Source organism: Aristolochia californica, unplaced genomic scaffold (genome assembly GCF_029961685.1).
Source record: "Aristolochia californica isolate CCGP_79_NKW_82.1479 unplaced genomic scaffold, dmAriCali1.0.hap1 SCAF_2, whole genome shotgun sequence".
In the NCBI taxonomy this organism is placed as follows: domain Eukaryota; kingdom Viridiplantae; phylum Streptophyta; class Magnoliopsida; order Piperales; family Aristolochiaceae; genus Aristolochia; species Aristolochia californica.
Window position 1 is genome coordinate 41834841 of NW_027181881.1, and position 115629 is coordinate 41950469.

The following is a 115629-nucleotide window of genomic DNA, read 5'->3' on the forward strand; positions in this document are numbered from 1 at the left end:
TTGAAAGATCCAACCCTCCAACTTTGAAGCACACTTTGAGATGATTTGGAGTTTGTCTAAGATAAATACAAGGAGTTGATTTGAGAGGAATGGTGAGGATATGCAAAAACTGCATTTTCTCTCTAAAAATGAACTCAATAAGGAATTTCAAGATGAAATACTTAAAATTGAGTAGGATTGCCAATAAATACTCATTAGTTTCTCAAGTGAACATATTTATAGGCTCCCAAAGTTAAACTAGCCATTTTTTGTCCATTTATAAAAAGTTGATTTGATAATGATCGATCATTGTAATGTGATTGATCGATCAATCGTACATAATGACTATATTTTTGTCAAAAATTACTCATCGATCAATCAATATTTGACTATTGGTTGACAAAAATAAGTTGATCGATCAGTGCTGTTGAAAGTCATAGACAAACTTAGGTGGCATTATTGTAAATATCTTATATTCTTTGTCATTTCTTCACTTTCTCTAGGGTGAAGGGTATACTTATAATTTATGTACTCTTAATATTTATAAATAAAGGTTAAGGAGAAGGGTTTGGATATCTTCCATAGCCCATATTCTCCCCTCTTCTCCCTTACACTCTAAGTTGAACATCTTAATAGTATGGAATCTTGAAATCAACAAATGCAATAGTGACCGATCGATCATGTTTTACAATTCTTGGTTATGCAATACATGAATGATCAATCAATATAAGGGCTAAATATCCCCAAATGACATTGTTTTGTTTGATTGATCATTGCTACAGTGTATGATCAATCATGCTTTGCAATTTTTGTATGCCTGGATAGGTATGATAGATAAGTCTAATAGTGGATGATCGATCATGCGTTATAGCACAATATAGTATAGTTTTGGTTGATCGATCATGCTTTGTCATTCTTATGAGTGCACATTTTGGTTGTTCAATCATTGACATGACCTAATCGATCAATCCAATGCTAATTTTCAAAGCATGAGAGAAATTATTCCTAATTGATTCTAACACGTTTTAAAGATAGATATGCATGTATGAAATATGTTGAAGATGCAAATGACTTAAGGCTCCAAAAATTTCAAGTTGTACCTCAATTTTAAAGTCTTGAGGCCCTTTTCATTACATTGATAGAGTCTTGAAATTTTCTGAGTCACTTGAACTCTGATCTTCAGTTCTTCATTTCTGTTCTTGTGGGTACTTGTTCAAGATAATTTGACATACTATTGAAGCTTACAGACTTGAATTGACTATGACATTTCTTTTGCACAGACCTTAGTTTTTTGTGTTTCTTGAAGGATATGCATATGAAATGCTCAATTTGTAATATCTTAGAGCAATTAAGTTTTTTTATTATCATCAAAATATGGATGAGAGTCAACACTCGATCAGCAATCTCCCCATTTTTTATGATGGAAAAACCTAATGTGTAAAAAACTAAAAGAGTTAACAATCCCAAGGATGGAGTTTAAAATTTCATAAACATTTGGAATTAGTTACCCCTGTATTTGTACAATATCATTTTAGATGTTCAATTTTAGTTTTTAAATGCAAACTTGAGTTTTCTCTCCGCCTTTTGGTCATAAGCAAAAAGATAAGTCAAAGAGATCCAAAAAGAAAATGGCTTGAAGGCCAATCATATATAAAGTCAAGACTGATTACATTGTGTGAGTGGAGACATGATAAAAAAAAATCAAAATACAAAATGGTCCACTCGGTCAAATTGTAGGCAATGAGCCTCACAATCCGGAGGTAGAGGAGGCACTAGATGTATGAGGAGAGCCTGAAGGGACGATTGAATCTTGAGTTAACTTTGTTGGAGCTCGTGAATCTCTCCTCTCACATCATCATGTGAGGCCTTCAATTCCTCTACTGCGTTCTCGAGTAGCTGTAGGTAGTCGATCAATGAAGAGGCTTCGTTAGTCCTCTTCCTCATCACAAACTCAAACTAGCTTATTTTTTGGGGCAACACCTTCAAACGTAAACCCAAAAATTTCAATATAAGTTTTTTGGTCTTGTCTGGTTTGGTCTCGTCGTTCAAAGTTTATTTTTAATAAAATTATTATTTTTTGGTTTCGAGGGAAGATCTCATAAGGCAATTTGACCCTGGTCTTCTCGTTTGTGGTGTCGTGCTTGCCTATTTTAATTGCTTATATTATGCATCGTCATTTCTCATAAATTTAGCCCAAATAACCCTCAGAAATTTCTTTGATGCCATACTTGTTCCATCTTGTTTGTAAATTTTATTATTCAACTATAGTGAACTTTTTTAGAAATATTTTTGAAGGTTGTTAAACTTCTAGTTTTTCTTCAATTTACCATCTTTCATTCATGACTTTGGAGCAATGACTTACACTTGCCACCTACATAAAACATGAGTGTGCCCAATATCTGGATTGAATCAAGTCATTTTATTCACATAAGTTGTGATTGTTTTTGAGTTACCCTTAAATATTGAATAACGTCTATTTCAATGCTCTAAAATTAAGCTTCTTTTTCATCTTTGAAATTTAGATTTTTTAGTAGAGTTTTTTTTCATACTAAGACAATTTTTCAATGGTACATGGAGTATTTTCGCAATCTAGGAGTGATTTCTTTTTTCTCCCATATTTGTTTTGTGCAAGTTTGGCCTCTTTTACCTCTTGAAAATAGAAAGAGTGATCCCCAATTTGAGGGGAAAAGTTTAAGAATAAGTACAAGAAAGAGGTATGTGGTGGTATTTGTTGTAACTGATAATGAAGAATTCCATGAGTTATGCTAAGTTTTTTTTATGTGACCAGTAATCCAAGGAAAGGGGAGAATAGAAAATGAAGAATTTTGCAACTCAAAGTATTGATGATAAAGAAATATTTTTTCTTTGCAAGCAGAAGTTGGCAACTCCAGCCTGAGGAGTTTTGAAGAGCATATATGGAAGTCTTACATGACTCTTATGGTAAAATGTCTTATAGAGGGAGTCTTGAAGTAGTCTCATGGGAGGAAGTTTTGTATAAGTGTTTTAGTTCAAAGGTGTTTAGTTCTTTCGATTTTCTTTAATTGTTATTATTTAATTTAATTTTAATTAGTAGTTCTATTTTGGTTGTAGTTGGGACACGATTATTTAACTTTGATCCTATGTATTTTCTCTATTATAAATACAAATTCAAAGTACTCAATATACATAGTCAATAAATTGTTTTCTTCACCTAAAATTGTAACAATCTAAAGAACCTTTAAATTGATTATGATTTTACAAGGTAATTGATACCTCTCAAGGTGTAGTTGTAATTTTTAGAATAATTTTTTTTAAATTCAATTAAAAACACCCACATGTGTAAGGGTAGTATGACTAGTAAATAAGGAGAACTTTTATAGAGACTACATAAAATTATAATTTTACAAGCTAGTGTATGTCCTTTTATATCTTTTTTCTTTCGAAACATCTAGCCCTAAGGGCATTATAGTCGTTGTAAACATCTTCCCACAACTCTAAATATAGTTTTAAGATATAAAATATAGCATTTCAAGCCTCTTCCTCTTGGCTCAAATTCATCCTTACACCCTTCTGTCATTTCCTACTTTTTATCTTCTTTGGTTTCTTCTCTCTTCTCTTCTAAGAGCTAGAGTTTCTCTCTTCTCCCTTGAGATCTCTCGTATTTATGTGTTGGTCATAAAAATCAACATAAAATAACCAAACAAGACAATATAAAGAGTGAGACTAGTGAGAAGAGACAAGGATATAGAAAGGTAACTTGCGATAGTAGAAGAAATTTTCTTTTAAAAGGAAAAGGAGAATTACTGTCAAAGATGGGAAATTTATGAAAAATTAACTTAATTAGAAAAAATTCTAATCTTGAGCAAAATCTTGGAAGAAGTTTATTTTATAAATATAAAAAAAATCCTTTTTCTTGCCCCAATTATGTATTTAGCCTAAAAGGAAGAAAACAAATTAGAAAATGACAATAGAACCCTGAAAGAGTGCTATACAGTCTAGAAAAAATGGAGGGATAAAGAACTCTTTTTAAAAAGACCACATTTAGAGCATTTCCTACCGCTGATGTAAATTTCAAGCAATTAGATGAGGCTCGAGCAGCAGTAATTGACAAGTTAAAACTTACTCTCTACCATCTTAGAATATTCATATTTTGTATGATGTAATTCTAAGAGACATAACACAATAAAAGGAAAAACAGAAATTAGTAATCCACATTGAGCAAAGTTAAGAGAAGGTGCAGAGGAAGGATATAGAAAGATAATGGGCAGGATTTTCAATTACTCGGTTTGACCCTTCACTAGGTTTTATTAACATGTCTCAAGACCCTCTTTGGTGTCTCCATCATCTAATTATCACTTAGAACTACATTCAACAGGAGCCAACCAGTAGGGGAACACCCATGTGCATGGGACCTGTCAATAACACCTTGTTGTTGATGATTAAGCGATATAAGAACTTATCCAGAAATGCAAAATTACAACTGCTTATTGAATTCTTCATATTGTCAAACAGCCCAGTTAAAGAGATGGGTAGTTCTGTTATTATGATCCCTCTCAATATAAGTGTAAGAAACCAACCTTTTCCTATGTACTAAAAGGTTTATGATGTTATATTTGATTAAGATTGTACATATTTTATAGTGTTTTGTATTACTTTATAGGAGTTTTATTAAGTTTATAGTGGTTTGTCTTCAAACTTCAACATACCAGTTTACTATTCCTTGCACTTAATAAGATAATAAATGGGTAAAGGAACGATTAATATCTAATAAAAATGAAATGGATAATAAAATAGACCAACCACATTACCAGTCCACCGACGAGTGAAGAGAAGTACCTCCAATGTGAGGTGCACACAGAGATGACTTTCCTTCTCCATCACTTTGTCGTGGTGAGGGGGTGCTCCCCTCTTTCAATTCCACTGGAAGAGAGATGAGGGGGAGCTTCCCCTACCCTTTTTTCTCTGGTTGAACTTCTTCAGCAGGGTGAAGGCGTAGAAGCACTCCTCCTTGGGAGGGACCTTTTGGCGTCGACAGAAAAAGGAGGCACCACTCAGGGAAGGGGATTGAGACTCCCTCCCCTTTTTCTTCTTTCTCAGGCGGGAACTCCTGTCTAGGACTAATCCCATTGTCCACATTTAATTCTTATGAAGCAAATATGCAGATCACTTGATTGATTTGTTCACAATTTTGATCAGTAAAAAGCCAAGGATTAATTTGCATCTGCATATGTGAAGTGTCCTTCAATCAAAGGTGACTCATTAGATAAAATAGGACTGTTAGAGAACAGTTCTTGCGATTTAAGGTAACGATATTGTGCGTGCTGCCCACCCCAGAAGAATGCAGCAACGACACGTCAGTTGTAAGTTGCAGCTGCAGGTCAATTAATCTTCTCCAATGCATGAAGCACATCATAACACTGCAGAGATAACCATGAAGTTGATAATCAAATGCACAGAAGACATCTACTCAGGCAATCTCTCAATCAACTCGTAGAAAGAGTAAATTGAGAAGCTGAAACATCAAAATGAACTGCACAAATAATTTTTAGTTATATGATATTAAACATGGATAGAAGTTCTCAATACATGCAAGTGTCTAACAACAGTTCATTTGTTAGCTTTTTCTGTCACTGGTTAAACACCTGGATCACTGACTTCAACCTTCAGACACAACAAAATCAGTCATTTGCAAACATCAGTCTTTAAAAAATTGAATTATTACTAAGGAATAAAAGTCCATACAGATAATCTGAAACAGTACCCTACTTCAGGGAGAGTAAAGCCCTTGATTAGAGATTTGATTCAATGAATGAGAAAACTTAAGCATGTGGATACTGTGGAATTTGAAGAACAAGTGATTCAAGGAGAGAGAAATAGAAACGAACAAGTAGAGGAGGCATAAGGAGTTGCAATAGAGAAAGTCCTTTGTTGGTTAAGGGGCGAGCTCGACCCTTTACCCTGTCTTATATCACCTAAGTGAAGTATCACATCAGACGAATAAAATACCCCTCTCCCTAATTATACAGTACATAGTGCTGAAACACATAAACGAGGCCAAAATACAATGTTAACTTAAAAGACTGACAAACAAAGGGAGAGGGGACCAGGCTACCACAACCATACAATAAAAAGACAAAGTTTCCCTTTCAACACAATCTAACAGATATCAACACTTCTAGAACCAAACAAGCAAAAGATATCCATTTTGAACACCAGAAAAGAGATAATGGTGAACAATTCAAATCAAACAATAAGTGATCTAAGTAGTTGTTCTAGTTTGTAACCTTCTCGTCCATTGTAAACTTTCTTACTTCACTTCTAGGTTGAAAAATATACTGACAGCTTGTAGAAAAAACAGAGACAGGTAAAACATAAAAGCGTAAAAATCATACAGACCTTTATAGCCCACAGTGAGCTTTCAATACAAATATCTGTTTGATAATACCCAATAAAGACAAACACTACCTTATACTTATATAATGCTGAATATACAAGGACTACGACATGTTAGAGCTTTTTGAAGATGCTCATCAAGTACACATAAAAGAAGCCAAGAGGAAGTGAAGTCTATAAAAGTTTGTTAATGAGATAGATATACCTTACTGGACAAGCATAAAATTGTTATTTCTGGCAGGACTCCTTACTGTATCAAGTCTACAGAGACTTACATTTAAACTTCTGATGCTGGGTCGACCCAGCTTGTTAAGCAACAGTCCCGTTAAGCATATGAATGTCTACACCATTAATTTATATGAATGAGTATTTATCAGCCTAATCAGGTCTAAGTTACTAGTAGAAACAGAAATAATTTACATAAATATATCCAAAGATTTTCCTTCTTGTGATATCAATACAGAAGTGAAGGCCCTGGATATGCGTGACCAAGTTCAGAAATGATCAAGCCTTGAACCAAAAAATGATGTACGAAAAGCTTAAGCAGGTCAAGAGTTCTATAAGGATTTGGCATCACCAAAAGACACTACATAGACAGAGATGCACTTTTCTTTCTACAACCACTATCAGTTTAAATCTATTGACATGGTTGATTTAGAATAAAAGATTGGCAGAAAAAAATATGACTTCAGACCAGACACGTACACAATCATCTGAAAGTTGCACCGGCGAGAATATCTAAAAACATCATCAGAGGAAAGGCTACAGAAATTTCCCAAGGGCTACAATGAAGAGAAGGAAAAAAAAAGAAAAGAAAAAAGAAAAACAAGGCGTCATGGAATTTAGTAAAGAAGTAAAATGAAACAGAGAAATAAGCCTCGAGACTCACCCAGGAAACGGGTCACCCGATGTGGAAAGGACCAATTTCACCGGTCCGTATGGAGCGGGCAATTTCATCAGCGACTATTAGACATGAAGAAACCCAGCCATTCATGATAATCCATACCACTTTCATGACGTAGAAAGCATAGCTCCACGGCAATACCATCCTCAAAACTTGGTGCAGTAACTGAAAAACAGGATCAGAAGGCGGAAATAAAGTATCACGATTAGTGAATTACGCTAATCAAAATCGTCCAATATAAGATGCTGATTTAGCAGGCGTGTCTCATTTCTAGACGCAAAACAAATCAAGGAGAAATTAAGCAGTTAAAGAAGGTCGGGCGAACAGGATAAATTAGTGAAGGTGAAAGGGGAGAAACCGGAGAGGTGGAGAAGCAAGTAACTGGAACAGTGTAAAATAGATACAGAACTGGTACCAGTGGTTGTCGATCTGGATAAAAACGGAAGAACCAGAAGTAGAGAAAATCCAACAGTCAACGAGCGACAAGAAAGTGCATAAGAAACTGGATTAAATACAAAAATAAATTGTAACGTCGATTTAGATACCCTTTACTAGCAATCAAATCACAAAATTCACACAAATAAAGAAAAAATCCATCTCGAAAACAGAATGAAATTCCGGCAAGAGAATGTATTCATATTCATGAGAGCTTTCAGATTTCAATCGAATCAAAAGGGCAGAGAAGTCCAAGTGGGAGACGAGTTCCTTACCGGATATAGAACAAAAAATCCATCAAATGAAATTCTCAGACAGAAAAGAAAAACAGATGATCTTGGATTTATTTTCAGCTAAGTCGACGCTCCGAAATGATTGACATCCATTGTGGGCGATTGGTGACGCTACGCATCTTTGTTGGCTTAGCCGAGAAAAATAATTAGCAACTTGCGAGAAGCCGTACGGCAGCGCCGACGTCGGCCGCCCAGCGTTTTGCCATCAAACTACGTCGCGATAGTATACTGTATGATGCGTATAAAGTCTTTTCAATCAAAAGTAGTTCGTCCGAATCTGCTCAACTTGGAGCAGTCATGGCTGCTCTGTCAAATCAGTGGCCGAGTGCGAAAGAAATAACTCTAATCCATTCACACGTCATGATTATTAACCAGGAGCATCGGTAAATCCTACCTTGTTAAATTCGTTGACCTAGAACAAGTCTCGGGCAATTTATCATACACCAATACAGAGTAACATTTATCGAAACCCATTCCATTTAATAAGTGATAAATAGGTAAATGAACAGAGCTACTTGATCTTCGTCTACCCTCTTACCCTCTTATTCTTATAGATGATAGATTTAATTTAAGAAAAATAATTATAACTGTCTTATGTTACAAGAGAATATGCAGCGGTTGGGTATGAGAGGCATAAGAGGTTGGTCTGGATTTGTTAAGGGGTTGGGTTTAGCTCGACCGCCTATACTCAGGATGGCACGACCATCTTCGTCTCAGTCGACTACACGTATAGAGGAGTTGTGGGAAAATAAAGAGGTGTTGTTCCAAACCCAAGAGCAGTTGAATACTCTACACAATGAGTACGAAAATAAAATAACAAACATAGAGAAGAAGATTGCATTGGTTCTTTCAACAGATCCAGACTCAAAGCCAACCACCTTCATATCCTCCCACATACGGTGTATACTTTTTTACTATTTTATTATAATTTTTATATTTTTATAATTTATTAAAATTTTTATGTAATTTATAAATATTTTGGGATTTTATTTTATACATATTTTTTGTTATGTTTTTATATTTTTTATTTAATTAATTATTTATATTTTTAATTCATTTTTTATTAAATAGGGCAAAATAAATTTAAACAAAAAAATTCATATTAAAAGTGAATTTCCCTATGCCAAGGAAATTCACAATTTGCTGGCTGAGTTGCATCTTTGTGGATGAATTTGAGAAATTCGGTAGCAGAGGGTTCATCTTTGCTCATGAATTTCATTACTTCGTTGGTAGAAAGGCCTCTCTACCAGGCTGAGCATTGACACTCTGCCAACTGCCAAGACATTTCTCGAATCTACTGGCATTCTGACTTCTGTTGGCTGCAAATTTACTGGCAAAAGCTCTCCTAGGGGAAGCACACAAGTGATTGACGCCAACAAGTTTTAAGTTAAGGGAGTTCCTACAAAATTTTTGACTTCTGCCAATGAAATATTTCTTGTAGTGCTTTTCTCACTTTTCTTTTCTTTTTTGCTCTTTCTTTTCCATCCAAGTTCCAAAGGAATCCAAGAATTTGGGGTGGTAACAACGAGGAAAAGAAGTGCCATCACATACTGATAGATTTTGAGAACATAAGATGGACTTTAACTAATCTTGCTACAAAACATATGCCTCGTCAGTAAGTTAGACTAAACTCAATGTAGTAATGAACGTTATAGAGATGACATTGTTGCTTGGGAAAGAAGGGAGAGATAAAAGCTTGTTTGTGTCATGAGGAGTAAGAGAAAAAAAATCATTTGGAGAGAAGAACCAATTAGAGAGAAATGTTGACAAATAGTTTCCCTATGAGATGAAATAACCATGAATTTTAGAGACCACATTGAGAGATTAGGATTAGATATTTTTAACTAGAATTTTGAAATCCAAATCTTATTAATTGATTGCCAATTTACAACTCACATACATGTTTTCTCAAATTAGTGATTGTAAGAAAAAAATCTGATCATAAACTTGAGTGATCCTATGTTGGAGAGAATATTTGGTGTACTCTATGATGAGTTGGCTGTGTTGAGTGATTTGTTCATTTTCTTGTTCAGGTGTCTTACTTATGTAGCATTAATGACAAAGAATGACATTTGACTTGGATGTCTTCTTTTGACTCTTATTATAGAAAAGCAAGGCATGTCATCATAAGAAAGCCCAATTTGGCTTAATCAAAGTCGTAGAGTTTGATTTGAAAATTTTAGTGCAATTGTAATGGCATTTGGCTTTGTTTGAAACTCCTCAATCAGATAATTTTGTATTCATTCATAAGAGGTAATAAAAAATTATTATGCTCATTGTGTATGTAGATGATAAAAACATTGTTCTAGGATATGACATACAAGGGTATTGAGGGGTCTTAAGAGACATCTAAAAAGTTCGGTATTGATCTCCCTCAAGAAACTTGTATTCTAAGTGTGGAGCAAATGCATACTCAGATGTCAATGACAAATTTATATGATGAAGCCAACCGACACCTGGAGGATAGAACTCCATATCACCTATTAGTAGGCAAGTTAATTTATGCTATTATCATATATTTGATATTATATTTGATATTACTAATGTGAGTCAATTCATGGAGAACTTGTGGAAGTACATATTGATGTTGTACACCATTGTGAGTCAATTCATGGAGAACATGAGGAAAATATATTGATGTTGCACACCAAATTCTGAATACTTGAAAGGAATGCTGAGAAAGGTTCTCCTATATAAAAAAAATAGACATCTAAAAAAAGTTGGGTTTTCATGTGCCGATTATGCTGGCTCTAAAGTGATATAAGGTCTACAATTGGAATTGTACATTTTTAGGAAGTAACTTGGTTACATGGAAAAGTAAGATGCAAATTACTATTACCAAATCTAGTGTTAATATAGAATACCAAGCAATAGCCTATACAACATGCAAAGTGATGTGGGCTATGTCTTTATTTTTTGAATTTGGATTTCCATTAGATTAGTTATATGTTGATGCAATGTTATAATTGGGCACCGATCCAATCTTTCACGAGATAATTAAGCACAAAAATGCCTATTTTTTTATTCAGGATGCATTTATGAGTGAGAAAATCGTGAGTGATCATGTTTGATATAAAGAGCAGCTTTATCTTCACCAAAGCCTTATGCAAGAAGCCATTTGAATTTCCTTCTAACTCCTAGATATGTATTCTTCAGATTGACGGGAATTGTAGAAAAATATAGTATGTTTTGTTTCTTTAGATTTTCCAAACTAGGAATTTAGTTTCTTGATCTAAATGTATAATTTATTTCGTTTGTTGCCGTAAGAGCATTGATGTAAATAGTGTCATAATTTGCATTATAAACAGAAAGAGACTAGTTGAGGAAGAAGAACTTCTTCCTCGATCCTTTCATTTCATAATTCCACACCAACTCCTCTATCTCTTCTTCCTCTCCATCTTTACCACCTTAAACCCTAATACTTCCCTCTCAACCTACTGAGAATTTGACCACCGGATTTGGTGGTAACAACTCACAATTGGAAATTTTCAGCTCTGAGCAATCAAGAAGAAAATACGTGAACGCTAAATCATGAGTTTTAGCTTATAAGAGATTGAGAGTGGAGAAAAAGTCTGTTTCCATTCATTAAACCAATAACACCGCAAACAATGATGAGCCATCACCTTACATCCATGTTCTAGATGACTTTCGAGTCAAGATAGATATTATAGCATATTATCGTCCATGAATCATCGGATCTAGCATGTGGCCTGCACTACTAGTTTTTTAGCGATGGCGGTCGCACAACCGCTGGATCCCAACACGCTGTCATTCACGTCGATGGAGCAGTTCGATTTCCCCAAGCAGGCTTCCTTTACAGCAGTCAAAGCGGTATCCGTATCACAGGTTCCCTTCTGTAAGGATCCACATGTACCCTTTGCATCTCCAAAGCTCGCGAATTGGATGCCAGAGATGGTTCGAGAGCCTTGGCATGAGAGCTCCAATTTGCCACCTTCAGGCACAGAAGCGCATGCAGTTCCCACTGCAACAGTTTGGAAGTTGATAGCTGAAGGATTGCCACCCATTTCCTCAAACAAGACCAAGGTGTTGGTTCCTGAGTTGAGGAATGATCTGGGCACATGATACCTGTTACGAGAATAAGATGGAGGATAAGTTAAATATCGAAGTAAGCGAGAGGAGGGGAATAAATGATAAATGCTTGATGTAAATAAATACCATCTTTGTGTTGGGACACCACAATCGGTCCGACATTTTTCTGGTTTGTACTCTCCTCTGTAATCACATCCACCACAGTCCGAATTAGCTGTGAAGTTAGCCCAGTATCGCCCAATGCTTTGTCCGTTGATCCACGCTTGTCCCTTGCTCATACCTTGCAAGTCCACAACGACTGGTTCTTCTCCTTGCGGAAGACTGAAAGTAGTCTTGTACCATGCCAACCTCTTATTAATGGGAAGGTAGTCTGAACGCCAACTAGAGGCTAGCGGAGAGTCATCGGAGTAGATCTTCTTATTCTCTCCGTGCACACCAACCCGGTATGACCACAAGTATGATGACAAGTCATAGGTAACATTTCCCTGCCCGTTGCCATCTCCGATCAACTGAACTGGACCACCGATGATTCCAGTGGGAGACAGATCGAAGAAGGCTCCGTAGTTGGCAAGGCCGACCGTTGCGCTGAGCAGAGTGATGACATTTGCTTTTGGTTTTAGGTGAACTGGTGCCTCAAATACAAACTTGTAATTGCCACCAGTTCCATACTTGGTTCCCACATATTTTTTGTTGAAGAAAGCATGAAGAACATGACCAGTTGTGTTCACCCTCAAAGTGAATTCCCTGTTGTGCTTGATGCTTTCCTTACTAAATGGAATCCTAGCCATGTACCACAAATAATCGCTAGAATCCCCGGTTATCATGAGCTGTTCACCTAAACTCTTTGTGGTGAATGCGCCTTTTCCTTGGAGGACGTCCTTAGTTCTCTCGCCCCACCACTGCCATGTTAACTGCTGGGAGTCTGTGATCGGCTTCTTCACCATTAAGGACCTCTGTGTAGTGACTTTTGCAGTGTTGTAAGCCTCGTTTTTGCAGTCGAGGAGGATGCTGACAGACCACCCAGGTACATGGTACTTGTTTCCTTCGAATGTGACTTCAAGATCGCCAGTGTTCTTATTAACCACGAAGCAGCCCGAAGTTCCATTAGTAGTGTATTTTGTAACCCAAGCGTCAGCTTGTAAATCTATTCTTGAAGCCGCCCCCTGGGTGAGAAGCTTCTCCATGGATTTGAGGGCAGAATGGAGTTGCTTGAGATGACCCCATTTGGGCTGTCTCAAATTCCCGTATTCATCCAGAGGTGCATCGTAGTCATAGGATGTTGTGATGTATGGACCTCCAGAAGTACGTCCAAAGTTGGTTCCTCCGTGATACATGTAATAGTTTTGGAAGGTTCCCCCACTTTCAAAGAATCGAGCAACTGCATAAGCAACATCCTCTGCTGGTCGGGTAGGATTGCTTCCTCCCCATGCTTTGAACCACCCAGTCCAGTTCTCCGTCCACATCTTTGGTGTGTTGGGATTAGTAGGCTGGAATTTGTGGCAGTAGAAACCATTGCAAGTGTTGATCATCGGTGGAGGAGCATCTCCTTGTTGGCACATGATCCAGGGCACACCAACGTCAAGGGATTCCGCCATTTTTGCACACCATTTGATGTAGGCCTTTCCTTTTTCTCCGTAGCGATCAGCAACATTTCCAAACTCATTCTCAATCTGTCAAACGCAATTAAAAGGAATTAGATAGTAGGCAGAGAGTCATGAGAGGAAGAGAACGGAAGCAGAGGTGGGAATTATAAACGGACCTGTGTGATGATGATAGGGCCCCCTTGCGGTGCCAAAAGGTTTTCCTTCTTCACCATGTCTACAATCAATGTGGTGAAATTTTGCATCTCATTCTGCAAAGAAATTTACTGGTTTAAGAAAGAAACTAGAACAAGAACCAATTAGCTTATACTGAGAAATCAAAAAGACCTTATAAATTTCATTGTCCGTCCTCAGCTCAATCCCTTTCATCTGATGCAGCCACCGAGGAAATCCTCCGTAGCTCCATTCGGCACATACGTAAGGACCAATTCGCAAAACCGCATATAACCCGGCTTCTTGGATATTCTTTAAAAAGCGGATAAGGTCCAAATTTCCTTCGAAATTATACTGTTATAGAACATGGAAAAGAAATCAGAACGTATCTCAGACTGAAAGTATAATACATTCAAACACCAATAAGATCGATGAGATATAACATGCCTCACGATAGCGGGGTTCATGCACGTCCCAGAACACATACGTTTCAATTGTATCGAGACCGCCTTCCTTTGCCTTCTGGATTAGATCAGGCCACATCTGACACACAAAAACTATTTAGCATATACGACTTTAACAAGTTTCTTCCGTAAAACCAGAAACATGGTGAAGATATCTCACCTCAGCAGTGCTTCTTGGGTAATGAATGGACCCAGAGAGAAGAATTCGCCTTTCTCCATTTATTATAATAGCTCTACCGTCAGAGGAAACATCCGTTGCCAACGACAGAGAGGAAAAACAAAAACCTACTAGTAATATGAGAAGGAGATTTTGAGTTTTGATTCCCATCATCTTACCCTTCTCCTTATCAGATGAAAAGAAAAAAGAAAAAAGAAAAAAAGAAAAAAAGAGAGATAGAGAGAGAGAGAAAGAGAAAGGAACGAGAAGCTCCAATGCCAAGGGGTGTGTACTTATAGGCACATACTTAGCCTCCAATTTAGCTTATTTCCGTTGCTGAAGGAAAGAGTCAGCACTATGACCTTGCAATATTTTGTTGGCCTATAACGTGGTAAATCTGTTTGAAAGTTTGTTTGCTTACGTACCCTAGATATAGTGTTTCTTAGCTGGAATTGCCAAACCTTAGAAGTTTGTTCTTCTTCCTGGACCAACAATGGCACCCAACTTTCCTCGTTGTTGATTATTACCGACTTCCTCCAGGAAATTTGACTTTTCTCAGCAATATTTTTCTTCGAGAAAATGAATTTTCCTCTAAGAAAGGTATTTTTCAACAATTTTTTTTTTTTGCCGAGAGTAACCTGACAAAAATTATTTTAAGTGAAAACAATTATCACTGACAATAATAAAGAATTTCTTATCAAAATTATTTTGTCGATAATTAATTTAATTGTTTTTTTATAAAATTAGTTAGTAGAATTTTTCATCAAGAATTATTTCTAATTAATTTTAAACTTAATTCCCTGCAAATTTTATTTTCTTATAATTTAATAATTTTTCGCCTAGAACATTAGTTTTAATCAATATTAAAAAATAATTCTCGCTCATAAAAATATTTTAATTATTTTATAATTTTAAAAATAATTTCTCAAAGAATCATTTTAATTAATATTTAAAAAAATTATTTCATTGAGAATTATTTTTATTTTTATATCTTTATATTTTTATTTTTTCGTGTATTAAAAAATAATTTTAAAAGTTCAAAATTTTAAACACAAATATATATATATATATATATGTGTGTGTGTGTCTCTCTCTCTCTCTCTCTCTCTCTTAAGACCCCTCAATACCCTTGTATGTCATACCCTAGAACAATATTTTTATCATCTACATACACAATGAGCATAACAATTTTTTTTATTACCTTTTATATAATTTTATCTTTCTTATAGATGATAGATTTAATTTAAGAAAAATTATTATAACTTTCGTATGTTGTTTTTCACTAGAGAATATGCAGGGGTTGGTACGAGAAACATAAGAGGTTGGTCAACAGGTTGATGAGTGTGCCATTGAATGTCGAGTTTGTGGAGTTAGATCTGGATATGTTAAGGAGTTGGGTTTTGCTCAACCGCCTATACTTAGGATGACATAACCATCTTTGTCTCAATCGACTACACATATAGAGGAGTTGTGGGAAAATAAAGAGGTGTTGTCCCAAACTCAAGAGCAACTGAATACTCTACACAATGAGTACAAAAATAAGGTAAAAAAACATAGAGGAGAAGATGTATTGGTTCTTTCAACAAATGCAAACTCAAAGCCAGCTACCTCCAAATCCTCCCACATATGGTGTATACGTTTTTTACTAGTTTTGTATAATTTTTACATTTTTATAATTTATTAAGTTAGACTAAGCTCAATGTTGTATCGAACATTATAGAGATGGATGAAAAAGAAATGGAGGGATTAATGGCATTGTTGCTTGGGAAAGAAGGGAGAGATAGAAACTTGTTTGTGTCAAGAGGAGTAAGAGAAAAAAACATCGTTTGGAGAGAAGAACCAATTAGAGAGAAATGTTGACAAATAGTTTCCCTATGAGATGAAATAACCATGAGTTTTAGAGACCATATTGAGAGATTAGGATTTGATATTTTGAACTAGAATTTTGAAATCCAAATCTTATTAATTGATTAACAATTTACAACTCACATACATGTTTTCTCAACATCACTTTAGTGATTGTAAGAAAAAATCTGGTCATAAACTTGAGTGATCCTATGTTGGAGAGAATATTTGGTGTACTCTATGATGAGTTGGTTGTGTTGAGTGATTTGTTGATTTGCTTGTTCAGGTGTCTTACTTATGTAGCATTAATGACACAGAAGACTGACATTTGACTTGGATGCCTTCTTTTGACTCCTATTATAGGCAAGCAAGGCATGTCATCATAAGAAAGCCCTATTTGGCTTAATCAAAGTCGTAGAGTTTGATTTAAAATTTTTAGCGCAATTGTAATGGCATTTGGCTTTGTTAGGAACTCCTCAATTAGATAATTTTGTATTCATTCATAAAGTTAATAAAAAATTGTTATGCTCATTGTGTGTGTAGATGATAAAAACATTGTTCTAGGATATGACATACAAGGGTATTGAGGGGTCTTAAGAGACATCTAAAAAGCCATTCCAAACTATAGTCATCAAACACCTCAACTACTTTCTTGGTGTTGACTTTGCAATGAAAAAGTTAGGTATTGTTCTCCCTCAAGAAAAATTATATAACTAATTATTTGCTTATTGAAACTGGTATTCTAAGTGTGGAGCAAATGTATATTCAGATGTCAATGACAAATTTATATGATGAAGCCAGCCGACACCTGAAGGATAGAACTCCATATCACCTATTACTAGGCAAGTTAATTTATGCTATTATCATAGATTTGATATTATATTTGATATTACTATTGTGATCAATTCATGGAGAACTTGTGGAAATACATATTGATGTTGTACGCCATTGTGAGTCAATTCATCGAGAACTTGAGGAAAATTTATATGATGAAGCCTGCCGACCACTGAAGGATAGAACTCCGTATCACCTATTAGTAGGCAAGTTAATTTATGCTATTATCATAGATTTGATATTATATTTGATATTACTATTGTGATCAATTCATGGAGAACTTGTGGAAATACATATTGATGTTGTACACCATTGTGAGTCAATTCATCGAGAACTTGAGGAATATATATTTATGTTGTACACCAAATTTTGAATACTTGAAAGGAGTGCCGATTAAGGTTCTCCTATATAAAACAATAAACATCTAAAAAACGTTGGGTTTTCATGTGCTGGTTATGGTGGCTCTAAAGTGATATAAGGTCTACAATTGGATTTGTACATTTTTAGGAGGTAACTTGGTTACATGACAAAATAAGAAGCAAATTACTATTACCAAATCTAGTCTTAATATAGAATACAAAGCAATAGCCTATACAACATGCAAACTTATGTGGGCTATGTCTTTATTTGCTGAATTTGGATTTCAATTAGTTTAGTTATATGTTGATGCAATGTGATAATCGGGTACCGATCCAATTTTTCATGAGATAATTAAGCACAAAAATAACTATTTTTTTTAATTCAGGATGCATTTATGAGTGAGAAAATCGTCAGTGATCATGTTTGATTTAAAGAGCAGCTTGGCAATATCTTCACCAAAGCCTTATGCAAGAAGCCATTTGAATTTTCTTCTAAATCCTAGATATGATTGTAGGAATACTTTAAATAGAATTTCAAAACCATATATGAAATTCATAAGCCAAAATCGTAACTCCTCACATGGCGTCAACTTCCGACGAACAGAGCTTCTCGGCTTTCGTCTCCGACAAAATGTCTTGTCTATCGTAGAGGCTCGTCGATGGTTACGTTCAGGTATACCTCTGCTAGACTAGACCCCATTTTATAGCCTCCTCTCCATCAAAGGAGACCACCAAACCGACGGGAAACCGTAAGATCGTAACCGGTGACCACCATCAATGGAAAATTGTCCGACGGATGGGTCACTTAAGTGACGGATCGTGAACCGTCTAGGTGACGGTTCGTGAACAGTCTTACATTCTCCCACTTGACCCATACGTCTACTTAATGTGTATCATTGATACATCTTCATGAATGTTTTTCATAGATATAATATCCTGTTGAGCACCTAGCCAATACTACCAAAAAGATCGGCCTGTTAGGAGCAGAAGACATAGGTACTTAACCCAGGACCATAACATCACACCCACCTTCACGAGCCGACGACCACGACGGCCACACTCTAGCGACGACTAACTCTAGTTTCTGCTAGGTCACCCCCTCCGCTCAAGACTCACGCCGCTGGGATTCAAACTCGCGACGGAGCGCCTGCTCTGATACCAAATGTTGAACACCTAGCCAATATTACCCAAAAGACCGGCCTGTTAGGAGCGAAAGACATAGGTACTTAACCCAAGACCATAACATCACACCCACCTTCACGAGTCAACGACCATGGCGGCCACACTCTAGTGGCAGCCACACTCTAGCGGCAGCCACACTCTAGCGACGGCCCACTCTAGCGATGACCCACTCTAGTTTTTGTTAGGTCGCCTCCTCCGTTCAGGACTCTCGCCGCTCAGGACTCACGCCGCGGGGATTCAAACTCGCGATATAGCTCCTGCTCTGATACCAAATGTTGAACATCTAGTCAATACTACCCAAAGGACCGGCCTGTTAGGAGCGGAAGACATAGGTACTTAACCCAGGACCATAACATATCCTTATACTCAAACAAATAAGATTAAATTACATGAATCGTGACAGTAAGTCCTTTTGAGTAAGTATTACCTTCCACATATTACAATGCAACTGTCTCCTTTGAAGGAGAACCTTATGTGTCACATTTCTTTATGAATGAACTTGCATAATGCTCATTCAAGATCATCTTATATTGTCATTCTCTAAATTTTATGTATACAACCAAAAAAGAGAAGACACAAATGAACTCAATGGAGTTTTTCATTGACAAAAATTGCGATGCAAACATAAAGAGAATCTCAATTACAGAAATTACTTACGAGAACTGAGTCTCATATGTTCAACATGTCCCTTATAAACAGCAGGTGGTAGACCTTTTGTGAACGAATCATTGATCATTAATCTGGTATTGATGTGTTCCACAACTACCTTGTTTGCTTTGACATGTTCTCAAATAGCTAAAAACTTTATGTCAATATGTTTACTACGACTTCCGCTCTTATTATTCTTGGCCAAAAACACTATTGTGGAATTGTCACAATAAATCCTTAATGGCTTAGAAATGGTGTCAACAAACTCTGCTTTTGTGGTAGAAGTAGCAATCAAAGATTGTTTTGCACTTCTCCAAGAAATGACCCCTCCAGCTAATAAGAAGACATATCCCGATGTCAACTTTCTCGAATCAAGGCAGCTAGCAAAATCAGAGTCTAAATATCCAATCACTTCTAGATGATCAGATCGTCTGTACGTATGCATGTAGTCTTTAGTCCTATGAAGGTATCACATGACATTCTTTGCAGCTTTCCAATGGTCCAAATCGGGATTACTTTGATATTTGCCCAACATTCCCACTGCATATGTTATGTAGGTCTTGTGCAAACCTGAGCATACATTAAACTCCCAACTGCGGAAGCATATGGAATATTTTTCATTTGTTCCCTCTCTAAATTATTTCGTGGACGTTGTTCCAAACTTAATTTGTCACCTTTGACAATAGGAGCAACACCAAATGAGCTATTATTCATACGATATCTCTATAGAATTTTGTTGATATAGGCTTCTTGAGACAATCTTAATATCCCTTGGGATCTGTCTCTATCAATATTTATGCCTATGACATAAGCAACTTCACCCATATCCTTCATATCAAATTTCAATGAGAGAAATCGTTTGAGCTCATGAAGTAATCCTAAATCACTTGAAGCAAGTAGAATATCATCTACATATAGTACTAAGAAAATTATTTTGTACCCACTGACCTTATGGTATATACATTGCTCCATGATATTATTCGTAAACCCAAATGAAGAAATAACATCATGAAATTTTAAATACCACTGACAAGAGGCTTCTGTGAAATGTAATAGGATCATTTTTAGCACAAATGTCTATGTCAAATTCTTGAAAGTACACTTCATAATCTGAAGAATTGCAGGTTTCCTAACTCTTGAAGATCTTCTTAATGGTACTTTAACATTTTCAAGTTGAGAATGTTGAATAACATGATCTATAGGAGTATCCTCGCGATGAGATGGGTCTTCAACTATTGGTTGTACTTGAATAATTGAATCCTGATGATTTTTATGAACAACAACCAATCTATCTGAAGTTGTAAAAGCAGGTGAAGTACTTGTATGCTCCTCAAAAACTAAATTTCGAGGTTGGCTACTCCCACTAATCTCATCATTCTCAAGGAACCTTGCATTCTTAGATTCGACAATTCTTGTCGAACGAGATGGACAGTAAAATCTATATCCCTTGGCCTTTTCTACATAGCCAATGAAATGTCCACTGACTGTTCTAAAGTCTAACTTTGTCTCATGTGGATTGTAAAGCCGAACTTCAACTGGACAACCCCAAACATGTACATGCCTTAAAGGACCAGGCAATTGTCCTTTTTTAGTGTACCTTCCATAATATTCACCACCTCTATCTGACCTCACGATTTTGATTTGTTTACTTAATTGTTTCTCTACTTTTGCTTTATAGACCTCAAAAGCATCTAATGCTTCACTTCTATCATAAAGCAGATAGATATGCATATATTGTGTATGGTCATCAATACAGGTAATGAAATACATCTGACCATTGAAACATGGATCATAAGGACCTAAAATATTAGTGTGTATGATTTCTAAGACATCAGAAGTCCTCTAGGCACCTTTCTTGTACTTTTTGGTTTGCTTTCCTTTAATGCAATCCACACATGTACTAAAATCAATAAAATCAAGAGCCTCAAGGACTCCATCATTAACTAATCTTTTAATTCTATCAATGGAGATATGACCTAATCTCCTATGCCATAACATGGAGGATTTCTCATTTAGAATATTTCTCTTAATGCCAACATTAATACCATGCACAGTAGTAAGACTGCAATCAAATGTAGGGTTTAAAGAAGTTTGAATAATCCTTCTTCCAAAATGCCATTTCGACAAGAAAATGGTCTTTATACAAATGAAGGGAATTTCCAAGGAAATTAAAATTGAATCCAAAGGGTAAAAGTTTGGAAACTGAGAAAATGTTTCTAGAAAAAGATAGAACATAAAATGTCCTTTCAAGGTCTAAGACAAAGCCGGACTTTAGGACAAGTCTGAAAGTTCCAACCGCCTCTACATGTGAACCTATCTTGTTTCCTGAATAGATGGAGCATTCACTTGGCGTCAATTTTCGTTGGTTCAAGAGACCCTGCATGATGTTGGCAACATGGATTGTAGTACGAGAATCAATCCACCAAGTGTTATAAGAAGCATGAGTAATATTAGATTCAAAACACACTAAGGAACATATTTGGGGTATCAGGGTGTTCGCTAATGCCTTATCGGAATTTTCAAATTGTTCCTAAATAGCTTGAAGATATTCCTTGGCTTTGGCACATTCAGGAATAGATCCACGAATACTCTTCGCAATATGAGACTTAATAAACATCAAACTTAATCGATTAGATCGCTCCCAAAGTTCAAATGATGTTTTCCCAATTTGGGTATTGGATTCCGTGGGTTTCGGAGGTTCATCCACTCTAAGTGCCAAGTCAAGATTCATGCACCCTAATAATAGGAGAAGTTTCTCCTTCCACTCAATATAATTTTCTCCATTTGGGGGGGGGGGGGGGGGGGGGGTTAGTCTACTTTGAACTTTAATTGAAGTGAAGAATTGAATTGAACTTCAATTAATTGATTCAACTTCAACTCATCCTTGGGTGTTAGTGTAGACAAGTTTAAGTGCACTGGAAAACATATTCTAGCATTAGTGCTCCCAAATGAAAAGTATGATATAAATAAGAGAATGATTAACATTTTATAATATACTAAATAGAACATATATCTAAACAGATAATTAACCAAAATAAACATGGTTACTATATTTATAAGTGATTTAATGTGTATTATTAGAATATATTAATATCCTAATTAATGAAAAATTATATTATATTACTTATTGATTATATTTTATTATAAATTAATACAATAATGATGTGTGACTAGAATAAATTATTAAACATAAATAAATAAAATAACATAAGTGAATATAATAAATAAATAAATTATTTTTTACTAGCATAAGATATGTTTTAACATTAAAACCCACTAATTTAATAAAGTAATGAAAAATTAATATAATAAATAAATATATATTTATCAATAACATAATATATATTTTTATGTATTATTAATTAATAATATATTGTAAAAAACTTTAAAACCATTGGTTTAATTAATTATAGCAATAGGATAATTAAACTAAAATAATTTATCAAATATTTATTTTAAAAATATTTTAATTGTGACTATTAAATGACTAATTTAATATAATAATTATAATTATTTTATAAATAAAAATTATAAATTATTATTCTAATGATGATGGTGTAATTTTTCCTAACTTAGCAAAAATTAAACCATCGTCTTCCTCACGGCGCGCATCGTCTTCCTTAGCGACAGGCTAGTGGGCACCGGCGACGGCGGCGGACCAATGGGCCATGGCGACAAAGGCGGCATTCCGACGGTACGCCAAGAGTGAGAAGAGAGGGAGGCCGAGAGGCTCTGCGATAGAGGCTCAACCTCCCATACTCTGCGATGGAGGACGAGAGGGAGAGGAGAGGGAGGCCGAGCAGGAGGTAGGCCGATGGGAGGGACGGAGGGAGGGAGGGAGAAAGAGAAAAAAAAATTGGCCGAAGGATGGGGGGAAGGAACAACGCGCGCTTCAATGGTTGATTCGCAAAATTGGTGTGAATCCAAATTCCCCGATTTTTGCCTGAGAGAATGAAGTGATGTAATTCACTTGAAGAGTAATTCATTCTACACTAACCCATTTATCTAATGAACTAGGTTATGTGGGGGGAATTCATTCCACTTCATTGTGGACAAACCCCCCCTTAGGGGAACAATAGAGGAATCAAAGGTTGGGACAGATAAAGTTTAAAGAGCTGCAAAAAGTAGATAAGAAGCTTACTAAACATGTAATGAAGCCAAAATTTGAATATTTACCTATATAAATAATCTAAAAAAATAAATCAGCGTGTCATTGTAATATTTCCTGTGGGCATAGATTATAACACAGATGCGATTTATATCTTTTTATGATGGAACTAGAAATTTGTTTGTAAAGGAATATTTTAGGCCTATGGGCAACTAGAATTATTACTTTTTTAAAAATATTTCTTTCCCATCCTAATTAATCACATAAATATAACATTTACCCCATGGGGTAAAATTATTATATCTCCATGATTAATCACAATTTTTGTATGTCATTAACTTTATGTGACTAAACTTAATGTCACTAGACATTTGCATAATTAAGAATGATGTGGCAATTACTCAATTATTCAAATGTATACATAAAATATGACATAAAAATAATTGACTAAAATGAATGTCAATTAATAATCCTTATATTTAGGTCAACATAAAATATGCATAAAAAAAAACTCAAGTATGTATAATACCTAAATATTTTTTTGCACAATTATTAAAATTGCATAAAAAATAGATTACAACAATTTTAATTTATATTTTATGTGTATCCGATGAAAACACATACAACCAGACAGCCTAATGGTCAAAAGAGTTTTACTCGTGTCCTGAACGCGGGTTCGAATCCCCGCAGGCGTAGGATTTTTATTCTGTCTACCGAGTCGATTCGGCCAGCTCGCGGGTGGGGTCAGATCAACGACTTGGAACAGCCGAGCATAAATGATTCAACCCTGCCACGACTCAGCCCGTCCGAGGCAACCCAATCCACTCAACTCATCTAGCCCGACTTGCGCATCTGGTAGGAGTCAACTCAGCTCAGTCAACTCGTTATTTAAATGAAACGTTCTTATTTAAGTTTCAATTTTTATTTATTTATTTACGTGCACTGGACGTTGTCTTCAACCTCCAGCCATGCGCAGAGAGGATATTCAGCGTCCACCGTCACTCTTTGCCGGACTGCGGTCGCCGTCGTTCGACAGTGACGCTGACCTACACAGCGCTGAGCGAGGCGCCGGTTGGCTCCACAACACTGGCGCTCGCAGCGTACGCAGAGAGCTCCTCTCCACAGAAATGACTCCATATCAGAGAAGGGAGCTCTGATACCAAATGTAGGAATACTTTAAATAAAATTTTGAAACCATATATGAATTTCATAAACCAAAATCATACCTCCTGACATGACATCAACTTCCTGCGAATAGAGCTTCTCGGCTTTCATCTCCAGAGAACAGAATGTCTCATCTGTCGTAGAGGCTCGTCGAGTGTTACATTCAAGTATACCTATGCTAGACCAGACCCCCTTTTATAACCTCCTCTCCATCAAAGGAGACCACCAAACCGACATGAAACTGTAAGGTCGTAACCGGCGACCACCATTAATGGAAAACCGTCCGACGGATGGGTCACTTAAGTGACGGATCGTGAACCGTCTTACAATGATTTCTTCATATTGAAGGGAACCGTAGAAAAATAGAGTTGTATGTTTTGTTTCTTCAGATTTTCTAAACTAGGTATTTAGTTTCTTGATCTAAATGTATAATTTATTTCGTTTGTTGCCATAAGAGCATTGATGTAAATAGTGTCATAATTTGCATTATAAACAGAAATAGACTAGTCGAGGAAAAAGATCCTCTCATTTCATAATTCCACACAAACTCCTCTATCTCTTCTTCCTCTCCATCTTTACCACCTTATGCCCTATTGAGATTTCACACTCGACCCATCCTGGGTTAAGTACGATAGGCTTCCGCTCCTAACAGGCCAGTCTTTTGGGATGTATTGGCTAGGTACTTCAACAATTGGTATCAGAGCAGGACGGTTAGGGACCGCTGTTTGTTTTGGTAAAGTTATCTTGAGTTGTTAGCAGTAAGTTTTAGCTAAACAAATGGGAGAAGTTTGCTGAAGGGTAAGGCTGAACGGATTGACTACAAGAATGATTGGATCGTAGATTCGGGATGCTCAAATCATATGACGGGTGATAAACAGGAGTTGCAAAACATGTATGAGTACAAGGGAAACCGTGTGGTGGTGACAGCCAACGACTCAAGGTTATTGATAGCTCACATCGGTAAGACTATATTTACACCACGGTATAATTCCAACCAGATATCACTTCAAGATGTTTATCATGTCCCAGGAATGAAGAAAAACTTGCTATCTGTGGCTCAGTTGACGTCATCAGGAAACTATGTTCTGTTTGGTCCCCGAGATGTGAAGGTGTATTGTGATCTCAAAATTTCAGAAACACCGATAATGGAGGGGCGACGGTTGGAGTCAATCTACGTAATGTCAGCAGAGTCTGTATATGTAGATAAGACAAGGAAAAATGAGACAAGAGATCTATGGCACATGCGGTTAGGTCATGTCAGCTACTCCAAGATCAAAATGATGATGATGTTGAGCAAGAAGTGACTCAGAGCCCTTGGCAAACTGGCATGTATCAACAACCACATGTAGAAGGTGAGCCCAGTGAAATGGAAGAATCAATCCCACAATTTCAACTTCGAAGGTCAACAAGAACACGAAGGTCAAATCCCAAATACGTCAATGCAGCCGTCGCTAAAGAAGAAAGTTTGATAGAACCAGAGACCTTTGAAGAAGCATCCCTGAACTCTGAGTGGAGGACAGCTATGAAAGAAGAGATTGATGCACTTGAGCAAAATCAGACTTGGGATCTTGTGCCAAAGGCAACCAATGTGAAACCCATATCGTGCAAGTGGGTCTACAAGATCAAGCGTCGTTCAGATAGGTCAATTGAGAGGTACAAGGCACGATTGGTAGCTCATGGTTTCTCTCAACAGTAAGGACTAGGCTATGATAAAACGTTTAGTCTAGTGGCAAAACTTACAACCGTACGAGTCCTACTTGCACTGGTAGCCAACAAAGACTGGAACTTGTGGCAGATGGATGTGAAGAATGCTTTTCTTCATGGAGAGTTGGATCGGGAGATCTACATGATTCAACTGATGGGTTTTCAGAGCCAAGAACATCCTAAACATATTTGCAAGTTGCGAAAAACACTCTACGGATTGAAACAAGCACCCAAGGCGTGGTATGGTAAGATTGCTGAATTTTTAACGTGAAGTGGTTATTTTGTAACACCTGCAGACTCCAGCTTGGTTGTCAAAGCCAATGAAGGAAAAATAGCTATTGTGTTAGTGTATGGGGATGATTTGATCTTAACTGGTGATAATGAGGCAGAACTTCTTCAGACGAAGAAGAATCTATCAGTTTGTTTCCAGATGAAAGAACTTGGCCAGCTCAAGCACTTTCTTGGTCTAGAGGTTGATCGCACACAAGAAGGAATATTTCTCTGTCAACAGAAATATACCAAAGATTTGTTGAAAAAGTTTGGAATGCTTTAATGCAAGTTGACGTCTACGCCGATGGAGCCAAATGCCAAAATGTGTGCACTTGAAGGAAAAAATTTGGAAGATGCGACGATATATCGACAATTGGTAGGTAGTCTGATCTACTTAACCTTGACTCGACGTGACATATCTTATGCAGTTGGCGTGATGAGTCGGTATATGCAAGATCCAAAGAAGCCTCATTTGGAAACAGTTCGTAGAATTCTGAGATATGTGAAGAGTACAATTGACTATGGTCTTGTGTACAAAAAAGGTGAAGACTGCAAGTTAGTTGGCTACTATGATGCTGATTATGCAGGAGATCATGACACTAGGAAATCCACAACTGGGTATGTGTTTAAGCTTGGCTCTGGAACAATTTCTTGGTGTAGTAAGAGACAGCCGACGGTATCATTGTCAACCACTGAAGCTGAGTATCGAGCAGCAGCACTGGCAGCTCAAGAGAGTACATGGTTGATACAACTGATGAATAATCTACATCAACCAGTAGAGTATGCAGTTCTGTTGTACTGTGACAATCAGTCGGCAATTCGTTTGGCGGATAATTCGGTCTTTCATGCTAGAACTAAACATATTGAAGTGCACTATCATTTTATCAGAGAAAAAAGGTTCTGCAAGAAGAAATTGAGATGAAACCGATTAAGACAGATGATCAAGTTGCGGATTTGTTCACAAAGAGTTTGAGTACAAGCAAGTTCAAAATGTTTCGCTATCAGCTCGGCACAATCCAACTAGTGACAGCTGGTGTTGAGGGGGAGTGTTGAAAATCAACACCAGTGGGCCCACCTTCTGCTTTAAGTTAAAGACGCAAAGTGCGTCGGGTATGATAAGTAGAAAGGGTGAAATAAAATCAGCAATAAAAAAAAGAAAAGAGAAACATAAAGGGGGATAATATGCGAGAGAAAAGGAAAAAGGGAAGGGCAAGAGACGTGCATCGCTGGTGCCGGAAGGGAAGGTCCTGCTGTCGGTGTCGTCGCCGTCGTAGTTGCCGCAAAAGAGAGAGTCGCAGAGGCTCGTTGTTGCCGGAATAGGGAACAGAGTGTTGTTTGCTACTGTTGCCGGAACAGAGAACAGTGTTGTTTGCTGCTGTTGCCGTAGCCGGAGCTCGGGACTCGGGACTGTTGTCAAAAGAGGTCAGGGTTGGACGCCAATGTTGTTATCGGAGATGAGAGAGCCATGGTGGCTCGCCTTTGCTGGACAGAGGGGTCGAGGAGCGACGTTGCTACTGAATAGTGTCTGTGTGTGTAGAAAGGAGGTTCTTTTTTTTTTCTCTCAAGTTTTATTTCTGTTAATACTTTATTTGTGAACTCGATTTGTGTATTTTATTATGAGAAAGTGAATTTGCCAGATGTTATGGTATGTATTTAGAATGTGGATTGAATAGATTAGCAGAATTGTGGGTGTGATTGGGAAAATTAATCCAACAATTGGTATCAGAGCTGGGCACGTCACGCCTTCGAATCCTGCCAGAGGCAAAGTGGGCGCTCCGCGGGAGGGAAGAAATGCCGAGAAAGGTTCTCCTATATAAAAAAAATAGACATCTAAAAAAACTTGGGTTTTCATGTGCCGATTATGCTGGCTCTAAAGTGATATAAGGTTTACAATTGGAATTGTATATTTTTAGGAAGTAACTTGGTTACATGGAAAAGTAAGATGCAAATTACTATTACCAAATCTAGTGTTAATATAAAATACCAAGCAATAGCCTATACAACATGCAAACTGATGTGGGCTATGTCTTTATTTGTTGAATTTGGATTTCCATTAGATTAGTTATATGTTGATGCAATGTTATAATCGGGTACCGATCCAATCTTTCATGAGATAATTAAGCACAAAAATGCCTATTTTTTTATTCAAAATGCATTTATGAGTGAGAAAATCGTGAGTGATCATGTTTGATATAAAGAGCCGCTTGGCAATATCTTCACCAAAGCCTTATCCAAGAAGCCATTTGAATTTCCTTCTAACTCCTAGATATGTATTCTTCAGATTGACGGGAATTGTAGAAAAATATAGTATGTTTTGTTTCTTCATATTTTACAAACTAGGAATTTAGTTTCTTGATCTAAATGTATAATTTATTTCTTTTGTTGCCATAAGAGCATTGATGTAAATAGTGTCATAATTTGCATTATTAATAGAAAGAGACTAGTTGAGGACTTCCTCGATCTTTTCATTTCATAATTCCACACCAACTCCTCTATCTCTTCTTCCTCTCCATCTTTACCACCTTATGCCCTAATACTTCCCTCTCAGCCTACTGAGAATTTGACCACCGGATTTGGTGGTGACAACTCACAATTGGAAATTTTCAGCTCTGAGCAATCAAGAAGAAAACACGTGAACTCTAAATCATGAGTTTTAGCTGATATGAGATTGAGAGTGGAGAAAAAGTCTGTTTCCATTCATTAAACCAATAACACTGCAAACAATGATGAGCCATCACCTTACATCCAAGTTCTAGATGACTTTCGAATCCAGATAGATATTATAGCATATTATCGCCCATGAATCATCGGATCTAGCATGTGGCCTGCACTACTAGTTTTTTAGCGATGGCGGTCGCACAACCGCTGGATCCCAACACGTTGTCATTCACGTCGATGGAGCAGTTCGATTTCCCCAAGCAGGCTTCCTTTACTGCAGTCAAAGCGGTATCCGTATCACAGGTTCCCTTCTGTAAGGATCCACATGTACCCTTTGCATCTCCAAAGCTCGCGAATTGGATTCCAGAGATGGTTCGAGAGCCTTGGCATGAGAGCTCCAATTTGCTACCTTCAGGCACAGAAGCGCATGCAGTTCCCACTGCAACAGTTTGGAAGTTGATAGCTGAAGGATTGCCACCCATTTCCTCAAACAAGACTAAGGTGTTGGTTCCTGAGTTGAGGAATGATCTGGGCACATGATACCTGTTACGAGTATAAGATGGAGGATAAGTTAAATATCAATGTAACCGAGAGGAAGGGAATAAATGATAAATGCTTGATGTGAATAAATACCATCTTTGTGTTGGGACACCACAATCGGTCCGACATTTTTCTGGTTTGTACTCTCCTCTGTAATCACATCCACCACAGTCCGAATTAGCTGTGAAGTTAGCCCAGTATCGCCCAATGCTTTGTCCGTTGATCCACGCTTGTCCCTTGCTCATACCTTGCAAGTCCACAACGACTGGTTCTTCTCCTTGCGGAAGACTGAAAGTAGTCTTGTACCATGCCAACCTCTTATTAATGGGAAGGTAGTCTGAACGCCAACTAGAGGCTAGCGGAGAGTCATCGGAGTAGATCTTCTTATTCTCTCCGTGCACACCAACCCGGTATGACCACAAGTATGATGACAAGTCATAGGTAACATTTCCCTGCCCGTTGCCATCTCCGATCAACTGAACTGGACCACCGATGATTCCAGTGGGAGACAGGTCGAAGAAGGCTCCGTAGTTGGCAAGGCCGACGGTTGCGCTGAGCAGAGTGATGACATTTGCTTTTGGTTTTAGGTGAACTGGTGCCTCAAATACAAACTTGTAATTGCCACCAGTTCCATACTTGGTTCCCACATATTTTTTGTTGAAGAAAGCATGAAGAACATGACCAGTTGTGTTCACCCTCAAAGTGAATTCCCTGTTGTGCTTGATGCTTTCCTTACTAAATGGAATCCTAGCCATGTACCACAAATAATCGCTAGAATCCCCGGTTATCATGAGCTGTTCACCTAAACTCTTTGTGGTGAATGCGCCTTTTCCTTGGAGGACGTCCTTAGTTCTCTCGCCCCACCACTGCCATGTTAACTGCTGGGAGTCTGTGATCGGCTTCTTCACCATTAAGGACCTCTGTGTAGTGACTTTTGCAGTGTTGTAAGCCTCATTTTTGCAGTCGAGGAGGATGCTGACAGACCACCCAGGTACATGGTACTTGTTTCCTTCGAATGTGACTTCAAGATCGCCAGTTTTCTTATTAACCACGAAGCAGCCCGAAGTTCCATTAGTAGTGTATTTTGTAACCCAAGCGTCAGCTTGTAAATCTATTCTTGAAGCCGCCCCCCGGGTGAGAAGCTTCTCCATGGATTTCAGGGCAGAATGGAGTTGCTTGAGATGACCCCATTTGGGCTGTCTCAAATTCCCGTATTCATCCAGAGGTGCATCGTAGTCATAGGATGTTGTGATGTATGGACCTCCAGAAGTACGTCCAAAGTTGGTTCCTCCGTGATACATGTAATAGTTTTGGAAGGTTCCCCCACTTTCAAAGAATCGAGCAACTGCATAAGCAACATCCTCTGCTGGTCGGGTAGGATTGCTTCCTCCCCATGCTTTGAACCACCCAGTCCAGTTCTCCGTCCACATCTTTGGGGTGTTGGGATTAGTAGGCTGGAATTTGTGGCAGTAGAAACCATTGCAAGTGTTGATCATCGGTGGAGGAGCATCTCCTTGTTGGCACATGATCCAGGGCACACCAACGTCAAGGGATTCCGCCATTTTTGCACACCATTTGATGTAGGCCTTTCCTTTTTCTCCGTAGCGATCAGCAACATTTCCAAACTCATTCTCAATCTGTCAAACGAAATTAAAAGGAATTAGATAGTAGGCAGAGAGAGTCATGAGAGGAAGAGAACGGAAGCAGGGGTGGAATTATAAACGGACCTGTGTGATGATGATAGGGCCCCCTTGCGGTGCCAAAAGGTTTTCCTTCTTCACCATGTCTACAATCAATGTGGTGAAATTTTGCATCTCATTCTGCAAAGAAATATACTGGTTTAAGAAAGAAACTAGAACAAGAACCAATTAGCTTATACTGAGAAATCAAAAAGACCTTATAAATTTCATTGTCCGTCCTCAGCTCAATCCCTTTCATCTGATGCAGCCACCGCGGAAATCCTCCGTAGCTCCATTCGGCACATACGTAAGGACCAATTCGCAAAACCGCATATAACCCGGCTTCTTGGATATTCTTTAAAAACCGGATAAGGTCCAAATTTCCTTCGAAATTATACTGTTATAGAACATGGAAAAGAAATCAGAACGTATCTCAGACTGAAAGTATAATACATTCAAACACCAATAAGATCGATGAGAAATAACATGCCTCACGATAGCGGGGTTCATGCACGTCCCAGAACACATACGTTTCAATTGTATCGAGACCGCCTTCCTTTGCCTTCTGGATTAGATCAGGCCACATCTGACACACAAAAACTATTTAGCATATACGACTTTAACAAGTTTCTTCCGTAAAACCAGAAACATGGTGAAGATATCTCACCTCAGCAGTGCTTCTTGGGTAATGAATGGACCCAGAGAGAAGAATTCGCCTTTCTCCATTTATTATAATAGCTCTACCGTCAGAGGAAACATCCGTTGCCAACGACAGAGAGGAAAAACAAAAACCTACTAGTAATATGAGAAGGAGATTTTGAGTTTTGATTCCCATCATCTTACCCTTCTCCTTATCAGATGAAAAGAAAAAAAGAAAAAAAAAAAAAAAAGAGAGATAGATAGAGAGAGAGAGAGAGAGAGAGAGAGAGAAAGGAACGAGGAGCTCCATTGCCAAGGGGTGTGTACTTATAGGCACATACTTAGCCTCCAATTTAGCTTATTTCCGTTGCTGAAGGAAAGAGTCAGCACTATGACCTTGCAATATTTTGTTGGCCTATAACGTGGTAAATCTGTTTGAAAGTTTGTTTGCTTACGTACCCTAAATATAGTGTTTCTTAGCTGGAATTGCCAAACCTTACAAGTTTTTTCTTCTTCTTGGACCAACAATGGCACCCAAGTTTCCTCGTTGTTGATTATTACCGACTTCCTCCAGGAAATTTGACTTTTCTCAGCAATATTTTTCTTCGAGAAAATGAATTTTCCTCTAAGAAAGGTATTTTTCAACAATTTTTTTTTTTTGCCGAGAGTATCTTGACAAAAATTATTTTAAGTGAAAACAATTATCGCCGACAATAATAAAGAATTTCTCACCAAAATTATTTTGTCGATAATTTATTTTATTTTATTTTTATAAAATTAGTCTAATTAGAATTTTTCATCAAGAATTATTTCTAATTAATTTTAAAATTAATTCCCTGCAAAATATATTTTCTAATAATTTAATAATTTTTTGCCAAGAACATTATTTTTAATCAATATTAAAAAATAATTCTCTGTCTTAAAAATATTTTAATTATTTTATACTTTAAAAAATAATTTCACAAAGAATCATTTTAATTATTATTTTAAAAAACATTATTTCATTGAGAATTATTTTTATTTTTATATATTTTTATTTTTATTTTTTTCGTGTGTTAAAAAATAATGTTAAAATTTCAAAATTTTAAACACACACACACACACATATATATATATATATATATATATATATATATATATATATAGAGAGAGAGAGAGAGAGAGAGAGAGAGAGAGAGAGAGAGAGAGAGAGAGAGAGAGAGAGAGAGAGAGATCCAAAATATATCTAAAAAGGTTTTATGATGAGGGACCAAGTTGGGAAGAGCTAGAGCTGCCTAGGTGTTGTGAGGATGATCTAAGATCAACAAAAGGAGGTAAGATACCAAGAGAAGCTAACAAACCCATCATCTAAGTCATTTGGTCATCAAGCTGTCTCATAGCAAGTTTGTTGCCCTACTAATTGTATTGATTGTGATGTCAACTGTTGTGACTGTTGTTTGGCTACCTCCCTTGTTTGTGCAAGCTCCTCATTGGTCTTCTCCATATCAAACGTCTGAGCTACACCAGCGAGTCCTAAACTCCGAGTTGTAGGAAGGGAGTGTACCAAAACTCATCCCCTTGTTATAACCAACTTGAAAACCCATCACCCGATCATATATAGCACCATCTATACTTGCATCCCATGCTTCTTAGACTAAACTGTCCATCTATTCCTGTTAAAGTTGTATATAGTAATTACCAATTTGTCTAAATTTAATTAAAAATAAATAACATAAAAATGCACAATACTAACATGGGCAACTCTAGTCTCCTCAAATGCCCATCCACTGGTCTGTCTAGAGTGCGTGTTATTAAAGAAATCAACTTTGTGTACCTCACCCTATAAACATAACATAAAATTAAATTAGATTTCTAAACCTTGTAAGGAAAGAAAAAATATCAACAATGTTATGCACACCATTTCATGGCACTCTTGCACAAATACCAACTCACATGTTGTTGAAATCAGTAATCCCTTAACACATAGTCCCAAGTTGGTATCTATTTCTTTCTTATCTCCAGTTTGAGGGGGAGAAGTAGAAGAAGAAGAAGTACAAGAAATAAGTACTTTATTCCACATGATGTGTAATTTTTATGTGACCAAAATATTCAAGAAAATGTGAGTAAAAAAAAAATGGAAAATTTTGTATATTTTGAGCTAAAGAAGATTGAAAACCAATAATTTTTTTCTTACAAATTGAAGTTATAAACTCCAACTTGAAGAAAACTGTTGAAGAGCGGGTATGGGGGAGTCTTACATGACTCTCACAATAAGAAATCTCATAGAGCGGTAATTAATATGGAAAAATATAGAAGCCTTCTGGGAGGATGTTTCACCGAAATGTCTCAATTGAAAAGGTGTTTTAGAGATTTAAGTATTCTATTTATACTCATTTGTTTAATTATGTTAAGACTTATTTTTAAGTGTTACACTTTGGCTGTAATTGGGATATAAATAGTTTAATTTTAATTAGATTCTACTTGTTTTCTCTATTATAAATAGATGCTCATTGTACTCAAATTACAACAAGTCAACAAAATATTTCTCTTTTTCAAAAATTTAACATTAAGCACGATTAAAAAATAATTAGACATGACTACACATAAAGAATGATTAAAATTATTTAGGCATGATTAAAAAATAATTATACATAAAGCATTAACCTAATTAGGCACGATTCCTCGTGACTCTCATCTTCCTCTCCTCCCCTCCCTTCCCCTTCCCCCTTGGTTAATTAGTTATTTAATTTGTTGATTATTAATTTCATTGGAGTTTGTATGTCTCTAATTTACCTAATTAGCTTGTTATGTAAATTACATTTTTTAATTATGGTAAATGCCTAATTAAATATTATAAGTTATCTAATTAATTATTCCATCGACTAGTTAATTAGGTACTTATCTAATTAAAAAATAACTACTTAAGGAATAATAAATCAAGTACTAAGTTACTTACGTAATTAATTAATTATTAATGTAAATTTTTAATTGTAATAAATATTTATTATTTTTTTTGGAAACATTCGTCATTAAAATTCAACTTCCACAGACAAAAGAGTTTCTTAGTCATGGTGGAAAATGTTTTTCACTACAAAAAATTATTTTTCGTGTCATGATGGAAAACTTATTATTTTATTTCAATTTAAATAAATGTCTAGATTTTGGTAATTCTATGATAATTATATTATGTAATTTTTTTTTATGATTTAATATAAAATTATGTGGAGGGATAGAGGGGAATGAATTGCCCCTTCAGATAAATTTGTCTACTAATAATTTTCCCAAATTTTATATATTTTATGTGTTCCTCGGTCTTAGATCAAGTGCCCCGTTTGTCATATTATTTGTTATCTAGGGTTTTTACTTTTTACAATTTTTTTTTATGATTTAATATAATAATATATATATATGATAGGAGTTGCTTTTCTCTTATCCACAGCAATGGCGATCATTGTCCGTTGCTCGTGTCTACTACCATCGCACACAAATTTTGGCAACTTTTCTCGGCATTGTCTGTCTACTCCGGCCAATTTTTCTCAAGAATGTAATGACTTCGGTAAGTATTTGCTCCCCGTAATCTGTTGTTTTCCAGTTGTTCACGAATGTCTTGACTCCGAATGACGTTTGTAGATATTTTTCTTGGGTTAGGACTTCTCAATTTTTTATGTTGGAGATGGTTTGCGTTTTATCTTGCTAACACCAGTTAATCAGAAACGCCGTTGTCTTCATTTCCATTGAATCAAAATGCTGATGGAGTGGACATGGACATTATCCGAGAGCGTATAGGTCTTTTGGGCTTTCGGTGGTTTTATCTTGATTGAACTTTCTCACTCTCCGTTGGCCCAGTTAATGGTATTTTTCTTTAATTTTCTGTTCTCAGTATGATGAAGAAGTTTAGAGTAGTAGAACCTCCGGAACTACTTTGCAGTTTCTTATGAGCTTAGCAGGTCTAGTTGTTGTGTACTAGCAGTGCTTTAGCTGACGAAAGAAAATTGTTGCAAAATACAACAACTTTTGAAACCTGCGCATATGGTCCATATGGTACCTTAGAAACGTTTCCAACCGCAGGTTAGCTGGCAGCGCGGGGGGGTGGTTGGAGAGGGTGGGGAGCATTGTTAAACAAGCAAAATCAGCAAGAACTTTTTTACATGAGCTGAAATTCATTTTCAAAAGAAGACCTTACAAAAATCAAAAGTCAATACAATAAAAATAGAATCTAAAGCAAAAATTTGGCTTTTACATGTGGATAGTTTCAAAAAGTTGATTTCAAAGAAATCCTACAACATTTTCATTACCGAAGAGAACTTTAATTAGGTAATTAACATTATTATAATCACTGAACAAGAAAATTACATATATAAAAAACAAACCATTCCAGAATTTTTCGTTACTTAAGAACTGAAAAATAGATGAAAAAAATTTTACCTCTACTTTTCATTGTGGATATGAAAGGAGAGATATTAGATGAAGTCACGAAGGATTGGGGGCATGTGAAGAAACTAGATGAGAATTATTTCTTTCACTAAAAATAGTTGAGGTCATGTGTGAGTTAGTTTCTAATTCCAATCGAAAATTAAAATCTCCTCAAGTTCTTTCTGATTACAAATATGTGAGAAAGCCATTTCATACCTTCTTGATAAGAAACAGTAAAAAAACGAATGTGCCCCATTTATTTCCCTCAAAATGCTTATTTGTTAGCTATTAGACTAAAGAGGACTTTTACTATAAAAAAGTGTTATTTATTTATATTAAAAGTTTGTTTTCCGTTCAGTTCCAGTATAGGCATTAGTACTCTAAATTTGATTACCATAGATTTCCTGTAAAAATCTTGATTGCTAGAAATTTTGTTGAAGTGAGAAATCATTTTTTATTTATTTTTATCATCTTTTGCACTGGGGAAATGGTCACAGGTTGTTCAGTTTCCTGTGAGAAGAATTTTTCAACTTTGGCAATTTACCACCCTTGAGAGAGATAGTCTAAGATAGCTCAGACTGAGTTTTGCATCCATACCTCGACAACTATGCTGAGTCTTCTCTGGGGAAGGAGACCACTTGAACTGAGGCAAGCCAGATCTTGAAAGTGGATTCTAAGATCCCCAAAATTTTGAAATAGGTTCCACCTATTCTCCCTTTGGAGTAAGGAATGTAGGATGAGGAAAGGCAGCTAGCATCATGTAGAGATAATCTGGCTGCAAAACTTTTTGTCCAACAAAGATAGAGAATAACGCTAGGAAAAATGGAGGGAGATGGTGAAGCTATTGCCTTTGATCTTATGGCATCTTCTTATGTTTTGTGAGGCTTTTTTGATGGAGATCAAAATTTTATTAGGAGAGAATGCCTGGAGGGCAAAAAATGTACAAACAAACTAAAACAACAAACTACAATAAGATGTTAAAAAAATATATAGACTTGAAAAAATAGTTACACCATAAGAAGCAAAAATACAAGAAATGAGCAAGGGGAGAAAGGTAGGGAGTTTCTAACAAGACATTGGTGGACACCATCTTCCTCAAGTGAGTAAGCCAAGGAATTAGCTTCTCTTGGTGTATGATTCCATGTCTCTGTGATTCGATTAGAGATATCAACAATCTCACCAAAGTACAGCCTATGGTGGGTGACTACTCATGATTAGTCACCTAAAATCATCAACACCTCATCGAAAGAACTAATATTAAGTTAAGGCCCTGAAGAAGTCTTCAACTCCACCTTAAAAAAATCAGACATGTCAAAAGGAACATAGTAAACAAGGATAATATTGTCATCATCTCCAATTATGGTTGATCATGCATTGTACTTCTGTAGCATCTTGTTAGGATATGCAGAAAAAGCACTTAAGAAAAAACACTTTTTTCTACCCAGTTGAAGCAGGTCAACCATTCCTGCAAGGTGAATCATAAATTTCCCAATATATTCCACCTTATTTCCTCTTTGAAGAAGGAAAAAACCATGAAAGATGGTAGTCTTAATTATAAAATAGCATTTGACCTTTGTTTTCTACCATTTCCTAGAGTTTGTGCCGTGATACATCTCAATAAATGTGGAAAACATCAAAGAAGGAAACAATCATTGAATCGAATCGCCACATTCGAGCATAAAATCCTTGCTTGATTCTGTGCAAAAATTTCAACACAATTTCTTTGAGAGATCCTTCTTCAAAAAATTTGCTTGCCCCATGGTAAAAGTGGATGCAATAGTTGCTTGTTTTACAGTTTCTGATTCTGTTCCTTGGTATTGTGCATGGCCAATAAATTTATAGACTTCTCAGACAACTATTTTTGTTAGAGAACCAACCTATTGAAACAAGAACCTCATAGAAGAACTGTAGGAGCCTTGCAAGACAAAAAGCTCGGGAATCCTTGTTCTCCTTGCATGATTTCAGACTTGAAATCCTCTCAACCAGCTGCTATACTTACTAATGTTTGACGTATGTGAGTCTCTCTATTATTTCTTGATGTTTGGCCTGACCACACTCTATGGCTTCCTGCAAGCAGTAATGAGTTGGGTGAGGAGATATAATCTACTTATGCTTTAGGCTCTGTCAATTTTTTTAAACACGCTATTGAAGTCAAATGCTAGTTCACTTTCCCATTTTATCTACTGAACTGAACATCAACTACTGTCTTATGCCATTTAGTGTACCTGTAGGAATAACAGTGAAATAAGGGGGAAAAAACAATGTACAACTAAGTTTGCCTGTAGAACCATTGAGAACAAATTACGCATCTGTTTGCTAGATCTGCAACATCACTTTTGCTTAATTAGAATCTTACTAGAGCTAGGACTCTTAGTTTTGTGTGAACCCCAATTTCATATATTTGATGAAAACCCCTTTTCCAGTGATTACAACTCATCCTAAGTTCCAACTAGGAGCTGCTAATCTAAAATTAGAAAGTTCTGATAACAAAAAAAATACCAGTCTGAAATAAGAAACTCTTGAACTAGAAAGGCTCCATTTAAAATCAGAACTCCTAGTGAAATCGTACTTTCTCATGTAGTTTCTTTGCAACATCACTTTTGCATGATTAAATCTTACTGAAGCTAGGATTCTTTGTTTTTTGAGAATCCCACTTTCATAAATACCATTGGAAAGGTATTTGAGTCTAGTTTCCAATTCAAAAAAAATCTTTGAAATCAGATTTTTCTAGAAACAGAAATCGATATCTGAAGCAGCAAAAACGTTTCGTGCAACAACAGAAAGCTTCAACTTTTGAGCCATTTTATGCCATCAAGAACGAGATTTTATATAGAGAATTCTATATCAAAAGAAAGATCTGTAAGTCTATTTGACTAAAAAAAGGATTTGTAAGTCTATTTTCTTACCTATTCAACCAATTCTCAATTTGAGTTTTTTATATGGAGATATTAATCTCGGAAGAGTCAATGGTCATGCTGGCCAAAGAAGAAAGAGTACTCAGTTCGGCCAGAGTACAAAATCTGAAATCTATCAAATTATTTATCTCAAAAGAAGTATATTTTTTTAAGAGAAGTTATACTTGGATGAAAGGTATTTAAGTCTAGTTTCAGAAGGAGAAAATTTCATGTCAATCTGATCTATATTTAAGGAGATATTCACATTGGAAGAATCAAAGGTCATGTTGGTATCCTGTTGTATGCGAAGATCTGAATTTAGACCGAATTTTTTGAGTTGCTGTTATTGATCAACAATATCAGGAAAGTATCTCATGATCTACCATTGGAAACTTTCTGTTTGTTAACTGACAATATCTGGAAAGAATCTTTAAAAGATCATCTTATTTTCATAAGCTTTCCTTGATTTATTTGTCAAAGAGAAGAAGTGTTCCTATTCTGAATTATGACAATTTCCCAAAAAAGTAGTTACTTGATTTAATTCTGCAAATTATAGAAGTATCTATGTAAGGAGATTCTGATCTAGGATCAGATTCAAAACGTGTGTTTCTTCTTTGGTTATGAGAAATCCTTGCAACATATTAACAACATGTTGGAGCAACACTCGGTGTACATATCCCCTTATGAAGTGAGCAACCTCGCTCAGCCTATCACTCGGTGAAATCCTTTCAAGCTATAACTGATCTAGCCACAAACTTTGCCTTCTGGTTTTTATTTTGCCTTTTAGAATCATTTTCATTCTGTAATTACGTCATATCTTCCAACACAAAGCTCACATTCCTTAAAGAACCAGGACAAGTTAACCAAATTCTATTTGGAATTGCTTTCCGAAGGAGTGATTGAATGAAATGAAAAACACAATAAAAATAAATCCTTTGAGAGAGACTTTTTTTTTAGGAATCTAAAAGAGACTCTTTAAAAAAAAAACAAAGACTCTTTTTATTACAATATACGTTTAATAACAAAAGAAAACTTTCTGAAAATAGGACTTCTAAAAATTCTGAAGACTAAATCTGGTAACTCTGAGGATTGCATGGCTGTGCTGCCCATTCCTATTGTTTTTTTTTTACTATTCTAAATGAGGTCCTAAGTTTATTGGCACGAGAATGACTCTTCTGAATAAGTTCTTCTGCTTCTTATTTTGGATCATGCTGTTCTGTGGTTAAAATACCATCTAAGGCTGGTTAACTCCTCTTCTTTGTTTCCTGCTACTGTCATCTTCCAGTGCAGAAACTGAAGCGCCCACAGTGTCTCAATAATGCATTTGGGGTCATTCAACTATTCAAGCCAGAAAAATTGTCTGCCTTTCTTTTTAAAAGAAGAAATCTCATGATGACCTTCCAAGAGTTCTCCCTGGGGCCTCTGGTTAAATCTCTGCAAAGAAAAAGCTTCTCTGAAATTCATTCTCTCGGCTCAAACTCTGATGATATCCAGATTGTTGACTCTGGGGAAACTTCTGAGATTAAGCTAAGTTTTTATACATGTAATGATCAGGACCACTTTTTTGCTCATGAGGTAGGATGGTGAGTCTCCTCATTTGGTTTTGATTTTAATCAGTTACTTTCATTTTCTGTTTTCTGATGATTGTATTGTTTAATACAATAATGCTGCCTGAGGTCACAATATATGTGCCAAAAAATGGGTAAATTTGTGGAGTAGCTTAATGTGGACTTTGAAATGGTAGCATTCCATGGTGTGCATTTTAAAACCATGCACAGTTATGATGTGGCTAATGTTTTCTGGTATCCTTTTATTGATCTATTTTCTATCTATTTATTGACCAGATGACTCAGGCATTTTTGCTACTGATCAGACCATTCTATGAAACTCTGATTCACTTGATGGTTCATTTTCCAAGAAAAAGTTCAAATTTCTTCAAAGAAAATTTTGGGACTCTGTGATTTTCATAGCACAATTATGTTCTTCATAAAATCTATAGCTTTGATCACTGTATCCAAGAGCAAATGTTGTGTTTTTTTTTTTGAAATATTGATCATACATGCAGGCTACATCCCTTTTACTTGGTGAGACTTGAACTCTAGACCTCACTTTAGAGACACTCCCATGTGATTACTGAGTCAAAGGCTCAATCCACTGGTAGATGGAAAATTTAAAAACTCTGTCACTATTAATCTTGCCATTTCAGAAAGCTAATACAGTGACTCAGCACAGTTAAAATGCTAACTGCAATCGACTTTTTCTGTTCATGCAAGCTTATTCTCACTCTTTTTTAAATCTAACTGTCTAGGCTGACAGGTTCGTGCCATTTGACTTAATATTTCCTGCTGCAGAAGGTGCTCTTGTTCAGCTTTTCCAGTGCATTGGTTCTTGGGTTGCCTTTTGAAGCTTTGGCAGAAACTTGTGAGGCTGACAGTTTTTCTGTACTCAACATGCCTTTGCTCTTTGCAATAGCTATGATTGGTGCTACTGTTGGAGGTACCTTAATTTTAACAACACTTTCCTGTAATACATGGTTGATTTTATGCACTTTTGTCGGAACAAGATAAACATGTGTGACCCTGTTATTGGACCTGCTCCTTCATTGTCAAAACTTTTGACTATTCAGCATAAAGCAGTTGTTGCATTGATGTTCCACTTTTTTCTTGTGGCAGAATTATCAATTTCCTACTTGTGCCTGCAGTTCATCTAATAGCATCTCTCAGTGACTTGCTAGGTGTCCATACTGGCAAACTGAATCCAAAGGGAGATACATTCTACTGGCATTGCCACCTCTAGAAGCTATTCTATTTCTTCATGTTAACATTATATTATATCACCAGGAGTTTCTAGAAGCGATTTCTTTTTCCATGCTTTTCTAACATTTTAACAATCAAGTCTTTTCTCAGTTACTTCTTATTGATATCTTTCTTCATAGTTTGACTGCCAATCATTAGTTGTATTCTTGTAATTACTTGTCTGAAGTTTTTAAATTGTATTTGTTCTATGTGAATTGGAATTGTGATGCTTGCACGTCATTCCTTATGGTCTGGGCTAACAATTAAGTCAAAATAGTCCACACACTTCAAACTGGTATCATTTTGGGGAATAGAAAAGAAAAAAAAAAAAAAAACTAACTTGTATTGTAGGATTACTTGCAAGACAAAGAAGGGGTGAACTGAAGCGTTTGAATGATCAGCTCCGGCAAATAAATGCAGCTCTAAGAAGACAAGCAAAAATAGAATCATATGCTCCTAACTTGAGCTATGCACCTGTTGGTAGAGTATCAGAACAGGAAGTCATAGTCGACTCAAGGAAGCAACAGCTGATTACAAATTTGAGGAGTGGGAAAAACTTCCTTAGGAATCAAGAACCTGATAAAGCATTTCTGGAGTTCAAGACAGCTCTTGAGCTGGCCCAAGCCCTTGGTGATCCAATTGAGGAGAAGAAGGCAGCTCGTGGCTTAGGTTTGCTTTCTTCCCACACTTGGACAGTATAAGCATTTTGTAGTCCATTTATCAGTTTTTTATAGTCCTTATTCTCTGCTGATTTCAACTCCATCCAGGGGCTTCTCTGCAAAGGCAGGGAAAATATCCGGAAGCAGTAAAATACCATTCAATGGTGTTGAAGATATCGGAACGAGCAGGAGAAGATTCAGGCAACACGGAAGCTTATGGAGCCATAGCCGACTGTTATACTGAGCTTGGAGATCTTGAACAAGCTGGAAAATTCTATGACAGATACATTTCAAGGTTAGAGACCGACTAATTCCTGTCCCCGGGCATCTTAGTTTTTTTTTTGTTCCTTATGGAGTTGATGGTTCGAGAGGCTAAGAGTGCAGCTAGAATGTTTTGTCCTAGATCAACCAATGTATTGTTTTTTCTATGTTTTTTAGTAGTTGAAATTTGGCTTAACATGAGAAGAGGGACAGTCTAGATCCCCAATTTTTTTTTTTTTTTTTTGTGTTTGTGTTTTCACCTATGTTTATCCACTGTTTGCTACCATATCTTTTACCCACCTTGCCAACAAAATGAAAGGTGCGACCTCTGTTGCAAAACAGAGTAAGGGAGGGGGCTCTGCCCCACCCTTCCGCTTTGTCTTTAGGTGTGGCAGGGTTTTTAAAATGTTTTGAGTAGTTTTTATGGCTTGGAATGATCGGAAAAACTTTTTGAAACACTCAAACTTTCAATTTCTTATTTTAGACCATGATTCATAGTGAACTGAATCGTGCAATACTTAAAAAATACTTTTTAGGGTTTGATTTGATTGCAATCCCAGCAAGTTTAGTAGAAGCAGTGCGGTTGGTCGTTGCACGTAAAGAGCAGTCAAAATATGAGTTTTGATTCTATGAGAATAAAATGGGTTAGTTTCCTTGTTGCTTGACTTAAAATTTGAAAAATCATGATTCGAATAAAGAAAAATTCATTTGATACATGCTTAAAATTTGAAAAATCTTCTCATTTGATTTATTTGATACATGCTTAAGAAAAATTGGTGGTGGTGATGGCCAAGGAAGATTCAAAAGGGCCAAAAGGATTTGGAACTTCACACTGGATTGTATTTGAACCCTCTCACATCAGATTGATGTGTGGTTGAGTGATGAAAAGGTTATTTTGAGAAAATAAGAGGGAAAATGGTGGGATTCTCCTAAGTTTCTTTCAAATGGTTGCTTCAATTGTAAAGAAAAAGTATAATATAAAGGAAAACGAAGTGTTTCAAGATTTTTTTTACCGTTAGTGAAAAGCTGTCTAATGAACCATTCTATCCAATTGTAATATCAATTTGAATCAAGGAAAACAAAATGTGGAAAATAAAAAAATATACAAAAATAATGAAAAAGAAAAAATCAAGCCAAAATCAAACATTCAGTTTTTATATCATGTAAAATTTTTATACAAAAATAAGTTCGGGCATACAAAAAACCAAAATGCACAAGAAAATTTTACATGGTTGGCTTAGGAGCCTAATTCATAGATGGAAAGAGAGTAGGATAATTTTTCATTGAATCAGAATGATTTCTTTCAACAATTTCATACCGTTATATAGGAAAATAAGAAAATCCAATTCCTTGAATCATGGATTCAATTGTTATTGATTAATTAAAATAATCACATGATTTAAATTAATTAAACAAATCAAGAGATTTTCTCTTGATTGATTTTTCATTAATTTACCAATTTATTATATAAATTTGATTACTAATTTACAAAAAATTTCAAAATATTTCTCTATTAACCATAAGAGCAAGCTCCATTAAAGCATATGAGTGGCTTACCCGTTGTATAGCAAGGCCACTTGGAATGCTTACCCGTTTCATAACTAAGACAAGTTGATCAAAATCATTAGTATCACAAGAAATTTTTTTATTGGCATGTAAAATAGATAGTAAACATTTTGAGATAAAGAATAACTAAGAAATACACATGGTTTAGACCTTTGATCAAGTTTGAAAGATGTATATGGACGAAGTCAAGGATAGCATAAACAACCAAAAATCTTTAGTTTAGAATAATTTGGCGTTTGGTGGAAAATTAACTTATAAGGAGATGATAGAGTGAGCATAGGGGTTGGCATTTTGTTTATTAAATAGACAACGGTGGCAAAGGCATGGGACCAAAAAGGTAATTGGAAGGGAGGAATGAAAAAGTAAGGTGAGACTAGTTTCAACAATATGACGATGTCGTCTTTTTTAATAGCCATTGTGTTCATGTGTATGGGGTGGTTAGGTGAGAGATGTCATTTAAAGAAAGGTAATTTTTTAGGCCCACATATTCTCCTCCATTGTCTGAATAGAATGTGATAATTTTTTTTTTTTAAAGTAATAATCCACAATGGCTTTGTAACAGTGAAAAACTTCATGAACTTCAGATTTTTGTTTGAGTGGGTAAAACCATATGTATTTGGTATAATGATCAATGAAAATGATATAGTATTTGAAACTATCTTGTGACAAAACCAGAGAAGTCCATAAATAAAAATAATAATTTCAAGTGGTTGTGTCGAGCTAAGAGATGAAGTTGAGAAAAATATTTTATGATTTTTATTGCAAACACATGCATGACATGAAAATTCTTTTGGCACAAAAGAAAAAAAGTTTAAATGATAACTAGAAGGAATGTGTATCAAAATGGGAAGAGCAGGATGACCTAATCGATGATACCAATTAGATGATGTGGTTTTGACTTGAGAGAAGGCGAGAATTGGAGAAGACATAGATTTATAAGTTGGCCACTCATACACTCCATCTCTAGTGTTGCCCGTCAAATGGATTATCCCCGTGTGAAGATCTTTCACATGAAAGGAAGATAGGAAAAATTCAACAGATACATTATTAGTAGTGCAAAATTGAGAGATATAAATTAGGTTCCTTTGCATGTTTGGTACACAAAGGACATCATTCAAAGTTAATGTAGTAGTGAGAGTTGGAAGAAACAAAAAACCAGTGTGGGTGACAAAGAGACTAGTATCATTGTCAATCATAACAATATTTGAGCCAGTATAGGGTGTATGAAGAGATAAGTTACTCAAGTCTTTTTGTGACATGGTGAGATACTCCACTATCAAGTAACCAAACCGGAATGTTGGAGGTGACGTTAGCTGCATAATGAGCTCAGGGCTGCCATAGTGTTGCCAAAGTATGAGAATGTAAAAATCCTATGTTAGTGGGTTGGATTGGTACGAGTTGAAATGATGGGCATCGCTTAGCCGAGTGCCCTTGGATGCTAAAAATCTGACAAAATCCTAGATATAAACGAGGTCGATGACATTTGGTGTAAGTTGGGGCACCTGAGTTGGTAGCCATGGTGGTGCCCGCATGAGTAGACATGTGATTGATTTGGCTAAGTCGATGTGTGTAAAATAGGTAGTGAGCTGGAATTGATAAATAGTGAACATTTTTTTTTTCTCGCACGTGTGAAAGTCACATGTGCGGCTCACTTATGCACTTCATCTTCAACCTTGTGCTTCATCTTCAACCTTGAAACTCCGTTCTAGTGGCTAGTTAGGGTCGACGAAGGTGTACGGAAGCTCGACCGAGGTGGCGATTTGCAGAGAAGGCGTTATGGGACGAGAGATAGAGGAAGCGATTAAAAATTGGAAGAAGGGGATTAATCAATCTACTTTGATACCATATGAGAGGATGAACTGAACAACACCTTTGCATTGATTTAATAGTGGTATTTACACGATTTACAATAGTAATCTCCTAATCCGTAGGGATAAATACAATCATCAAACCGAATAGATAAATACAATTTGAAACAGAGATCTTATCTCCTAATCCAAAGGGAAGATAAAATAATCTCTAATCTCTTTAGTTTAAAGGAGGGGTGGCCTAATCATGCAGAAGCATTGCATTCTTTATTGAGCAAGAGAAGCCGGAGTGAGATTTGTGAATTGATACTGCTGCTCCCTTGCTAAGATTAGTCCAGTCACCTGATTCTAAGAAAAAATAAAATGGTTAGGATGAAATCCAAGATAACAATTACTGTTAGTAGTGAACTTATTAATAGTGAGCAGAATATTTTATTGATAGTTGGGACAAGAGAAGTAATAGAAGTGGATAGAAAAGTAAGTCAAGGCAAGAGACTGCTCTTGAGGTAGAAAATTCTCATTTTTAGACGATAATGAGGATGATAGAGAAGGGGGAGAGTTCAGGAGTGAAAAAGACTACGAATGTTGGTTTGTTTCTTCTGGATTTTGAAACTGTGATGTTTTGATGCCATATGAAGAAACGATAAGAATAGAAACAATCTGAAACATTGTTATTCTGGATGGGTCTTGTCATGATTTGCTCAAAGCTCATGCTTTTTAACGTTAATTAAAGGATCCTGCCACAATGGAAAGCTTATTTTGATTAAGTATGAACTATGAAGTTCTCACATTAAATTCTCCTGGAAATTCAGTCGGACGTCAGTGATTAGTTTGCTGAGTAGTCAAGAGCTGATTCTTTAGGTTCAAGACTGGACAGCAACCAAAATAATAGAAACTGTTTTTTTGTTGAATCAATCAAATACCCTCATTAATTGCTTGGAATCGACTTTCCAGTCTCATAATGTGTTTATCATCCATGGTCAGGGAAAGGATTTTCCAACCAAGATAAAAAAAAAAAAAAAACTCTATTTATAGAACTTAAATCGTCATGCAAAGAAAATTTCAACAAAGTTATAGGTCAAAAACCCATCGAAAGAAAATGCAGGATAGTGTTCTTATTTCCAGCAACTAGAAGAAGCTAACATTGGCAACACTCGCTAAGATTTCTCCGGACACAGGTTAATTATGTACCTATAAATGCACTCCTTAGTACTGTGATTTCTCATTCCTTTTTCGTTTTTCTCGTTTCTGTTTTCCTTAATTTTTCATTTCAAGTTAGCAAAGAATTGTGAGAGGTAATGGGAACCAAAACTCAAAATCTCCTTCTCATATTACTGGTAGGTTTTTATTTTTTCACTCTGTCGTTGGCAACGGATGTTTCCTCTGACGGTAGAGCTATCATCATAAATGGAGAAAGGCGAATTCTTCTCTCAGGCTCCATCCATTACCCACGAAGCACTGCTGAGGTGAAATATCTTAACCATGTTTCTGGTTTTACCGAAGAAACTTGTTAAAGTCGTATATGCTAAATAGTTTTTGTTTGTCAGATGTGGCCTGATCTAATCCAGAAGGCAAAGGAAGGCGGTCTCGATACAATTGAAACGTATGTGTTCTGGGACGTGCATGAACCCCGCTATCGTGAGGCATGTTATTTCTCATCGATCTTTTTGGTGTTTGAATGTATTATACTTTCAGTCTGAGATACGTTCTGATTTCTTCTATAACAGTATAATTTCGAAGGAAATTTGGACTTGATCCGGTTTTTAAAGAATATTCAAGAAGCCGGGTTATACGCGGTTTTGCGAATTGGTCCTTACGTATGTGCCGAATGGAACTACGGAGGATTTCCTCGTTGGCTGCATCAGATGAAAGGAATTGAGCTGAGGACGGACAATGAAATTTATAAGGTCTTTTTGATTTCTCAGTACAAACTACTTGGTTCTTCTTCTAGTTTCTTTCTTAAACCAGTAAATTTCTTTGCAGAATGAGATGCAAAATTTCACCACATTGATTGTAGAGATGGTGAAGAAGGAAAACCTTTTGGCACCGCAAGGGGGCCCTATCATCATCACACAGGTCCGTTTATAATTCCACCTCTGCTTCCGTTCTCTTCCACTGATGACTATTATCTAATTCCTTTTTAATTTCGTTTGACAGATTGAGAACGAGTATGGAAATGTTGCTGGACCCTACGGAGAAAAAGGAAAGGCCTACATCAAATGGTGTGCAAAAATGGCGGAATCCCTTGATGTTGGTGTGCCCTGGATCATGTGCCAACAAGAAGATGCTCCTCCGCCGATGATCAACACTTGCAATGGTTTCTACTGCCACAACTTCCAGCCTACTAATCCCAACACACCAAAGATGTGGACGGAGAACTGGACTGGGTGGTTCAAAGCATGGGGAGGAAGCAATCCTACCCGACCAGCAGAGGATGTTGCTTATGCAGTCGCTCGCTTCTTTGAAAATCAGGGAACCTTCCAAAATTATTACATGTATCACGGAGGAACCAACTTTGGACGTACTTCTGGAGGTCCATACATCACAACATCCTATGACTACGACGCACCACTGGATGAATACGGGAATTTGAGACAGCCCAAATGGGGTCATCTCAAGCAACTCCATTCTGCCCTCAAATCCATGGAGAAGCTTCTCACCCAGGGCGAGGCTTCAAGAACAGATTTACAAGCTGATGCTTGGGTGACAAAATACACTACTAACGAAACTTCGGGCTGCTTCATCGTTAATAAGAACAGTGGCGATCTTGAAGTCAAATTCGAAGGAAACAGCCACCTAGTGCCCGGGTGGTCTGTTAGCATCCTTCCCGACTGCAAAAATGAAGCTTACAACACTGCTAAAGTCACGACACAGACGTCCTTAATGTCGAAGAAGCCGATCACAGACTCCCAGAAATTAACGTGGCAATGGTGGAACGAGAGAAATAGAGATGTCCTACGAGGAAAAGGCACATCCAGTAGAACGGGGTTAGCTGAACAGCTCATGACAACCGGGGACGAGAGCGATTACTTATGGTACATGACTACTGTTGAACTTAGTAAGGCAGACATCAAGCACAAAAAGGAATTTACTTTGAGTGTCAACACAACTGGTCATGTCCTTCATGCTTTCTTCAACAAAAAATTTCTTGGAACACAATACGGGGTCGATGGCACTTACAGGTTTGTATTCGAGGCACCAGTTCACCCAAAAGCAAAAGGAAACGTCGTCACTCTGCTCAGTGCAACTGTTGGCCACGCCAACTACGGTGCCTTCTTCGACTTGGTTCCCACTGGAATCGTACGAGGTCCAGTTAAGTTGATTCGAAATGGCGACGGGGGTGAAAATGTTACCTTCGACTTGTCATCGAACTTGTGGTCGTATAAGATTGGTATGGTCGGCGAAGATAAGAAGATCTACTCCGACGACTCTCCATTAGCTTCTAAATGGCATTCTGGCCGTCTTCCCATTAATAAGAAGTTGGCATGGTACAAGACTACTTTCAGTATTCCTCAAGGAGAAGAGCCGGTGGTTGTGGACTTGCTAGGTATGAGCAAGGGGCAAGCATGGGTGAACGGACAGAGCATTGGGCGGTACTGGACCAACTTCACAGCTAAATCGGACTGTGCTGGATGTGATTACAGAGGAGAGTACAAACCAGAAAGATGTCGGACCGATTGTGGTCTTCCTACACAAAGATGGTAATCTTCTCAGATCAAGAAGCATTTCTCATTTGATTGCCTTCCTCTTACTTACTTATCCATCTACAACTGTAACAGGTATCATGTGCCCAGATCATTCCTTAACTCAGGAACCAATACCTTAGTCTTGTTTGAGGAAATGGGTGGCAATCCTTCGGCTATCAACTTCCAAACCGTTGCAGTAGGAACTGCATGCGCTTCTGTGCCTGATGGTGGCAAATTGGAGCTCTCATGCCAGGGCTCTAGAACCATTTCTCTCGTTCAATTCGCGAGCTACGGAGATGCAACTGGGACCTGTGGATCCTTCCAAAAGGGGTCTTGTGACACTGACACCGCTTTGGCTGCAGTGAAGGAAGCCTGTCTTGGAAAATCTAGCTGTTCCATCGACGTGAATGATAGTGTGCTGGGACATAGCAGTTGTGGGGGTGGCATCCCCAAGAAGCTGGTTGTGCAGGCCACATGCTAAATCCGATGAGTCATGGGAGACCATTTGATAGGCTCTATCATAACAGACATTCTTGAATGTCATTTTTGACAGTAAGATGGAAGGTGCTACTCCATCTTAGTTTTCCACTGTTCCTGCCTCAGTAAATTTGAGACGGATTTTGTTTCTTTCCCCGCACTCTTGTCTCATAAGCTATAATCTTCTTTCATTTTGGCTCTTTCATGGATTAATTCGTTGGGTTAGTTGATAAATCTGTAAGAACATAAAAACCGAAAAAAAATTCACTATAAAAAGGTGTTTTTGATATTTTACGTTATAAGTACTCATGAAGGATGAATATTTCCTTCCCAGTAGTTTTTGTAATTTCCTAGCGCTTGTTTGATTTCTAATTGGACTAGATTCATATCCTCCATAACAAGCATCGGCCCCTAACAATCTTAATTAACCTAACTAACAATGTCGAACAGGCCTAATGGAGTTTGGACCAACTAATTGGACTGAATTTGACGTGTGGGGCAACGTTTTCAGTATATACAATACCCAAGCCCAATCCCATATTTGCGTGCCGATTTTACTACTAATGAAGTAGTATAATTATCTGGCATTGGAATGATCGATCACAGTTAGTGATCGATCGATCACTCCAATGCTAAACAAAAAAGGTATATTTTAAAAAACATGGGAATTTCTCTCTTAGTTATTTAAAATATTTCTAAGTGATATGCAATTTATATCTTAAAACTCCGATCTCACAAGTACTTAAGGAATATGAGTCAGAATACTCTCTTACAAAAATTGTCTGAGTTTAAATGTTTATTTATAATGCTTGAACTCGAATCTTCTCGTTGTCTTCTTTCTTGTGGGTACTTCTTCAAGAGATGTTCTTCAAATGTGCTTGAGGTCTTCAATTTGGCTTTGATGCTTTAGACCTTGAGATGCTCTTGAAGGTGAAGCATAAAAAATACTTTAGATTTGCAAGTTATTAGTTCAATTATATTTTATTATCATAAAAAACAATGTCTATGGTCAACAAAGAGGAAAATTCAGAGGTTCTCTACAATGAATATTTGCGATCCTTCGAGCTATTGTTCACTTAGTGAAAGATCTTCTAAAAATATGGGCATAAGAGGGTCTACAAGTACTTCTAGTGGGTCAACTTCAGTGCAGATCTTCATTTAGTAATTGTGAGGTCGAGTAAAGATTTAATTTTTTTTTCTTGAGGAAGAATTGGTTGACCAAAACCAAAAATCAAATTTGGATCTCTACCAAAAAGAACTTATTTGTCGACGTTATAGAGGTACAAAAGAGAAAATTTAATATATTAGGTTGGCAAAGAGAAAATGCACTAAAATATCCTATCACAGCAAAAATGACATGCAATATATTGGTAATTAAGTAAACTGTTTGAGCTTGGCTCAATCAAGTTTTTACTTGAGCTTGGCTTGAGCTCAAACTTGATATAAAGCTCGTTAAGTATAAGAAGCCAAACTTGAGATTTTCTAAGCTTGGCCTGCTAGCTTGTGAGCCGACTCATTAATATATATTTTTTTACCAAAATACCTTTTTACTCTAATTATTTTCATCAATTCCTTCTTTAGCTGGTTCATAGTTACTCTTATTTACCTCAAAAAAAGGGGTGGCATCGAGCCGAGCCAAGTTTGATTTAAATATTTCGAACTCATACTCGAGCCTAATAAATTTAACCGAGTTTGAGCTTAGCTCGAGCTTCAACATTCATTTAAAACTTTTCAAAAAATATATGTCTCGAGTTCGTGCTCCAACATACATTTAAAACTTTTCAAAAAATACATGTCAAATAAATTGTATATAAAATTATGCATACATTTTATATAAAATTGGGAATGACCTCTACTTAAAATTGGGCATAAGGGTGACATCGAATCCAGGAGTCCAAACCTTGTTCAAGCCAAGCTTGATTTAAATATTTCAAACTCAAGCTCGAGCCGACCCTAGCCTCGAACCTAAAATTGTAATCGAACTCGAGCCTAATAATTTTAACTGAGTTTGAGCTCGAGCTCTAGCCAAGTTTGAGCTTAACCTACATTTAATACTCTATATAAAATATATGTCAAATAAATTATATATAAAATTATGCATACATTTTAAAAAAAGAATGATAGGGGAGGTTCAGGATTGAATTTCAATAATGGATTAAAATGCACCAATATTAATCTTTTTTACTCCAAATGTTGTCTAGCTTGTTTTGAAAATTTTGAATTTGGCCATAAATTTACTATGGCCTCCTTAGTGCCCTTGGTTGAAAATTTATATTCTAGGAAAAACTAGAAATGTTTTTCCTATGATACATATTTCCAAAAAAAAAAAAACCTTTAAATAAAATCCTATTACTATTAGTGACTTATTAGAAAATTAAAAGAAATATTTTTAAATTTTTTGAGGAAACTTAAATAGACCTCTTATTGCCTCTTATAGGGAAATAAATAAAAAATAATAATCAATCTAATATATTACTATACTTATCGTTAATTTTTTAATCAAATAAAATGTCAAACACAAATTGCAATGAAAATTGCCTCATGCTAAAAGTATTACAACATCAACTGTCAAATACTTATTCAAAAAATTTCTATACGATTTTCTATCCCATCTTGGCAGGAAAATCTTACTTAGAAAATTATATGTTTTTTTAATAAAAAATTTCAATTAGAAAAATGTTTACAAAAAACACAAGACATTAATAGCCCCTAGAAACTTATTTCTACTAAAATGTATTTTCTATTTCTTCAAGAGCCATGTGGAAGGAGAGTTTAAGGAAAAAGTTTTTTTTTTCACTTTATGATCTTGCACATGCGAAATCGCACGTGTGAAATCATCTTCGGGGGGGGGGGGGGGGGAAGAGGAGAGGACTTAGGTATCTTGTTGTGGTTTTCCACGGAGATAACACGGAGGGAAGGGGGTTACGACGCCGGTGAGGACCTGTCGTCGGGGATGACGGAGGCGATGGTGACGGAAGCGGCGGTGACAAAAATAGAGGTGAAGGCGAGGGGAGGAAGAAATCGAACGGACGACCACAAAGGCGGTTGGCGAGCAGCTGTCGACGTCGACAGAGGTGGCGACAACAACCGACGGGAAGGGCTCAACGGTGATGAAGGGATGAAGAATTTTCCCCTCTCGCTCTCCCTTTTGCTCCTGCTCCCCTGCTCCCGATCCCGACTCATGTCGTTAACGAGCTGGCTCACGAGACGTCGAGCCGAACCTGGATTTTGTCGAGCTCGGCTCGTTAATTTAAACTAGCAGATCCCGGATCTCGAACTCGGCTTGAGATCCAAGGATACCGAATCGAATAGAGCCGGCTCGGTTCGAAGCCACCCCTACCTCAAACCTCAAAAGATGATCGATCGTTCAACCCTTTTAGGTCCTTCAATATCTAATATTGTTGTTTGCCAATGGAATATATACTATTGATGGAGAACTTTACTCTTTCTTTTAGATCTATTAACTTGGTTATTATACATTAGTATGCTCCATTACAAAGTCTAAGACTCCTATGTGATACCTTACAATTATGGTACCAAGGTCATCACAATATTCTCTTATTTATTTTTATTTTTGAAGTTTTAAATATAAGTTGAAACTCAAACTTGGTTAAAAATTTTGGGCTCCAGCTCGATTCCAATTTCAGGCCCGAGGCTGAGGTCAAGCTCGAACTGAAGTTCGAAGTATTCAAATCAAGCCAAACTTAATCATATGTAGGTTCGAGTTTGGCTCAGCCCGATGCCACCCTTACTCCCAAAGTACAACTAGTTGTGAATGTGTTTGATACCTTTGTTAGTGGGTTCTTAATGGGTAACCCTATTCTTTCTCTCTGTTAGCAATAATGCTATTATCTCTATTTTGTTAAAAAAATAATAAAAATTAAAAAAAATCAAAATAAACATTGTGATAAAAAAGAATGTACAATAAGAAAAAAATAAAATTTTAAGTTATAAAATTTTAATTTTAATTATTAAATGAAAATTTTAGGTACTTTTTTCCCTTAATATCTAATGTGAAATTTAAAATTATATGGGACAAAATTGGATTAATTGCAACTTTTAAGTGCCAACTGTTATTAAATTACAAGTGTAATTGATATGTTTAGAGGGTATGAGCGAGGAGACACGTCAGAGTAAGAAACAAAAGCTGACGCAAGCCTGGTAAGTGAAGCCGCGTGACGTAACGTTTTTTTCTAGAAAGATGTCCCAAGCCCGTGGCTCAGGCGTTTGACTTTGAACTAGGACTCAAGCGTCAACTTGCATTTTAGACGTGACCTTTTTTGGTGCAGACAAAATTGACACAGCGAGGTGGAGCCACAGCTTCCTCTTTCTGGACCCAACATCCACGTTTAACATTCGTGCAGCTACAATAATCGAACCATGCCTCCTCCTTTTATTTTCATTCAATTATCTAACTATAATAAACCCCCTCAAGGGTAAAATTATGCTTCATTTGGATGGTATTTATGACATTACAAAGCTTCAATTCTTCTGTAAAGTAGGAGAATACTCTGAATTATGTTAAATGAGACGCATTAATCCTCTTCATATGATTTGGAGACACCGCAGCGTTTTGATCGTTCCTCCTCTTATCAATCTTCTCACACTTTCATCACTGGCCTGCGTCACGGGAGTCGAGAAGTCGCACCCAGCAGAGTTCCATGGCTGCTTCTGTTTGAAAATCTAACCCACCTGAGAGAGCGACGGTCAAGAATTCTTATTCTTCCTACGCGCTCTCTCCACTCGCCCATGACCAGAAACCATCTCTAATGCAACTTTCCTGCTTATGACTTAATACGGGTGTCACATTTTCTATAATATTTCTATTTGAATTAAGGGGATAATTTTTTTTTAGCATAATCGTTTTGACATTTTTTAAAAGGTATTTATGATGTGACATTCATTAGCACACTATATATTCAGATAATTTCCTGAAAATGCAACATTACATCCACGTGCTGAAATGGACATCCGTGAAAGAGCAAGATATCCGCGTACGCGCGTATCCCTCTTCCATCTAGAGAAGACGAGTGACACGTGTCACGCTTTTTTGGGTCCGAGTTAGAATCAACACGCCTCCACTCTGCTTCAGGTTCAACGGCGGGAGCGGCATATAAGGCAGACACAGAGCCGCCAAACGCCAACAACAAAGCAACGCTGCTCACTAGTGAGGAGTGAGGACGACGGAGACCCAGAAGCTGCTGGAAAAAGAAAACAAGAATAACGAATCGTAGAATGAAGCCGACAGCCGATAAGCACTCCGGGAAGAGCGATCAACGCTTCAAGGGGGTAAGAAAGAGGAAATGGGGGAAATACGTGTCGGAGATTCGGTTGCCCAATAGCCGTGAGAGGATCTGGCTTGGCTCCTATGATACACCCGAGAAGGCCGCGCGCGCTTTCGACGCCGCCATGTTTTGCTTGCGCGGCAAAAATTCTGACTTCAATTTTCCGGACAATCCCCCGGAGATCGCCGGAGGACAGTTCCTCAGCCCGCCCGAGATTCAGGCCGTAGCCGCGAGGTTCGCCAACGACGCGCCTCCGGTGCCGGAAAAAGACACGTCTACATTCGATTCTATGTCGCCCTCCTCAGGTTCGGACGCAGGGTTTCTGGCGGATGGTGACGCGACTGTCGATTGGTCATCCTTCTTGGATTCTTTGGCTCCGCTGGATGTTCAAACCGGCACAAGCGGATCGGAATTCGGGTTTTTTCCGGGGGAGTTGGATTATATGCCGGGAGATATCTTCTCGCCGCTTGCAGAGGCGGATTTTGGGGCTGACAATAGCTACTCCCAACAATCCTTTCTCTGGAATTTTTGAGTCCAAACGAGGACTTGGTAGGCCGGCGAGTTTTAGTAGCCGGAGTAGCTGCCAATTCTCTCGGAAAAAAGAATATAGATGCGACTGGAGCTTCGGTTGTATAATTCCATGACCCATTTTCTCCTTTTGGTGCATTCTCCATTTTTCGGTGAATCACTGGAAGGGCCGATGTGTAACTTTGTTTCTCAATCCATTTCTGTATTAGGCGTCTGTACCCAATTCTCTTGTAAAGGTGTACGGTGGTTTTTTTTACCAGAGAAGAGATGATCGCTAACTCTGGTTATACCCAAATAAAAACACAGATTATTGTTAATTCAGCTCGTCTTTTCTATACAGTCCGAGTCTCTTCTCCATGTAAAGAAACAAGCTTTAATTAGCCTTTCTTTATCTCCTCATGAACAAGTGAAGATTTGGATTACGCCAATTACAAAATATGGCATCAATGAGTATGGAACTGGTGTGGAATTAGAGTTCCATTTCATGTTAGATAGTAATTCCACAGTTAGTATTGGGCTAATTACTGTTCATTGAGAATTTGACAAATCCAAAACTTTTGTAACTCTACTTCAATTCTTGAACATGTGAATTAGAATTCTAGTGTGGGGAAAAAAACACTCTTCATGCATTAAGATGGTAGGGGGCACCCTCATATGTACTTCTTATTTGAAGAGGAAGGGGAGAAGAGTGATGGTCCACCTATAAGCTCCTTCCTCCCTTGTCACTTCCATATTCCCCTAAATAGCTTGAGCCTTTAAATTGATAGAAACTATATAATAAATATGTTTTAATCTCTAAACTAATGTGGCAAAGTAATCAAATAGTTGTCTTTCAATTATTAAGTTATTTTATAATTTTTTTATATTAAACATCCATTAAAAAGAGCTTTAATCAAATTAATTTATATTTAAAATTATTTAAATTTTTAACTATATTAAAATAATTTATTTTCTTGTGTCTACTCTCTTTATTTTCATATTCCTTCATAATCATCTCATGGGTAAGAAAATTACCCATCGATTTCTCTAGAATAACATCTTTAACACTCCTAAATTCATTTATGGTTGTTACCCTAAGCATGCATTCCTTGGGTAGGCTTCTAAGTACATTATCAACATTTTCCTTGTCACTATAGGTGGTATCAAGCATGGTCAATTTGCTTAAAATTCCTTTGAATCATTCACTCATGCTTTCATTGGATTTACTAGGTTTCATTTTGAAGTCTTCATACTCATTAAGGGATATGTTCACTTTAGTGTCTTTTCTTGAGAGGTACCCTCATGGGTAACTTACAAGTATATCCCACACCTCTTTGCCACTAGATACACCAATGACTTTGGAGTGCTCTATAGCACATTCTTTTGGAGATTTCTCTACTTCTTTATTCCTTCTCTTTTCATGAGAACATAGAGTCCTTGTGTAGTAATTTCTCATTAATCAAAGTCATAACTTAATAGAAAGTGTTTCATTCTATACTTTCAAGGTTGTAGTTATTTTAATCAAAGAACAAAGATTTGTGGGAGACATGCTATTAAGTTGTGGAGCCTAATTAACACTTTACCCTCTGACGCGGATTGACCTTCACTGTGGGGGTTGGAAGGGACTTCAGAGGTGGAGCCCTCGTGCGGGTCTACTGTATATTGACTATTGTGACATTAAGGGTAGTTTAGAGATTTCATACTTGTAATCCGGTTATCCTAATTTTCTCTTTATATATGGGGATGCCATTATTTGGGTTTTATCACCTTGAAGATCATAATCACCGAGAAGGAGTTGCAGCTTGAGAGAGGTTAGAGAAAACACCTGTAAGTGTGTGCAATTTCTCTTGTAAACTATTCTATCTTTATAATAGATTACTACAGCGGTGGAAGACAGGACGTAGTCTTACCTTGAGGCAAGCCTGTATAAATCTTGTTGTTTGTTTTTTGTTCTTTTTTTTCTTTCTTCCGCAATTATTATTATTATTCTCGTTAGTTTGAAAGTAGGCCGTCTAATTCCTAACACATGCGACTCGCAAAAGTTTAAGATGAGCTAGAATGAGTTGTAGACGTATCTTTTGATACTTGACTTGAAGGTTTTACCAAACTTTTAGAGTATAATTACTCTAATACCACTTGTTAGATCCCGCTAAGGTAAGGGGTTGTAAATAGGTTTATAATTTTTAATAATTTACTTTATTCTAATAGCACTTCGAAATCAAGTCAATCAATTAGCACAACAAACTAATCATATAATCATCAATATACGAGAGATCTTTATAATGGTCCATAGTAGTATTTGAGATTATTAATCTACTCTGAAGGATTTTTCACCTCGGAGTTAAAAGTATTTACTTAATTTAGCTAAACGATATCTACGACAATAGACTACAATAGTCCAATCATAGCATTGGTCCAACCTTACAGTTGAGAACTACTAGGTGAATGCCTAAATCTATTGAAAGGATTTTCAACAACTACCAATATGCTTATCCACATTGATATTGGGTTACAAATGTAAGGGTTATTTATTTTTCAGTTTAAGCACAATAATACTCTTTAATTGATTACACTCAACCTAAGGTGATCGAAACAACCAGCAGTTCAGCAGCACAAGTAATGTATGGTTCTAGAATAAATGCCACATTAATGGCTACAACAATGTTGAATTTAATATGATTTGAGATTCCCTTGACACAAACTCAACAATTGATGATCTAAGTATTCAAATCAAAATTAAAAATACAAGCACTAAGATACAACTCTATAGAGTGAGCTATGAGATTTGGCTCCTTTTTGAGCTTTGGAGTAGGCTAAAACTTGCGGAAACTTGTGAGGACACTTGGGAGCTTTGAAACTCGCTTTGACAAGAGAAAGATTTCATTTGGACAAGTTTTTATCAACTAAAAAGGCCTCCAACAATTAAAAAATTAGTCGTTATGGTTGGATAATGACCATTTTGTTATTTAACATAAAATGATGAAACTCAAGTCTGGAAAATTATGAAAAAAATATGCACTAAATCCTAGTTTTGTTGTTAAACATGTTTGTAGGTCACTTACATATTTCGGAGACCTAAAAAATCTAGATCTAGTCTTGACATCCTTAGAATTTTTACTATAATAAAGGGTTGACTCCTTTACTAGGTTCGACTCTTTTTTCAAAGAATAGGAGTTGGTTTGCTTCTATTAGCATATACATGTAGTCAAATCCTTTCATAGGTTCAAATTCCTTTTTCTCTAGCAGCTCTTTACTTCATACAGGGCTCAAGTCCTTTCTTGGTTTAAAATTCTCTATTTTCAATGGTTGACTCATACTTTTTGAATTGATCTTCATTTTTCAAGATGATGCAATTGACTCGTTTGCATAGGGTTGACTCCTTGTGCACAAAAAAACTTAATTGCCCTTCTTTTGCACAAGCTTTACACTCCTATCTATGGTTAAATTATTGAGTTTGTTATCATAAAGATTATATTCCATCAACCTCTCCCTTTCTCTACATTTTCCCTCTTTTTAAGTCGTACAGGGGAGAGTTTTCTCACACCACAAGTGATTCAATTGATTGATTACGCAATTCAATTGATCAATTGATCAATTGGCAATCATGGGTTGATCACCATGCGAGTTTTGACCCATTCCAGGTCTTGCCGAGCTCTAACCAATACCAGGGACTAGGAGCAATTGAATCCAATGAATCAACCAGCTCTCTTTGGTTTTTTTCATATTAGGTCCTAAGAGTTCAAATAAGACCAACATTGGTTTCTTAAGAAGTGATCAATTTTGTGTGTCTACAATGTTATGAAAAACTAATATGATCATAAACACTAAAGAAATGATCAAGTTCAATAAAACTCAGATCAACTAGGTTGGATGACCACTAAGTTAATAATGATATCAATATGACGTCTTTCCTTCATAGAAATCGAGAGGGTCTTCTCCCTAATCTAAGAAATAGCATTAAAATAATGGTAATGGAGACATGGAACAAAAACAGGGAAAGGAAAGAAAAGCAAAGATACTCCGCATATGATAAATAAGCGACAGGAAACCGTTGCCGTTATTTTTCAAAAGAAGCGAAAAGCGAGGATTCGATACTCGTCAGTAGTCATGTCAACGAGTACGCAAGTAAAAACTCACGATAAACACGTTGGCTTATCAGGAAAACGGAGAGAAAAGTTTTAATGAATAAAGCTGCGGAAGGACGCAATTGCCGTTCTGGGAGGTCTTGTTGTCGTTCTGGGATCCTTCCAAGACCCATTTCCGGGCATTGAACACGTGCATTCCCTGAAAAAAGGTTAAAGAGGAGGGAAAGACAACGAATCGATTAAAGGAGTCTACTTTGATCGTGCGCGTCATCTCGGGGGGTTTATCATGAGAGTTTTTTTTTTGTTCCCACGTGGGTCTTTTTAGAGTGATGACTGCACCAGTTGAGGTACAGAAATTCGTAAACAAAGAAAATATAAAATAATAAAACAAAAAGGATATTAAGTCGGCCATCTTCTCCTTCTTTTCCTTTAGTTAAGTGAAAGAAAAAACTGGAAAAAACTTAATAAAAAAGTCTTATTGGCTACGAAGCTAAAGATTTCGAGTATCGGAATTCAGAAGCTCCACAGTCCCGGCTGCTGATACAAAGCGCCTCCGTCGCATGGATACTCTTCTTCTTCCTCCTCCTCCTCGGCTCTCGTGAAATAACATTCAAGAGGGGACGCACCATAGTCCGACCCAAATAACTCCATATCCGAGGCCTCGCTGCCGGACATCGACGTCGCCACGGGCGGCCACCGCGTCTGTTCTGTGTTGCTACCGCCATCCATCTGAAATTCCCTCGACGCACTCATCGTATCATTGGGCACCGGCGCTGACTGGTGCTCGTGTGCGAACCTCGCTGCGGCAGCTTGAATTTGCACGGGGGTCAGCTTCTCCGTATCCGGTATGCGCGGCGGATTGTCCGGGAAGTTGAAGGTCGCACCGGGGCCGCGTAGGCAGAAGACGGCGGCGTCGTACGCTCGTGCGGCCTTCTCGGGAGTGTCGTAGGATCCCAGCCAGATCCTCTTCCTGCTGTTGGGTAGCCGGACCTCTGCCACCCATTTCCCCCATTTCCTCATCCGGACGCCCTTAAACCTACTGCCACCACCACAGCTCCCGCCCGAGCTATCCCCCGTCTCCACTCTCGGCCGTTTCTCCGACGACGACATCGACGGTCTCAGGGTTTACTTGATCTCCGTTTTGAAATCTTTCAAAAGTAGATTTTTGGAGGGAAATAAAAAAAAAAAAAAAAACAGAGCAGTATTTCTTCCAGTCTCGACAGACTAGAATCCGAGCGCGAACATCTGGAAGGTCGGAGTGGGAGTGTGGCAACCGCGGCAAGTATTTATAGTGAAGCACGGGAATTAGAGTAGTGCCAAGGACAGCCTTCGGTCCTACTTAGGAAGTCAATGACATCTGGATGCCACATAGTCAAAATAGTCAAATAAAAGGTCATACGCGTCGGTTGCCGAGGTTGACAACGTGGTCAAATATCTGGGGTCTGACCATTCCCCTACGGATCGACAGCTGGGGCTGCCTCAGCCGTCCGACAGTGACATGGACTGATCAGGTGTGCGACGTGGCAGTACCCGATCCGCAGTGTAAAGATGCTTCCCTCCATAAGCTTTTTTAAATTGGTTTAGAGGCACGTGAGTCGTGTCTAATCTGGAATTAACAGGTAGAGCAAACAAAAATAACGAGGTTAAGGCAAATGACAAATTAGCTAAGATCGATTAACCGTCCTTTGCTCAAGCTTTTCCTGAACAAAAGGTCAAGATGAGGGATACCCCACACCCAAAGGTCACTACATGAGGCCCCACGTATTGGCTAGATTATGAATTTGTTAGTCCACGCGGACTTGTAGATCACAAACATCTATAACTAAGGTTGACCATAGCACCGTATGTCCCTATCCCCATCCTTATCTCGTCACCACCAAACTAGAGTAGAGGAGGAAGAAGTTTTTGCCCTTATCTTAATTGCAAAAAGGTTCATCCTTTTTCTAGCAAGTGCCCACAAACATTTCCAACAAGTCAATTTAGAGAGATTGTAAATTATTTGTCAAGTTATTCAAGGCTCTAATCATGTTTGCGCATGGTGATCGAATCAAATTGGACCAATATAGTCTACTGGAATTATATTTTTACATATAAAAAAATATATAATTGATTTATAAACTAATTAACTTATTTATAGAAATATATAAAACAAATCTGTTCAGTTATAACTATTGTGGGCGAACGAAGGTGTAAGAATTGATTTGGATAAGCATCATGGATGCTATGTGGGTCCCATGGTCAAAAAGTCAAAAGATTTTCTTGAGGTAAGCGCGTGCTGTTGTGGGCTCGAAAGGGTCAAAACCCGCGGACTGACCAGGTTGGCTGTTCTGTTTCATGCAATTTTTAGGCTCTCTGCTTCCTTTCTCCAATATACGAGGGCCGACACAACAGAATGCTTAATTTAAGCAAATCGCTCAGCTCAACAAAATGGCTCCGCTACTTGTTCCTCTCTGCGCTAACGTTCGCTCTCCTTCCATCCACCATTACAAGACGCTTCTGTAAAATTCTGATCCAGACCGCTCTCGCTTTCGAGAAACCGCGACAGTGGACTACTGAAAGCTGAAGGTGATGCGAGCGAGAATCGACAAATCAAGGAGGTCTCCTGTGGATAATGGAAGACTGCGTTCTCGGATATGGAGTTCAGACTTCTCGGTGGAATTCCTGAGGCCTTTCTAAAGAGTTTTCAGCAAGTTACGATCGAAACGTGATAATTCTTTACCTTGTGTTTCTTTAACTGCATCAGCTCCGTTTAGGTTCCTAACCTCCCAAGACCCGAAACTCCAAAGCCTTTGAGACAGATTAAGAGTTTTTCAAGGCACAGAAGCTGCGCTACCTTTAGGCTTTGGTGGGTGGAGAGGCGGTAACAAGGAAGAACGTAAAAGTTTGACATCTTCGTAATGTGGAAAGTTGGAACAGCCAATTCTGCACAGTTTAAGAAGGACAACAATGGTCTTATTGTTGTTGCAGTAGATGCTGATAAATCTAGTCAACATGCTCTCAAGTGGGCCGCTGATCATCTCATATCTAAAGGCCATATATTTCATCTTCTTCACATTCGGAAAAAAATCACCACTTTCGCAACCCCGAGTAAGTAGAATTTATTTTTCTAGTTAATTAGAAAGGGAATTTATTAATGCACTCTAAGCCCTCGATTCCAGCCATTTTTGGGTCTATAAAACTTATTTATTTGAGCCCCTAGCTTATGTTGAAATTAAGCCAATCGGAAATAGGGTTTAGTTCATAAACCCCATTTTCGCTTTCCCTTTTCTCCCACCTCAATAAGCCAAACTTAAAGCTTTAAGCACTGTTTTCCGTATGCAGCTGGTCAGCAACTACGAATTGATAATGTGAATGAGGAAGTTGCAGCTGCATTCTTTCATCAGCTAGACATGCAAACAAAAGAACTACTTCTGCCATTTCAATGTTTCTGCAGTAGGCGAGGGGTAAGCTTTTTGTTCAAACATTTAGAGCCTGTGGAATCATCTGGCTGGAAATTACCTTGAAACTGTGGAAATGTATTAGAACGTTACTAAGAAAAAGCTACTCCATTATTGCCTTTTTTCTTTCTTATCGTTACCAGCCTATACTTTCAGAGTTAAACTTTTTCTTTCTTACTTTATGTTCATGAAGTTACAATGCAAGGAGGTCATTGTGGATGACTCAGAAGTACCCAAGGCAATAATCGATTATCTGGTGCATCATTCTGTTGATAAGCTTGTCCTTGGAACATCAAATAGAAATGCATTTACGAGGTATCTATATTTCCCTTTCGGTCTTACTTGGTATGTATATGAAGAATGTGGTCTGCCTATTTATGTAACCTTAGTCATCTTGATGTCTTCATATATGACTGAGATTATCCTTCGATCATGTTTCATAGACTCAATTATATATATATTATATATATATACAGTTGATCAAATATGAAAAACCATTTGGTGCGAAACATGCGAAACGGCTATCTCAGTCGTCCGATCATGCAAAAATGATTTTTCGTATTGGGTCAGCCCTCATTATATATATATGTATAGATAGATAGATAGATATAGATATCCTTCCCGAGTAAAGGCTAATTCTTGTGTTTCTTTCTACAACAGAACTTTTAAGCAAGCGGATGTTCCAACATCTGTTTCAAAGGTTGCACCGGACTTTTGCTCCATTTACGTAATAGCCAAAGGAAAGATATCATCAATTCGACCAGCTCCTAACCCCAATAAGCGTCCGATTGCCAGCCAACCAAGTCAAAAATTTGAAGCAAATGAAAATCAGTATCAATCTGTTAAAAGTTTGTCCCTAGCTACTTGTTTATGTTCTGGACTAAGTTGTTGCATTATTTATTTATTTATTTTTGCATGTTTGGGATCCCTACCTTCAGTTTCTGTGTAATGTACAGGTGAACCAATACCTCGACTGCCACAGCCAGTAGAAGAGACCATGTAAGCAGCTCTGTATAAAAAAATTAATCTTTCATGAACACTTCCCTTCAGTACTGACATATTTAGTTTAGTTTTGTTTAAAAGGCATTTATTTTCTGAGAACTTACCCAATGATTCGAAATATTATCTGTTTCAATGCTATCACGAAGAATAATATTTCGAGGATTTTATGTATAGCCTGAGGCTTGACTTAAGTTTCTGTTTATCAGAGAGCCAAGGAATGGTCTTCGTCAAGGCGGAGTTCCAAAGGCTTATGATGGGAAGATGAATGAAAGGGTGAACATGAGAATGAGCCAAGGAGGTCAAGAGTATAACGATTTCCTATACAAGAGCGTGAATTCTTGTCCGAGTCCAACTAGGAACAACAATGATCGGCCTTTCGGTTATCTTGTAAATGATCGAGGTGATGGTGCGAGTCGATGGATGAGGGGTTCAAATGGGCAGGATGAGCAATGTCATCACGACGAACAGAGAAACTTTGAGTCAATGAAATCTGGTAGTACTTATTTGTCGAATGGATCTGGTTCCAGTACTTATGAATCTTATACTCGTTTCACACCACCCCTACCGCAATCTTATGGGAATAGCTATTCACCTCCAATATCACAGGAAGCCGTTGGTTCTTCAAGGCCCTCGATGGTTCTCTCTCTCTCTCTCTCTCTCTCTCTCTCTCTCTCTCTCTCTCTCTCTCATGGAGGGTGCTGAAAGGTTGATATTTGCAGGAAGAAATGAGTGCTCAGATGATGAGATTAAAGCTTGAGACACAGCAAGCAAGAGAAATGTATGATAATGTCCTAATGGAAGCCGTGAATGTGAAAAAGAAGGTAACTTACCATAACAACATTTTTTTTCAAATGCCAGGAGGAATTCTTGGATGAGAAGAAGATTTTGTAATAACTTCCTGCTCCATGCAGGCCGCAGATCTTGCTTCAAAGAAGGCTGAGGAGGAGCGAAGGTTTTCTCGAGGAGCAATTGATCAAATGCCTGATCAATGGATCAGAAATAGGGAAGCGCTTCAAGCAGAGAGTATGCAAAAGATGGACGTGGCCACAAAGAATAACAGAGGAAATAAAACTATGACAAGGGAGAACCAGAAAGTTTATGATGATTTCAATGCCACTGTGAGATATAGGAGATATACAGTTGAAGAGATCCAGATGGCAACGGACAACTTTTCTGATGCCCTCAAAATTGGGGAAGGTGGATATGGTCCTGTATTCGAATCCACTCTTGATCATACTCTTGTTGCAATCAAGATTCTCCACTCTGATGTAGCTCAAGGAATGAGGCAATTCCATCAAGAGGTAATTTTTCATACATTTCTCTCTCATCTTAACAGTACTGCATATTTCTATCTCCTGGTTCAAGCAGAATTCAACGTCAGAAATGAATTAAACAAGGCAATGCTGTACATGGATACCTGCACAATGGAGTAACAAAATGTCAGAATCAGACTCACGGAACTAAGCTATCCTGTAAATACCTGCATGACCCAACAATAATAAGATCAAAATTTGTCAGGTTGAAGTACTGAGCTCCATTCGTCATCCTAACATGGTCCTCTTAATGGGTGCTTGTCCTGATAATGGAGCCCTGGTGTACGAGTTCATGTCGAACGGAAGCCTTGAAGACCGTCTCTTTCGTCGGGACAACACCCCTACTCTCTCATGGAAGCTTCGTTTCAAGATTGCCACTGAAATAGCAACGGGCCTCCTTTTCCTTCATCAAAATAAGCCTGAACCTCTCGTCCACCGTGACCTCAAACCAGGGAACATTCTTCTTGACCACAATTTCGTCAGTAAGATAGCTGATGTCGGCCTCGCACGCTTGATCCCCCCTTCTGTAGCTGATTCTGTCACTCAGTACCGTATGACTGCTGCAGCGGGGACATTCTGCTATATTGATCCAGAGTACCAGAAGACAGGTATGTTAGGAATCAAGTCTGATGTCTATGCCCTTGGAATTATCCTCCTGCAGCTTATCACAGGCAAGCCGCCTATGGGCCTGGCACATAACATGGAGGATGCAATAGAGATGGATCGGATTGAGGATATGTTGGATCCATCAGTCCCAGATTGGCCTTTGGAAGAGACAATTCAGTTTGCAAAGCTGTCACTGAAGTGCGCGGAGCTGCGGCATAAAGACCGCCCAGATTTGGGGTCTGATATACTGCCGGAGCTCAACCGTCTGAGGGCAGTGGCCTCTGATTCATCATCAACGATGAAGCATCTCCAACATGCAAACACATGGCATCGACAGGTTAGGACCTAATTGAATTATACTGGATTTTTTCTTGTCGTCCTTGTTCCTTTGATCTGGGTGATTCGGGCTATCGAGTCATGGAATCGTATTATCATAAAGCAGTACGTGAGTTTTGCAACTAAAAGATATATGTTTTTCCATGGCATTTGCTGCAGAAAGTCACCGGCATCCCTTCTGTTGAAGGTTCAAGTTTTATGATCGACAGTGATATGGAGAGAGCATATCCGGCATCTGCAATTATGGCACCTCTTGATGATTCCACTTTCTCACGGGAGACATGATCTGCAGCGAAGGAAGAGTCTCGTGAGGAAAGCACCTAGGATTCACAGTAAATTTCAGCCATATGTAATATAAAATTAAGCTTACTGCTCTTCTTGAACTCTTTTGTCTTCCACCAAGGGGGGGTTATAGTCCACAATGAAGTGGAATGAATTCCCCCCGCATTACTTAGGGGGGGTTAGTCCACAATGAACTTGAATTGAAGTGAAAAATTGAATTAAACTGAAATGGATTGATTCAACTTCAACTCATGTTTGGGTGTTAGTGTAGACGAGTTCAAGTGGGGAGAAAACAAATTCCAGTGTTAGTGCCCCCAAATGAAAAGTATGATATAAAGAAGAGAATGAGTAACCTTTTATAATATACTTAAATAGAACATATACCTAAATATATAATTAACCAAAATAAATATGGTTACTACACTTATAAGTGATTTAACGTGTAGTATTAGAATATATTAATATCCTAATTAATGAAAAAATATATTATATTACTTAATGATTATAGTTTATTATAAATTAAAACAATAATTACATGTGACTAGAATAAATTATTTAAAATAAATAAATAAAGTTAAAAATAACATAAGTGAATATAATAAATAAATAAATTATTTTTAATAACATAAGATGTAGTTTAGCATTAAAAACCACTATTTTAATACAAAATAAAAAAATACATAATAAAAAAATAAATATTTTAATTTACCAATAACATAATGTATATTTTACATATTATTAATTAATAATATATTAACAAAAAATGAAAAACTAATGGTTTAATCAATTGGATAATTAAACCAATTATGACGATGGTTTAATTTTTCCTAACTTAGGAAAAATTAAACATCGTCTTCCTCAGCGGCGGGCCAGCGGGCAACAACGACGCTCCGACGGTACGCCGAGAGGCAGAAAAGAGGGAGGCCGAGAGAGAAGAGAAGCCGAGAGGCTCTGCGATAGTGGGTCGACCTCTCGTGCTTTGCAACAGAGGTCAAGAGGGAGGCCGAGAGGAAGAAGAAGATGGGGCAAAAAATTGTCGGGAGATGAAGGCCGAGGGAGAGGGAGAGGAGAACAGCGAATGAGGAGAAATTTTTCATTTCGGGGGGGGGGGGAGAAGCAACACGCATCACGCGAGGAAAGTTGATGATTCGCAAAATAGGTAGGAATCAACTTTCCCCATTTTTGCCTAAGCGAATGAAACGGTCTATTCGAATGGTCTGATTCATTGGAACCTAGATAGGTATAGCTTTCCAATGACATATTATTCGCACCATTTAAATGAGAATAGTCCCTTCAAATATTTCTTTGATTCTAGTCAAGTTTAATATCCAACACCCCCTCTTAAACTTGATATCTTTGCAACATCGATCAACATTCTCAGCTTCTGAAAACTTTCATATTTGAGAGAATTTGTGAAAATGTCAGTAGCTTGATCAAGTGACTTCACATATTCCATCTCAACTTCCATTTTTTCAACACACTCTCGGATGAAATGATATTTTGTATCAATATGCTTGGATCGATCATGAAACACTGGATTCTTTGCTAGAGCAAGTGCCGATTTGTTGTCTATCATAATCTTGGTTGCTTCACTTTGTTCTAAATGGAGCTCCTTTAATAGTCTTCTTAACCAAATTGCATGACAAGCAGAAGAAGTTGCAGCAATATACTCAGATTCACATGTTGAGAAAGTGACTATGGGTAGCTTCTTGGAACACCAAGAAATTGCACTATTTCCCAAAAAGAAGACAAACCCAGTAGTGTTTTTTCTATCATCAATATCTCCAGCATAGTCACTATCATAATACCCTCTCAACTTGAATTCTTTTGAAGATGAATAGAAAATTCCATAGTCAAAGGTACCTTTGAGATAATGAAGAATTCTTCTAGCTGCTTTCATGTGCATTTCAGAGGGATTTTCCATGAATCAACTCACAATTCCAACTGAAAACAAAATATCAGGCCTGGTACAAGTCAAGTACCTCAAACTTCCCACAAGGCTTTTGAATAAAGTTGGGTCTACTCTTGCTCCATCGTCTATTTTAGAAAGCTTCATGCCACATTCCACGGGGGTATTGGCGGGGTTACAATTCACCATGTTGAATTTCTTGATCACTTCCATCCTCCATTTGTTTTACTTCAATTCCCAAGTAGTACGACTTGAGGCCAATGTCACTCATTCAAATTCTTGAGTCATAATCTTCTTGAAGTGTTCAAACATTCTTGGATTACTTCCAGTGAAAATAAGATCATCCATATAGACACAAACAAAAAATAATCCACCATTTCTTGTTTTACATAAAGTGCATATTCATGCATGCACCTAGTAAAACCATTCTCTTGGAAATACCTACCTCCACTTTGCAAACTAAATCTTCTTATTTTACTCTTTATGATAATGAATCTATATACATTCACATTCAACTTTTTTGGTACACTATGATTTCCTTTAGTATGAGATAATTTCTCTCCTTAAAGAAGATACACAAGTCCTGAGCTGGATGATTAATAATATGGAAGAAAATGTTGCCAACAATGTTGTCCATCCCGAGGCTGCTAAATGTATAGAATACTTGTGCCAAGTTATATTCCAGAGCTAATAGTCTCAAAAAATTATACAATGTTTTCCAAAATATGTATAATACCAATCAGGAAGAGATTATACATGATTATCTCGCTCGATTTCGATGACTTATTCAAGAATGGAAGATTGTCCAGCCTTATTCTACAATTATTACGGTCTAGGAGAAACAAAGGGAGGCATTAATAGCTTCTATTTACCTTGCTAATATCAAGCATTATTTGGAGGTAGTTAAGTCTCAAATTCTTAGCTCTACTATCATTCCTTCCTTTAATGATATATCGGCTACATTGATATGTATCCCGGAGCCATCCTCCACCACACACACTGATGTTTCTTCGGCTATGTACTCCAACAATAGAGTTGGAGTTTCCAGGAATATGGGTCAAGGTAGAAATAATAAAGGAGGTCGTGACAAAGGAAGCAAGTCTGGTCTAAATTCTTCCTGAACTGACAATGGTCAGAGTTGTACTCATTGTATCCCGGAGCCATCCTCCACCACACACACTGATGTTTCTTCGGCTATGTACTCCAACAATAGAGTTGGAGTTTCCACGAATATGGGTCAAGGTAGAAATAATAAAGGAGGTCGTGGCAAGGGAAGCAAGTCTGGTCTAAATTCTTCTCGATCTGACAATGGTCGGAGTTGTACTCATTGTGGAAATATAAATCACTCAATTAAGAGATACAAGAAAATTCATGGCGTACTCGATTGGGTTACACAAATCAAGTCTCCACAACTAGTGAAGAAGAAGATGGGGGAAAATTTGAGCAACACACAGGCAAGAAGATTATTTTTTAGGAGAATTTTGACTTACTTTAGAAAATACAGACCACGATGGCAGTCTACTGTAGCTACCACTATAACATGTATCGTCGCAGCTACTTCACCTTTTCCGTCCGGGATGGAAAACGGCAATGGACTAAGAAATGACGGCCCTTTATGAGAATCAGACATGACAACTTGGTGCTCTTCCATCTGCCAAACAACAGATGGACTGTAAGTGGGGTTTTACGGTGAAACAAAATCTAGATGATTTTGTGGTCCGTCTCAAAGCCCAGCTTTTGGCTAGGGGCTATAGTCAGTGCTACGAGGTTGATTATGAGGAGACGTTCTCGCATGTTGCCAAGTTTAATTCTGTCCTCCTTTTACTTTCCCTTGCTACAAATTCTCAGTGGTCGGTTAATCAGCTCGATGTGAAAAATGCCTTCTTAAAATGGTAATATTGAGGAGATATATATAAAGAAACTACCTAGTTATGTGGTTGAGGGGGAGTTGGTATGTTGCTTATATAAATCTTTATATGGTTTGAAGCAATCTCCACGAGCTTGGTTTGACAAGTACAACCAAGTTATGCTCCAATTTTGGTTTATGCGGTGCTCTGTAGATCACTCGGCCTAACGTAGGTGTGGTGCTACTAGCAACATATGTTGATGATATTATTTTGAGAGGTAGTGATACTGATAGTATTAATAGAGTTAAGCATAATATTTGAAGTAAGTTCAAGACAAAAGACTTGAGGCTTCTAAAATATTTCCTTTGTATTCAAGTTCTTCAATCCAGACACCATATTATTCTGTCACAGAGAAAATATGTACTTGGATTACTAAGAGACACAAGAATGATGGGATGTCATCCTACAGACACTCCGATGAATACAAATACAAAATTCTGTGTTGGTTTTGAAGAGGAAGTTGAAGTGGGCAAGTATCAAAGGTTAGTTGGAAAATTGATTTATATTACTGTGATGAGACCTGATATTTCCTTTGTGGTTCGTGTAGTTAGTCAATATATGCACAAACCCCAGATTTCTCATTGGCATGCATTAGAAAGAATCCTCAAATATTTGAAAAAGTCTCCAGTACAAGGACTTCTATATAAATGCCATGGGCACCTCAAAATTGAAGGTTTCACCGATGTAGATTGTGCTGACTCTCCAGATGATAAAAAGTCCACTTCAAGATATTGTACTCTAGCTAGAAAACCTAGTGACCTGAAAAAGTAAAAAAAAAAAAATGTAGTTGTAAGATCCAGTGTTGAAGTTGAGTGTAGAGTTATGACACATGCAGTAAGTGAGCTCTTATGGGTTAATTCATTCTCAGCAGAGTTGCGGTTCAACCACGGAGAACTCATGAAATTCTGCTATGATAGTCAAGATGCAATCCACATTGCCTCCAACCCAATCTTTCATGAGAGAAAGCATATTGAAGTGGACTATGTTGGATAAAAGCTGCAAGCAAGAATTATATGTCTTTCACATATTTTTTCTCACAATCAGGTTGATGATATACTCACAAAACCGCTCAACTCAAAAGTTCTCTCCACTACATACACCAAGCTAGGCATATATGATGTATTCTAACCACCAGCTTGAGGGAGAGTATTGGAAGATATGGTCAAGTTTAAATAGCATTATTGTAATAACCTTTTTTTTTATTCACACCTATTAGGGTGAAGGGTGTACTTCTAATTGATGTATTCTTGACCACTATAAATAAAGCTTAAGGGGGAGGATTAGGTCATTCATCACAATCCTAATCTCTCCCCTCCTTCTCCTCTGCATGCTCCTTCTCCTTTCTTCTCTAGTTGTCCTCTCCTCTTCCTTTCTTCTTCGTTTTCTTCTTTTTCTCTCCTTCATGACATGTGACCTTAAAATTTAGAGATGATGGAGTCCTAAAAACAACAACTTCTACCTCTGTCTCTGCTTCATCCACTTTGTTAAAAGACACCCACGTGTGTAGGGGTGGCTTGACTAGTAAATAAGGAGAGCTTCCATAGAAATGGCATAGAGTTGTAATTATACAAGTTGGTGTATGTCCTCTTATGTCTTTTTCGTTTTGAAGCGTATAACCCTAAGGGCATTATAGTCATTGTAAACATCTTCCCACAACTATAAATACAACTTTAAGGAATGGGGTAGAGCATTCAACCCTCTTCCTCTTGGCTCAAGTTCATCCTTACACGTCTCTCTCTCTCTCTCTCTCTCTATCTCTCTCTTTTCCTCTTTTTTCTTTTTTTTTTTCTCCTTTGTGCCAAGAGCTAGAGTTCTTCTCTTTTCTCCTTCCTTTGAGATCTCTTGTGTTTATGTGTTGGCCTTAGAAATCAACACACTTCTTCTTCCTAGAGCACTACCACCACCTCTTCTTTGAGTGTACATAGCATAAGTCTCTAAGGGTATTGTGAAGGTTCCAATCCCTTTAATTGGTACTCGAATCATTGTGACACAAATATCATCGAAAGAAGGCTAAAAAGTGAAGCTAAGAATCGATGTTTTTGAAACCTCTAAGGCTTTAAATTTTCAAGGAAAATAGTAGTGGTCAAGGCAGCTTCTCTTTATTTTTCTATAACAACATTAGTTGTAAGTGGTGCCTTAGTTAAATGTTGACAAAGTTCTCTAGTGAGCAATAACCTTTAAAATATTGAAACCAAGTCAAATGACTTGACAAACCTTTGGGGGTAGTGTTGTAATTTTAAAAAAAATTGTTTTGCCACAGGTTCCAAAGGAGCTATCCTCAGCCATGATATACACTAGCACAATTACGTGCACACAAGCTCTCTCATAAGAACATAAGAAAATGATAGAGAAATAATCAAAGATGGCTGAAAGCGAAACTCCAAATTGAATTAAAAAATCCTAAAATTCAGGCAGAATAGAGATGTGCATGAAATCAGCTTCTGTCCAGCACTTCCAAAAAAAACGAGATGTAGAGTTTGTTTAGCACGATACTTTACAACAGCAAAGAAGTCTTGAAGAAATAGTAGCTGCAAAGTAAAAATCACCAGGACCAAAATGCCAGGTTCAAGTAGACGTGAATGCAAGGAGTAGAAAGGAAAATGTCGTTTTTGGGTAGGAGTTTTAGAAGAAGAAAAAAGTCTTGAAGTCAGTTCTGGAACTTCAAAAATCAGTGAAATGACTTGTGATTATATGCAGCTATAAGACTCAAGCACAAACAGAAAAACACTACCCAGATCGTATCAAGCAGTCAAAGTAAACACTAAGACATGTTCATAAGAATGAAGCAGAGACGGAGTTAAAAAAAAAAACAAAAGGTTCTGTTGCATGAAGGATAATCAACAAAACAAGCTTATCTGCATTTGAGAACACAAGCTGAAGCACCAATGTGTAGAAGAGTAGCAGCGGGGCAGTAGAGAAGAATAACCTCTCATTAATGTCCAAATTATAAAAAAAAACGGCCATAACATGGGTTGAAGAAGAACTATAAGTAAAAACTTTAATTACTACAACATTAAAAACACATATCCCATCGTGTTGGAAGATGGGCCCAAACCCACACGATCAAGGAAGACCCATATATCCAATTGTGTTAGAAGATGAGCTCAAACCCATAAGACTAAGGAAGACTTACATATCCAAGAGACGTGGAAAATGAGATCAAAACCCATAGGCTCACATAGTGATGACAGGATGGTAAATAAAGATTCATTTCATAAAGATGACATTGATATAATAAATTTAAGTTTTAGGGGCATAATTATAATAATACAGTTTTATCAATCTATAAATTGAGCTTTAGGGGAGGAGGGTTAGGACATCAGTCCATAACCTCTTATTCTTCCTGATTTCTACCAATGGTTTTTTTTTTTTTTTTCCTCCGTGAGCTAAATCCATGGAGTCCTAACAATCAACACATCAAAACCAAGAAGGACCTATCCAAGTTCCCTACTCAGTCCCGTTTTACTTTTCGTCCTTTTTTGTTAAGATTTGTTTCTAGAAATATTGAGCTCTGAAAGTTTTTTTTCTAGAAATATGATCTTCTGTTCGGATGATCCCTCTAAAATCTTTAGTGGGAACTCTCTCGGTATATTGTGCAGAAGGAAAACGATGGAAGGGCAATTTGATGCGACGTGATTTGCTCAAATATCCTTACTTTCTATCTTCCATGTGGAATTGGAAGCTTACCCAGCAGTTTATTTTTGCCATTTCTCAAGGTTTTAAAAGCCTGAGCTCACGTTGGCTGACCCAATTAATGTTGTATTTATGATGGCCTCCCCTCAGCCTCAATAAAACAAATCGTTTTTGAACTGCACTTATCCATTTGACTAATCCAAAAATCAAGAAAACAAATCGTTTTAGACCTGCACTTATCCATTTGACTCATCCTTCCAACTGCTACACTAATTTATTGTCTTTTTCATTAAAGAAAAGAAGAAAAAAGAAGAAGAAGGACAGAAAAATACGAATGTATTGTGGTGATTATCTTGCTCTACTGAATCTCTACCATTCTGCAACCAGCATTTTTCAGATCGACAAGTTCAAGAAAACAATAATAAGCCCACCCTGGAAGAAGCTTGCATTGGTCTCTCTCTCTCTCTCCCTCTCTGTCGTACGTGTTCTGTAAATAATAAGGCATGGAGAAGAATCTAGAGTGTCCATCTGTGTGTCCAATGCTCACAAATGGACAGGCTAAAAATGCTGGCAATATAAAAGAAGAAAGAACAGAAGCAGAAAGAGTCATTGAATGAGGGTTAGGTCACACACTGGCGCTTCCATCAGCAGCTGGACTAGAAGACACGGCTATATAACTGAGACCCTTCAACTGCCAACGCCTCCTCTTCATTCTTCTCCTTTTCTAAAGGCGTGGCACCTATTTCCTCGAGTGTTTTTTTTTTTTTTTATAGAATTCTTCTTCCATAGTCTCTGTTTGTCCCTGCCACCGGCGTCCATCTTTACTACCAGAAGCAGTTGTCTGTTTCCTCGAGAGAGTGGTGGCTCCTCGCCGGTAGTTGATGAAAGAAGAGTAGCTATTCATTTTACCCAATATAATCTATACTAATTTATTCAAGGCAATTGTGATTGCAAATGCTCCCTTAAATAGCATACGATTAATTAAACTTTATTAAAAGAGACCTAGAAAACAACTTACCCTTAATCACTAAGTTACTTTCTATGGAGGAATTTGAGTTAGGAATATGTCCCACCTTGCACTACAACTGTTTTCATAGTATTTGGTAAGTCATCAAACTTGGAACTTCTCATTTTAATTGAGTAAGATTGAAGCATTTGGGAGATATTATGGTGGATCTAGATGTCATGTGTCATAATGGATTGTCACATTCTACAAGCTACATTGTACTACATCAACCACTAACTTGTCACCTAGATGTGACTTACTTTTCCTTCTACTCCAACTTGATCAAACTCTTATTACTCTATACTTCAATTATTTCATTTTTAATTTATCTGTCTACTTATTTGTCATAAATAGATCAAAATAATATTTTTTAAAAATAATGAAATTTTCAATAATAAAAAATAATATAAATCTACAAAAATGCTAACTAGACATATGATCAAATATTTTTTAAATAAATAAAAATACAAAAAAAATGAAGCTATCACCTAAAATAATTAAACTAAATTAATAAATACCATTGAAAATCTTATATGAAATAGAATAGCCATAACCTTTTACCCATTTATGTTCAAATTAATTAATAAATGGTACCTAGTTCATCCAATATTATCCAAATCCTTCAACATACAAAAAATTTGCCTCATTTACTAGATATATAAAATATTAAAGTTAATTAAATAAAATTGATGTACTATCTCTTCAGTTCCAAATAAAGTTATGATTGGATGCAAAAAATATGTGACATATTCGATCAAATCTACAAGATTTGGTTTTGTGTTGTTTTAGATATGTGGCAATTGTGTGTCCTAACTTGATGTATGTTGTTTCATTGTAATTGCATGTAAAGGATTGGCTAAGCCAAAAGAGACAACATTCTAGTTAAAAGCTCTTCCATTCTATTCTAGTTTAAGCATTTTGGTGCCAATGCAAGACCTCCATGCCTAAAGTTGGTGAACTTCATTGTTGAGAACAAGACAAGTCAATTGCAAGAAGTCATTTGAAGAACAAGACAAGTCAATTGCAAGAAGTCATGTGAAATTTGATTTCTTTCTTATTTCAAACCTTAATAAGCTAGAATATCTAAGTTTGTGGGATAATCCATAGGGAGCACTTGATTTAAATCAATCAAATCATTTAAAAAAGTTTGTGGGACACTCTAACTTCTCTACTGTTTCTCAAATTTGCAAAAGCAACCACGAATGCACTCTAACTTTCAAATGGTAAAATTTCATAAAATGATCTTGAGAAGTATTTATAGAGCTTTGTTGTTTGGCTCTATATATACTTCTCAAGATCATTCTATGAAAGATTGATGACAAATAGTTCCCCAAGTGCATGTCTAAAAAAAAAAAAAATCTCTTGATAAATCTTGTGTGTAATGCTTTGAAATCATTGATACATGCACCAAAAGTTCAATATTCATTGGAATTTGTACTCATTTGGCACCCGAAATGAATACGTCCACTAGTTTGTTTTTGTCTTTGTCTTCATTCTCTTTTCATTAATCTTTAGTTGGAAAAAAGGGTTAGGAGCCTTGTATTTACCCCTTCAGATTAGGGGATTTCTGTTGTAATTTGTGTATAAATACTACTCTTAAATCAATGCAAATGTGTGGTTCAGTTCAGCCTCTCATATGAACCTTGTGTATAAATACCACTCTTAAATAAATGCAAATGTGTGATTCAGTTCAGCCTCTCATATGAACCTTGTGTATAAAGAGAAGAGCTCGGGTGAGTAGTTTGTTGGTATCTTTTTTGTCCCATTTGGGCTAGTGGATCTCAAGTTGGTTGCTCGAGTAAATGTTAGCTGAACCATTTTAAGAACTTTTTCCATCATATTTTCTAATTTGTTTATCCCTAATGCTATTTCGACACGAAAGCATTTAAAAACAAAAAATGCCTCTTGAGTGTCATTTTAGGCCAACATAGGGGTATTGCTATTTAGTCACACAGGAAAGTGAAGGAGATAAGTGTCCCAGTGCAAATAAGTCCAGTTCACATTTTTAGTGTAATTGGTGGAGATGGTTCTGTCCTCATGCTACTCCATGGACAAGTAAATATGAGCCTACTTATTCTTATGTTTGACTAAGTGACTGACATAAATTTTAAGGGTCTATTTGGAACCCATAGAAGAAAAAAAAAGAATTTAATTATTATTATTCTAAAAAATAGTTAATAAAAATAAAATTTTAATTATTATCTTATTTTTACTAATATTTATTTAAATAAAATAATAATAATCAAATTCTCATTTTCTTTTCCACGCCGTTTAAGATGAAACACGCCTAAGCTACCAAAGGGGTAAAACTGTCTTTCCACGCCAGCTTGCAAAACGAAAGCAAACGAATAGGAATTTAACAGATTTTGAATTCCCTTGTGTCTAACTCCATTGCATTCAATAGCTTCATTCATGGCTGTTCCAACCATACTCTCCAGTTGGGTGCGCACATTAACTATCTGCCTATCCACCGTGATTATAAGTCCCGTCCTCTCTCTCCATCTCCGGCATATCTCCTTGTGTCTTCTCTTTCCTCTTTCCTCTTTCCATGGCTGGCGAACACCCGCTGCTGTCGACGGAGATCGTCAACCGGGGCATAGAGGTCACCGGACCCGACGCCGGCTCCCCGACCTTCTCTGTCAGGGTGCGAAGGCGTCTGCCCGACTTTCTCCAATCAGTGAACCTCAAGTACGTGAAGTTAGGCTACCACTACCTCATCAATCACGGGGTTTATTTGGTGACCGTTCCACTTCTGTTGGTGGTATTCAGCGCGGAGGTGGGCAGCCTGAGCAGGGGGGAGCTCTGGAGTAAGTTATGGAACGAGACGAGCTACGACCTGGCATCCGTGCTGGCGGCCTTCGGCGTGTTTGTTTTCACTGCCTGCGTCTACTTTATCTCTCGGCCTCGCCCCGTCTACCTCGTCGACTTCGCTTGCTATCGTCCCCCCGATGACCTCAAGGTACGTTCTCAGATTTTACCGACGTGTAGGCTCCATTCTCTCTCTTTTTCGCTTTTGCTTGATTGAGGATATTTAGGGTACGTCGCTTTCTGTTCGTCGTTGAGATTAATGCATAGAAGGACGAAGCAGAAGAACCAGTCGCAGTCTGGCTTTGATGGGCATCAGGGTAGCTGCGTAGGCAGTTGAGGAAGGATTTATAGTTAAGAAAGAAGAAGGGCTCTACTATATAAATGCTTTGATCTGAATCCTTGCTAGTGTTGCTCTACTATATAAAAGCCAACAAATACATTTGTCCCTCTTAAGGGCCATGAGATTTTTCAGCTAAGACATAATTAAGATTATCCATTCATGTGGGATGGACATGAATAAGCGATCTTGATTAGCTGCTCAAAGATTCAAGTCCTAAAATTATAAGTTGTTTTTGAGATATTAAAAACCTAGTTATATATATATTTTTTTTTTTGGAAAATCAAGAGCAAATTGGTATCTTCAACAACAAATAGTGAAAATTTTCTCGTTTTTTAATGGAAAAGTTAACTTTTCCAAGTTCTGAAAAGAACTTCATGAAGATACTTATCACAATTTTAATATTTCCCCTTTTGATTAAGTGACTAAGTGCAGGCGATGCGATTTTTCCTCTTTTCAGGTGTCTAAGTTGGAATTCATCGAGCAAGCTCGCAAATCCGGTAAATTCGATGAAGCAAGCCTAGAGTTCCAAAGCCGAATCCTGAAATCCTCCGGCATAGGGGACGAAACCTATATCCCGAAGGCGATCATGTCGTCGGAGAACTGTTCGACCATGAAAGAAGGCCGGGCCGAGGCCGCTATGGTCATCTTCGGCGCCCTGGATGAACTGTTCGAGAAATGCCGGCTTCGTCCGAAAGATGTGGGTGTCTTGGTGATGAATTGCAGCCTCTTCAATCCCACCCCATCTCTCTCGGCCATGATCATCAACCACTACAGGATGAGGAGCAACATCCTGAGTTTCAACCTTGGAGGGATGGGTTGTAGCGCAGGGATCATTGCGCTTGACTTGGCGCAAGATATGCTCCAGGCCAACCCCCACAACTACGCGGTGGTGGTGAGCACTGAGATGGTAACCTTCAGTTGGTACCAAGGCCGGAACCGCTCCATGCTTATTCCCAACTGCTTCTTTCGGATGGGCTGCTCCGCCGTGCTTCTGTCCAACCGGAGAAGAGATTTCCACCGAGCCAAGTACAGACTCGAGCATATTGTTCGCACACATAAGGGGTCCGACAGCCGAAGCTTCAGGTCAGTAATTAGCTTCTCTCTATTAGCTCGGCACGATTATTAGTTTCATAGAAAATTGCTTGAATGTCTGGTAGAAACAACTATATCTGCGAAACCCAGAAAGCATTGGCAGTCTTTGCCCCTTGATCTATATATATATCCATGCAAAATTCAGAAGAAAAAAAAAGGAAAGAAAAAAAGTTTGGGTAATGACGAATTCATCTGGGTGAGAATCTTTTGGACTGTGGCAGGGCGGTATACCAGGAGGAAGACGAGCAACGGCTCAAGGGTCTGGCAATCAGCCGAGACCTGCTGGAAGTTGGGGGCCACGCGCTGAAGGCTAACATAACCACTCTGGGCCCGCTGGTTCTCCCCTTCTCGGAGCAGCTCATCTTCTTCGCAACCCTGATCGGGCGCCACCTCTTCGGCGGGAAGGAGGGGTCTAAGCCCTACATCCCGGACTACAAGCTGGCTTTCGAGCACTTCTGCATGCACGCGGCCAGCAAAAAGGTCCTTGACGAGCTACAGAAGAACCTGGAACTTAGCGAGACCAACATGGAGGCTTCCAGGATGGCGCTCCACCGCTTCGGCAACACCTCGAGCAGCAGCATATGGTACCAGCTCGCCTACCTGGAGGCCAAAGAGAAGGTCCGCAGCGGCGACCGCATCTGGCAGATCGCCTTCGGCTCCGGCGTCAAATGTAACAGTGCCGTCTGGCGGTCTATGGGCAGGGTTAAGAAGCCCAGCAGGAACCCCTGGCTCCATTGCCTCGATCGCTATCCCGTGTCACCCTAAAGCTTAATAGGTGGCCTCCGGCCTGTATTGATCATCAAACAGACCCTGCCCATTTCCTCTTCGTCTTTCTCCCAAAAATAGGGGAATTGCTTCTTAGGTAGTATTGTTCTTGTTCAAGTGTCAACAGTTCGACTGCAAGGAATGCTTGATCCTATTATTTCACAATATCCAGAAGTTTACACTGTTGATAGTTTATCATAGTCCTAATGGATTTCTCTTGCGTGTTGAGCATAACAACTCGCTCTGTTATCTTTTACCTTGATCAACTTAAGAACTAGAGGGATATTTACTATATTGTTTCCTTTCCATTTTCCTAATTGTTGAGGAGGTAGCTGAACAAAGGTAAATTAATTGAGACTATCTCCCCAATCTTTTTATTTTTTATTTTTAAAACATTACCTAAGATCTCATGGATAATTATAATAATAAATTTATTCAATTTAATATGAAAGAAGGATCCCTCCACCAACACACTTGTAGCCATCTTTCCATTGCTAAGCCACCTCATAAGTTAACTTGTCCAGTCCCCCACACCCTCTCCTTTGTCCATCAAATGATTTCTTCTTAATCTACCATTCCTCAAGCAAGACTCCAAGCACAAAACTATAGAAGGGAAGGAAAAGTGTAGTGGCCCTTCCCTACCTCTTTCTGTAAGGGGGGTAAGTCTACAGTGAACTGATTCAACTTTAACTTATCCTTGGGTTTTAGTGTAAACCAGTTCAAGTGCACTAGAAAATAGATTTCAGTGTTAGTGTCCCCCAAATGAAAAGTATGATATAAATAAGAAAATGAGTAATATTTTATAATATACTTATATAGAACATATATCTCAAGAGATAATTAACCAAAATAAACATGATTACTATACTTATAAGTCATTTAACGTGTAGTATTAGAATATATTAATATTCTAATTAATGAAAACTATATTATATTTTATTATAAATTAATATAATAATTACGTGTGACTAGCATAAATTATTTTAAAAAATAAAAAAATAAAAAATTACTTAAGCTAATATAATATATATAAATAAATTATTTTTTAATAACATAAGATATTTTTTAATATTAAAAACCACTAATTTAATAAAATAAAAAATTAATATAATAAATATATATATATTTATCAATAACATAATATATATTTTTATGTATTATTAATTAATAATATATTGTCACAAAATTTAAAACCATTGGTTTAATTAATTATAGAAATGGGATAATTAAACTAAAATAATTTATCAAATATTTATTTTAATAATATTTTAATAATATTTTAATTATGACTATTAAATCACTAATTTAATATAATAACTATAAAATAAATATATAACGATGGTTTATTTTTCCTTTAGGAAAAATTAAACCATCGTCTTCCTTACGACGCACGTCGTATTCCTCAACGGTAGGCCAGCGGGCAACAACAACGGTGGCGGACCAGTGGGCTACGGTGACGGAGGCGGCGCTCCGACGGTATGCCGAGAGTGAGAAGAGAGAGGCCGAGAGGCTCTGCAACATAAGCTCGGCCTCCCGTGCTCTGCGACGGAGGTCGAGAGGGAGAGGAGAGGGAGGAAGGCCGACGGGGGGGGGAAGAAGAGAGGGAGTTCGAAAGAGAAGAGAAGTCGAGAGGCCGAAAGGCTATGCGATAGAGGAGAGGGAGGAAGGCCGACAAAAGGGAGGGAGGGAGAAAGAGAAAAAAAAATTTGGCCAAAGGATTGTGGGGGGGAGGAGTGATGCGTGCTTCAATTGGTTGATTCGCAAAATAGGTGTAAATCCAAATTACCTGAGAGAATGAAGAGACGTAATTCACTTGAAGAGTAATTCATTCTACACTAACCCATTTATCTAAAGAATTAGGTAATGCGGGGGAAATTCATTCCACTTCATTGTGGATTAACCCCCCCTAACAAAGAGGAAGGCTGATATGAAGTTGTAGTTCAAACGAGCAATTCTTTCGCAACAATATTAAGGTCATTGTAGGCTAACTTTCTAATCTGCAGTAAGAACCAAGAGAATTGGCCTCTTCTCTTGTTTTTACTTTCCCAGATTGGGGTGAATCCTTCCCCTTTTTAGAAAAAATAAAATAAACAAAAAGAACCATAGAGGAGGAGGGCAAGGAGGCAGAGTTGTGCCCCCTTACCCCATCTCCAAGGGGAGTGCATGACCTCTTCCCTTGCCGCCGAGAGATGGGAAGGGGGGAGTGACTCTCCTCCCTATTGACAAATGCTTTTCTAAATGGTAATCTCTAAGAAGAAGTCTACATGATACAACCACATGGTTTTGCCGTTGGTTGAAGGGGAGAAAGTATGCAAACTTCGGTAATTGTTATATAGTTTAAAACAATCCCCCCATGCATAGTTTGACTAGTTAAACAAGGTAATTCTTGGGCTCAAATTCAAAATATGTAAAACTAACCACTCTGTAATTGTCAAACAAACTAGCATCGACACATATTCATAGTTGTTTATGTGGATAATATTAGCTTTGACCGACAGTGATAAAAGTGGAATAAAAAAACAGGAGAAGTAAGCAAGACATTCCAAACCAACCTTGACATAGAGATTCTTCAATCAAGACATGACATAGTCTTGTCACAAAAAAAAAAATGTACTAGATCTATTGGAGGAAACAAGTATGATGGGCTATAAACCTCTCAATTCACCAATGGATCCAAATGCCAAATCACTCATGGATGAAGGAGATGACGTAGATATAAGAAGATTTTAAAGACTCACTGGGTAACTAATCTACCTTACTATAATCCAACCTGACATTTCTTTGACAATAAGCATTGTTAGCTAGTTCATGCATCATCCTCGAATATTCCTCTGATAGGCCTTAGAGAGAATTCTTTCATACTTGAAAAGGAGTCCAAGACAAGGACTATTATAAAAAGAAATCATGGCCACTTTAACATAGAAGGGTTTACCGATGCAAACTGAATAGGATCGCCTAGTGACAGAAAATCCACTTCTTAGTATTGTACAACAATAGGTGGCAATCTGGTCATTAGGCGGAGTAAAAAAATAAATAATTATAGCCTGATCAAGTGCAAAAGAAGAATATCGAGTCATGGCCCACGTAATAAGTGAAATGATATGACTAAAATTCATATTATCGGAATTGGGTTTCTCTTGTAAAAAATTAGTGCAACTACACTATGATATTCAGGTAGCAATTCGTATAGTGACAAACCCAATATTTCATGAAATGACCAAGCATATCAAAATTGATTACCACTTCATTAGAGAGAAGCTACAAGCTAGAGACATCACCATACCAACATGCAGATATTTCATGATTTACTTATTGTTGGTTTTTTACAACAACTCTTCATGATTTATGTACAAAATTAGAGATTATGATGCACCAACTTTAAAGCCACCCACAAGGAGTGGTATGGATGGTAAATAAAGAACAAGGTGTCATGGTTAGTAAATATGAAAAACTTTTATAAAGATGGCATAGAGTTGTAATAATACAAGTTAGTGGATGTACTCTTATGTCTTTTTTTTATTATTTTGAAGGATGTGGCCCTAAAGGTAATGTAGTATTTGTAAATACTCTCTCAAACTATGAATAGAATCTCAAGGTTGGGGAAGAGCATTAAGCTCAATCCTCTTAAACACATATTTTTACTCCTCTTGTCTCCTCTTTTTCTCTCTTCTTTCTCTCCCTTGGTTTCTCCTCCTAACCTCTCCACAAGCTAGAGCTCTTCTCTTCTTCTCATCTCTTCTTCCTCTTCTCTCTTCTCTTAATCCCTTAGTATTATTATGTGAAGAAGGCCATAAAATTCAACAACTATTTATTTTAAAGTAGTTATTTATTATCTTTTATTATTAACTAAACAATTTATTTTATTTTCTAATCATCATCACTTCTTTATTTAATTTTAATTACTATGGATTGCATTTTTATATTTTTATTTTTAATTCCCATTTTGTATTAATCTATTTCCTATTTCATGTTCACCTTATTACACTGTTTACTTTAATCATTCACTTTTGTTTTATTTGTTTTATTTTTTTGTTTATTTTAATTTTTTTCAGTAGTTTATAATTTCTATATTATGTCTACCTTATGATATAAATTCCATCTTTAGTATGCCTTTTATTTATATGTGATTTTTTTTCGTTTATATTCTTCCATGCATTCTCTTTCCTATTTTATACGTACCTTTTCGTTGATTTGTTTTTAATTTCTATTTTTGTTAATTTACTACTTTTATCTTTTACTTGGTGAATTTTCTGTGCCGTAACCGGATTAAAGGAAACTGGTTGGGCAGGTTGTGTCAAAACACAGCATTTGTATTCACATGAGTCAGTATTGACAACTTCCATACGTTACAAGAGGCCTTTTGAACGAAGGCTTGTGCTCGAAAGACGCGAATCGCTATTAGCAGCAACCTTGAGCTGTCCTTAATTCCCGGTGCCCCAAAAAAATAACTATTTCCACACGCCGCTCGACGTCCCTTTACAGGGAAGCCATAATCACCTTCATGTGCTTTGACTTGTCTGTGAGCGGTGCGCTTTCCTGTTTGGTATCTGAAGAGCTAGGAAGCCGATGGGAATTTTGAAGGATATTATCCCTGAATACCGTGTAAATTACAAAGCCGTGTGTCCTTCCTAGCTGGTATCACCAAGAAATCAACTGTTATCATCATGACTCCGTTCTATTCTCTCCTTGTTTACCGATCAAATGAAGCAGCAGAATTATCATCGTAATGGCCCTTCCATGCATTCCCGCTGTCCGATCCACTGCATGCTTGATTCTGCACGGCCATATTAACCAAATCCCCATCTAAACTCATCTGCTGAACTTCTGCCGGTGACAATATTTTGATGCTCTGGACACATATAACAAATTCCCTGCAGTAGGATTCAGAGCCAAGAAACAGATATCAGATCATTTTCAAAGACGCTTAAGGAATGTATTTCTTAGGGTGCCTGAAACTGAGGGCCACTTACTCCCATGGATCATCTCCAACAAGTAAAATATCATTCTCATGATCCACGTAAACCAACTTCCACTCTGTCCTGTGTGGATCGTCCAGCTGACCCTCGATCCCAAACATGCATGCAAGCTCATGTCTAAGATCCTCATAGCCCCTGTACCGAGTGACATCTATAGATCTTCCAACCGAACCACGCTTGTGAACCTCCACAAAATTGCTCAGTGCATCAGAAAAAAAAAAAAAAAAAATAGAACAAAAAGGAAGCATCTAATTATCAATTGAAACAATTCAATTGGCAGGAGCAATTGTCTGAGCAAGTGTGTAGCCATTTTGAGGTGCATGAAAAGCTATTATTGCCAGAAGTCTCATTAAAAGGATGAAGTATACAATTTCATAGGTATTAACATAAGCAAGGGATAATTTACTGCCCCACATACAGTGCCTTTAATGATACTATGGCGAGCATTTTCTAGAAAATAAAACTCATCTAGGACAAAGATCAGACACCTAGTTGTTTGTTCCCTGCAAAGTCTTTAAACAATTAAGATGCAACGTTTTATCATAGAGGTATGGCAAACCTACAACTAGTATAACTCTCTGGACCTAACTACCTCACTTACACTCAGTGAGCTGCTACAGACGCAATAAAAAGATCCAGGGTGACGTTTTATTACTAATATCTATTAACTTCTGAGTTACAAATACAGACGACCAACAAACCCAACGAGTTCACAACTTCACTTCTATTAATCACTCTGCAGATCCATTTGTAATCAATTTTCAGAAAACACACATGAGGATATACGAGTAACCTTCTTACAATGGGTAAATAATACATTAAAGAGGCCAGCCTCTGAATTAGTGGCTTGACTTGTTTCATCTTCACCCATTTAAATTGGATGTTGAACCACTATGACGTTATGATCATACCCAAGAGAACAGGAAACAAATGGGAAACTCAAAAAAAAAAAGTTTGTAAGAAATCACAAGACCACAAAATTAATCAGCTGATAGGAAATTGTTGAGAAAATTTTAAGAAACATCCGAAAATAAATAAAATTATTAGTAACTTATGAAAATTTTAAAAATAATATGTATATCACTATAATTGATGATTCAAAGGATCACAATAACTGACAATCAAAATTACAATAGAATTAACTTATGTAAACAACATGTTTGAACCAACTAACTACTTAGAATTCATTGCTGTCTTTTTATTTAGAGGAAACATATAAAATATGTGATTTTATGTGAAGCTTCAGAAAAAATTTCAATTAAATCGACTACATGTTTCTTCCAAATGTTTTTATAAAACTAAGTCAAAGTTTTACTTAAACCTCCAAACATGTTTTTAAAGGACAATGGTTCTTCAAGAAGAGTTTTTATGACTATACTATGACCAACATGTGATACTTAAATTTTTTACAAAAATATTTTTACCAAGTTGTAGCACAAGGCCTGCATTGTGCAGTGGATATTCAAGTACTTCAGATGATGCCAGTTATTGTTAAGCAAGCTCTTTTGTGGGTATACTTTCCAATTTGGAATTCACAAGTAGGGTATGGAAAAAATGACCCAAGTCACCAAGGCCAGTCTAGTTTACTTGTTAAAATAGTTCAGATGGCTGGTTTTCTGGTTCTTGAGAAAACATGTTTTTGGGTATACAAATCACAGAGGACTCTGGGTGTTGGTTCAACCGAGTCCCAGGGACTTGTTTCATCCATTTTTACAAGTTGCAACATTGGGAAAACTAGCTTATGTTGAAGACAGAGAGGGGGAGTGATGTTACATGGCTTACTAGTGGATGAAGAAAGTCATACAGAGAAATTGAAGATGTATAAAAGAAGAAAGAAGAAAACTCAAACACAGCTGTTTCTATTTTTGGAAAGTAACTCTTTTAGGAAAGTACTCTATTTTGGTACTTCCCATATGGGGAAAGTATGTTTCCACTTTAAATAGTTTACTGCTTTGTGTACAGTCCTTATCAGAAGAATTTTAATTAGTAGTCGGTTTAAGAAAGTTCCAAAGTAAGTCCACGGTTGAAAGTTTCTATCTCAGATAGTTGCTGCAAGTTTTTTCAAACCAGTGGTTTTCAATTTAGTAAGTCAGAATTCAATTTCAATTGGGGGGTTTAGCCCAAGGAAAGTTGTATCCAGGTTATGTTACTTATTTTGACAAGTCTTTAGATGTTTTGGAGTCCATAAATAGGTGAATCCGTTGTAACTTTAAACAAGCTTTGGAATTAATACAAGTTTTTCTTTTTGGTTACCGGAGCACTACTGTTTCTCTTTCTTTTTGCTAAGAAGAGTTTATTAGTGGATTTTTCTCTTGTGCTAGCTATTGCTAATTTCAAAAAAGTACCTGAAAATTCAAGTTCTTCCCTTGGAACTTTTTTTTTTTTTTTGAAGAGCTTCCCTAGCAACTTGAAAACAAGGAATTTCCTAGAGTTGAAAAGTAGTGGTTGGGTATCTCATATTCCAGCCTTACCTATTAACCATATTTCATCAGTTTTGCAGCGGTAGAGAGGCATACCTTAGTGAACGTCCTTATCCGCTGAGGCTGTTGACCGGCCCATGCTCCTCTGTTAAGGACCCCGTTTTCATTGACAACAAGGTCACTTGAACAGCTAGGTTTAAAAGACATGTCTGGCACCCCAAATGACTGAGAACTGATTCCTGCAGTAGATAATTCTGTCTCTATGTCCTTCTGATTATTAAAACTGACAACTAAATTCTGAAGATCCTTCCCTGAACCAAATCCTCTAGATAACAGAGTGTCAGGAGTAAAACCATCGATATTAACTCCAAAGAGAAGGTTATTTCGAGGGTCCACTTGAACTTCTCCGTCCAAACCAAATGACGGCAGGTTAAAACTTTGCTGAACGCTTCCATCCAAACCAAAAGAGGTTGCTGATGAGGAAGCATCCAAATGATCAGTAACAGCACTACCACGACATGGTAGTTGATCTGGTTCCTTTGACAACTCATTCTTGACCCTAATGTCAGACTTAATTTGCATGTCTTGTACCAAATTATTGGCCAGTCCATGCCGAATCGCCATATCCTCCACAAGTGGTGGACCTTGCTGGATCCTGTTTGACATACTTCTTGAGGACACATGACAGTTATTTGTTGAAGGTGAGGTTGAACATGAGGGAGCATCTACATCTGTAAGAGTGGAATGAACTCTAACAAGAAAGGGAGACTTGACTTGGCCCAGAATGTGATTAGATGAAATCTGCTGTGATTGTTGATGGGATGAAATTTGTTGTGTCTGATGATTGGAGGATATTTGCTGCGTTTTGTGAGCAGGGGATATTTGCAGCGATTGGCTCAGTTGGGGAGAAGAAAATTGAGTTCCACTAAGCTGCTGTTGCTGCTGCTGCTGCTGTAGTGGATGCTGATTTTGTTGAATTTGTGGATTTTGTTGCTGCGGTTGAGGTACTGGAGAAGGAAACTGAGGGCTTATTTGCGAAAGCAATTGTTGCTGCTGCTGCAATTTCTGCAGTAGCTGAAGCTGAAGTTGATGTTGTGATAATGGCAACTGTGGTAATTGTTGCTTCTGTGCAAGATTCTGTTGTTGTTGGTCAGTTTGAGACTGAAATTGAAAATTTTGAGATTGGACTGAAACCTCACTAGGTAGATGAGAGTTTTGTTGAGATGGTGAGTTTGATCCAACAAATTTCTGCTGTTGGAGTTGAGAGTGTTGTAGAGTTTGTTGTGCAAGTTGATTCTGAATCTGAGACTGTGGAAGTGTTTGGCCAACGAAAGACAACTGTTGTTTTTGCTGAGACTGTTCAATAACACTAGGACTGACAAGGTGGGGTCTCTGTTGTTGTTGATGTGGCTGCTGTAGTGGCTGCAGTTGTTGTTGTTGTTGTTGTTGTGGCAGTGTTGGGGTTGCTGAATTAACAATAGTTGGCCGTTGTTGTGGTTGTTGCTGCTGGTGAGGCCATGTGAGAGGTGGTTGTAAAAGTTGTTCTGGTTGTGTGACAGGTTGGTTTGGTTTTGGACTATTGAACTGTGAATTGGATAAATGCAAGGATGCTTGAGATTGAAAATTCAGAATCTTTGATGAATCTTCAGCATTCAGATTGTTCGGCAAGGCAGTTGCAAGCATCGATGGAAAGTATCCAGATTGAGCAGCATGGCTCATTAGCTGAGGGTTCTGCTGCTGCTGCATGCTCATCCACTGGACCAAACTTAGGCCAGGAAAGATTGAATTTTGAGCATCCTTCATGCCCATGTCATCTGCCAACCATGGCATAGCCCTTTTAAAAGCATTCTCTATCTCAGCCTCATCATCTGCAAGTCACTCCTACCAACCTTGGTAAGAAACTCTAATTTCCTAAGGGTTAATTCCCTACTACTCCTGTAGGATGCTACTACAGCATAACAAAAATAAGGCTAAACTTAGATCAATATTAAAAGTAGCTTACCAGGCATCCCTGGTTGTCTGGGGAACTTGGGCCTGAAAAAGGGAGGAGGGCATATATAGAAAGGCGCGGCAACAGGCTCAATCTCCCAAATTGAAACCCGGTTCCGTCTTTCACCAGCAGTTGATTCATCCCAATTAACCTGTCACACATAAAAATCATCAGTGACAACTATGCGAAAGTAATGATAAAGACGACCCCTGGAAGCATCAATTATATTATATTCTGATTATCCAAATAAGAGACCAGTATACATGTTCCGCACCGAGTTACTTGTTAACTGCAAGGACAACATGCAACTTTGGGTGGCTCTACATGCATACCCTCCTTACCATTAATACAAGTGAGACAATTTACAACAAACTATCTAAAAGGGATTTAACTCTAACCTGAAGATTGCGCCATTGCGAACCTTTCCACCGTGTGGGATCCAGATCACTGATGCCTGTAATAGTCCCCATATATCTTCGTACTCCTGATTCTTCAGTCTCAAACATCATCCTGAATCGCATGCCGAGTGAAACTTGGGTGTACAGTGCTTTCTGATATTTTGCTAATGGAATGACAAACTCTGAAGGGCTTGCTCTGTTAATCAGTAAAAAAAAAAAATCATGCCATGTGGTTTTGAGAGGCCAAGTAATTAATAATGAAAATGTGATTGCAGTGTTCTCCTGCCATTCACACCCTATTTATCTTCGCATCACACGAATGTATAAAATCATAAGAACAGATATGTAACCGGCCATCCAATTGATGGCATACAGAAACAGGACAATATGGACATATCACAAAATTATCCTTTTCATAAATTGAATGGAATTCTCATAATGTTTATAACATCTATTGGACAAGAAGTCATAGCTGGTTCTAAGATTTTGAAGTCACCACCTAGGTTGAGAGCCTTGATTGCTCTGCCCATTTTCCTGTTGTAAAAATAGTAGAAACAAGAAAGTACCTTGGATTGTAAAACACAGTGAAGGGGCTATTATTTGCTGCAGCATGAGCTGCAGCAGCAAGAATTCCAATGTGCATACTGTCACTAGATAAGACTGACGATGAGAGAGTTGGCTGCTGTCTGCAAGAACGCCTTATACCCAATAGGAGCTGTGATTTCTCATCCCTACATGTGCAGATCTCTAGATAATTCATTACTGATTCATGTAAATGTCATACACAGTTCCTAATATCAACACCTTAGTGGATTACCTTATAAAAAGGACTGAGTCACCAGCACAGAGTCTTTTTGTGCTAATAAAGACACTCCAACCTGTGGTCAGAAGATGCCGTTTTGGCTGACCTGAAAATTAATTCAATTGTGAACTGTAAGAGAAGCATAGAAGGAGAAGAAAACAAATTAAAACAGAAGCCCTCAACTTGCCAAAAGTAGATATTTCAAAATAAAATAATATATTGTTGATCTTCAAGAATTTTACATAAATGTCAACCCATTACCAAGGAAAAAGTTATTTATTAATTAAAGAAACCCATCAAGATAAAACATATTTATCTGACAGAAGGATCGGAGGCATTTTTGAAACAGGGGTAGATCCCAGTATTTCATAGCACAAAAGAAAGACTGCTTCCACACAATAGATTTTTCACCAATCAGGCAGAACCAAATTACATGTACAAGATGATGACCACCAGAGGTAAGGTCTTAAACAAGAAAATATACCTCGATAGATATGTCGAAATGTCCAAGCAACATCATGCAAGTCTCTGGCCATTAGCTCTTGAGCTGGAGGTTGCATTGAATAATCCTGCCAACATGTTTGCATTTTAAGTACTAGAGTAGAAAAATAGTACCAGCATATCATGCATATAAATTTTCGAGCATATCTAAAACCTGGAGGCATCATACATACAAGAGGAGGGAAGATCTTTTCAGCTGCACGACGTGGAACAGAGAATCCACCGTGAGTGCTTGTATCACTGGCTGTCAGTGTTTTACAGAAGAACTCAGTTGGTTGTTTGCTCTGCTTCAGGCCCATGTCAGAAGCCAGCAATGCTTCTTTATCGTACTAACAGAAATGCATTGAGCAAAAAGTACGTCAGAAAATAAAGAGAAAATATTAGAAAAAAAAAAAAAGCCAAAATCTAGAAACCTAAAGTAGTATGATAAAACTCCCTTCCTCTATATAGTAACAAAGTACTCCTATAAGTGACCTCTCTGGAAAGTCTACCAGTATTTCCAGAGAGAGAACAAGGAAAATGTTTGATTCTATCTCATGCACCCTTTCTCCAGAATCAACCAGCATTCATTTGAACTTATGAATAACAAAAACAAATCTCTACCTACTTTATTCACAGGTTGAAGAGTCATCTGTGCATAAACCTCATCTGTTTCAACATCAGCCTGATAGAAAGTAAAGGAATTAAGTAACCATATAAAAGACAGAATTTCATGAAATAATGTGAGATAAAGGCTTACATGAAGAGTAACATTATGGAGCACACAGATCAACTTAGAAGGAAGTGATGGATAATTTGGGATACCATCTGTCTCCTTTTGCATTGAAGCTGCAACCTGATACAGATACGAATAACAAATACTTACATAAGTTCTAAGCATTTCTATTATATGTTTATTCTCTCTGCAACAACATAGATAAACATTTATTTCCTAAGCATTACTATGATATGTTAATACTATTGCAGAACCACTATACCTGTTCACTGTGACCTTGTGGGAAGTACACAACTAGACTCCCTACAGGAGGAAGTGACACGAGTGGGCCTGCACATGCATGCCATAGTTCTGAATTGATGCTCCTTTTCTCCCCTGATCACATCAAGTTTAATATGTAGCCATCAAATCTTCCAGGAATGGAAGTTAAAAAACATGAAATATTATTTTATTGGGTTTTGCTATGGTATCAACTACTGAGAAGGTGTGGACGTTGATTATAGACATCAATATAGGAGTGTTTTTCCATATTATATATAAATGTTAATCTAACAAGGCTCAGATTTCGCTCCATAATTCAGAACTAAGATAAATAATCATATCCTGTAATGCAAATTGGGCTGGTTGCCTCTGTTAGGCTGAAATCCTGAAAAAAGGGTCGTAGTACCAGTGTAGGAGAAAGTAAAACAACTCAAATAAGCACATTCTTCTCAAGGGATGAAGAGATATCTACTTGAAAGGGGTGACATAGAAATTGCAGAGAACTCATGCCTCGCCAATTTTTTAAAAATGGGAAAAAAAGGATGGCAGAAAAAGCAAATGCACAAAGAAACAGTTTATCTTTTTGAGGCTAGCAGGAAAACTTTCAAACTTGTATAATCAAGCAAACTCTGGATAAAAAAATTACATAGCAGAAGAGTCCACATTTAACTGGCAAATTTAGAAGGACAGTCCTCACTACTATAAAAGTTCCAGAGCTATACCATCTGAATTTGCCGGAAATCCATTTGATGGTGCCTTCATGTTGGCAGATGCCGCAGGTGAAGCTCTGAAAATGCGTTCTGAAAATTTACCAAAGATCAAGCCTCACACAATCTTTTCGGGTGCGAGAAATCTTGGAAAACTTCCGTTCCGTCTCAACAACAACTTCTTCCATGATAAACTAGACGAAATTCCATAACAGCATCATTCAGTTGTATTGCAACTAGTCCCTCGTTATGTTAAAGAAGCCGGTTTTTCAGCCGAGAAACAAATTCACGAGCTCGAAAGGGCTCTAAACTTTTACCTATTTGCAGGATTTGTACACTTCTGGAAATGACCTACGTTCGACTTATAATTACGATACTACCTATACCAGATCCCTCAATCGTGCAATTATCTGATTGAAGTTGGAAAGTACATTCCACTATGGCTGTCGCTAAAACTATGAAATTTTTCGATTACCCTACTTCTCTGGTTTCCTTGCAGAGAAATGCTTTAGCTGCACATTTCAATGCTGAAACTCCAACTGCCTCACCTACTTTTTGTAGACCAAAATCTGTTTCCTCTCTGAAAACTGTGCTTCCACGAGGAATACAGAAATCAATAAATTTACGGCCGAGTTAAGCTCAATTCGCATGTTCGACTGCTTGTCCGCCCGAATTTTGAAAGGAAAAACTGTTACAAAAAAAAAAAAAAAACAGTCAGCAAGAGTTTTGCGAAGCTGAAGATTCGAGAAGAGAACATAATAACGACTATAGACAGGTTCTATGCGAAACTTGATCGATTTAAATCTAAGTTCCTACGGAATAAGGTGAAAGACAGGGTGTTCGGAAGAAGGCTACTTCATAGTTAAGAAGGATAGGTACCCGCCGAACTTCCTCCAGGAAAACATGACCCACTTTCATTTGTACATTGTTGAGGTTCCACTAACTAAGTACCTGTATAACTCATTGGAGAACCGAGACAGCTTATTGAGGTTATAATCGGATTGAATTTTATAGCTCTTCGCAGGTCGAACAAGGACGAAAACCAATCGAGTTGATCAGGGGAGAAAACAACTGCCAATTCCAGGGGAGCCTTCTGTAGAGAAACCTTAAGCTCAATGTCTTCCGGTGAGATCGTAGAAAGTCCAACAAATCCCAGAGAGTAAGCTTCAGCGCCCAACTGCCTCACGGGAATTGTATATATTACAGTAGCTTCAGCGGGCAACCTCGACTCATCATCAGCTACAAACAAACCGGAAAAATCCCCGGGGCAGCCAGAGCGTCAAATTGGCTGGCACTTCATGTAACGCGCGCACGAGAGAGAGAGAGAGAGGGAGTTGTGGTCGTCGCCGGAGTTACGCAAGGTCATCGGTGGCGAATGACGCGTTCTCAATAAGCTCGCTCGGTGTCCCTAGCCGACATGAAAAGGACGCAATCAGGTTAAAAAAGGGTTGGCTTGCCCCTCCCTCCTCAGACAAATCATCTCTCAAATTCTTCCCAAATTCCTCTCAAATTCCTCCCAAATTCACATCTCCCCGCCATTAGTTTTATTCCTTGTTCCATTAAACAACACGCGAGAGTCACCATGATTCTGCCGTAAAAACCGGGAACTTTCACATGCCATTTCATCAAAACGTAACGCTATCCAAATTACCATAACACCCTCAAACAAGAAACAAATAAACGGAAATACCGTCCGTGCCGCTTTCTCCTGACCCCCTGCGTTACGACGTTTTTGTCTCTGCAGCCAGCACGTAGCCTCCCCAAAGCCCGCTCGTGCCGTCAAGAATTGAAGGAGAAATAGAAAGAATTTATCGTGGTCAGGCGGGTTCCGCACAGTCCATGTGGACGCGGCAGCTTTTGTCGGGGCAACGACCGTCATCGAAAGAGAGATATTAAATGCAGCCTTCTGTAGGTGATTTGATAGCCTTCTCACTGTACTCGAGTATTGGCGGCGCCCGCGTACGGCTCACCACTAACCAGGCCGCTCGTGATTAAGGCCTTTAATCATCGTTGTTGTACTGCTGACGACGCCGACAGCTGTGAGGAGGGACGGTGCGATCCGAGGGTCCAGATTCGGAGTGGATAGATCAACAATCGATGACGTGGACGACTAAGAAAGAGTAAAGAAAGCAGGGATTTGCTTAGATAAGATGAATCTTTATTTGACTTTGGCGTGCGATGTAAATAAAGCAAGATCGTTAGTGGGCACTTGGCACTGCCCTCCATGATGCAATTCGTTAGTGCACACTGCCCTGGTAGATACCAAATGGCTTCAACCGTGGTTATGTTCGAAGCCTTCTCAATGGGACCCATTGCTTTATTCTTTTGGAATATTTCCCGACAATTTTGGTGTTACTCCATGTGGGATAATACCCTTCTTAGTTGCATTATTGATAGGGTTAAGAGATGAAGGAAACGACACCACTTCAAACCTTAAATGTCAAATGGATCACCATTTTTCGTTAGTGAGAGGAGGAAAGAAAATAGTGGGCGTGGTGAGTTGAAGAGGCTTCTTCCACAGAGAAGTGACACCACTGAGGCAGCCGGACGTCCTTATCCAGCTGAACCAAATCCACAAATCGGACTGGGCAATTTGAGAGCCGAACGCCACTGAGTCAAATCGCCGGACCCCCCCTCTCCTTATCTAGAGCAGAAAGATCCAGAGAAGCAACGGGGAGGTGGAGATGAAAATTTTGAATACTGCCACTTTACCTTTTTGTCAAAGATCTTGAATGTCGAAGTGGTCATGCGTCGTGTGTAATGAGAGATGCTCTTCATAAAGTCCAAACCGATTCAGGGGGACATGAGAGGTCATCAGTAGGTCCTCACGATGGCGACCCAAAACTCCAGCTTCTGGCTCACTCTTTTACGACGGTTACCCTCCGGCCATCCCTGAGAAGACGGACGACCAGAGGATTAGTATCTGATTACTTGTCTTCTCTCTTTTAAGTGATTAAACAACTCGTTACTCCCATATTGCTTCCGTTTTCTCTCTCCTCCCTCTCTACGACGGATTTAACGGTTTTGACTTTCCACTGTTCCTTTCCAGGTGAACAGATTTCAAGCTCCAGTAACGTTTGTGTACACGAACCCTCTTTTTCTATTTTAAAAGGGTTTGTCTCTGGTCCCGCCTCCACAGTTTCTTTCTTCTTGTCTCCCTCAGCCGGTCACTGGCGACGCTGCAAACTCAGCACTTAACAGTCACATTCCTTGAATCTGGGTGGCTTAAACTGCTCAGGAATCCACTCACGGCAGAAACCAGAAAGGCACAGCAACTCTGATTTCGTGTCAGAGAAGAGAGTGAAGCTGCTTGAGCATTCGTTCATCGTATAATCTTAGCGGCAAGTTAAAATCCCAACTACTGCTGATAAAAAAATCTCTATAAAGTATTCTGGGTGAGTTGAATGAAGTCGTTCTGCAGTCGACAGCACGCATTGTTCGGTGGGTCCTGTCGCCCCGGACGATGCAACAGCGAGCATCCAGCAAATGTCGCCATTATCGAAGGATGATTAGTTTCGCCTGGCGATCTATTCTTACGCGTGCTTTGTTACTTACTACACCATAACCGACTAACAACCTGAATCTCAATCGGATAAATAATCTGACTCCGGCTCTGAACGCAACCAATATCTACCGGCGGCAAGACACACTGACGCTTCCATGATCGAATCGGGAATCCTGTTAACCAGAAAAGGAAGACAATGCACGCAAGTCACGGAAGAGGAGTACTACTTTGGGGAACCATGGCTGTGTGAGGTGGGTGCTGAGTTTAAGGAAGTCGTAAGGATGATTGCTTGTCTCCTACACACTCTATGCAACGTTGTACAGCCTAAAAATATAGGGAGTAGTCGGCAAAAATTTATCTTTTCCTGTTTCGATTTTCAGACTCCGAGAAATTAAAAATGGCGGAAACACACGTGGAAAGGGACCATTATCGCTGTTATTATTTTGTGGGAGTGGCGATTATTGCTCTCATCATGGGGGAAGATGCTTCTGTCCAGGCTGCAAAGCGAATTTGGCTGCAATTTTATCATTTCCCAGGGAGCCACTCCACATTTATTTAACGAAGACCTGTTTTTTACACGGGGGTTACAAAAGTCTCAAACTTAGGCATTAAAAAACCTTGAAATACAAAACATAAAACATGAAATTTTAGATACAATAAGAACATATTTGGTTTCCAAAACATTAATTTTCTCTTAGTGTCGAGGAAGTTGGAAGCTCTTAATTAACCCGTGGCTACTGGCTAGTATTCACTCTCTCAACTGAACTTAGGCACATAATGCTTATCATAATGCTAAGAGGAAATTATTCCAAGTGGCTCTTCGTAGTAGGTGACGACCCGAAGTAAGTGACGACGGTTTGTATTCGTCGAGATGCTGGCTGGTGTAGCTCTTCATCGTCGGCGACGTTTGGGTTGGTGTTGTTTGATGGAAGGCCGAGCAATGGCTTGGCTACGGTCGTCGGCAATGTTTGAAAGTTCAGCCGGAGTGGGATGACGATAGAGATGAATGGGAAACACTTCTAAACAGTGTTGTTCACAGTGAAACAGAATAGGCTTGCTCTAATTTTTTTTCTCGGCAATTGAGATTAATACGAGATAGTCTTCGACGACGAGAATGGACTAAGATTCATACGGGATAGAGCTTCTGCTCTGTTCTTTGGCGACGGGAAGCTACGGGACAGAGCTACTGTTCTGAGATTAATACGGGACAAGGTTGCTGCTCTGTTCTTCGAAGGAGAAGGAGAAGGATTCTCCTGCTCTGATATCAAGTCGAAAATAAGACTTCAATTTCAGTGTTTATTCTCATTCACATCGTTGGCTTAAATAACCATTTTACATACTATACATGGAAAGATTACGAGTGATTACGGGAATTACAAACAGTTTAGATAATTATAGGATTCATGGAATATTTACAATATTTCTTCTTAAGGGAAGAAATCTCTAAGGAAGATCTCAACATAAAATACCTCAAAATTTGAAGCTTTTTGTTGTTGCTTAAACCTCTCTTATTGTCTACCCTTTGCTATTTAAAATAATGATTTCTCTTTGCAGAAAAATCTGATGGCCAAAATTCTTTTTGAGTTGAAAAGTATACTAAATTTTTTTTCCGACAATACATAATTTTTAATATGAACAATTCATTATGGGGGTGCAAATGCAAAAGAAACAATAGGTACAGGAATAGGAAATGAAGAAAAAAGTACATTACGAACCTAAACTACTAGAGATGATAAATCAGAAAAAGGATTACATTATCTCTCTAGGTTGATAGAGTCAACTCAAAGAACTCTCTTTGGTACCATGTTGAATTTCTAGAAAAGATAAATACTTCCCTGACTCGTTATAATTTGAGTTCAATGAAATCTCTATTTATAATAGAGGAAACAAGTAAAATCCAATTACAATTAAACTATTTTTGTCTCTAGTTACACCCAAAATTTACCACTTAAAGATAAGTCTTAGTAAAATTACACAACTAAACATAAATAGAAACTAAGATAACCAAAACACCATTAACTCAATTAAATGTCAAAAGCCCTAAACTCTATTAAAGGGGGCAAAGAGATACTATCAAATCCTATCAACTCTATTAAAATGGAAAGAAGGAATAAGGAAATATATAGAAGAGGCGAAGATGATTTGTTTGCACCAAAATAAACAACAAATATTAGGATAAATAGACAAAACTAGCCACATGATAAACTTTAATATAGAAGGGCATCACTGCTTTTCATGAAACCTGCATGAACCAAACAAATACTTGAGCAACTAGATAAACAAGAGCACCTTATGAGTTATTATTAGTACAATATCTAGTTCAGAGAACCAAGAAGTTATCTTGTTTTCAAAGAGTAATTTTTTATATAAAGATCAACAAACAAGGTAGTCGACACTCTGGCCAAAGATTGTCATGCAGATTTAATGGTGTTAGAATCTTCTACTTAATGGCTTCTCTTATTGCAATAGGCCAATTGCCATACATTAGACATTTTTTCAGGACAAATACTTTTCTTCTTTAATGTATGGCTAAGTTTAACTCTCGTGAAACCTCCAAACCATTATTTCCAAGCTCTCTTCCTACACAAGTAGAACCAAAGAATTAGAGTTCTCAAGATCATAAGTGGGCACAGAGTTTATCATTTGATCAAATGCAAATTCAAGAGTGTTCAACGATATATTATGGAAATGGCACATATTCGAATTTGACAATGGAAAAGGAAATAGAGACAAACCCAAGATCATACTTCCCTAAACAACCAAAATTTATAAGAAACTACAATCTAAAAGTTTAAACAGGCCAGGCATATGTCACTAGTTCAATTCCCACTTATAACTTTGACCTATTATCTACATTATGTATTCACAACAGTCTGGTTCCAAACATCTAGCAGCAAATCACAATGACTATATGACACCATATGATGCCTAAAGATTTTTCATAACAGTTACCTTCCCTGAAACTCTTGTATTAGTTTGGACCTGCGCAACCTGGTAGCCAACACCGTTAGGGCAACATTTCCAGGGTCTCCTTTGAAAAAATCTCCCCTGCAAGAACACTACTTGAGTACTTGAAGGTAGCATGGTAAGGATTCTTTACAAGAATGTCCAAAAGGTCACCGTTAACTCTAAAATCAAGTTAGGGACATTAACAGGGTCAATTTAAATCTTTTAGAGTCTTGCAGAAGGGCACCCACGCAACGCCTGAATCAATGATACAGAAAGAAGGGAATAATTGACTTTCACTTATGTCTCAGAAGAAGTACACACATTTATGTGCACGCAATGAATCATACATTACCAGTCTAAAGGTGCTATACCTCTGTTTCTTCCTATGGGCGACACCTACTAAGGATTGCAAAGATAACACAGCAGGGGCTAATTCAGAAAATACGATAACCGAATTGTAAAACGATGTTTCCAGTTATGCAGATCTGGTTAACTCTGTGCAATGACCTTGTTCAAAACAACTTTTATTCCCTGCGGCCTCCATTATTGTCTCTGTCCTCATATATTATTAACTGAACTCCCTTTATTTACACCTTGCAGCTCCATTGGTGAACTTGAGATACTGCCCACAGAACCAAGCGTCTGCGAACTTAACTGGGGGCTTGCAGGTCCTGCAGCTGCATTGCTGACATTATTCATCTGATGCAGGCCTCCACTGCTCAGCTGTGGGCTCATGGGATTTTGTTGGCTAACTGGTGAACCAATCTGCTGTTGTTGGCTGAGTTGCTGCTGAATAGTTATAGCAGGGGAACCCACCTTTGGCTGTGAAAGTATAGTCTGAGGATTCTGCAGTGGAGAGCTTATTTGTTGCTGCTGTTGTTGTTGCTGCTGCCGCTGTAATTGTTGTTGTAACTGTTGTTGTTGTTGTTGTAATTGTTGTTGCTGCAATTGCATCTGCTGCTGTTGCTGTTGATTCATATAAAAGTTGGTCCTAGGTGGCCCCATTGCTGCCATGGATGCTCGCTGCAATGGGTTCATGTTAGTGCGGTTCAAAGTCTGCCCCAGCATCGACAGACCAGGGGACACGCCATGCAACTGGCCACCTCCAGACATGCCAACAATACCAGGCTGTGGGCCCAACATGCTTCCTCTGCTCTGCACCATCCTGAGCTTTGATGCCATTGCAGCAGCTTGTGCAGGTGTTATGGCTCCTGAACGAAGATGCTGGTTTAAAACATTGGTGATGTTAGACACCTGACTCAAATTCATCTGGTTGTTGCTCAGTCCTGATGTGGGGCCCACTCCCATGGGTGCTGAGATTCCAGAACCAATTGCCATTGCTGCAGAAATGCCACTTCCCACTCCCATGGGTGCTGAGATTCCAGAACTAATTGCCATCGGTGCAGAAATGCCGGGTCCCATTCCCATAGGCGCTGAGATGCCAGGTCCCACTCCCATAGGTGTTGAGATGCCGGGTCCCATTCCCATAGGCGCTGAGATGCCAGGTCCCATCCCCATGGGCGCTGAGATGCCAGATCCCACACCAACTGATGTTGATATTCCAGGTCCCACTGTTCGCACACCTCCAATGCCTACAACATTGCTAAGACTCCCTAGTCCAACCATGTTATTTCCCATGCTCATGGCTGCCCCTAGCCCCATCATCATTTTTCTCTGCATTTGTGATGGTTGTTGTTGTTGTTGTTGTTGTTGCTGCTGCTGCTGCTGTTGTTGTTGCTGCTGTTGTTGCTGCTGTTGTTGCTGTTGTTGTTGCTGCTGTTGCATTAACTGAAGCTGTAAATGTGAAGGCTTATTGACCATTAGACTACCCATATTTAGGTTTGTGCTCTGTCCAATGCCACTAATCTGAGACAGCGGATTTGTTGATAGTAGAGAAGATCTTTGCATTTGAGACTGTTGGAGTTGCTGAAACTGGGTAAGTTGATTTTGCTGCAGTGGATGTGAAGATGTGTCCAACTGCTGTGGTGACCTAGCAGGTATGGGCCCGCCAGACAAATATCCTTGTGACATCTGTACAGAGCAAGCATTGCCTGGAGGTAGTGATCGCTGGTTGGGTGGAATGCTGTGTGTTGGATTTGTAGGAAGTGGCCCACCAGTTGCCGGTGCCACAGGGTTATGCCCCTGACCTGAAATGTTTTCTGGATATTGCATCTCAGAAGCAGCAGACTCCGCAGAAACACCTGGAACATTAGATAACCCACCAGAACTGGTGCTCGCATGTGTAGGTAAAGGTCGAATTTGATCATCCATGACTTGATACCCATCACGCACCATCTGTATACCACCAGAAAGACATGAATCAACAAAACTTTCAAATGAGGTCTCACTAAAACAATCAACTAGAGAACCAATTTGATAACTTACTAGTGAACAAAACTGGGCAGCAAGCAAATCTGCATAGTGCTGAAAGATAAAAATATTATTTACAAATGATGAGAGGAAAAAATTGATGCCTTCGAAATTTTGTAAACAGTCAACAAAAAATCTATTGAAACAAAATGAAGAGGAACTCACAGTATTGCACAACATGGGAAGAAAATCCAGATAGGGTAGAAGATCAATATCCTCTATGTCACCATGTTGTATTGATACCATACCATCATGAGACCTTTCCAACAGGACTAATCTATTCCTTGACTTGGGAACCATAATAGAAACACCATTTCCTAAGGAAAGAAGTATCAGAAAAAAGTCAGCTGTGCAGAAAAGGTTCGTGTTTTCTCTTTTTATGTCAATTATTTATTCTTTAAATCGAAACACAGACTAGTAATAAGAATACATAACCAAGGGAGCCAATACAACCTTGGTATATATGCTCCGTGTGCATGAAGTTTATAATTCTGCTTTTACAGGTATTTATGCTCCCCCCTATGAGTGACTTAGACATTGGATACGAAGTGTTTGCCTCTTTGAAATCCTCATTGTTTGGAGAATTGGTGAGACAATAAGACAGCTGCTGAGTGGAATATGTTGAAGGTCTCATTACATGATAATCATCCACTTTGTGCTTTTTACAGTTGATTTGATATCTGCGCAAGCAAACATATATAATTCACATATATCAGACTCAAAATGCAAAAAAAATACAATAAATCTGCAAAATTACTGGTTGACCATAAAAAGAAAAGGGTATAGTAATCTAGTTATCAAGTTCTGAGCAAACTCAGATTTCCAGAACGGGATAGAGTTGGCCCATACCTCTGGGTAACTGCATCAATCTTTGAAAATCTATCAAGAAGATCTGCCAAAGGTGGTGTTCCAACTGAAGGGCTGTTCGTGTTTAGTGGGATATTCACATTGCTGACACTAGAAGGAGATGCAACCACACCAATAGCTGAGGTTTTTGAGAAGGAATTAGATTTACGCTTTGCCTGGATTGGTACCTGTGGCTGCCGTTGCATGGAATCACTAGGGCTAGAAGCTACTGAGGGGATGCCACCAGACATTGCTGCTGCTTTCTCTTTCTGTGACCCATGTGTTGCTGCAGGTGATACAACTCCAGAGTGTTGGGCCCCTAATGACCCACTAGATATTTCTCCTGATTTTGAAGAAACTGGAGATTGAACTACAGCTCCTCCAGCTGAGACACGGGGGCTCTGCACTGACTTCCTTTTTTGGAGTGGGTCCTCTCTCCTTTGATCCTTCTCAATAAGTATACCAAGATTTTGCCACTGTGATTGGGGAGGGAAATGGGATCTCATAAATGGCTGGTGTACCTGCCTCTGTTGCTGACCCAGATAATTTTCAGGGCCAGATGTGTGAGAATCATCTTTACCCTTATCAATCTCTTGTTTCCCTAATGGATCTATTTCACTTCGATCTTCCTTAACTCCATATCTCATTCCTCGCTGATCCAAATAAAAGGGTGGACCACCATCCTGACCCGAGACCCCATCAATCATTGTTTGCCGGCTATCACCCACTGTCTGTTGGGGATACTTCGGGACTACAGCACTCGGATACTGCATTCCTCTGGCCTCCGTTTGCTGCTGCGAAATTGGGCTTTTCCAATGGGAATCAGTTTCATGGAGGTTATCAAGTGTTGATCCAACTTGCAACAGTTGATTGTTGCCATCAAGAGTAGATGGCATATGCTTTGGTCTCTTAATACCTGATAAAGGTCCTATCTGTGTATCTGGAACAGAAACACCATTACTCATATTTTCACTGTATGAGTTAATTAACTCTTGCCCAGTTGCTGAACCAGTACTAGGGTTAGCAGACGAGATGTTTAAAGGTAATCCAGACCCACGATCCTGAACAACTCTAGGATAGCCAACACTTGGATGAAATTTAGGTTGACCTATCAAAGGTATTGATGGTCTAGAAGTCTCTTGCCCAAAATTTTTAGGTTTCAACGTCGGGTCAACGTTCATGCTCTCATGGATGTGCTGCATGGCTTCATCGTTTTGAATGGATCTAAGATCCCTTGATTTGCAGTTTGGACTCTCAAGTATCCTGTCAATAGAGACCTTCTTCCCATGACTTTGCTTGTTCGAAGTAACAGTAACTTCCGCCATTTGTCTCAATCTCTTTTTCCGTGAGGTACAAATACCCAAATCAAGCTGCCATAAATGTTAATAAGATAAGTGAAATTAGTTACATGGAATATTTTCAAAAGTAGATTATGCCTCAGACCTAATAATACCTTGTTTGCAACTGGAGAACCACAAAGCCTGTCTATCATGGGAGTCGGATCAAGACACAGCTGTGGCTGCACAGCTTTCAATATGCGAGACTCTATTTCCTGCAGCAAAAATGCATGTTTAGAAACAATTTAATTTTATTACAGCAAAATACAAAAACTCAAAGAGCATTCTTAAGGTTCAGTAACTACCATCAGGTCACCATAAGTCCAGGACTCATCTGAGATTGAAGAGATATCTTTAACAATATTCTCTAAGGACATTCGGAGATGCACTTTATTCACAACTGGACATCCATCAACAACAGAACCATTATTTCCTGGTTCAAACATGCACTTCCTATAGTCCCGTACCTACATTGAAAACACAATTTGTAAGCCACAACACTACCAAAAAGATATTCTTACATGCAGTTAAATGAAATAAATTAGCAGCAGCATTTGCAGCATTCATTTCAAACTGAAAAGTAGGCCCCATTCTCATGTGGTTATCACAAAGCATGAATTGTCATTTGCAAGAAAACAAGACCTTAGTAGCTGATGGATCAGCTACTTAAATAGAGGCAAACTTGCTATCCAGTTATATCCACTCATCTACCATTGTGAAGAGGTTCACAGCAAAGCCTGCCAAGCATATGTGCACTGGTACAAAAATATTTTTACTCACCACTTGAAGAGAACACCAGAAACAGCCGACATTCTCTGCTAAAACCAACTGAAAGTTACATTACCAAATTTCTGGCACCTAGACTATCAAATTTTGCATCAATTATTAGACCATTGACTGGATAGCCTCGGATATCCAATCACTGATCGTTCTGGATGGCCAAAAAATCCATTAGGCATAATCGAAATTGAGTGCGAATCTTTTTGAGAAGATAGATTTGATCTCCAGAGTCAACTCCATTCTTTTCCCAAAAGCTTGTTTAAAATTAGATTAAATTCGATACTATTGTGACACAGAAAAAATTGTTTTAACCATGTAACTTGGATTAAACTGCAAAAGTAATGAACAATGACGTGTAGAGCTCCATGTCTTTTGCCAAATCAATAAGAACAACCAACACTTGTAGAGAAAAAATGAGAAAAATTGTCATTAATGAATCCATGACTTACCTCACACACAAGAGAGCCATTAAAATACTTGCTAGGTATATCATCCAGAATATCTCCAGGCAACCTACCTGATTCAATTGCCTTCAAGCAGAAAAAACACGTCATGAACAATTAATAACATGAGGGTAGTAACTAAAAAAACAAATAACAGAAGACATGATATAACTTTACAGTATATAAGATTCAGTCAACCCATAAGTAAAAACATTTATCAGTAACATAGTAAAAATTATTTGGTTCATAAAAGAATATTTCTAATTAAACTAAGAGATCATTTTAGCAGTTAAAGATAGCAAATTGTCTACACACCAACATTTTATGCATATACAAAATTTCCTTACTGAAAAAAGAGTCTCGGATGACCTATTATAAGGATGCAATGACTTCGGAGCCTCCTGAAGCACAGGTTGAAGCTTCCCATTCTGCAACTCCAAGAAAGTACTAGTAAGATTTTCTTCTCTTTTTTTCTGAACAAAAGAAAAGATTTTTTGAAGCTTTTATGGTAGTGCTACTATGGATATAAGACAGTCTGGCACTGCAAAAAAGGAATAAGACTGGGAAAAAGAGGTTAGTCCAGAGAGCCAACATTGGCTCCCTAGTGAAGTAGAGAAGAGGAAAAAGTAGACCAGCCTTGTCATATGAACCCCCTTTCATAGCTACAGGATCCCCACAAATTATGGCCAGATGTTGAAAAGTCAGCCATACATCCAATGTTCACATAGCAATCCCCCATAAACAGACGCCCATACTGAAAGAGAAAAGAGAAAAATTGCTTTGGCTTGAAACTTATTAGCTAGTTCCCCCTTTGAACTATAGGGCCCATAGGCTTATTTAGAAGTAAAATCTTGGTCTTTCTATGGGATTTTACCCTAGTTCTTTGTTTCCTTTAAAGTTAACTGACAGAATTTGCTGGCAAACAGGTGTTTATAATGAAATACCAAAACTAGAGTATTGTGCATAAATATTGATATTCTAGGAGACAATTACACAGGTTTCTGAGGGTAGGTGTTATTAAGCCATATTTTTTAGCTATACTTAAGCATATTCATTAAAAACTTCTACCTGTTTTACTTATGACCAATTTTATGATATTTTCAGAGTTACCAAATGAAAAACTTCCTATCAACAATATTTATTCAGCAATAATAATATGGCTTGAAACAGTACAGAATTTGGACTTTTTATTAAACAAACCTCAGTTGGTTTTCCAATAGAGAAGCCATCTGGAAAGAGGTTCAACGTAAAGGATGCCTCGTGATCTACAGAAAAGAAAAAAGAAAAAGCTTTCGAGATAAGTAAAAATCAATGCTCAGCAGTTAAAGAGCACAAGGTAATCATTACTCTTACCAGATGAAACAAAATTTCCTCCAGCCCAAGTGGACAAGGATGGAAAATTATTGGCATCTTCATCCATTTCGCTAGCATCAGCCTAAAAGGAGATAGAAAAGTAAAATTTGGGAACAGAACCAAAATTTTAAGCCACATGAATGTGCAAAACAAACTGCAGGTAAATCTCGAGTTCCTCGTCACATATTTTTCTTTGAAAAGTTGAATGGCTCTTTATTTGTAAAGTAAAATTAAAATTAAAACGAAGCCTTCCATCATCACATAAGTATATCTTGAGTTCGTCATCACATATCTTATGTAACTTAATCTAATAAGATATTTATCATAATAGTAAGTCTTTTCTTTTCCCTTCTTGAGTATCTTATTCCTTTTCACCATGTGCATTGTTAGGTAAAGCAGATCATAATAGTATCATATTTTAATGATCTGAGACAAATAAACTTTCATATTCTTATACTCTTCCTCCACGTAAAGTCCAACCAATTACATGTCTCGAATGAATATTGCTACTAGAGAATAGAGTATATATGAATTTGCCTCAATAAATTGTGTTTTGATGGTAAAAACATTCTGCACCAGCTACAAGGCCATGGGGTACAGATGGATGCTTCCAAATAAGGTATCTTGTTCAGTAGACTTTCAATACAATAGGGGATAAAAGTATACAAATATGGTTTTAAAAACATTTGCGCACTAACCACTGCCCTAAGAAGGAAGAATTGGTATAAAAAATGACAGGAACAACAAATTTACAGACTGGTGCACATAGTAACATCCTTCTTAAGAAAGTATTAGCATCAGTAAAGTTCTGCGTACATTGCTTGAAAAATCGGGTTCATATCTAACAGGTCCCAATTGTGGCCAATCATTTTGGGAAGAGAGACTAACATACTTCCACTGCACTCTTTTTTGTATATAACTGAGTTTTAAAAAATTTGGACCATTTCTTGATTTGTGCTTGGCATCGTTGTGCAGAGGGCATACTTCCACTGCACTCTTTTACCATGATAAGTTTGACAAGTCCCATCCTAATATGATGAGCCACCTCAGGAGGCGTATGACCCAACTTACAAATCCAATCTATTCAAGCGAAAACAGATGTAGGACGTAACCAACACTAAATGATACAATTATGATTATATATAAGAAAAGCTTTTACTCCCTCAGAGTCACCCAGATACGCTTCTCTGCATTTATTATTGAGGGGAAGTTTTCATAAAAGTTCGTCACAGTAATTGGCTATATGTGTATCCGTAGCTTCAGGAGGAAATTCCAAGAGGAAGTGTTTTTTAAGTCAACGATGCATAAGCAGAAAAATCTTACAAGTTCGAAGACAACTAAGAGTAAGTGGCCTCACAACCACGTTATGCAATACAAACATTTCATGACATGCACTAGCATCACAAAATTTGCCAACTTAAGGCTACACAATTGTCAGATGATTTTTTTTCAAAATGGTGATAATATAATTAAAAGGAGAAGGAAATATTGTTCTACTGTGAGATCAATTGGATCATCTAAGAGGAAAGGTTTTAGATTATGAAATATCCAATGCAGGAGCATTCAAATAGCAATCCCAAATCTTGCTTAGAGAATGTCCTGCATCTAGAATTAGCCATAGAAAGCTTTCTGAATTGCGACATGAATATTTTTTTCCGCAAACAGAATACCAACATGATCCAAACAGTTGGCATAAATCAGATTGCCAATTAATTAAGTTTGAACCAGCCATATATGCTTAGTAAATTTATAAGATTTAATTATCCTTAAGTGAAAATAAACAATGACATAGTACAGGGGTTATATATCTAATTGACTGCACACTAATTTCCACCATACTTAGTTCCCTATACTTATAATATAAATATATAAGATTTCAAAAATCTCACATCAACTCAAATATTTCTAAAAAAAAAAAAGAAAGTGAAATGATAGGAAAAATGACGACCACATCTCGTGAATTATAGAACATAAAAAGTGAAACCCTTATCTTGTATGTAATTGGTTTTGTTTGAAAAAAAAAGTTAACATTTTCAGACCGTTGTTAGACAGAAAAATGGAATTCATCTTCTACATGCTAACATATAGGGTCCTATCTCATATGAATGAGTTCAAAACATTGCATTAGAAGGTCGCACTCATAAGTATTGTCTACAGGTGCACTTTAATATTACATGAACTTAACATTAGTTATAAGAATCTCTCTTTGGGAACGTAATTATAAGATGAATCTTGCCAAATTTTTAGGACAACAAGGCAAGAAATTTAAAAACATGTATAATGAGAGTAGAAGGTGATCACAAAATAATAGAGGGAAAAGGATGGTTTTACTACTATAACCAAAATGGTAATCTTCAAGTTTTCTGTCTACATCTTTTGACCCTCATTAAAGCAAAAATATAATAAAAACAAAATAATGCAGAAGAAATTTTAAAATTCTGTAAAAGGATAAGAGGAATAGTATCAATACACCACCATAAACTATATCAGACTGAAACCGAGATAACATATAAACACATGATTTTAACCAATTCCTGTAGGCCAATTCCCCAATTCAACTTGAAAAACTCTGAAACGCTAGATGACGAATTTGCATTGTACCGGCTACTTTTGCAATTATGAAGTAACTCTGCTATGGACTGAACCAGAGAGACGTCCTATTGGGAAAGGAGGCATTTGAAGTGTGTAACAATGTGCAACAAAGACCACAATTGAGTGACCCAACGTTGATGGAAGATCAAGAGGAAGGAAAGGAGTAGAAATAAATCCAAAAAAACCAAAAAAGTTGAGAGAATGCAATCTGTGTAAAAGTCAGTATGAGCAAAATAGATGTGATGAACTGAACATGTGTGTGTGTGAGAAGAGAGAGAAAGAGAAAGAGAGAGAGGGAGAGAGACAGAAGTAGGTCTAATATGCACTCTAAAGTGTGCCTATATAGGCTTCTGACATATATAGTTTCAATTACAACAGAAAGTACACTACAAAAACTCAACAGATCTATATGCAAATTCTGAAGACTTTAATGTTAGAATTTCATCATTGTCATATATTCCAAGTAAGCAATGAAATTTAAGTAGCAACACAGAGAAGAGAGATGGTGCACCAAGAACCAGGTCAGCTCTATGTTGTAAACTGAAATATGTGTGCAAGTAGGTGAGAGAAATTTGGGCATAGAAAGCATCATAAAGGCTATTGTAATAGGAATGACACAAGAAGAAACCATCCATAATATATGAGCAATACATATATTTCTTGATTGATAATAGTAGTGACCTATAAATAGGTGAACTTCTATTCACATGTTTTATTCTTTTAAGCACCAATAAAGAAGGAACATAATCCGAGAACACGCTTTCCTAAAAGAGTGACAAATGTAATGAAGAAAATGATCAATTTAGTAGCTAATGGATCAAGTACGCCATAAGTTCCAAATAAATCTACTCCCAAATAATTACAAATACTAAACAGGCACAAGTTTAAAAATCATTTTTTCGTGGAGCAATAACTGCACAGATGATAAAACTAACAATAAAAGACATGATTTCTGTCCAACATATTTGCATGATAAATCCCAGAACAACCTCCTGTAGACTTCTTTGAGTTTTGCAATATTCCCCATCCATAAGACTGAACAATTTCATTAAGTTGGTGTATTGTAGTTATTGTAACCTTTAGAAGATTCCTTTTTGGAACAAGATAGTTTGGCAGTGAATCAATGAATAAAAAATAAAAAGAGAGTGACAATGCTAGAGCGACAGAAATTTTTTATAAGAAGAACCTTTTCAAATTCTCAGCAACAGGGGTTCGTATTGCAGTAAAAGCATAAATTAGTGTTACGTATACAATTTTACATAAACTAACAGAACAACAAGAAAAGAAAGAAATACAAGCAACTGAATGACACTACAACGGTGAGTAAAACCTAAGCTCTCCAGAAAGCCGCGCCACGGAGCAAAACCCGCAGACACTAATTCAACTAAAATGAAAAATAAATTGTTCGAGAATTCTGAAAATTCAACTGATAGGACCAACTGTAAATAACCCAAAAGTACCTCATGCTTTCTCTTGGAACTAGAGGAAGATTCATTTCCACTGAGCACATTCGAATTTTCAGTGGCATCATCACCAACACTCTCCACTGAAGAAGGTTTACGCCAAAACCTTGTTCCAATCTTGGCCACCTTGAAAGAGATCACCATCTCATCTGAAAACTTCAATACGCACTCCTTTGTTTTCTCTGTGCGTCAAGCGATCATGCCGAATCCTTAGGAACGATTACGATAAATTGCGTAGAGAGGTAGAGAGAAATTAGCAGTTAGCATTTAGGAGCCTCCAAATTATGCAAATACGCGATGAGAGTTTGAAAGGATCCCTCAGTTAAGAGTAGTATGAAAAGATTTCGAGCTGTGGGTGAATCTGAGGCCCTTCGGACAGAACGAACCTTAGCTGTATGAAGCTTTGTGCTAAATACTTGCCAAAAATGTAGTAAATGTCCAAGTATCATTACAATATGAGACTTTCAAAAGAACAGAAGCCTGTGAGAAGCCTTACCGGAGCTTCCGCGTGCAAACTAGGACCCCGACTTTGCTGGCGGATAATCATGTTTTGCAACTCTCAGGCGGCTCCAGATCCCGAGTCGGTTTGACCGACTCGCTTAAAAAAATTCTATAAGGCGACTCCGGATTAAATATTATTCAAAAAATTATAAAATAATCAATTATTTATTTGACAAGAGAGAAAAATAAAAATATAAAATCTAATAGTGCAAGAATTATTTTGATTTAACTTTTCGAGTCCTGACTCAATTTATCCTCGTCTAATCCCAACTTGGTCATCTTCTACAAAGAGACTCATACTCAAAATAGCATTCAAAAAATATTAAAAATACAATAAATAACTTTAAAAATCTTTATTTTGATACATAATATATTTTCTGCATAACTAGCTAAGCATAATAATAATTTTCAAGGAATAAACTTAGTGGAGGCATAAAATCTGAGTCAGATCTGAACTTGTTTGTTCAATGATCTGACTCAGGATGAGTCGAAAGAGATTTCAGCCAAATTGTTCTATCAAAATGCCTAACACCCAAAAGTAAATAGAACTTAATGCACTAAACAAATCACCCTTGTAATCTAAAAGAACAATGAATTTCTATGTTGGTCAAATTTTGTTGGATATCTAGTTATACAGTTTGTAGGACCCTGGAATATAAAATTGTATAACCAACCCTGTTGTTGTGATGATTGATGTTAACCAAAAGATTGTGATGATCACGACACTTAATCAATTTCAAATGAAAGGCTATTTTTCAAACTGTAATTATCTAATTCATAAGGTGCACTATATTGATAATGGGTACATTAGTTGTCTTTCATATGTAGAAGTTATCGCTGGCTGAAATTGATCTAAAGGTGTTGCTTGTGACACCCCTTGAGTCATTGGCACAATAACATATGTGTTACCAACATTATATTTTCCCTATGGCTGATAATAAATATGACCACACTCATGAGACTTGTGTTGAGCATCCATTATATCAATTTGATATTCTTCATTTGTATTAAAGACATTTTTGTTGCCTCCAACACTAGAACCCCCATTGGGGTTTCCTCTTGAATTGGAGTTGTTTGACCTAGACCATGTATTACATTTTTTTTATATTATCTTCATCATATGTGTCAAAACTGTAAGTAAGCCATCAACAAAATCTAACATCATCATCAAAAGTGGTTTTTGAACTTCAACAATCTAAGGAGCCAATAGGTTGTCAGAGTGGTTCCGTCCACTCTTGTAGGCGGTAGCTTTCCACACCTAACAGATCGGTTTGTTGGGTGTATTGGCTAGCCGCTGTCATGGTATCAGAGCTGGGCATGCCACATCCCGCTTTCGAATCCCGTGAAAGGCGGTCAAGAATGGGCGGGGTGGGTATCAGAGTGGTTCCGTCCACTCTTGTAAGCGGTAGTTTTCTGCACCTAACAGATCAATATGTTGGGAGTATTGGCTAGCCGTTGTCATAGGTCACCCTATGTTAAAATTTAATCCAAGTTTATCAAATCTCAACTATCATCATTATTATTCTTTCTCAGTGATTGCCTCATGAAGATCTTTGAATTTGAAAATATTTTTAATTACTAGATCCTTACAATGTGTAATACATGGACTTCAATATACGGTTTGTCATTTTTTTGCAACATTTTACCAGCCAGATTCTAATTTGATGTATTATCTATAAAAATATGCATAATATTTTCTTTATCAGTTTCCTCAACAACCTCATCCATCAATTGAAACAATTATTTTCATCTTTTACTTTTTCACTAACATCAACCGATATAACAAATACTTTTTATTATTTGAACTGACAAGGAAGTTTATTAAAAAAAAAAAATTAATTGGACAAGTCTAACCATCAAATCAATGTGTATCCCATATATGTCAATCATCCTTTTGTTATTTAACATATGACCTTATTTCCTCCTGTTCCTCACACAACAATGAACCCTTGATTTCTCATGTGGTAGGCAGCTTCACACCTTCCTCTACTCTTGCAATAACATACATTATTTGATAAAGTATTTCTTCTGTAATATGCATAGTAATGACATTATAGTAAAAAACAAAACTTTGGCAATTATTGCCTATATTGAGTTGAATTTCTGGAAAAGAAAAAAACTTCACTAACTTGATGTAATTTGAGTACATGAGAAAATAGTAGAATCCAATTACAATTAAACTACCCTTATCCCAATTACACCCAAAGTTAAGCAAATGATTTCTTTGTTCTTTACCAAGAGACCCAACTTGTATAATATAATAGTGAGAGAAGAAAAATCATTCTTAGCCATCTTCATACTCTAATCAAAATGGTCATAGTCTGAAACACTCTACGCTCAATTTCAAAGACGAAAAAGTAGCTCAACTGGAAGGCACAACAAAGAGACTATTCACTTTCTAAGGGTAGCTCAAAAAATACTTTTTTGGTGAAAAAAGACTTGACTCAAGCTAGATGTTGGGCACACTCCTATACTTTCTGAAGTGATTTTAACAAATAATAAGATGCAGTAATAAAGTCCTCATCATGGTGTCCCAAGTATGAGTACAAACTGGGCACTGACTCTCAAATGGTAGAAATGGGTGATAAAATATAAGTTAAAACTAACCTCGAAGGATTTCGATCAAATATAGTGATAATAATCACTAAAGTGGGTAATGCCTATTATTCACAAGTCAGAAATAAAGACCCACGGGTACCAATAAAAAGTCTCAAAAAACGTAAAACACCTATATAAATAAAGGACCAACCAAAACAATGCTCTAAAAAGGTTTGGCCACAAGGGTAAGTGAGAGTTAAATAAAGGATGATAGGAGAAAAACTGCCAAATAAGGTGGTAATGGGAATCAAAAGAAGATAAGATGTTAGAGCCACCATGTGTTTTATTCAAATCTTCATCAGAATAACCAATGCTGACAACAGTCAGCAACCGAGGTATCCTCCTTCAATAATAATGTCTCAATAAAAGAGACACAAAAACAACAACGAAAATGGGCCAATGCCCAAATCACTTGTACCAAATAATGAAAGTCCTTAAGGGGAAGTTGTGTACCAAATAATAAGCTGGAACCGAGTAATAAGCTGTCAATAATTCAAGATAATACTCCAGTCGAAGCCACGGGACCGGATTAGATTGAGGCAAGTGATTGAGTCGAGCCGAGTTACGGGAGGAATCGGTAGAGTACTCGGGACTGAGACTAGTATACCAAAGGCAAAGAGCAAGTGGAGCGAGTCCGAGTTGACCCGAGTTAACTCAAGCACATCATTGGTCTGAGTCAGGCACAATAGTATGTCGTTGGTTTGCCAGGTTAGCTCACTTGTTTAAATTCAACAGCCACCTAACTTGGTAGTGGTTTAATTCAGAAACAATGTCTTTGTCTTCTCATGCGACATTGACTTCTAACCATATCAAGATCGAACTAGCTCAGTAAATCGGCCGACAGAAACACGAAATGGATAGTAGAGTCGTCGCCCTCCAAAGCTGGAGAAGATAATCAATGAGACCTTAATAGCGGATAATCGGAATGATGTCCAGAAAAGGCCAACAAAGAACAGTGAGATTGACATTGTTATCGATCAACAAAAAATGGCAACAAAAGCAACAAAGAAGACCAGAGGTAGAGACTTTCCGTAAAATAGATCTATCTTTTATCAAATTAGGTCTCAGCCATATAATAAAAAGATCCAATGATAAAGAAAATTCAGATCTATCTTTTCAAAAAATAACCCAATTACTTGAGTACATTCATTCACAAAAATAACAATGTACTTTGACCAGGTAATACTAGGAACTCGAATAGGACCTAATACTTTTGAGTAAACTAAAGAGAAA

The 115629-nt window shown here is 37.6% G+C and overlaps 12 protein-coding genes across 20 annotated transcripts; 6 read left to right on the forward strand and 6 right to left on the reverse strand.

Annotated features, from left to right (window-relative positions):
- Nucleotides 1–4723: 4723 nt before the first annotated feature.
- LOC137956821 (uncharacterized) lies at nucleotides 4724–8225 on the reverse strand. The gene is made up of 3 exons (XM_068804457.1): nucleotides 7966–8225; nucleotides 7241–7420; nucleotides 4724–5375 (listed from the first exon to the last, which is right to left on the reverse strand). Exon 2 carries the CDS (start codon nucleotides 7397–7399, stop codon nucleotides 7253–7255), a length of 147 nt encoding a protein of 48 aa, XP_068660558.1. The 5' UTR covers nucleotides 7400–7420; nucleotides 7966–8225; the 3' UTR covers nucleotides 4724–5375; nucleotides 7241–7252.
- Nucleotides 8226–11681: 3456 nt separating this feature from the next.
- On the reverse strand, nucleotides 11682–14579 carry LOC137956585 (beta-galactosidase 7-like). Its single transcript, XM_068804128.1, has 6 exons — nucleotides 14412–14579; nucleotides 14235–14330; nucleotides 13962–14141; nucleotides 13793–13885; nucleotides 12160–13703; nucleotides 11682–12069 (listed from the first exon to the last, which is right to left on the reverse strand). The coding sequence occupies exons 1-6, from the start codon at nucleotides 14577–14579 to the stop codon at nucleotides 11682–11684; spliced, it is 2469 nt and encodes an 822-aa protein (XP_068660229.1).
- Nucleotides 14580–26826: 12247 nt separating this feature from the next.
- LOC137955089 (secreted RxLR effector protein 161-like) lies at nucleotides 26827–27444 on the forward strand. The gene has a single exon (XM_068801963.1). The coding sequence runs from the start codon at nucleotides 26827–26829 to the stop codon at nucleotides 27442–27444; it is 618 nt and encodes a 205-aa protein (XP_068658064.1).
- Nucleotides 27445–29273: 1829 nt separating this feature from the next.
- Nucleotides 29274–31985, reverse strand: LOC137955974 (beta-galactosidase 7-like). Its single transcript, XM_068803223.1, has 5 exons — nucleotides 31890–31985; nucleotides 31617–31796; nucleotides 31448–31540; nucleotides 29814–31357; nucleotides 29274–29723 (listed from the first exon to the last, which is right to left on the reverse strand). Exons 1-5 carry the CDS (start codon nucleotides 31983–31985, stop codon nucleotides 29336–29338), a joined length of 2301 nt encoding a protein of 766 aa, XP_068659324.1. The 3' UTR covers nucleotides 29274–29335.
- Nucleotides 31986–35468: 3483 nt separating this feature from the next.
- On the forward strand, nucleotides 35469–43445 carry LOC137955847 (protein FLUORESCENT IN BLUE LIGHT, chloroplastic-like). 4 transcript variants are annotated; one of them, XM_068803019.1, is made up of 5 exons: nucleotides 35469–35573; nucleotides 40615–40899; nucleotides 41676–41820; nucleotides 42471–42788; nucleotides 42887–43445. In XM_068803019.1, the coding sequence occupies exons 1-5, from the start codon at nucleotides 35565–35567 to the stop codon at nucleotides 43087–43089; spliced, it is 960 nt and encodes a 319-aa protein (XP_068659120.1). In that variant the 5' UTR covers nucleotides 35469–35564; the 3' UTR covers nucleotides 43090–43445. The 4 variants fall into 4 exon arrangements, with proteins under 4 accessions (XP_068659120.1, XP_068659121.1, XP_068659123.1 ...); XM_068803020.1 differs by having other exon boundaries at nucleotides 41679–41820; XM_068803022.1 differs by having other exon boundaries at nucleotides 40610–40899; nucleotides 42887–43420.
- A 4326-nt stretch (nucleotides 43446–47771) lies between these two features.
- Nucleotides 47772–50580, forward strand: LOC137956768 (beta-galactosidase 7-like). Its single transcript, XM_068804385.1, has 6 exons — nucleotides 47772–47879; nucleotides 47961–48056; nucleotides 48141–48320; nucleotides 48397–48489; nucleotides 48571–50114; nucleotides 50193–50580. The coding sequence occupies exons 2-6, from the start codon at nucleotides 47961–47963 to the stop codon at nucleotides 50578–50580; spliced, it is 2301 nt and encodes a 766-aa protein (XP_068660486.1). The 5' UTR covers nucleotides 47772–47879.
- Nucleotides 50581–55811: 5231 nt separating this feature from the next.
- On the forward strand, nucleotides 55812–56393 carry LOC137955090 (ethylene-responsive transcription factor ERF017-like). The gene has a single exon (XM_068801964.1). It carries the CDS (start codon nucleotides 55812–55814, stop codon nucleotides 56391–56393), a length of 582 nt encoding a protein of 193 aa, XP_068658065.1.
- A 4573-nt stretch (nucleotides 56394–60966) lies between these two features.
- On the reverse strand, nucleotides 60967–61563 carry LOC137955091 (ethylene-responsive transcription factor ERF017-like). The gene has a single exon (XM_068801965.1). The coding sequence runs from the start codon at nucleotides 61561–61563 to the stop codon at nucleotides 60967–60969; it is 597 nt and encodes a 198-aa protein (XP_068658066.1).
- Nucleotides 61564–63350: 1787 nt separating this feature from the next.
- Nucleotides 63351–71234, forward strand: LOC137955092 (U-box domain-containing protein 35-like). The gene is made up of 11 exons (XM_068801966.1): nucleotides 63351–63540; nucleotides 63775–63896; nucleotides 64084–64205; nucleotides 64551–64738; nucleotides 64847–64889; nucleotides 65099–65528; nucleotides 65612–65713; nucleotides 65804–66193; nucleotides 66411–67095; nucleotides 70530–70792; nucleotides 71004–71234. The coding sequence occupies exons 1-11, from the start codon at nucleotides 63351–63353 to the stop codon at nucleotides 71232–71234; spliced, it is 2766 nt and encodes a 921-aa protein (XP_068658067.1).
- A 7177-nt stretch (nucleotides 71235–78411) lies between these two features.
- LOC137955755 (3-ketoacyl-CoA synthase 10-like) lies at nucleotides 78412–81145 on the forward strand. Its single transcript, XM_068802867.1, has 3 exons — nucleotides 78412–78843; nucleotides 79490–80115; nucleotides 80346–81145. Exons 1-3 carry the CDS (start codon nucleotides 78433–78435, stop codon nucleotides 80887–80889), a joined length of 1581 nt encoding a protein of 526 aa, XP_068658968.1. The 5' UTR covers nucleotides 78412–78432; the 3' UTR covers nucleotides 80890–81145.
- A 4033-nt stretch (nucleotides 81146–85178) lies between these two features.
- On the reverse strand, nucleotides 85179–95241 carry LOC137956129 (auxin response factor 16-like). Of its 5 annotated transcripts, none has more exons than XM_068803481.1 (15): nucleotides 94539–95241; nucleotides 94208–94347; nucleotides 93675–93853; nucleotides 92954–93066; nucleotides 92716–92811; nucleotides 92584–92640; nucleotides 92150–92305; nucleotides 91960–92044; nucleotides 91491–91581; nucleotides 91240–91404; nucleotides 90674–90869; nucleotides 90288–90426; nucleotides 88382–90153; nucleotides 85860–86050; nucleotides 85179–85760 (listed from the first exon to the last, which is right to left on the reverse strand). In XM_068803481.1, exons 3-15 carry the CDS (start codon nucleotides 93712–93714, stop codon nucleotides 85580–85582), a joined length of 3282 nt encoding a protein of 1093 aa, XP_068659582.1. In that variant the 5' UTR covers nucleotides 93715–93853; nucleotides 94208–94347; nucleotides 94539–95241; the 3' UTR covers nucleotides 85179–85579. The 5 variants fall into 5 exon arrangements, with proteins under 5 accessions (XP_068659582.1, XP_068659581.1, XP_068659579.1 ...); XM_068803480.1 differs by having other exon boundaries at nucleotides 93977–94347; XM_068803478.1 differs by having other exon boundaries at nucleotides 93675–94347; nucleotides 94611–95241.
- Nucleotides 95242–99372: 4131 nt separating this feature from the next.
- Nucleotides 99373–111659, reverse strand: LOC137956128 (protein PHYTOCHROME-DEPENDENT LATE-FLOWERING-like). 2 transcript variants are annotated; one of them, XR_011113217.1, is made up of 13 exons: nucleotides 111295–111659; nucleotides 107243–107324; nucleotides 107090–107154; nucleotides 106237–106317; nucleotides 105896–105976; nucleotides 104972–105133; nucleotides 104783–104881; nucleotides 103333–104699; nucleotides 102937–103163; nucleotides 102649–102800; nucleotides 102499–102537; nucleotides 100117–102408; nucleotides 99373–99406 (listed from the first exon to the last, which is right to left on the reverse strand). XR_011113217.1 is itself a non-coding variant. In XM_068803476.1 (12 exons), the coding sequence occupies exons 1-12, from the start codon at nucleotides 111439–111441 to the stop codon at nucleotides 100672–100674; spliced, it is 4239 nt and encodes a 1412-aa protein (XP_068659577.1). In that variant the 5' UTR covers nucleotides 111442–111659; the 3' UTR covers nucleotides 99969–100671. The 2 variants fall into 2 exon arrangements, 1 of the variants encoding a protein (XP_068659577.1); XM_068803476.1 differs by lacking the exon at nucleotides 99373–99406 and having other exon boundaries at nucleotides 99969–102408.
- Between the last annotated feature and the right edge of the window lie 3970 nt (nucleotides 111660–115629).

Coding starts and splice junctions, on each gene's coding strand:
- LOC137955091 (XM_068801965.1), bottom strand. CDS start 61,563: ATGTCGTCGTCGGAGAAACGGCCGAGAGTGGAGACGGGGGATAGCTCG.
- LOC137955974 (XM_068803223.1), bottom strand. CDS start 31,985: ATGTGGCCTGATCTAATCCAGAAGGCAAAGGAAGGCGGTCTCGATACA. Junction 31,358..31,447: donor GCCCTATCATCATCACACAG/GTCCGTTTATAA, acceptor TTCGTTTGACAG/ATTGAGAATGAGTTTGGAAA. Junction 29,724..29,813: donor GGTGTCCCAACACAAAGATG/GTATTTATTCAC, acceptor TACTCGTAACAG/GTATCATGTGCCCAGATCAT.
- LOC137956821 (XM_068804457.1), bottom strand. CDS start 7,399: ATGGTATTGCCGTGGAGCTATGCTTTCTACGTCATGAAAGTGGTATGG.
- LOC137956585 (XM_068804128.1), bottom strand. CDS start 14,579: ATGGGAATCAAAACTCAAAATCTCCTTCTCATATTACTAGTAGGTTTT. Junction 14,142..14,234: donor ATGAACCCCGCTATCGTGAG/GCATGTTATATC, acceptor GTTCTATAACAG/TATAATTTCGAAGGAAATTT. Junction 13,886..13,961: donor CGGACAATGAAATTTATAAG/GTCTTTTTGATT, acceptor ATTTCTTTGCAG/AATGAGATGCAAAATTTCAC.
- LOC137956128 (XM_068803476.1), bottom strand. CDS start 111,441: ATGGTGATCTCTTTCAAGGTGGCCAAGATTGGAACAAGGTTTTGGCGT. Junction 107,325..111,294: donor GTTCCAAGAGAAAGCATGAG/GTACTTTTGGGT, acceptor ATCTCCTTTTAG/GCTGATGCTAGCGAAATGGA. Junction 102,801..102,936: donor CACGGAGCATATATACCAAG/GTTGTATTGGCT, acceptor TTCTTTCCTTAG/GAAATGGTGTTTCTATTATG.
- LOC137955090 (XM_068801964.1), top strand. CDS start 55,812: ATGAAGCCGACAGCCGATAAGCACTCCGGGAAGAGCGATCAACGCTTC.
- LOC137956129 (XM_068803478.1), bottom strand. CDS start 93,714: ATGAAGGCACCATCAAATGGATTTCCGGCAAATTCAGATG. Junction 93,067..93,674: donor ATTTCCGGCAAATTCAGATG/GTATAGCTCTGG, acceptor TGATGTGATCAG/GGGAGAAAAGGAGCATCAAT. Junction 86,051..88,381: donor GGATAAGGACGTTCACTAAG/GTATGCCTCTCT, acceptor AATTTTGTGGAG/GTTCACAAGCGTGGTTCGGT.
- LOC137955089 (XM_068801963.1), top strand. CDS start 26,827: ATGGAGCCAAATGCCAAAATGTGTGCACTTGAAGGAAAAAATTTGGAA.
- LOC137955755 (XM_068802867.1), top strand. CDS start 78,433: ATGGCTGGCGAACACCCGCTGCTGTCGACGGAGATCGTCAACCGGGGC. Junction 78,844..79,489: donor GTCCCCCCGATGACCTCAAG/GTACGTTCTCAG, acceptor TCCTCTTTTCAG/GTGTCTAAGTTGGAATTCAT. Junction 80,116..80,345: donor TCCGACAGCCGAAGCTTCAG/GTCAGTAATTAG, acceptor GGACTGTGGCAG/GGCGGTATACCAGGAGGAAG.
- LOC137955092 (XM_068801966.1), top strand. CDS start 63,351: ATGTGGAAAGTTGGAACAGCCAATTCTGCACAGTTTAAGAAGGACAAC. Junction 65,529..65,611: donor GTTCTTCAAGGCCCTCGATG/GTTCTCTCTCTC, acceptor TGATATTTGCAG/GAAGAAATGAGTGCTCAGAT. Junction 65,714..65,803: donor CCGTGAATGTGAAAAAGAAG/GTAACTTACCAT, acceptor TGCTCCATGCAG/GCCGCAGATCTTGCTTCAAA.
- LOC137956768 (XM_068804385.1), top strand. CDS start 47,961: ATGTGGCCTGATCTAATCCAGAAGGCAAAGGAAGGCGGTCTCGATACA. Junction 48,057..48,140: donor ATGAACCCCGCTATCGTGAG/GCATGTTATTTC, acceptor CTTCTATAACAG/TATAATTTCGAAGGAAATTT. Junction 50,115..50,192: donor GGTCTTCCTACACAAAGATG/GTAATCTTCTCA, acceptor CAACTGTAACAG/GTATCATGTGCCCAGATCAT.
- LOC137955847 (XM_068803019.1), top strand. Junction 40,900..41,675: donor ACCACTTTTTTGCTCATGAG/GTAGGATGGTGA, acceptor TTCCTGCTGCAG/AAGGTGCTCTTGTTCAGCTT. Junction 41,821..42,470: donor GATTGGTGCTACTGTTGGAG/GTACCTTAATTT, acceptor CTTGTATTGTAG/GATTACTTGCAAGACAAAGA.